This window comes from Papio anubis, chromosome 15 (genome assembly GCF_008728515.1).
Source record: "Papio anubis isolate 15944 chromosome 15, Panubis1.0, whole genome shotgun sequence".
In the NCBI taxonomy this organism is placed as follows: Eukaryota; Metazoa; Chordata; class Mammalia; order Primates; family Cercopithecidae; genus Papio; species Papio anubis.
In genome coordinates, this window is record NC_044990.1 from 63,962 (window position 1) to 207,532 (window position 143,571).

A 143,571-nucleotide genomic window follows, 5' to 3' on the forward strand; every position below is an offset into this window, starting at 1 on the left:
TTCTTTCTTTCTTTTTCTTTCTTTCTTTCTTTCTCTTTCTTTCTTTCTTTCTTCTTTCTTTCCTCTTTCTTCTTTTTCCTTCCTTCCTTCTTTACTTCCTTTTTTCTTTTCTTTTCTTTTTTTGCCAGGGTCTTGCTCTGTCTCCCAGGCTGGTGTGCAGTGGTATGATCTTGGCTCAATGTAACCTCTGCCTCCCCGGCTCAAGCCATCCTCCCACCTGTGCCTCCTGAGTAGCTGGGACTACAGGTGTATGCCACCAGGCCCCTCTAATTTTTCCATATTTTTCATAGAGACAGGGTTTCACTATATTGATCAGGCTGGTCTTGAACTCCTAACCTCAGGTCATCCACCCACCTCAGCGCCCCAAAGTGCTGGGATTATAGCATGAGCCACCACGCCCAGCCTTATAGGCTATTTTTATATATTTTTACTAGACATGTTTATTCAGATCCTCTATCTTCTAGTTGGGTTATTTGTCTTTTTATTGTTGAGTTGTAAGACTTTTTATATATTCTGAGGACTAACCCTTACTAAACATATGATTTGCAAATATTTTCTTCCACTCTGTGCTGTCTTTTTGTTTTCTTGACACTCCTTTGATGTACAAAAGCTTTTAATTTTGAAGTCTAATTTATCTATGTTTTCTTTTGTTGCTTGTGCTTTTACTGTCAAAAAAAGAAAAATCAATTGGTAATAGATGTATGGATTTATTTGCAGACTCTTAATTTCATTCCATTGATTCTATTCTTATGCCAGTACCATGCTATCTTGATTACTGTAGTTTCGTAGCAGAGTTTGAAATTAAGAATTCAACTTTTTTTCTTCAAGACTGTTTTAGCTATTCCGGTCCCTTGCAATTCCATATGAATTTTAGGGCCAGCGTATCCATTTCCATAATTCAAAATTAGAAATTTTGCCGGGCATGGTGGCTCAAGCCTGTAATCCCAGCACTTTGGGAGGCCAGAGACAGGCGGATCACGAGGTCAGGAGATGGTCGAGACCATCACAGCCTAGCTGCAGTCAGAAACCCCTTCTCTACTAAAAATACAAAAAACCCAGCTGGGCAAGGTGGGCGGGAAGCCTGTAGTCCCAGCTACTCAAGAGCTGAGGCAGGAGAATGCGTGAGAACCGGGGAGGCGGAGCTTACTGATGAGCTGAGATCTGGCCACTGCACTCCCAGCCTGAAGCTGACAGGCAGACTCGTCTCAAAAAAAAATTGAAATTTTGATTGGGTTGCATTGAATCTGTAGATCAATTTTGGAATTACTTTCATTATAACAATATTAAGTTATTCAATCCATGAACAAAGATGTATTTCCATTTATTTAGGTCTATATACTTTAATTTCTTTCAAAAACGTTTTGCAGTTTTCAGTGTACAAGTCTTGTGCTTCTTGCTTTAATTTATCCCTAAGTATTTTATTCTTCTTGATGTTATTGTGTGGATTTTTAATTTTATTTTCAGATTTGCTATGGTTTGGATGTGGTTTGTCCCTGCCAAAATTCATGTTGAAATTTGATTCCCTTTGGTGATGTAGCTCAAGCCTAATCCCAGCACTTTGGGAGGCGAGGCAGGCGGATCCGCGAGGTCAGGAGATGAGACCATCCTGGCGAGAACACGGTGAAACCCGTCTCACTAAAAATACAAAAAACTAGCCCGGAGGCGTGGTGGCCGGGCCTGTAGTCCCAGCTACTCGGGGAGGCTGAGGGCAGAAGGGCGGGAACCCGGGAGGCGGGCTGCAGTGGCTGAGATCGGCGCCACTGCACTCCAGCCTGAGCGACCCCAGAGCGAGACTCTGTCTCAAAAAAAAAAGATTTGATTCCCCAATGTGGCAATGATGGTGGGAGGCCTGAGTGGGAAGTGTTTGGGTAATGGGAGTAGATACCTCAGGATAGTCTAAGGCCAGCTTATGGGAGTGAGGGAGTTCTTGCTTTCTCAGGAATGGATTCGTTCTTATGAGATGAGGTTGTTATAAAATGAGGTTTCTTCTCCTGTTTGGTCCCTTTTCCATACAAACCTCCGCCTCCTGGGTTCACATGCATTCTCCTGCCTCAGCCTCCCAGGTAGCTGGGACCACAAGCGCCCGCCACTGCATGCTGGTACTGTATTTTTAGAGACGGGAGTTTCACCGTGTTAGCCAGGATGGTCTCGATCTCCTGACCTTGTGATCTGCCTGCCTGGGCCTCCCAAAGTGCTGAGATTACAGACACAAGCCACCGTCTTTTATTGCCCAAGCCATCTGGTGCCCGAACTCCAAGATCTCTGAAGGATAGCCGATTAAGGAATCTGCTTTTTTAACAGGCTCCTCCGACTATGCCTACAGACAATACTGTTTGAAGATTCCAGCCCCAGTCTGGTACAAAATGAATGGGTTTTCTACCTATATATCCCCTCTCCCAGTCTGGGATTACGTCCGGGTTTTTCACTGGTGTAAGGCACCTTTGCTGTCTCGTTTGTTGGCTCCCTTTGGCGAATCCAGACCTGTGTTCAAGAAGTGATGATGAAGGCTTTCCCTTTACCGTCACAAAAAGCTGTGATTTAGCACAGTGTTATTTATATATTAACCTATCGTATATTTTGTTTGCTGGGAATGGTAAATTTTATTAATTTACCAGTCAATAATTAGACCACTTCTACAAACAAACAAGGCTGTGAGGTCAAGCATAAATCATTGAATTGATTTTTAAATTAATATTCCACTTGTTTATACCTTCTGTCTTATCACTATCAAATACCACAACCTTAAGTGGTAATTTGTCTTCAAACCAAATATCAGTTAACTGTGCAAAGTCACACAAACTGATTTTTTTTTCTTCTTACCAATAGCAGTTTAACAAAAGCAGATTTTTTTGGCTGGGCGCGGTGGCTCAAGCCTGTAATCCCAGCACTTTGGGAGGCGAGGCCAGATTGGATCACGAGGTCAGGATATCGACACCATCCTGGCCAACATGGTGAAATCCGTCTCTACTAAAAATAAAAACTAGCTGGGCGAGGTGAGGTAAGCCTGTAGTCCCAGCCTTCTCGGGAAAACTGAGGCAGGGAGAATAGTGAACCGGGAGGCCCGAGGAGCTTGCAGTGAGCTGAGATCCGGCCACTGCACTCCAGCCTGGGCGTGGAAGCAGACTCACGTCTCAAAAATAAATAAATAAATAAATAAAAGAAAAAATATTTATTTCCGCCTTCCAGATTTTGGAGGTGAAATTATAGCTAGCTCTCTGAGGCTAATTTTTGGGTTGCTATTTTAAAATCATGTTTCCAAGCCCAGGCACCTGTGTTTAAAATACATAAACGGTCCACCAGAGCTGCCCCTAGGTTCCTCGTTTGTGTTTTGTACAGCTAGCCCCATTTGAACTTTAGATTCCAACCGAGGCCCTGGATTTCTTTTTTTTTTTTTTTTTTTTTTTTTTTTTTTTTTTTGAGCCGGAGTCTCGCTCTGTAAGCCAGGCTGGAGTGCCTGCAGTGGCGGGATCTCCAGCTCACTGCAAGCTCCGCCTCCTGGGTTCGCCATTCTCCTGCCTCAGCCTCCCGAGTAGCTGGGACTACGAGCCTGCCACCTGCGCCCGGCTAGTTTTGTATTTTTAGTAGAGACGGAGTTTCACCCGTGTTAGCCAGGATGGTCTCGATCTCCCAGACCTCGTGATCAGCGTCTCGACCCCTCCCAAAGAGATGCTGGGATTACAGGCTTGAGCCACGGCATGCGACCCGAGCCCTGGATTTCTATACGATACCCTCTGAGCACTTAAGCCCTTGCTTTGCCAGTGTATTACATTGAGCTTCTTGTTCTGTTGCTCTATGAAAAGCATCCTGTCATTACCTCTCTCCTGTGGGGGGCTCTCTCCATCAGTCTATTCTGCTCGTTCGCTTCATAGTCCCTTGGCACAAAAGTGCTCAGTAGATGCTATTGGCTGACATCCAGTCCTAGACAATCTTATTAACTGGCACACCTACAGAAACTAAGTATTATATTATTATGGGATCTTGAAGGCATTTTAAAGAACACAGTAACTATATGCCAAAGAGGCTAGGAGAGCTTTCACCCAAATGGCTGTTTTATTACCCCTGCATTGCCCAGATTTATGCTCAGCATTGAGCATGGAGCAATGAATGCAACTTTAAATATGAGATTTGTTTTCAGCTGAGCAGACAAGTGTTTGTTGTTTACACAAATGAAAGCCCGTACGTCAGTGTTTTGTCAGTTGTGCTTTTTTGTAGAACTCGCATGTGATGACTTCATTGCAGATTAACGTCCAGCAATGCCAGGGAATTTTCAGGGCTGAGCCCCTCGAACTGGCATTTGTCCCGGGTCAGCCCATTGGCATTTGTGATCATGCCCATTAGATAGGAGGACTGTTTCCTGAAGTGAAAGAGCAAATTCCTCCAAGCATTCTCCGTGGTGTGAGGAATTGCTTCTCAAGGAAGGAATTGAAATCATTTGACCATTTCTCCTCACCCATAGTCTCAGTTTCCTGACATTCTGAGTTTTGCAGTGACACATTCTTTCGGGTATGTGAACTGACCAAATGGGATGTTGCCTCACAGAGTGTGTTGCAGGGAGCTGCCTGCCTGAACCACTGTCACCTCTAATCTCCAGCCGAGAGAGGCCACTGTGCACACACATACTCACGCGTGTGTAGGTCTCCTTTTGACAAAGGATAGCATGAATTTGATCAATTCAGTTAATTATGTGATGGATGTAAAAACAAACCTCCAAAAAGGGTGAAGTGGTAACATAACACATGGGATACCAGCAAGTTCAAAGTCAACTTCTCGTATTTTCCAGTCTAACCTGAAAATCCTATGTTTCTTCTCTTTGTATGATAGCATTAAAGAAAAACTAGGATTATCCCTTAACCAGAACCCTGAATTTCTGAGATCCTCCATAATACATTGCTCTATTCTCGCCAAACAAAATACTTTCAGGCCCTAGAATGGCTCAGAATTAATTCCACAGTTGGCAGTGGCGACGTTCAAGTTGTGGTGTTCCTTCCTAAGGTTAGGGAAATTCCATTCAAAGTCCCCAAATTCTTTTAGATTTCTGGCATGTACAGCACGCAGAATTTAATGTAGCTAAGCAGTTTTATTTTAAAACTATTCAATATCAACGGGATGTTTGTCACAACTATGCCTTACTTAAGATCATCATAAATGCCTTTTTTTAGATGTTCTGTTCACGATCCTAGGAATTCACAGCTATGGGCTGTAATTGACAGCATATGGTGCCATTACCTTCTGTAGAAAGGCATTTTCCTCCCCAAATTTGATATTAATAATTTGATTCATTAGACTTAAAATTCACAGAAAGGTTACTGACTTTATCTTTCCTTCTAAAATATTCTTCTCACTCTGTTGATACTTGGTAAGCTCCAGCTCTTCCCAATTTTTCTTTGGATAAAAGGTTTATTTATTCAATGAACACCTACCACATGCCAGGGACTTCACATGTATTATCTCTTTTGATCCTCATATCACTAAGAAACAGATATAAATACCTGCTTTACAAATGAAAAAAACACAAGCCTATGACGTTTTAAGAAACTTGGTTAAGATCTCACAACCAGCGAAATATGTTGGCTCCAAAGCCCGAGTCTTTCCCAGATACTCAGCTGCCTCCCAGACCAGAGGCCATATGTTTGCAATACAAGATCAGGAAAGGCTTCCTGAAGGAAGTGGCAGGATTGGGAGGAGTTTTAAGACAAGAGCAATGGGAGCTTTCAGAGCAGTAAGTGGGAAAACGTATTAAGAATCAAAACCATCTAGAAAATAAACAGAAAGAAATAAACAGCATTCCTGGGCAGCTGAAGGAACCACGAGTTCACATCACTTGCATGGTTGGTTCTTTAGAAAGTCATTAATTTCAATTATTCTATCACATTTATTGATCACCTCCTACTTGCCAGGCCCTTTTCTAGGTCCTGGGATGGAACCAAGACTAAAATAATCTCTGCCATAGAGCTGTTGTCAAGTACGAGGTAAGGCCCTGCCTCCCTCCCTCCCCCCCTCCCTCCCTTCCTCCCTCCCTTCCTCCCTTCCTTCCTTCCTTCCTCCCTTCCTCCCTCCCTTCTTCACCTTCACTTATTAATTCACATAGACTCCCTTTTTCAGGAACCGCAGAAGAGCGTCCTGGAGAGAAGGTTCCAGAGAAACCTGACCCCGGTTCCGGCCTAGCGGAGGCTCCCCGGGGTCGTGGAGCTGCGCGTGGGCATCACCGCCCGGCTGTCTGTGTCTCCAGCCTGGGTCCAAGATGTGTGGGCCGGGCTTGCAGGCAGAGGTCCAGGGAGGATGTTGGGAGATGACCATTTTCATCTGAAGGGCTTCGTGGTCTCTGAGGTGCCTTTGCTTTCTCATTTGTCGGCTCCCTTTGATCAAGAGTCCGGTTGGCCCTGGGCCTCCGCCTGATGCTGGGCTCGCGCAGAAAGCGCCAGCTCGCGTATTGGTCCCCACCACTAAACCTATGCAGAAAGCACCGCACCGGAGAGGCTGCCTTCCTCCTCTCCTGCGGCTGCACACAGGCCGGGGTGCAGGAGGGCTGGATCCGGTTTGAGGGAGGAGGCAGAGCTGCGCCTGGGAACCAAAGAAGAGGATGGCAAGAGAAAGTGCCCCAAGGCTGCATCCCGAGGGCATTCAAAAGGGAAGGTGGGGCCAGGTGCCGTGGAGCGCACCTGGGGTCCCAGCACTCTGGAGGCTGAGTTGGGAAGATCACTTGAGGCCAGGACATAGAGGCTGCAGTCAGCCGAGATTGGGCCACTCTACTCCAGCCTAGGCAACAGAGCAAGACCCTGTCGAAAGAGAGAGGGAGGGAAAAGAAAGGAAGGAAAGGAAAAAGTCACAGGGAAAAGATAGCAACCAGCCAGCCAGGCAATGCCTGAGATGACCAGAAGACGTCAAGCTAGGAGAAAGGCCTGGAACAGATCCTCCCTCGGCCTCACAGGAGCCCAGCCTACCCACACCTTGGTTCCAGATTTCCAGCCTCCATGAGTGTGAGAGGAGTGAACTCCTGTTGTTTAGTACCCCGCTGTTGGCAGAGCTTTCCCTAGCTGACTACCAGGGCCTGCCCTGAGAAGCCCTCACCCTCGGTACTCGGCTGCCACGGGACCTCTTGGCTCTTTCCACTTCTGCTGGCCTCTTCCCCACACCTGCTGCTCCCACTCGGTAATCAGAGTGCGTTTTTGTTTGTTTTTTGTTTTTTTTTGTTTTGTTCGCTTTTTTCTTTTTACAGGTTCTGGTTCTGTCGCCCAAGCTGGAGTGCAGTGCTGCAATCTTGGCTCACTGCAGCCTCAACCTCCTAGGCTCAAGCAATCCTCCAGCCTCAGCCTCCCCAGTAGCTGGGACCGGAGGCCCGCATCATCATGCCCGGGTAATTTTTGTATTTTTTGTAGAGATGGGGTCTTTTTATGCTGCCCAGGCTATCCTGGCCTCAAGCGATCTGCCCGCCTTTGCCTCCCAAAGCTCTGAGAGTATGGGTGTGAGCCCCGCCTCAGCGTGCTCTTTATTTTATTTATTATTTATTCATTTATTTTTGAGGAGCTTCGCTCTTGTTGCCCAGGCTGGAGTGCAATGGTGCCATCTCAGCTCACCGCAACCTCTGCCTCCCCGGTTCAAGCGATTCTCCTGCCTCAGCCTCCCGAGTAGCCGGGATTACAGGCATGCGCCACCCTGCCCGGCTAATTCTGTATTTTTAGTAGAGACGGGGTTTCTTCACGTTGGTCAGGCTGGTCTCGAACTCCCGACCTCAGGTGATCCACCCGCCTCGGCCTCCCAAAGCTTTGGGATTAACGGCGTGAGCCACCGCTCCCGGCCACAGCGTGCTCTTTATAACATCAAGTTTCGCCCCCTTAAGGCTTCCAGAGACTTCCATTCTTCCCCTCTCACAGGACCTGGCCTGGCCGCCCCCCAACCCCTGAGCCTCCCCTCTCCCTGCATCCTCGGCCACCACCCCTCCGCCCCTGCACTCCCGGGGCTGTGCGACGACTGCAGCCTCCATGGGCCCTTCCTCCTGAAGACGTAAGTAGTTTCACGATGTAGTGTATAAAGGCGAACATGACCCAGACTGGAGTTTTTATTATTTAGATTCAATGTCATCACATTGACTTATTTTTTTTAATTTTAAAAGAAATGAAAATTAAAACTTTTCCCTGGGCCGCTAAAACACCGCGGGCCCAGCACTGGCCTATGGGGAAGCCGCCTGGGCAGGTCCCCACCCAGGGGCGAGGCGGAGGGGTGAGGCCTGAGGAGGGGTGTGGGGAGCAGGGGCGGGGGGGGGGGGGGGGCCAGGCCAGGGCGTGTGAGAGGGGGGGGGTGGGGAGGGAGAGTGGGCGGAAGGTGGTGGAAGGGTGGGTTCAAATTGATGTGGATCAAATGGGGAATGGAAGGAATGGAATGGACGGGGGGAATGGATGGAATGGATGGATGGAATGGATGGAATGGAATGGAATGGAATGGAATGGAATGATGATTCAACGACGTACGATGATCCAAACTGGATGTCGATGATCTGCAATCCGGATGCCGATGATTCAAAATTGATGATTCAAAATCTCGATGTAATGATGATCCAACTGATGATGACGAAACGATGCACGCATTCAAAATTGATACGATAAAAATCGATGACAACGATGCTCGAAAACTGACGGACGAAAACGATGATAAAATCTTTGATGATGACGCACCCGATGATTCAAAATTGATGTACGGATATTCAAACTGGCGTAATGATGATTCAAAACGGATGGATTCAAAATCCGATGATCCAAAATCCGATGTAACGATGATCTGAACGATGCAATGATGATCCGCAACTGATTTATCCGATGCAACTGATTTTGATGGGCAACCGATGACGATTATACCTGATGATAAAATCGATGAAAGATTACAACGATGCATGATAAAATCTGATGTGGCTGATGATCTGATGATCTGCAACGATGTAATGATGCAAAATCTGATGATGATTCAACGCGATAAATGATGATTCAACTGCAAAATGATGATCGGAATCGATGATTCAAAATCGATAATGATTCAACGATGTTTATTCAAAATCGATGGCTGATGATCAAATCTGGATGATAAAATCTTGATGTACGATGATAAAATCTGATGCATTCAAACGATACGTCCGATGGAATTGAATGATGATTCCAAACGGATGTACGATGATTCCAAACTTATTTTGATCCTGATTTATCCGATGCAACTGATTTAAAAACTGATGACCCGCAAACTGATTTACCATTCTGACGAAAAAACTTATCCAAAACCGATCGATGATGGTAACGATGATGATCCAAACGGATCAAAACGGATGACCCGATAAAAATCGATGACGCACCGATGCATTCAAACGGGATCTGAAAAATCCGGATAACGATGGTTCAAACGCGATGTGATGTAACTGATGCACGATAAAACGATGCAATGATGATTCAAAATTGATGATGTAACGATGGAATCGATACGCGATAACGACATTCAAATTTATTCAACGATAAAAACTGATGATGATTCAACTGATGATGATTCAACTGATAAATGATGATTCAACTGATTTACGATGCGCAAAATCCGATTGATGATTCAACTGACAAATGATGATCTGCAACTGATGATCCGAGGTACCTGACGCACGATTCAGGAAGGATGTGGGTGAGGGAGAGGGGAAGGGGTGAGGGAAGGAGGGGTGAGGGAGCGGGGGCGGAGGGGTGAGGGAGGGGGCGGAGGGTGAGGGGAGCGGGGGGCGGAGGGGTGGTGAGGGAGTGGGGTGGAGGGGTGTGGTGGAAGAGCCCACCAGCTGTGTGGCAGTGGTAGTTTGGAGGAACAAATGGACCAAGTAGGGGATGAAAGCCTTACTTGCCCGGACCAGGGTTTTAGCCAAGTACTTGTGGGGGATGGACGGAGTTGTTCAGTGGACACACAGAAAGGAGCCAGGTTCTGAGCCACAATGGAAAGGACAAAGGAAAGGAAGCCTCATGGGGAATTAGACTGGCGGGACGTCCTACCGCCTGCAGCACATACCGTTTGCATTGTTTTATCACGTCTGTCTTCTCTAAACTTTAAGTTTTGTGACGACAGGGTCGCGTCTGCGTTGCCCACCACTATGGTCTCCATGGCTAGCGCTATGCCTGGAATTCAGAACATACGTATTGATTGAATGAATGAAGAAAGGAAAAAAATACTTGTAATTCCTGAAATTGCACCGGAAGAGATTCAGTCCTTTAAACCTTAAAGGCTTTACGTCTCCTGAAGTTCCCTGAAAAATACAAATACTCAGCGGTTATTAGTTAAGAGAGAAAATGTTGCCCAGGATGCGGTGGGGACGTAGGAGGAAGGAGGGCTCAATCACTGTTTCCTGCGGATACCATGCCGGGCCAGCCCTGTACTGGGGATGCGGTGACATGGCCTTATCTTCCGTGAAATGATGCCAGGACACACAGGGTACCCCCAAGTACCTGCTCTTACTTTTGACTCCTCTTGGGGCCCACAAATAAATAAGGAACTGGGCTTGGGAGACTGTGATCTTACTCTGTTTTTAACTGTACTCAGTTATTAAAAAATTAAACTGGAGAAGGAAATTGAGAAATCTACTGCCAAGAACCATTCTACAGTAGCAGGGTGGGCGCCCAAAACCTACAGGCCTCTAGTCGCAGGAGCCTCAATGTTCTTTGGTTTCTTCCCTGCTGGGAGCTCAGCGCTCTCTGCCAGCCCGTTCTGACTCCCAGCTTCTGCTCCAGCTGCACGTCTTGGCTTAGCCCTGTTTTCCAGCTGCTTCTTCCCTTCCCAGCCAGACTTCTCCTGATTTATCCAGCTAAGTTGTGTTCAACATTTGAATAGTTGCACAGTCGTTAGAGAGATCTTCAACTCATACACATTTTGAAAAATAATTAGTACAAGACTTGTCAGATGGAAGGGCCATCTGCGAGGGTGATGTGGATGCTTACAAGACAGGCTGCGAAAAACATCTATCATGTCTGATCTCTCCTTAGAAAACGAGCCTGTTAGTTTCACTCTGAGTTGTGATTTTTAGTGTAGTTTCAGCTGTTTAAAATGCTTAACAAATATTTTCTTTTTGTCTTGACTCCTTAAATTTATTTTTCTTTTTTTGAGACAGGGTCTCACTCTGTCGCCCAAGTTGAAGCTCACTGCAGCCTTGGCTTTCTGGGCTCAAGCAATCCTCCCACCTCAGCCTCTGCCCTCCCCGCACCCCATCCCCTCCAGTAGCTGGTACTGCAGATGTAGGCCGCCATGCCCAGTTTTGTTTTGGTTTGGTTTTTTTGGTTTTTGGGTTTTTTTAGTAGAAATGGGGTTTCACCATGTTGGCCAGGCTGGTCTTGACTTCCTGCCTCAAGTGATCTGCCCACGTCTGCCTCCCAAAGTGCTGGGATGACAGGCGTGAAACACGCACCCTGCCATTATATTATTTTATTTTATTTTCTGAGATGGGGTCTCACTCTGTTCCCAGACTGGAGTGCAGTGGTGCCATCTTGGCTCACTGCAATCGCCGCCTCTCAGCTTCAAGTGATTCTTGTGCTTCAGCCTCCTGAGTAGCTGGGATTACAGGCACCTGCCACCACAGCTGGCTAATTTTTCTATTTGTATTAGATACACCATGTTGGCCAGGCTGGTCTCGAACTCCTGACCTCAAGTGATCCGCCCACCTCGGCCTTCCAAAGTGCTGGGATTACAGGCATGAGCCGCCATGCCCAGCCACAGGCTTTTTTTTTTTTTTTTTTTTTTTTTTTTTTGAGACAGTCTTGCTCTGTCACCCAGGCTGGAGTGCAATGGCTCCATCTTGGCTCACTGCAACTTCTGCCTCCCAGGTTCAAGCAATTCTCCTGCCTTAGCCTCCCGAGTAGCTGGGATTACAGGTGTGCGCCACCACGCCCAGCTAATTTTTGTATTTTTAGTAGAGATGGAGTTTCACCATGTTGGCCAGGCTGGTCTCGAACTCCTGACCTCAGGTGATCCACCTACCTCGGCCTCCTAAAGTGCTGGGATTACAGGTGTGAGCCACTGTGCCAGGTCAAGCAGACATTCTTATTTATTATTAATTCCCTAAAGTTCTAAGGTCCTCTTCTTTGGAAACACATGAAATATAACTAATTGCCGGGCGCGGTGGCTCAAGCCTGTAATCCCAGCACTTTGGGAGGCTGAGACGGGCGGATCACAAGGTCAGGAGATCGAGACTATCCTGGCTGACACGGTGAAACCCTGTCTCTACTAAAAATACAAAAACTAGCCGGGCGAGGTGGCGGGCGCCTCGTGGTCCCAGCAATTCGAGGCTGAGGCAGGAGAATGGCGCGGAACCCGGAGGCAGAGCTTGCAGTGAGCTGAGATCCGGCCACTGCAATCTCCAGCGCCTGGGCGACAGAGAGCCAGACTCAGTCTCAAAAAAAAAAAAAAAAAAAAAAAAAAAAGAAATATAACTAATTAATTATGCGAAAAGAATAATATTTCTTATTAACAGGAAGTATTCAAATAATTTTGAAGCCACAGACAATCGATAGTAAAGAAATGGCTTCTAATTTCAGAGGTAAAATAATAACTAACTTGTGGGAAAAGAGAAGAGAAAGAGTGTACCAACTACAGTTATTTTGTTTCTGCCGTGTTTATGGAGGCTTCCATTTGTCCACTTTTTTACGTAAAACACAATTTGTTGAGTGGCTTCTATGTACTAAGCAAGGGGTTGGATACTGTGGTAGCTACCATACCTGCCTACATCCTAACCTCTTACCTCAAAGAGCTAAAACTCTAATAGTAGTAGACAGGTCTACAAAGAATCATGACACCAGACCATTTCTCAGGGGGCAGAAGTCCCACAGAGCTCCTGGGAATTCAGGAAAAAGCAAAGGGGGCTGTTCCTAGCTAAGATCAAGGACAACTTCTCAGAGACATGGAGCGAGAAGCAGGCCGTGAAGGATGGTGTAGTTGTTTCATGTCAATGCCATAACAAATACAGTTTTCCTTCCTTATCTGCAGGGGATACATTCATCCCCCTGTGCATACCTGAAACTGCAGAGAGCCCTGAACACTGTATATACTATGTTTTTCCTATACATACATACGTATGATAATTTATAAATTAGGCACAGTAAAAGATTAACAACAATAACTAGCCAGGCATAGTGGCTCACACCTGTAATCCCAGCACTTTGGGAGGCCGAGATGGGCAGATCACTTAAGGTCAGGAATTTGAGACCGGCCTGGCCGACATGGTGAAACCCCATCTCTACAAAAAATACAAAAATTAGCTGAGCATGGTGGCATGCACCTGTAGTCCCAGCTACTCGGGAGGCTGAGGCAGGAGAATCGTTAGAATACAGGAGGTAGAGGCTGCAGTGAGCTGACATCGTGCCACTGGACTCTGGCCTGGGTGACAGAGTGAGACTCCATCTCAGAAAAAAAAAAAAATAAAATAGAACCATTAAACCATTATAACAGTATACTGTAATGAAAGTTACGTGAATTTGGTCTCTCTCTCTCTCTCAAAATGTCTTACTGTATTGTACTCACCTATTTTCTGACCTTGGTTGACAGTAGGTAACTGAACCTGTGAAAAACAAAGCCACAGGTAAGGGGGGACTACTGAATCACAAACTTAGTGGCTTAAAGCAAGATAACTTAATTATCTTATAGTCCTGGAGGTCAGAAGCCCAATGCAGATCTTGTTGAACTAAAACCAAGGAGTTGGAGAGCTACATCCCTTCCCGGAGGGGATGTAGCTCTAGCGAAGGGGCTGTTCCTGCTAGTTGGGCTTTTAGCCTGATTCAGCTCTTTGTGGTTACAGGACTGGGGAGCGTTTCCTGCTGTCTGTCCTCAGCTTCTGGAGGCTGCTGCATCCCTTGGCTTGTGGCTTCCATCTTCAAAACTGGCCGCAGGGTCAAGGCCTTCTTTTGCTGTCGCATGTTTCTGGCCTCCCCTTCTGCCTTCTACTGCATTTAAGGACCCGTTTAACTATGCTGTGCCCCACCTAAATAATCCAGCATAGTCTCTGCAGTTCAAGGTTTGTAACCACAACCGCATCTACTGCTCCCGCTCTGACAAGTCAGGTAACGTAGTCACAGGTTCCAGTCAGTAAGGCATGGACATCTGTGTGGGGGGCTATTATTTTGCCTACTGCAAATGAGAAGGATTTCAACCAAAAGAGGAACTGGGTAGGGGACATCCAGGCCTGGAAAGGCACAAGCAGGGTATGGGGACAGATCCTATGCAGAAAGAGCCATTTCACTGGACCTGGGTTCAAGTGATCCTCCTGCCTCAGCCTCCCAAGTAGCTGGGACTACAGGCATGTGCCACCACGCCGGGATCTCCAAAATAATTTTTACAGCTTACTCCCCAAGTATTAGTTTGACCGTACAGAATCGCAGAGCTGTGCCATCTCATCTGTCTACTTCTTTGTTTACTTCACTTCTCTATTTCTCTAGCATCCTCCCTACTCTCTCAGAAGTCCATTATCTGCATGCCTCAAATACCGGCTTTCTCTGTGACTTTGTTCTGCCCTTTTCTCCTTCCAAGTGTCTTTACCTCAAACATTAGTTCTTCCTCCCACCTCTGTCTTTCTGAAGGCTATTAGCTCTAGGACATTTTTCGAGTTCCAATCTCAAACCCAGGAACTCTTTTTGGCCTGGGGTTACCAACTATCAAATACAATCTGCAGAGACTGCGTCCTGATTTGTGTAGATTTCCCTTTGCTCTCTGAAATTTGGCAGCCTCTTGGTTACTGGCTGGCTTCCACTTCTGCAGGTGAATCACCTTATCATAATCTCATCATGGTTTTCATTATCAAAACCCATTATCAAGCAGGCGAAGATAACTCACTCTGTGATAACTGTATATATCAGCTCTGGTTGATAAAGCAAAATACTGAGGTTTTTTTTTGGCCGGGCACGGTGGCTCAAGCCTGTAATCCCAGCACTTTGGGAGGCCGAGACGGGCAGATCACGAGGTCAGGAGATCGAGACCAGCCTGGCCAACACGGTGAAACCCCGTCTCTACTAAAAATACAAAAAACTAGCCGGGCGAGGTGGCGGGCGCCTGTAGTCCCAGCTATTTGGGAGGCTGAGGCAGGAGAATGGCGTAAACCTGGGAGGCAGAGCTTGTAGTGAGCTGAGATCCGGCCACTGCACTCCAGCCTGGGTGACAGAGCGAGACTCTGTCTCAAAAAAAAAAACTGAGGGTTTTTTTTTTTGTTTTTTTTTTTTTAAGACACGAGTCTCACTCTGTCGCCCAGGCTGGAGTGGAGTGCAGTGGCATGATCTTGGCTCACTGCAACCTCCGCGTCCCAAGTTCAGCAATTCTCCTGCCTCAGCCTCCCAAGTAGCTGGGACTGCAGGTGCATGCCACTACATCCAGCTAATGTTTGTTGTTGTTGTTGTTGTATTTTAGTAGAGACGGGTTTCACCGTGTTGCCCAGGGTGGTTTTGAACTCCTGAGCTCAGGCAATTCGCCCGCCTCGGCCTCCCAAAGTGCTAGGATTATAGGTGTGAGCCACCGCGCCCGGCTGATAAAGCAAAATACTGATCTTAAAAGGAACTGTAAAATAACAACCAAACAACATTTAGTGGTTAATTTTAAATTCAAAGTTTAAAAACAGATCATGAAAATGATTCCTTTACAGTTACACAATTAAATATGTATTGTCAATTTAGATTAGCTCAGCTAACTCTGAAAATACTGATTTTGTTATGGAAATGGATTTTTGTTGAGATGAAAGTTTGGGCCTTACCCTGTTGCTCCTAAAGCAAGTTTTACCAATGTTTACTGCAAACGTTTGATAAAAAATTTAAATGGAAGGTTTTGGAGCATATAGAATTAAAACTTCACCTTTTCAATGGGATGTTTCTTTTAATTATAGACAAAGCAGCGTTCTGCTCATGTCTGCAAATGAAATGGAAGCTGCAGCCAACTCTAAACGTAATGAGAAATAAGTAAATAGTTGGTGTTGCTGTCATAGCTCACTCAGCAGAAAGAGTAAGCTTTCGGGGGATGTGGTAAGAAAAAAAATTGTTTTAGCAATTCTTTTACTAACGTAAGTGTCAACACAAGAATTCTTTAAATGCAGAATGTGATTTGTATCTTCATAGTATATCTTTGAGCTTTTCTGGGAATGAATCTTCTCAAATTATTGAGCAATTCTGACTTACGCAACCACATACTTCATTACTCATCTGAGAAGCAGAGTGGCTATTTGGAGAATGAAGCTACACTTGGAGTCTCCGGAGGTGGCTGGAAAGGGAGGTCTGCGGGGACTGGTCAGGTGGTTGCCCTGGAAAGTTGCTGGAACCCTGGGCCTTCCCTAACTATGCATTAGAGGCTGCTGCTGTATTTTCCTGGAGATTCAGTTTTCCAAAATAGCTAAAAGCAAAGCAATTAGAAATAAATTAAAATCAGAGGAAAATGTACAGTCTCATGATTTTAATACTGGAAAACATGCATAAGAATTGAAATTTAATACTGAAGATTTTCTCCCCTGGTAAACAAATTATTTTCATAACTGTACGAAATGAGAATTTGTAATGGTTACAATGGTTAAGATGGTAAATTTTATATAATGTATATTTTACCACAAATTTTAAAATACAGTTTAAATTAAGAAAGAAAACTAGTGGCAAAACCAATTAAATAAAGGCTTTTTAAAAATACAAGATAGGCCGGGCGCGGTGGCTCACGCCTGTAATCCCAGCACTTTGGGAGGCCGAGGCGGGCGGATCACGAGGTCAGAAGATCGAGACCATTCTGGCTAACACGGTGAAACCCCGTCTCTACTAAAAATGCAAAAAATTAGCCGGGCGAGGCGGCGGCGCCTGTAGTCCCAGCTACTCGGGACGCTGAGGCAGGAGAATGGCGTGAACCCGGGAGGCGGAGCTTGCAGTGAGCCGAGATCGCGCCACTGCACTCCAGCCTGGGGGACTAAGCGAGACTCTGTCTCAAAAAAAAAAAAAAAAAAAATACAAGATAGGCCAGGTGTGGTGTTTAACGCCTGTAATAGCAGTACTTTGGGAAGCCGAGGCAGGCGGATCACTTTGAGCTCAGAAGTTCGAGACCAACCTGGCCAACATGGCATAACCCTGTCTCTACTAAAAATACAAAAATTAGCCGCACGTAATGGCGCGGGCCTGTGGTCCCAGCCACTCTGTAGGCTGAGGCAGGAGAATCACTTGAACCTGGGAGGCAGAGGTTGCAGTGAGCTGAGATTGCACCACTGTACTGCAGCCTGGGTGATAGAGTGAGACTCTGTCTTAAACAAACAATAATAATAATAATAATATTCGCTGGGCGAGGTGGCTCATGCCTGTAATCCTAACACCTTGAGAGGCGGAAATCACCTGAGCCCAGAAGTTCGGGACAAGCCTGGACAACATAGCGAAACACAGTGTCTACAAAAAATACAAAAATTAGCCAGGCCTGGTGGCATGCATCTGTAGTCCCAGCTACTGGGGAGACTGAGGTAGGAGGATCCCTTGAGCCTGGGAGGTTGAGGCTGCAGTGAGCCGTGATCCTGCCACTGCACTCCAGCCTGGGTGACAGACCCAGACCCTGTCTCAAAAAAGCAAAAACAAACAAAACAGTAATACTCCACTTTCCCTAAATCTGACTTCCAATATTATAAACTCTGTGGAAAATGTCTAGGAACTGAGGGAGCAAAAGGTCTTTTGATATTTGAACTAGCTGTCAGAAAGTTCTAGTTCTCTGCATAGAAAAAAAGGTTTTAGGGATAAGAAGTTCTATTAGTTTTACTTTACATATAATTTTAATAAGCTAAGCAACATTTCTTTGCTAATAGCAGATTAAAAGTTGAAAATTAATAAGGTGTGATATACTACTAAAGACTCTTAATAGCAGAGAAAAAAATAGCTGATTACCTAACAGAGACAAAATAACTCTAAAGGAAAAACCAACTAAGGAAAAAGTTTTTCCTTCTACATTCACATTCAACACTCAACACACTCTGGTCACCAAAATGTGTGGGTTTTTCCCTCACACACCAACTGGATGTCCTAGAATAATTCAGTCCAATTCTAACAGTATCTACCCGGAGTTACTGCAGACCTCATACGTTAAGGGCTCAGTCCTAGAAAATTGCCTCCATTTGGGATGTCAATAGTAGGTTGTCACCTATACTGGTGATCAACTGGCTGTAAATCACTTTTCACTACCCCTTCTCAGGTTTTATTAGTTTGCTGGGATGGCTTATAAAACTCATGGAGGCCGGGTGCAGTGGCTCACACCTTTGGGAGGCTGAGGCCAGCAGATCATTTGAGGTCAGGAGTTTGAGACCAGCCTGGCCAACATGGTGAAACCCCGTCTCTACTGAAAAAAATAAAAAACAACAAAAATTGCCCAGGCGTGGTGCTGCACACTTGTAATCCCAGCTACTCAGGAGGCTGAGGCAGGAGAATCACTTGAACCCGGGAGGCAGAGGTTGCAGTGAGCTGAGATCATGCTTATTGCTCTCCAGCCTGGGCGACAGAGCGAGACTCTGTCTCAAAAAAAAATAAAAAAAATAAAAATAATAAAACTCATGGAAAACACCTGCATTTACAGGTTAATAACAGATACTATAAGGATGCAGATGAACAGAAGAGATACATAGGTTGAGGTCTGGAAGAGTCCTGAGTGCTGGACTTTCTGTCCCCATGGAGCTGGAGTCTGCCACCCACCCTTCCAGCATGCAGATATATTCATCAGCCCAGAAGCTCCCAAACACTGCAGTTCAGGAGGCTCCTGAACATTGCAGCTTATGGAGGCCTTATGATATTTTCATGATTGATTATTAACTCAATCGCCAGCCCCTCTCCCCTTCCTAGAGGATGGGAGATGGGGCTGAAAGTTCCAAGAGTCTAATCATGACTTGGTGTTTCTGGCAACCAGTCCCTATCCAGGAGCCACCAACAGTCACCCGATTGGAACAAAGATGCTCCTATCGCCCAGGAAATTCTGAGGGATTCAGGAGCTCTGTGTCAGGAATTGGTGTCAAAGACCAAATATTAGAACAGAAGATTCTCCTAGCGCCCCTACATACAAGAGTATTAAGAGCTCTGTTTCGGGAACTGGAGGCACAAACTGATAGATATACATTTCATAATAACTAACAACAGCAACAACAATTCCTCAAAACACAAAGCCTGGTGCAGTGGCTCATGCCTGTAATCCCGACACTCAAGACCAGCCTGGGCAACATGGCAGAACCCCATCTCTACCAAAAATACAAAAAAATTAGCCTGGTGTGATGGCATACACCTATGTTCTCCCCCACCCAACAAAAACAAAAACAAAAACAAAAACAAAAAACAAACAGACCAAAAAAAAAGAAAAACCTGAAACTGTTATTTGGAATGTATTAAGTGCACTTTTTTTGTTGGTTTTTTTTTTTTTTTTTGAGACAGGGCCTCTGTCACCTAGACTGGAGTGTGGTGGGAGCAATCATGGCTCACTGCAGCCTCAGCCTCCTGAATAGCTGGGACCTCAGGCATGTGTCACTACACCCAGCTAATTTTTTTGGTAATTTTTGTAGAGACAGTGTTTTGCCATGTTGCCCAGGCTGGCCTGGAACTCCTGGGCTCGAGTGATCCTCCCACCTCAGCCTCTCATAGTGCTGGGATTACAGGTGTGCGCCACCACACCTGGCCTTGAATTTTACCATTAAAATGTTCTTTACATATGGTTTTTGGGGGAGAATATCTTCTCTGTTCTTAAGGAATGTATAATTTAGTTAAGGACATAAAGTACTGTATATGGATATGAAACGACTCTAAAACAAATGAAACAAGTCAATGAAGCATACCTTCTTCTCGGTTGTCTGGGTCTTGCATGGTCTGATCCTACTCTATTTTTATGCTACTGCCCATAGAGAACATTCTTCTGTAGTTAGGCAGATTTTATTTTATTTTTCTTGAGATAGAGTCTGGCTCTGTCGCCCAGGCTGCGCAGTGGCGCCATTTCGGCTCACTGCAACCTCCACCTCCTGGGCTCAAGCGATTCTCGTGCCTCAGTCTCCCGAGTAGCTGGGATTACAGGCATGTACCACTATGCCCAGCTAATTTTTGTATTTTTAGTAGAGAAAGGGTTCCGCCATGTTGGCCAGGCTGGTGTAGAACTCCTGGCCTCAAGTGATCCGCCCGCCTCGGCCTCCCAAAGTGCTGGGATTGCAGGTGTGAGCCACTGCACTCCAGCCTGGGCAACCAGCGAAACTCCGTCTCAAAAAACAAAAAAGAACGTCTGATGCACACCCAAATTTAATCTGATTTAATGTAATCAACCTCCCCTCCCCGTGTATATTTTGTTTCTGATAAGTGTTTTCTGGTGTAGGAAATAGTATAGTACTATATATACTAGCAAGTGAGGTCGTGAGTTTTGAACAGCTCCAGTATCCATTTGAGGACTTTGGATCTGGTACAGGGACAGAAGCAGGGATTGTGCAAAGATTCAGAGTGGCTCATGGAGCTGGAAGCCAAATACTCCAATCTGCGCCTTCTGGCTCTCCTAACATATTCTTCTTACCCACCTACATCCTGGCAGTAAGTCACGAGGTCAATATAGTTTTTAAAGTCAACTCAATTTCCTCTTTAATTGACAAACTCTTGTGAAATTTTTAAATTTTTTCTGTGGGCTGTTAATAAAGGTCATTTATCAATGCTATTTTGACTGATCTCCGCAGCCTTCTCCTGGTCCATCCTCCTCCTCCTTTACTCTCTTTCCAGTCTCTCTTAAGGCCTCCAGCTCTTTAGGATCTTCTCAGATCTCTGTTTTCTCTCTTCTTTGGGCTCTGATAATCAAACTGTAATCCCCTTCACCAGCAGAGGAAGTGTCGCAAAAAAAAACCATTGTGCAACAGTTAAGATTTCTTTTTTGCGTTTTCGATAGTTTCTGATTAACTATCTTCTGCTCGATATGTAGGATTCTCGAACAAGTCTGGAATCCTCCCCAGAGACTACCATAACATTTGGCTTTCTGAATTTTCTGGGCTTTAAAATAGTTTCAAAAACTCTATTATCTCAGTTTATTATGCTCTCATAAAACAAACTTATTATTCTTTCTTTAAGACAGTCTACGTATCCCAGGCTGAATTTTGCAGTGTAGCCGGATCTAAGCTGCTGCAGCTCGCCTCCCGGGTCCATATTCCTGCACTCAAACTCCCAGTGGCTGGGACTACAGGCATGCCACTTCCACCTGGATTTTTTTTTGTATTATTTTTTTTAGTAGGCCGGGGTTTCACCGTGTTAGCCAGGATGGTCTCGATCTCCTGACCTCATGATCCACCCGTCTCGGCCTCCCAAAGTGCTGGGATTACAGGCTTGAGCCACCGCGCCCGGCCCCTTTTTTTTGTTTTTAGTAGAGTTGGGAGCTTACTCTGTTGGCCAGGCTGGTCTCCAACTCCTGGTCTCAAGTGATCCACCCATCTCAGCTTCCGGAAGCGCTGGGATTACAGGCAGGAGCCACCATGCCCAGCATGTTGTTTTCCTTGAATACCTCTACCACACTATAAACTCCACCAGGGGATAAATCTTGTGATTTTGCTTACCATGTTATCCCATGTATGAGTTATTTTAGCACATGGCTCATAGCAGGTACCTATGACAAAACAGAAAAAAGCAAAGCAAAACAAAACAGAAACCCAAATGTACAACAACAAAAATGAGAAGGAACGAATGACTCCATGTTAATAAACACAAATCGTTAATCACAACATTCTTCCATGTGAGCGTGTCAGCTTTGCCAACGAAGCCCCTATCTTGGAAACTTACTTGTTTCCAATTTGTCTCTATTCTCATATATATATATATATAAATATACATATAAGATTTAAAATTTTTAATTTTTTTAAAAAAAGGCACAAAGAGCCGGGCGCGGTGGCTCAAGCCTGTAATCCCAGCACTTTGGGAGGCCGAGACGGGCGGATCACCAGGTCAGGAGATCGAGACCATCCTGGCTAACACGGTGAAACCCCGTCTCTACTAAAAAATACAAAAAAAAAACTAGCCGGGCGAGGTGGCGGGCGCCTGTAGTCCCAGCTACTCAGGAGGCTGAGGCAGGAGAATAGCATGAACCCAGGAGGCGGAGCTTGCAGTGAGCTGAGATCCGGCCACTGCACTCCCGCCTGGGTGACAGAGCGAGACTCCGTCCCAAAAAAAAAAAAAAAAAATTTTAAAAAAAGGCACAAAGAATAATATAGCACACATCATTGAACCCAACCACCCAGAACCAACAACTTTTAAGATTTTGACAGCTTTGTTTCCATTTTTTAAATAAAAGAAAGCATTGTAAAGTTGAAGTCTTCATTTCTTTTCTCCGCTCAAGTTCCCTCCTTCCCTCTAATATAAGCAACAGCTGTCATGAATTTGGTGTGTGATATTGCATTCTATGTCTATACTTATATAAAGTATGTGATCATTTTAGGTTCTGTGGGATTTTGATTATTTATAAAGATGGTATCACAATGTATATATAGTTCTGCAACTGGTTTTTTTTCACTCCACACTGCTTTTGAATTCTTTCTACCGTCATTTATCCTTTACAACTACAGAGCTAGTTCATTAAGTTAACTACTGTGTATATTCCATCATTTGGATATCTACCTTTTATTTTCCTACCCCTCGACGGGACATTTGGGGTTTTTCTCAATTTTTTCACTACTGTAAACAATGCTGAAATGATCATTGTAACTGCAACATTTTTATTAGGTATTTTATGCACAAATTTTAAAGTCCATTAAATCTATTTTATAATATTTTTCATTCCACATGTGTTTTTAACATTATGTTTACATCTTTGGAGGCAGAGCAGGGGCAGGATCTTTAAACATACAACAAAAAAAGATTAGCAGCCATGTGACTTGGGGTTGGGGTGGAGGAAGTATAGTCAGCTTAAGAGTGGAAACAAGGCCAAGCATGGTGGTGCGCGCCTGTATTCCCAGCTACCCTAGAGGCTGAGGCAGGAGGATGGCTTGCGCCCAGGAGTTCAAGGCTGATGTGGGCTGCAGTAAGTTATGATTGTGCCACTGCACTCCAGCCTGGGCAACGTCTGTAAGAAAAAAAGGAAAAAATGTAGAAAGAATTACAGCAGAGTAATGCCAGTAAGAATATTACAGAATATTACAAACAGGAGACTTATTTAACCTAGTACTGTAATACAAGATATCTGGATAGCACAAGATATGGGGAAAAAGATACTATCGAAAAATGAAATTGAATTATAAGCTGCACAATGGTTTCTTTTTTTCTTTTTCTTTTTTTTTGCACACTTCTGCTGGCAGGAAGGGATTACAGTTTGATTATCAGAGCCCAAAGAAGAGAGAAAACAGAGATCTGAGAAGATTCCCTGGAAGAGCGGAGGCCTTGAGACTGAAGGAAGGGGAGGAGAGGGATGGACCAGGGACTGAAGGCTGGGTGAGACTGTCCAGAAATGAGTGCACAGATGTGACCTTTGTACTGAACACTTGAGGTAAAATTTAAAAATTTCTGCAGAGTTTTGTCCAATTAAAGGGAAGTTGAGGTTGACTTCACCCAGGTGAAATGTTGAAACTCCCAGCTTCCGTGCAATGCTGCATCCTAACTGTACCAAATCCCAAAATCTCAGACCTGCTGAGCCTGACTCACGATCCTGCTGCTAGTACTATATATTCTACACTCAAAAACTTATCAGAAAACAAAATATACACGAGACTGATAAATAAAATTAGGTGACAGGCTGAGACCTTTGTTTTTATTCTTTAGGCTTTCAGAGTCTGATAGATCTCAGCTCTGCTGCAGCACTCAGCCTCTCACGGGGTTTTGGCGATTCTCCTGCCTCAGTCTCGAAGAGCTGGGATTATGAACGCATAGCCACCGCATACCTGGCTAATTTTTGTGTATTTTAGTAGAGGCGGGGTTTCTCCATGTTGTCCAGCGAGGCTGGTTCCCGAACTCCCGACCTCAGGCCGCCACTAAACCTCTCTCAAGTGCTGGGATTACGAAGTGAGCCACACATCTGGCAGACGTTCTTCTTAATTGTTTGATTCCACTGTCCCAGTAGCCGTCTGTCCTTTCCTGCCCCTATTTTTACTGTCCCGCCCCTAGTTGGTAACTTGGTGGATCCTTCAGACCTGCTTTTTTTTCCCCCCACCAAGACTGGTATGAGATACTTAAGAATAGTGACTTTAACAACAGTTACCAACTTTTAATACAAGTGCAGTCGAGAGGGCAAATACTCAACTTTGGGGGCGGCTAGCAGAGAGTCAAATAGGTCCGAGAGGCCCCGGCGAGCTACCGCAGGCCAGCAGGGAGGCCGCGGGCAGGTGGCGGTCGAGGCCGGAGGCAGGAAGCGCGGCCGGGCGGGGCTGGGCGGAGCGGCCGCGGAGGAGCAGGGGCCGCAGGCGCCCCGCCCGGGCTGGTATGCGGCCGAGAGTGACGCGGGAGGCGGGGTCACGTGACGCCCGTGGAATGCCAACAATGTAGCGAATGTCCCACTTGGGTCTGCGCTTTGGAACCGCGGCGTGAGCGCCCCGGGAAGATGGAGCAGTCGCCGTCCACGCCACCGCCGCCGCCCGGGGCTCCCCCGTCCCTGCGGGGCCAGCAGCAGCTCCAGCCACCAGTGCCCGGTCTCCCGGCGCGCGAGGCCCGGGAGCCGCGGGCCAGGACGCCCCCGAGGGTGTAGACCGCGCCCCTGGAGGTGAGGGGGCTGGGGGCTGGGGTCGGGGCGGCCGCCGGGAGGGTGGCGAGAGTTTCCGCGAGACGGTCGAGCCCTGCGGCTCCGCGCACCCACCACGGGGCCGAGGCTCCGGGAAGGGCGCCCGGCGGGGCGGCCGAGGAAGTTTGTCCGGACGGAGCCCTGCGCCCTGCCCCCACGGTCCGCGCCCGCCCGGAGCCGCCCCCGCCCGGCGGCGCGTCGTCCAGGCCGTGCGGAGCCAGCGGAGCCGGTTCCGGAGGAGCCGGGGAAGTTGGAGGCCGGCGTCGGGCGGGGGCAGCGGGGCTGCGCCGCTTTGTTGTGCGGCGGCGGGGGCGGCCGGGATCACGGCGGGGCAGGGGCGGTGCGGGCCGGGGGCGGTGTCCCAGATCCGAAAGGCCGTAGCGCCGGGCGCGCCTCTGCTTCCGCTGTCCCCGGGGGCTCGGCTTTCCACTAGACGCCGGGCCGGGCGCCTTTGACAGCCTCGGGAACCCCGCGTCCGGGCGCGCAGCGGTCCCACGGAGCCGGGGCCGTCCTCTCGGCCGCGCCATCGTCCCACGGGCCAATCAGTCGTTCGGAGCCCGCCCTGTTCGCCCCCGCCGGCCGCCCCGTCGTCCCGCGAGCCGACAGACCCACGGCCGTGCGGCAGCCGAGGCCGCGCCGCCCCTCAGCCCCCGTGGCTGCGCCGCCGCAGCCCCGGCCACACGTTCCCAACCCCGTTCCCCGCGGCCGCGCCGCCAGCCCGCGGGCCAGTCAGCCCCTCGGAGACCTCCGGACCTTGGGGGCGCCGTTCCTCCCGGCCGCGGGCGGCCAGGCCCTGCTCGGCGTCTCCCGGCCGGCTGCCGCGCCGACTCTGCGAGTTTGCTCACGGTCTTGGCGGGACGCGGCCCGAGCCGCGGGAGCGCTTTCGTGGCCACGCGAGCGGCGGCCGTTGCATAACACGCCATTCCCGTGCCCTAGTTTAGCGACGTGTCGGGGGCTTGGCTTTCTCCTCTGATGCAAGCTCACCTGCGCTTAGCTCGCAGCCGGACTCCGGAGATGGGGATTCTGACATCGTTCACATCTTGCCATCGCTGCCCAACTCCAGAAGTTCTGGGGAGCTTTCCCTCGGGCATGGAGTGCGGCCTGGAGCAAACCCGTTTGTAAAGTCCGAGTTTCCAGTGCCCCCAGGGGTGGGCGCGGGGGGCGAGGCGAGGAATGGACCCTGAAGAAGGTAAAACACACCCGACCGGGGCGCCAAGCAGCCGGTAGCAGGGTCCCCAGTGAGCTCGGCGGCTGGCGGCTCTTCTGAGGCCTTTGGATGAGAAATGCTATTTTGCGAGGATAACTATGAGAGAACTTAACTTTCAGATTTTGTTGACAAAAATTTTGTTGTTGTTGTTTTGAGACAGGATCTCGCTCTGCCTCCCAGGCTGGAGGGCAGTGGCACGATCTCAGCTCACTGCAACCTTCGTCTCCCGGGTTCAAGCGATTCTCCTGCCTCAGCCTCCCAAGTAGCTGGGACTACAGGCGCCCGCCGCCAGCCCAGATAATTTTGTACTTTTAGTAGAGACGTGTTTCGCCGTGTTGGCCAGGCTGGCCCTCGAACTCCTGACCTCAGGTGATCCACCTGCCTCGGTCTCCCAGAGTGTTGGGATTACAGGCGTGAGCCACCCGCGCCCCACCTGACAAGAATTTTGAACAAGAACTTTCACATTTTCACGCTTCTCTAGGATGGATATGAGTGTTTTTTTGTTGTTTGTTTTTGTTTTTGAGACGGATTCTCGCTCTGTCGCCCAGGCTGAAGTGCAGTGGTGCGATCTCAGCTCACTGCAAGCTCCACCTCCCGGGTTCCCGCCATTCTCCTGCCTCAGCCTCCCGAGGAGCTGGGACTACAGGCGCCGCCACCTCGCCCGGCTAGTTTTTTGTATTTTTAGTAGAGTCGGGGTTTCACCGTGTGAGCCAGGATGGTCTCGATCTCCTGACCTCGTGATCCGCCGACCTCTCAAAATGCTGGGATTATAGGCGAGAGCCACCGCGCCCGGCCAAGAGTGTTTTTAATGTAATAGCATTAAAAAAATTATTTCACCTTAACTACTAAGCCATAGAGTATACGTTTGGCCGGTAAATAATTCAGATTAATAGCTGAACAGCTCTTTTCACAAAGTATTCAACAAATATGTACATTTTTAGAGGAAAGTTTGCCCATATTTTAATAACAAACAAATATACTGAAATTTGAATGCGAAATCACAAAATGTGTGTGATCTTACACAACTGTTCTGCTTAAAATTTTAACTTAGAAGATGAGGGGCCTTCCCTTAATCATGGAAAAAGTAACTCATGGCTGATTATTGGGAAATTTGTACTAAATCTTGTATATTTTTGGTAAGCTGCTTTGTATGTTTTAAGTTTTTTTTTTTTCTGAAATAACCGTTGTAATAAGGTAGTAACAGAAAAAAAATTCCAAAATGAGAATGTATAAACTGTTTATGACGTCTATTTAATTAGCAAGATGTGTTATTCAGTGTCTTACAAAATTTTGTCTCATGCAGGTATAGAAGGCACTGAATGTAATAATAATAATAGAATAATGAATATACCGGCATTCCTTTGAAAATAAGTTGGTGAACATTTAATAACTTTCCAAATCTCAGGCAGGCAGTTTAAGGTATCTGAGCAGAGGCTATCCTGTACTTGCAAAATTACCAAGGTGAATTACTAGAATCAATGAATTATAGAACTGGAAGGGATTCTTCTGGCTTCTTCATCAAGTTTGAAATAGTTTAAATACTGTAAATTGGAGCCGTACATGTTCCTTAGCAAATCACAGGGTTGGTGGGAGGCGCTTTCTTTTGGTGGGAGGGGAATGCTTTTACAATAAGATTCCTTGTTATTTTAAATGCTGTGTTGTAAATAGCCAGCCCTGGGCTCCTAAACTCCACCGAGGGGCGGGGTAGGATGGGAGTTGAAGCTGATAAATTGACCATAAACAGAGGAAGGATTTTGGGAAGCTGGGTTTAGGGGAGAGGTGTTCTTTGTATTGGAAAAACCATACCAACACCAGTTTTGAAAAGCTGCTTTTATATTTTTTTAAAATCATGTGAAACTTCTAAACGGTATTTCTTACTGACTTTTTAAAAACGGCGTGAAGAAATACAGAAGATAAATTCAAATGCATTGACTCTGTCTTGACTAAATCTGTTCTAAAAAGTACCGAAATATTCTGATGAACAGAAAGACGGGTAAGGCTTGATTGAAGTGACTGACCTCTAGCTCTAAACATTCTGGGAATCTTCTTTTAAAAAGTCTATTGCTTAGTAATTCCTCTAGAAGGAATTGGCCTTCAAATTACACAAGTCCGGGGCATTGTTCCCATTGTACACTAGTTCACTGCTGCTCTCTGTAATGGGCTTTATTACGTAGAGTGCCCTGTGATGGCCCCAGTGTGAGGGCAGCCCTGCTTGGGCTATTCGTTTCACTGTTAGTCAGCTGTTCGCTCAGTATTTTTAAGGCTGATGTTACGTGGTTATTAGTTATATTTTGAAAGTATGAAGAAAGCAAGGTAATACTGGAAATAAAGACATTGGTTATGATGTTAAAATTAGAATGGAAATTTGGCATTGTTTAATGTTTGCCATTCACCCTGGGAAGACTTTGTTAGTTATCATCTAGACCATGTCAAGTTAATTGTGACAAGTGTTTTAAGTTAATTCACAAATCCTTTTTGTTTGTGTGACAATATGTGACATACATGGGAATTTTTCTGGGAGGAAAATGAAAAAATCCCGTATTTTGTAGCCATGGTTTGTATTTCTTATTAACAGTGATTGTTAGAATCTTGTGGCGTAGTTTAGATCCTAGAGACCCTTGATCAGTTAGGATGGTAAGGATCTTAAGAATGTAAACTGGATTTTGAAAGGAGTGGGCCTCTGGAATAGTGAGCCTGGCTGCCTCTAGGCAGTTATCTTGAGCAGGAATGCTAAGGGCCAACATGGTTCATTACTAGTTAACTCCATTCTTCCTCGGGAGTCTCACTCCTATTTTCTCATTAAATGTACCCGCACGACACCTGCCCCCTCCCCAACATTTTTTGGCTCTTGTGTTCATCTTTCTCTCCCACATTTGAACCTTTTCATGGGAAGTTCCATCCTCCGAGAATAGCTTCACACTTTCTCCATCACATCCTAGCCCTTCAGCCTTTCTGATTTTGGTGAAATATCCCTTTCTCTAAGATACCTTCTCCAAAGAATCTCAACACCTTCCTGAAGAATTGTGCCCCTCCATGGAAGTAGGCAGGGATTCTTTGGGCAGTCACAGTATTTATTACTTAAGTCCATAGCCGTGATTTTCAAATGGGAGGGGTGTCCTAACTCCCTGGCTGGAGCATATCCAAAACTTGGAGGGGGACAGAGGAGGCAAGGCTTTCTTAACGATTGAGAACCCCCGCTGGGCTATGAACTTGAATGTAAGATGGCCCATCCTGTTGGGTCGCTCGCTATTAGGAATGCTGCAAAGAACTAATAATGTATCTGCAACTTGGTCACTCCGTTGAGATATCTTCAGTACAGACTTATACAGCTCAGTTTTTTTATGCCATTTGTATTTGCATAATGAATATCATAAAAATATCATGTACAAAGCTGTCTAATAGAGAATGTGATGGTGTCTTTTTCCCCTAGACTGTAAGCTTATGTAGAAGTGAGACCCTGGCTGGGCATGGTGGCTCATGCCCGTAATTCCAGCACTTTGGGAGGCCGAGCCAGGTGGATCGCTTGAGTCCAGGAATTCTAGATGAGCTTGGGCAACATGGCGAAACCCCATCTCATGGTAAAACTTCCCCTCAGATCTTTTCACTGCACTCCAGCCTGGGCAACCAGAGTAAGACCCTGCCCCCACCGCCCCTCCAAAAAAAAAATAGACCCTATTCTACCTGGGTGAGACCTCATAGTGTCCAGCACAATGCTCAGGGCACATATGGCAATGCCAAACCCTCTGAGGCCTTGTGATGACGCTGCTATTGGAGAGTGGGAATTCTTCTAAAGTGTGTTTTCCTAGATCCCCAAAGGAATGCGATCACTGCCTTCTTCAAAGACCCTCATTATGAGAGGTAGCCTGTGGCTTCCTGGCCTGGACAGTGCTGGAGTGGTACATCCACATAGTGGTTTATGATTCTGACATTTAGCATCTGGCTGGAGGCCTGGCCCGTCTGCCTGATTTAGTTTCAGCTTTGCTAGTTAATTATAGTAGGGATATGATTTAAATAATAGCTGGAATTTTAGGTCCAAGAAATCCTGCTTCAGAAAATGCCAACGTGTGTCATTAGTGCCGGTCCCATGAGGCGTTGGTTTGGTTGGTTCCTTGGTTGGTGCTTGATGTGTGTTTGGCAGCCAGTGTGGGTTTGTGAAGCACTAGGATAAATTAGAATAAAAATTCTTGAACATCTGATAGCGTTTTCCAGGATTGGATTGCGGGTTGGAATTGAGTTTGGAAGGACCAAATTAAAGGCATGCTTAAAATTTTGCTCTCACATTGTTTACACGGGTCACCTATATTAAGCATGGGATTTAGTAGTTGTCTCAGCTTTGGATTTAGAGAATGAGGTGTTTTTGTTTTGTGAGTTGTTACAGTTTTAAAATTCGTGTTTGTGGTTTCTTATTTAAAGTATGTTTAAATCAATTGGTGATGCCAAAGAAATTTCCAAAGTTAGATTTACTTTGCTTGATATCCCCTTTTTTTTTTTTTTTTTTTTTTGAGATGGAGTCTGGCTCTGTTGCCCAGGCTGGAGTGCAGTGGCCGGATCTCAGCTCACTGCAAGCTCCGCCTCCCGGGTTCACGCCATTCTCCTGCCTCAGCCTCCCGAGTAGCTGGGACTACAGGCGCCCGCCACCTCGCCCGGCTAGTTTTTTGTATTTTTTAGTAGAGACGGGGTTTCACCGTGTTAGCCAGGATGGTCTCGATCTCCTGACCTCGTGATCCGCCCGTCTCGGCCTCCCAAAGTGCTGGGATTACAGGCTTGAGCCACCGGATATCCCCATTTTTTAAAGTCCACATCCATGAGGATCATATTTATAAAACTCTTGGTGAAAGAAAAATTTCCCATATGTGAAGTCTCATTAAAATGGTATAGTAGTATGTCAGAGTTGTTCATTTCCAGCTGCAGTCTTGACTGATGAGTATTCTCATGAAAGTTCTTTCAAAAGTTCATAATTTGGTCATGAAATCAACTGTCTTCAAACTAAAGCTTAAAATACACAGTCTCAAGCTGAAAAAAATACTTTCATTCTTTATGAAACTGAAGGAAAGTTTCATCGTTTCTAAAGTACTGAGGCAAGAACACAGTTTATCTGTAGGTACTATTTTGCGTGTTCACTGAAGACAAGGACAGCCCCTGTGGTATTCCTGGACTAGTGCCTCACTGTGGTGGGAGATGGAGAAAAAATCAGAACAGGGTGTGGGGCCCTCCCCCTACCTCCGTACCAAACAAAACCAGGTGGTAGGTTTAGGGATGTCACTGAATAATCCTCTCAACCTTTTTGTATGATTGAAATTTTTCATAAGCAGATGTTGAGGGGGGAATGGAAAAGGAAAGAAAAACCAGGACTCCTGATCTGGCTTCTGTTTAAGGGCACAGCCACTTAGTATTTCTTAGCTCAGGTATAAATAGACATCGACATAGAAGTGTCCAGACTTGACCACCCTGGTTGATTTTATTATTTCAATGTTTGGGGCACCCACAGATGCTTAACACCCCAAGTGTCTCTAGGAGCGCAGCTCTGCTGTGAGTCAGTGTCTGTGTGGTGGAGGGCCAGTGGGGTGGGGAGGTGCAGCTGCCCTGGGGTTCGGACTTCGTGTGGAGACTTTGCCCTGCTATGTTCTACCCAGTCCCTAGGTCCAGTCTTCTCATTGTGTAGCTATGTTTATTTATTTATTTGTTTGTTTGTTTTTGAGATGGAGACCCGCTCTGTTGCCCAGGCTGGAGTGTAGTGGAATGACCTTGGCTCACTGCAACCCCCGCCTCCGCGGTTCGAGCGATTTCCAGCTAAGTTTTGCATTTTTAGTAGAGGGGGATTTTGCCATGTTGGGCAGGCTGGTCTTGAACTCCTGACCTCAAGTGATCTGCCTGTCTCCGGGTCCCAAAGTGCTAGGATTATAGGCGTGAGCCACTATGCCCAGCCATGTAGCTATGTTTAAAAAGGGAGCTGTTGTTCAAACGAGTTTGCTAAACAGGAGTAGTTAGGAGACTTTTTTCCCCATTTTTAAAATTGAGGAAAAATATACATACTATTTATCCTTTTAACCATTCATAAGTATACAGTTCAGTTAAGTAGCATTAAATGCATCATTACTGCAAACATCACCACTGTCTATATATAAGACTTTTTCGGCCGGGCGCGGTGGCTCAAGCCTGTAATCCCAGCACTTTGGGAGGCCGAGACGGGTGGATCACCAGGTCAGGAGTTTGAGACCAGCCTGGCTAACACGGTGAAACCCCGTCTCTACTAAAAAAAAAAATACAAAAAACTAGCCGGGCGAGGTGGCGGGTGCCTGTAGTCCCAGCTACTTGGGAGCCTGAGGCAGGAGAATGGCGTGAACCCGGGAGGCGGAGCTTGCAGTGAGCTGAGATCCGGCCACTGCACTCCAGCCTGGGCGACAGAGCGAGACTCCGTCTCAAAAAAAAAAAAAAAAAAAAAAGACTTTTTCATCATCCCAAACAAAAACTGTACCCCTTAATAAAAATGCCCTGTTCACCTTGCTTCTGGTAATCTCTCTTCTTTCTGTCTCTATGAATTTGCATCCTGGAGGTAACTCACGTAACTGGAATCATACAGTATTTCCTTTTTGTGTTTGGCATATTTCACTTAGCAAAATGTTCTTGAAGTTCATCTTTATTGTTGCATATGACAGGATTTCCTTCCTTTTTATAACTGAATAATATACCATAGTCCTGCGACTTTTGTTCTATGAAGCTCCCTCGGGCACATTTCATTTAGACCTGCATGTTAAACTTCAGAGAAGGCACTGCTGTTGATTGAGGCTTCGTTCTCCTCATCACCTTAGACCTTTGGGGTGACACTGGCAGGCTTTGTCCTCATTGTGGAACTGAGGATGCAGACTCGGTGCTAAGTGACTACCTGTGTCTTTCAGCAGATGTTGCATGGGCCTGTGTGCACATGCCTGGGAGTAGATGGGGGTAAACCTAACAGGATGCTCCTGCCCTCATGGTGCTATCAGTTTCTTCAAGAGGAAGACACCAGCCAGTGATGGTGCTGTGGGAAGGGCTGGGAGTGAACATGTGTGGTCCCTTAGATTGGGGAGGTCAGGAAGGTCCTTCTGCGGGAGGGTCCTAGGCTGAGGTTCTAGGAGTAGGAGTGAGCCAGGCGGGTTGGGTTGGGCTTTGCTTTGCTTTGCTTTTTTTTTTTTTTTGGAGGCAGAGTCTCACTCTGTTGCCAGACTGGAGTGCAGTGGCATGATCTCGGCTCACTGCATTCTCCGCCTCCTGGGTTCAAGCAATTCTCCTGCCTCAGCCTCCTGAGTAGCTGGGACTACAGTCGTGTGCCACCACGCCCAGCTAATTTTTGTATATTTAGTAGAGGTGGGGTTTCACCATGTTGGCCAGGATTGTCTCCATCTGCTGACCTTGTGATCTGCCCGCCTCAGCCTCCCAAAGTGCTGGGATTACAGGCGTGAGCCATCGTGCCTGGCCCAGGGTTAGAGTTTTCTAGCTGAGAGAAAGGTTTTGCAAGGTGGGGAGGACAGGATGCGTTGGTGCGTTTGACATGCACAGGATCACAGAGTCAACCCAGACCTGGCGTTTGAGCTGCGGTCAGCATCTTGAGGCTCAGACGCTACTCAGAACTGAGCAACCTGGCGCCTGGCTGCAGGCACATTTCGGAGAGGAATGACTTAAGCTTTTCTTCTCTGTGCTTTTCTATCTTTACAGTTAAAAGAAAGCTACTTTAACTTTCTTTTTTTTTTTTTAGCCAACACAGACATTATTGAACTGACCTCTATTTACTGCTTCACATTAATTTTCATGTAATTTTATTTTCTTAAGTACAAGCAACTCATTAAATTAAAAAATGTTCAGTTTAACACTGTCTCTATTTTTCCAGTATGTAGACAGACAGACACACACACTCTCTCTCTCAGTCCTTCATTAAGACAATGACTGATAATTTTTGTCTTAAAAGGAAGAGTTATCACCCCCTGATCTACATTCTATGTTCTATATTCTTGCCTTATTTTCCTCTTCCCCTGCTCCTTTAACTTTCTAAGCATCATTCTCAAACACTGATTTAAAGAGGAGTCACTTGGCTGGGCGCGGTAGCCTGCGCCTGTTATCCCAGCACTTTGGGAGGCTGAACCAGGTGGATCACTTGAGATTAGGAGTTCGAGACCAGCCTGGGCAACAGGGTGAAACCTTGTCTCTGCTAAAAATACAAACATTAACCGGGTGTGGCGGTGCACGCCTGTAATCTCAGTTACTCAGATGGCTGAGGCACAAGAATCGCTTGAACCTGGGAGGTGGAGGTTGCAATGAGCTGAGATTGAGCCACTGCACCCCAGTCTAGGCGACAGAGTGAGACTCTCTCAAAAAAATAAATTAAAATATAAAAAGGAGTCACTTGGAGCAAGCATGGAATACCTGTTTCTGTGTTCAGTTTGGTAATTTTTCCGTGCTCTTAGCTCCTGGCCTTATTAAACCTTTTTTGTCTAACTTATAATAAATCCTTAATTAGTAATGGTGATAATTGATCAGCGTGTCATGCATTACAGATTGAGCCTGCTGTCACGCACAGCACACTGTGATCCTCAGGGCAAGCCTGTCAGGTAGACAGTAGCGGGTGTTAGACCCTTGGTACCGTGCTGGAGCTTGAAACTCAGCAAGGTTAAGTGACAGGCTCAGACCACACCATCAGTGCCAGAGCTGGGGAAGGACCTGGGCCTCCCACCTCCAGCCACTTCTTTAACACTGCACACCCAGTCCTTAGTGAGCTTCCCCACCCTGTGCTTTTTAAACAGGGTCTCGCTCTGACTCCCAGGCTGGAGTGCAATAGTGCGACCTTGACTCATTGCAGCCTCTACCTCCTGGGTTTAAGTGATTCTCCCATCTCAACCTCCTGAGGAGCTGGGACCATAGGTGCCTCTACACCTGGCTAATTATTTAATTACTTTTAGAAACGCCATCTCCCTGTGTTGCCCAGGTTGGTCTCCAGTTCCTTGGCTCAAGCAGTCCTCCCGCCTTGGCCTCCCAAAGTGCTAGGATTACATGTGTGAGCCACTGAACCCAGCCTGCCCTGTGCTTTTTCACCTTTGGTCACTGCCCTCCTCCTCCACCACTGATGCTGCTCTCCTGGTGGGCCGCATTGTCCAGACAGGTGAGGTTTCCTGGCTCAGAGAATGGCACCACCACTGGCCCCAGTTTTCAAACCAGAAACTTGGGCTCATCTTTCATATCAGTCCTTTCCATTGAGCATCACTTACTCCTGTGAGTTCTACCTCTTAGTGCTATTGAATGCACCCACTTTTCTTTCTTTCTTTTTTTTTTTTATTTGAGAAGGAGTCTCGCTCTGTCACCCAGGCTGGAGTGCAGTGGCGCAATCTTGGCTCACTGCAAGCTCCGCCTCCCAGGTTCACACTATTCTCCTGCCTCAGCCTCCCAAGTAGCTGGGGCTACAGGCACCCACCACCAAGCCCCGCTAATTTTTTGTATTTTTAGTAGAGACAGGGTTTCACCGTGTTAGCCAGGATGGTCTCGATCTCCTGACCTCGTGATCTGCCCACCTCGGCCTCCCAAAGTGCTGGGATTACAGGCGTGAGCCACCGCACCCGGCCAAATGCACCCACTTTTCTTTGTCCTGTAACTACTCTCTGTTTCAGATCCCCATAATTCTTTGGGCAAACTTCCATTATGACACATGGTATAGCGTATTTATATAATTGATTTTCTCCTGCCTTCTCATCTTGAGCTATGAGCTCCTTAAAGTCAGAGGCGAATCAGTCTTTCTGCATCCTCAGGACCAAGTAACAGGAACACCTTGTGTGGGTGTTCAGGTGGTGCACTGCTCAAGGGCCCTGCATATAAGAGGGCTTGTCTCATGTCACATGTATACGGATTTATATGAGGGCATGTGCAATCTACTTGGAGACTTTTAGCCACTCACAGAAGACCTGGGTGATAGTAGAGACTCACCTCCCTGACACAGCATATGTGTCACACATCTTCTAGAGCGCACACATGATCACCCTTGTACTAAGACTGTTTCTTTCTCTCCTATGCCTCAGGGGTCCTGTTCCCGCCCCCCATTTGACTCAGCCTTTTCCCGCCCCCCTCACGTGGCTGTGGTATCAAGGCGTGTCTATGCGTGGGCCAGGGCCTCTGCCCACCAGGCTCCGGAAAGCTCCCCAGGGAAAATTGTTGGTACTGTACAATAGTAACAAAAAACTTCTTGGGGAAGGGGTGCCTTTTTACAGTCTCTTCAGGGGCTCTGCCAGTCACTCTTCAGCAAGTATTTTTACTGGGAAGTATTTGGCACGGCGGTGGAAGCAAGGCCTTGAGCTGGGCACCCACGCTGCAGCTCCTCACAGCTCTGGGCCTGGAGCCATGGCACCCTGAGTGGCAGCGGCGCCATTTATAATAGCCCAGACCAGGAGCACCCTAAACGTCCATTAGGTAGAATGGATGCATAAGTTATGGTGTATTTGTACAAGGGGATATTACTCAGCAGTGACAACTGACAGGCTTCTGCTATACACCACGTGTATGAATATGTGTTGAACGAAATGTGCTGAACTGCAGAGTAGAGATTGCATAATTCCTTGGGTATACGGTTCAAAAACTGGTCAGACTAATCCTTGGTGTTAGATGTCATGAAGGTGTCTCCCCTCGAGTGTTCCCCTTGGTCTGTGGGGGCCAGGGCTTGTGGGGTTGTGATGATACACTTGATCTGGACGCTGTTTACAAGAGTGTGTTCTCTCGGTGAACATTTGTTAAAAAATATATGTTAAATAAGTGGATTGCCCCTGCCTCCTCCACCCCCAAGAGCCTTACTGTTCCTCCTGGCTTTCAGCGGCTTCCGTTCTATTTATTTGTTTGTTTGTTTCTTTGACAGAGTCTCCCTCTGTCACCCAGACTGGAGTGCAGTGGCGCAATCTCAGCTCACTGCAAACTCCACCTCCTGGGTTGAAGGGATGCTCCTGCCTCAGCCTCCTGAGTAGCTGGACTACAGGGGTGTGCCGCCACACTTGGCTAATTTTTGTATTTTTAGTAGAGACAGGGTTTCACTATGTTGGCCAGGCTGGTCTCAAACTCCTGACCTGAAGTGATCTGCCCACCTCGGCGTCCGAAAGAGCTGGGATTATAGGCGTGAGCCACAGCGCCCGGCCAGCTTCCCTTCTTTAGAGCAGATTTCAGAGAGAGCTTTCCAGCCTCAGAGTCAACCAGGACCTCCTTCAGCCACCCCCAGCTCCCTTCTGTCTGCTCGTGTGATGGGGGAGAGGACATCCCTGCATCCTGGCTTTAACATGGAACTTTCTCATGGTTCTTTTTCTTCAGTCTGGATTGTCTCTTGTGGCTCTTGCCCTTTCATAGCTGAGTGGAAAACAGCTTGCCCCTTCTGTGCCGTGCTAATATCACTGCTGGTAAAAAGAGACATATCACAGATGGTTGCTCCTCTAAGGAATGTGAGTGAGCTGGGAGGGCCTTCAGCCATCCACTCACCTGGTAGCTCCATTTCATGGCTGAGCAGGCAGGCCATTGGCTGGGCAAATGCCCCATACGCCGATGCCAGCATCCCCTCCCCACCACCCCGCATCTGTGCCTTTCATTCCAGACCTGAAACCCCTTCCCCTTGCTCCCCGGGGCTGCTGCTCCTCACCCAGGAAGTGCTGCACTTGTCCGTTCTAGCCCACCTTCCACTCAGGCCGTGTCACTCGTTAGCTGAACCATAGACAGTGGCTGCCCATCCTCTGCACTGAGTCCAGACTCAACATGGCCGCGAATTGAGCCTCTGGGGACTTCTATGGTTTCATCCCACAGGCCCCCCAGTCCTTTGACCTCCTGTATCTCCAGGAAGAGCCTGAACTGCACAGACCTGAACGTGGTAGGTGGAGCCTAAAGGCTTCTTTGCATATGCTGTTCCCTCTAGCTGGATTTCCATTCCTCCTGACACTCAGGTCTAATTATTTCTACCTTAGAGCTCTTTCTTTTTTATTCTCCAGGTATCTCTCTTTTTTTGAAGCTGTTTATTTGCCTGCCTCACCCCAGCATTCACTTGACAGTAAACTTGCTGAAGCCGAGATTTTGTTTTCATTTATCCTATCAGTGCCTGAGATTCAGTAAGTTTTTTTTGTTTTTGTTTATTTATTTATTTTTTTTGAGACGGAGTTTCACTCTTGTTGCCCAGGCTGGAGTGCAATGGTGCGATCTCGGCTCGCTGCAACCCCTGCCTCCCTGGTTCAAGTGATTCTCCTGCTTCAGCCTCCCTGAGTATCTGGAATCATAGGCACCTGCCACCATGCCTGGCTAATTTTTTTATTTTTAGTTAGTAGAGACAGGGTTTCACTATATGTGGGCCAGGCTGGTCTCAAACTCCTGACCTCAGGTGATCCGCCCGCCTTGGCCTCCCCAAGTGGCTGGGGTTACAGGCGTGAGCCACCACGCCCGGCCTTGAGTAGGTATTTAATAAATGTTTGTAGGGTAGATAGAGGGTGGATGGGCTAGATGAGTAGATGGCCGAGTGAATGTTCTGGACGTGAAGAAACTCTCCGCATATTGTCAGGCCCTCTCTTGCATTGATTGTTCTTGTGAAGATAGTATGGCTGTGTTTTCTCTATTTTAGTTTTCAAAGAAAGGGAAGAAAACTAAAGATTGGAAACAAAGTGATTTGTGTGAATTCCTATAGGAATTCCGAGTCACTCCTAGCATCCTGCATTCTGCTTGGCATCACGTTGAGAACCTCTCCGTTTTTGTTGGAATGTGAAGCTATGGTTTTACAAAGTTAGGTATTTCAAAACAGATGCTTAGAACACAAAGTCACTGAAATGAGTGTGGCTGCAATATGCCCCATTTTACACCAATTAAGCAGAGCTCTAGGCTTCTGGTATGTGGCCAGTACAGGCCCCAGGGGATCTGGGCTGTACCTGGATCTAATAGCTCAATATCTGCACAGTCTTAACACAGTCATTTTAGTGACTTTACTATATTATATTGTGTATTAAAATAGAGATTTCATGTTGAAATTTGTTTAGTCTCTCTTTTACCTTCTAAATGGAATCCTCTCACAATTACATTGAGAAAGGGGATAGTTAAAATGCTTACAATCCCCTTCCCATCTAAGCAAGGACTAGTAATTCAAATGTCATCTCTTAGTGTTTGCTATTGCGTATGGTTGTATGATAGATCTATGTAGATAAACTCTTTGAGCTGCACCTGACACGTAGTAAGGGTGGGTGAATGTTAGCTATCCTTTTTTTTTTATCCGCTTGAAAAAGTCTGTGAAGCTGGGTCACGGTTTACAGTTACAAAGTTCCTTACGTAAGCTGAGCATCCAGATCCCTCTGCCCATCCCCGTTTAAAGGGTACTCTTTTTGGATCAGTTGTTCTTCATTTTATTAGAACTCAAAATGATTATCCTTCGAAATCTGCTTATTGAGTTCTGTGGAGTAAGGGGATTGGGTGAGGGAAGGGGCAGTCACTAAGGGCTTTGGCACGGTGTGGGGTGCTGGCTCTGCCTTTCCCACCAGCGGGCACCTTGCCTGAGCGAGGGCAGCTGGTTAGATAAACAGTCGCCACGGGGTGAAGAATAGGGAGGGTGTTGTGTGTCCCAAGTACCGCAGGACCTGGTACCCTTGTCATCTGACCTGGTGCTCACCACTGTCCTAAGCATCTGTCCCTATTACATAGCAGGGAGTGTGGGGCTGAGGGAGGCCAAGGGACTGGTCCAGGGTCACCCAGCCTTGTGACAAGAGACCTGTGCTGGCTGCTGAGGTCAACTCAGATCAACTTGGGCTGGATTTTGCTTTCTGAATCAAAGAACAGCAGAGTAGGCCGTGCACTAGGCCTGGAGTAGGTAGAATTTACTCTTGGAAGGTGCCTTTGTGACATCACATTCCGCATAACAAGGCCATTTCCATGCTGAAGTCGTAGTTCTGGACTCATAACTCTTATCCACATGATCATTGGACGTTCGTGTGGCCATAGTGCACTCTGAGAAGTTTCCTACATGCTGTTACCAGTCCCCTTCCATGTCAGTATCAGTTGCTACAAGAAAGAAATTTTAATTTTACTATTTAGGTCCAAATGCTGGTAAGTGGCCACCTTGTAAAAAATCAAGGAAGTAGTTACCTTCAAAGTCTCATGATGTGTGTGTGAAAACTGCAGTTGAAACCTTTGCAACATAGGACTCTTTTAATGTGACAGACTTTGGGGTGTCTTTTAGGAAATTGGGAGGGTTTTATAAGGAGAAGTTCAGAAAGTTTTCTAAAAAGATATGGAAGGACCACATCTCATGTGAAGGGAGAGGTTAGTAAAGCCATGGGGATGAAGGACAAGGAGTTGATTGGTTATTAGGAACAAGCCAGAAATCCAAGATCCCATGTAGAACATTTAACTCTAAATACTCCTCAAGCTGTGGGTTTCAAAATAAAATTTTATTATAATGAAATGTTTTAAATGAGCTGTCAGTTGTTGATACTACTGTTCTTGCCCTGAGTTGAATATTTATAGCGATTTACTTTGTTGCAGATTACGTATTACAGGAAACATTTTGGGACAGCCCTAGATGTCATGTGCTCTAACCATGGTTGAACAGTATTTTTGTCATTTCTGAGAGGTGATGCGTTCTTTCTTTTCTTTCCAAGTGGTATATTTCCGCGATCACTGTTCGTTTCTGAAAAATAGCATTAACATTGTGTGAAAACGACAAATGAACATTTCTCTCCCATTTATTTTCTTTTTCAGAGAGTGACGATCTTCAAAATGAAGACTTTGGAAAATTTTAGGTTCTCCATAGGAACTACAAAAATTGAAGGAAAGAACATTTTCAAAAGGAAATTATTTTGAAAGTATGTTTACAACAAACTGATACTATTGACAGTTTTTTTTAAAAAAAATAATAAAACACTTTAAGAAGATTGTATTTATGGTAAAAGGAAACTGGACTAACAATGAGGCCAAAGACTTTTCCTGCCACAACTTATTCTGGAAATAGCCGGCAGCGACTGCAGGAGATCCGTGAGGGGTTAAAGCAGCCATCCAAGTCTTCGGCTCAGGGGCTACCTGTGGGCCCAAACAGTGACACTTCCCTGGATGCCAAAGTCCTGGGGAGCAAAGATGCCGCCAGACAGCAGCAGCAGATGAGAGCCACCCCAAAGTTCGGACCTTATCAGAAAGCCTTGAGGGAAATCAGATATTCCTTGTTGCCTTTTGCTAATGAATCAGGCACCTCTGCAGCTGCAGAAGTGAACCGGCAAATGCTGCAGGAACTGGTGAACGCAGGATGCGACCAGGTGGGTACAGGCCTCCACAAGGCCGTGTGCAGAGGCAGCTGTGGGACAGCTGGGGCAGTCAGAATGGTCTGGCAACTACTTGAAGGCTTTGAATTGGTTACTACTTATACAAGTGTTTCTAGGTTAAAAATCCAAGGCCGTTTTAACACATAATTGAACTCACAATGGAAGGTTCTCTACCTTCTCTCTCTGAAAGGGTCTTTTGAGCTGCTTTTCCTTTTCAGGCAAGATCCAGAAGTTGCTGAGGTCTCCTGAAATTGTAACGTGTATTTTTCTGTTCTGTTCTTGTGGAGATGAAAAGGGCTTTCATGCTTAGCCCCCTTTTTTTTGGTGTTTATTCGGGTTATTCTGAGCTGTCGTGGAAAGAGACTGGCTTCCCTTTTCTTGTTTTGGTTTGTGCATTTTTTTTTTCTTCTAGAAATGGGAGGGTTGAGCAACATGCATTGGGTATTCTCTGACTCAGTTTTCTCCTATTTAAAAAAATAGTGTATGTGCTGTCACAGGGGGTGTAAGTATTAACATGTTCAGTAAATGAGAAAAAACTAGAAAGAAAAAGCTTGAGAAATCGTCAGAATTGTGGCAACACAGTCTCACGTTTTAGTTGTTTAGGATTAAAGGATACATTAGTGGAGGTGGCACCAGTTTGTACGTTAATACACAACTTACAGCAATGAGTGTGGTGACTCACACCTGTAATCCCAGCACTTTGGGAGGCCAGACAAGAAGATCACTTGAGGCCAGGAGTTTGAGACCAGCCTGGACAATATAGCGAGACTCCCTGTCTCTACAAAAAATAAAAAGCTGGACGTGGTGGTGTGCACCTGTAGTCCCAACTACTTGGGATGCTGAGGCAGGCGGGATCGCTTGAGCCTAGGAGTTTGAGGCTGCGGTGAGCTGTGATAGCCACTGCACTCCAAGCCTGGTTAACGGAGCGAGACGCTATCTCTATTTAAAACACACACACACACACACCCCCCTACACCTCATAGCCATACATTTATGATCTCTTAGCCGTTCATACGCCTGAATAAAATCCAAGTTCAGGGACAGGACCATATAAAATGGAACTAGTGTCCAACCAGATAAAAATGTAATTAGTGAAATGTAACAGGTAAAAACATAATTGCATTATGAAATGATTCATGAAAGCTAGTGCTTTATTACAATCTGTCATCTTAAAAATTATAGTTGCATGAAGCAGAAATAAGCTAAGTATTTTTGGTGCCTTGGAAAAGTAGTAAGATTTCATGCTCAAAGCATGTTAGGATGGCCCAAGCACTGCTGGTTTCTTAGAAATAACCTGATTACATACTCCTGGCGTTGCAGTCGTAGGAAAAGGCTAACAGTGTTATTTGTTATTTCCAAAACCAATCTCAATCCTCTTGTAGTTTATTACCGTAGACCTTACATTTCTCAGAGGAGATGTTTGTGAAATGAATCCTGCTGTTTTGTAGGGGGCTTCCTCGATACTTTGGGCCATACTGGGATTAACTTGTATATAGTGAGCGTTGTTACGTTGAGCTGCTTTGATAAAGCACAGGGTTGTGAGTAATGTGGTGCAGAGTGTTTCAGCAGTGAAGCTGACAGCAAAGCCACAGCCATTCTCATTGTGAAAGCATGAAGTTAAATATGCTGCCAAGCACCATCCCTTGACGTACAGAACTCAGCAGTTTTGAAAGCAGGAAAGGAGCAGTCCTGGGGAAATCTGGAGTAAGATTGCAGAGAAACTTTCGGGCCAACAGCAGAGCTTAAAATCTCCTGTAAATCACTTGCAGACAAAGGAGGCAAGCGGAGCCCCTGTGTTCTTTGCAGTTGTGTTTCAGCTGTGAGAAAAAGAAACAAGTCAAGCAAATAATCCCAAATGCAGGTGGGATCTTATTAGGTAAAATCCATTAGTGATAATTATAGTGCAAGAAGTAATAAAGCCAGGGCTGTTTGCAATACAGAAACACACAAATACAATAAAAGTAAGGATCATGACACCGATGAAGTTTCCATCAGCATTTAATTTATGTTAATTGCTAGCAGAAAGGCCTCCATTTACCATATTTAATGCCCTTGAAATAATTCAGTCAGTTTGGTGTGTGGTGTTACTTTATAACTTAAAACAGCTGTGCCTCCACCTTTCCCCTCCAACTCCCATTTCTTGGTCTGGATAAAAAATGCATTTGCTTTCAGAAAATTCAGGTTGGAAAGTCATTATGTGAACCCAAATAATAAGAGAGAAAAAGATAACAGTACCTTTGGAGTTGTATGTGTCTGTTTGTTAAAAAGATGATCTGAATTCAGTATAATAGATAGAGTTCTTTTTTTTTAAGATGGTGTCTTGCTCTGTCGCCCAGGCTGGAGTGCAGTGGCGTCATCTTGGCTCACTGCAGCCTCGGCTCCTGGGTTCAAGCAATTCTCCTGCCTCAGCCTCCATGTAGCTGGGTTACAGGCACACGACACCACGCCTGGCTAATTTTTGTATTTTTAGCAGAGATGGGGTTTCATCATGTTGGCTAGGCTGGTCTCAAACTCCTGACCTCAAGTGATCTGCCTGCTTCAGCCTCCCAAGGTGCTGGGATTACAGGCGTGTATCACCATGTCTGGCTGAGAGTTCCTGCTGTTGCAGCTTTTCTCCCTTTCACTCCTACTGTTTTTTGTTTTTGGTTTTGGTTTTGGTTTTTGAGGTGGAGTCTCACTCTGTCACCCAGGCTGGAGTGCAGTGGCACGGTGTGGGCTCACTGCAACTTCTGCCTCCGGGGTTCAAGCGATTATCCTGCCTCAGCCTCCCGAGTAGCTGGGACTACAGGCGCCCGCCACCACGCCCGGCTAATTTTTTGTATTTTTAGTAGAAACGGGGTTTCACCGTGTTAGCCAGGATGATCTCAATCTCCTGACCTCGTGATCTGCCCGCCTTGGCCTCCCAAAGTGCTGGGATTACAGGCATGAGTAACCGCGCACGCCCAGCCACTCCTACTGTTTTGTTTAAGAGGGTTTTGCTCTGTTGCCCAGGTTGGAGTGCAGTGGTGAGATCACTGCTCACTGAAGCCTCGACCTTCTGGGCTCTAGCGATCCTCCTACCTCAGCCTCCCAAGTAGCTGGGACTACAGACGTGCCACCACGTCTGGCCAGTTTTCAAATTTTTTTCTGGAGATGGTATCTCGCTATGTTACCCAGGCTGGTCTGGAACTTCTGGACTCAAGCAATCTGCCTGCCTTAACCTCCCACAGTGCTAGGATTATAAGTTCAAGCCACCACACCCAGCCTTAACTTTTTATTAAAGTAAAATTTACTTTAAAAAAAGTACACAGTTTCTAAGCACACAGCATAGTGAGTTTTCACGTATTAAACCCACCCATGTAACTAGCATGTTTGAGTATATTTTTAATTAAAATACTTTAACATGGAAATTTCTGGAAAAAGTAAAAAACTTTAGGGTATTTTCTGTGTAAGGTTATAACGTGTATGTCAAATGATATGTTTATTAATCTTTGGCACATAAATTACTGAAGACTCAAGAAAATTCCTGTAGAATAAAAACTAGGCCACTAGATTAATATTTCTTATGGGAGGAGCTGCTCTTTAAATATAGATTTAAGGAGTCGGAAAGGTAAGTCTTTTCGTTATGGGTATCATATTTTGAGCGTCGGATAGCTATTGGCATAAGTGACCATTTAAATTTGCATTTAAGTCTGCAAAACATTTCTGTTCCACAGAAGCCTGGGACTTGCTTTCTCTGTCCAGTTGCAGTGGAGCATCTGCATGGTGTGGGTGGGGGGTGTCATCAGCTCGCTGCACTCCCTGCTCTTAATTATGGCACTCAGGATGGTGCCTCTGAGTCCTGTGAGAATGAGGTTCCAATTCAGTAACTCCCAGGGGAGGCCCATGGCCCCTGGACCCCTCAGAATAGCAAAGCACTTTGCCACATGGTGCCCTCTGGGAGGACTTTCTTTGGATGCGAGGACTAGGAAAGGGTTCTGCTTTCCTTGAGAAACTGGCATGTGCTTTTTCTCGTGGCCGGCCTGTGTCCTGCCTGTCCACCCTTCCTCTGATCTGCTGAGGGGTGCCCAGTCTGTGGCTCAGCGTTGATACATTGTCCTGGTCCTGAATATTGTGTCAGCTGTAATTTCCTAATCCTGATTAATCCAGTTCTTTCCCCCACTTTATCATGTTTAAGTGATTTAAAACTTCAATGGAATGAGGGTAGGGAAGAAATGTAAATAAACAAACAAACGGATAAACTGATTATATTAGACCAAATAAGGAAAGGCATAAAGAAGACAGCCAGTGGTGAGGATGTGCACTGAGAGGCAGGCTTCCTGAGAACAGTGGCCACGCCAGCCTCCCAGTGAATCAGGGGCGATCTGCTTAATAAGAAAAGGGATTGGCCGGGCGCGGTGGCTCACGCCTGTAATCCCAGCACTTTGGGAGGCCGAGGCGGGCGGATCACGAGGTCAGGAGATCGAGACCATCCTGGCTAACACGGTGAAACCCCGTCTCTACTAAAAATGCAAAAAATTAGCTGGGCGAGGCGGCGGGCGCCTGTAGTCCCAGCTACTCGGGAGGCTGAGGCAGGAGAATGGCGTGAACCCGGGAGGCGGAGCTTGCAGTGAGCTGAGATCGCGCCACTGCACTCCAGCCTGGGCGACTAAGCGAGACTCTGTCTCAAAAAAATAAATAAATAAATAAATAAATAAATAAATGAATAAATAAGAAAAGGGATTGAATTCTTCACATTCTCAAGCCAAAACGTGCAGAAAAAGCAAGCCTTCTCCACTCACCACACAAGTGCAGACCCAGGCCTTTGCCAACCTAGATAGCACTGCAAAGGGGTGAGACCCTCTGGGGCACGTGGGGTCTCACAGGAATGAGGACTGGTGTTGGCAGAGGCCCTGTGTGTGACACTGTCCTAAGCGTTTGCCATGTGTCATCTCCTCAGAACAGTACAGCAGTGGGAGATGGGTTCTAGTTGGCCCAGTGTTTTAGAAGAAACTGGCTGAGGGCATGAAAATGTGTCAGGCAGGTGACTGAAGCTCTCCCCTGCCTACCGGAGCCCTTCCTGACCTGCGTGCAGGGTCCTTGTCAGATGTACCCTTCACACATCCAGAACGAGCGACAGGTCTGAGGAAGGAGTTCAGTACTCCCGCAGAGTGGCCATTTCGCTCTCCATCTTTGATGTCCAGTGTATGTATTGCTGGCTCATCGCTGGATAGCTGCTGCTGGCTTTTTAAGTTCCGTGGATATTTCAACTTAAAAGGAAGAGGCTGAGGCAAAATTAGTAGAAGTAGAGAGTTTATTTGGGCCAAGCTTGAGGACTGCAACCCTGGAGCATAGATTCAGGTTGCCTTGGACACACACCGTGATGAGCCGCAGTTACAGGTGAATTTTTACTCCAGCCTGGGTGACAGAGTGAGGTCTCATCTCAAAAAACAAACAAATAAATATAAATAAAGGCAAAAAGGGGGCAGGGAGTGGGCTGAAACAAAGTTGTTTGTGAGGAATTCTTATTGGCTTACACAAATAACATTGATTTAGTGATTGGCTATACATCGTCAAGCTGTAGGGTGTGGGTTATAGTGTCCAGTGTGGCATTATTAGGTTAATTTATAGCCACTTGTGGCAACAGCAGGCAGTTTCAAAAAGTGAACACGTGGCCAGGCACGCTGGCTCACGCCTGTAATCCCAGCACTTTGGGAGGCCGAGACGGGCAGATCATGAGGTCAGGAGATCAAGACCATCCTCGCTAACACCATGAAACCCCGTCTCTACTAAAAATACAGAAAAATTAGCCAAAAAAATTGGGCGTGGTGGCAGGTGCCTGTAGTCCCAGCTACTTGGGAGGCTGAGGCAGGAAAATGGTGTGAACCCAGGAGGTGGAGCTTGCAGTGAGCCGAGATCTCGCCACTGCACTCCAGCCTGGGCAACAGAGTGAGACTCCACCCAAAAAAAAAAAAAAGTGAATACATGCCTCAAGGGGGAAGTAGAATGTGATTGTTCTCTCAGTTTAATGTTTCTCTGGGCCCAGTAATTTAAAAGGACTCCAGATTCCTCAGATAAGAATTCTTTTCTCATTTCCATCCTCATAGGGGTTGCTTCTCTTTTCCCTCATGTCTGTGGGGCATGGGGTTTCTCAGGGTCCCTCTCCTCTCCTCTCATTCCCCGGGCATCCATACATGGCTGCCTGCCACGTCCCTGGCAACTGGCCAGCCTGACTCCCGCCTTGGCTCTGCTGCAGCTTCCAGGGCCTCCCAGGCCCTGGTCTTATCCTCCCCACATGCTCCCCTCTGCAGAGGAGCTCTCTGCAGTGTCTCAGCCACACAGCATGGCCTCCGGACAGCTCTTCCCGCCTGCTTGCTTTGGGGCTCTCTGATGCATGATTTTGTTGCCTGGAAGTATCACCACCTATCTGGATTCTAGTATCTGCTGTGATTCCACTCAGATTCCTTTTTACACAGGCTCTTCCACCTGGATACGAGCTATTCCTATTCAAACTTCCATAGCAAAGAAAGACATTTCTTTTTCGTTTTCTTTTTCTTTTTTTTGAGACAACGTCTGTCGCCCAGGCTAGTGCAGTAGCCTGGCTCACTGTAGCCTTGACCTCCTGGGCTCAAGCAATTCTCTGCCTCAACCTCCCAAGTAACTGAGACCACAAGCTAATTTTTCTATTTTTTGTAGAGATGGGGTTTCACCATGTTGCCCAGGGTGGTCTTGAACTCCTAGTCAGAAGTGATACACCCGCCTCAAGCTCCCAAAGTACTGGGATTACAGGCATGGACCACTATGCCCAGCCAGAAATTTCTTTCTTTCTTATTTTTTTTTTTTTTTGAGATGGAGTTTCGTTCTTTTGCCCAGGCTGGAATGCATTGGCGCTATCTCGGCTCACTGCAACCTCTGCCTTCCAGATTCAAGCGATTCTCCTGCCTCAGCCTCCCAAGTAGTTGGGATTACAGGCATGCGGCACCACGCCCAGCTAATTTTGTATTTTTAGTAGAGATGGGGTTTCACTATGTTGGTCAGGCTGGTCTTGAACTCCTGACCTCAGGGGATCCACTCACCTCAGCCTCCTGAAGTGCTGGGATTACAGGTGTGAGCCGCCTCGCCTGGCCTCAGAAATTTATTTCTAACCCCAAGGATGCTCTATGCGTTGGGCATTGTGTTGTCAGATTGTCGTGCCCCAGTCTTCTTTCCCTGTCTGAGGCAGTGTCTCTGGGGGCCTGGATCTTGGAGTTTATCCCCCTGTGCCCACAAGGCCTCCCACACTGCAGGGCGTGTGCTCCTCAGTGCTTGCTGACCAGTGAAGGTTCTGTGTACTAGTCCAGCCAAAACCCTCACCCCAGTTGTCAGACCCTGGAAAAGATGCTAACCAGAAATGCAGATCTCCTCGGGATTTTATTTGACTTAATTCTCACAACAGCATCACCAAGAAAGCTATAGAGAAATGGTTAACACTAATCTCCCAGCCCTTTGTCTTGGTGGCAAGGTCCTGCCACAGGATTGCTTCATTGTAATAAAGATATTTGCTAATGAAAAAGATAAAAGGAATTTAGATAACATGTACATTTCCTCTTTCTCCCTTCCTCTTGAAAGGGAACCACCTTTGGTGTTACTGAACATATTAATAAGAGGAGAAGGAAGAAAGAAACACTTACGTTTAGGAATGTCGGTCATGTAACAGGAAATTGTATTACAATGGCTTTTGGGTGTAGCAGGTCCTTGCCTTTTTCCCTTTTCTTTTTCTTAGTGACTTTCACATTAATTTTGGCTCTTCCATAAGGCACACCACATACCTTTTTAATGTAGGGTTTTAAATTACTTTCACAAAACACAAGCAAAGCATACCCCTCTGTGTCATAATGCCCCCCAACCTTAAGCTCCTAGTTTTTGTTTGTTTTTGTTTTTGTTTTCTTGAGATGGAATCTCGCTCTGTTCTTAGGCTGGAGTGCAGTGGGGCGATCTCAGCTCATTGCAACCTCCGCCTCCTGGGTTCAAGCGATCCGCCGTGCCTCAGTCTCCCGAGGAGCTGGGATTACAGGCTTGAGCCACCGCGCCCGGCCAGCCGGCTATTTTTAGTAGATACGGGGTTTCTCCATGATGGTCAGGCTGGTCTAGAACTCCGACCTCAGGTGATCCGCCCGCCTCGGCATCCCAGTAAGACTGCTGTTAACGTGTTGGTATAAAACTGGACAACTTTTGTCTAATTACAAAAATAGATAAAAAGCTTTGCACAGTGGCAGTGTCACAGTCAATGAGGTTTATCCAAGGTGCAATTATTGCTGATTGGAAACTTTCCAATACCCCACCATGACAACTTGAAATGTAGTCAGCACTGGCAATTTTTGACAATCTCTACAGAGACTGAAAAAACAAAGAGACAGATGTAATAGGTGGGTTGCAGTGACTCACACCCGTAATCTCAACACTCTGGTAGGCTGAGGCAGGAGGATTGCTTGAGCTTGTAAGTTCAAAGCCAGCCTGGGCAACATAGCAAGACCTTATTTTTTTAATTAAAAAAAAAAGATGGAATTATATATTAAACCATATAATGTACCACACACATACATTTTGTGTAACAGAATTGAGGCCTTGTGGCCCATCAGATCACCCCAGTCAGTTCTCCTCCGAAGCACCTCATGCACTGGCCTCTCCTGCCCCCCCGTACAGTCTCCACCTTTGCTCCTGGGATCTTGGTGGCTCCCGGCTGCCCCTCCTGCATCTTTCTCCAACTTTCCCTGCACAGTGCCCTCCTCAGTCTGATTTGTTTTGTTTTGTTTTTTGAGACAGGGTCTTGCTTTGTCGCCCAGGCTGGAGTGCAGTGGCATGATCATGGCTTACTGCAGCCTCGAACTCCTGGGCTCAAGCAATCCACCCAAATAGCCTGGACTACAAACGTGGGCCACCATGGCTGGCCCCCCTCATTCTGAAAAGGGAAGATTCTGTCATTTCCCTTCTGGAAACCTTTTCTCTGGCCTCGGGATGGCGCCCGGGAGCTGGCAGGCAGGGCCCACCTGTAGCCACAGGATCCCACCTCCTGGCAGGCCCACCCTGGCCCTACCCACCCTGGTCCTGACCACCCTGGCCCTGCCTGCCCTGGCCCTGCCCACTCTGCCTGTCTCTCAGGCTGCCCAGTGCTAGCCCCTCTGCGGGACCAGGCCCACTTCTCTCTCAGGGCTCATCTTTGGGTCTGTGATTCAGAAAAGCCTTTTCTGAGCCCCCAGTCAAAATTAGGTCCCTCTGTTCTCTCCCATGACACCATAATTTTCTCCCCCAGTGTTTATCAGAATCTGCTGTTAAGTAGTTGTGTGTCTCCCTGTGTAGATTTTAAGGCCTATGAGACAGTGACTTGGTTCTAGTCGCCACTTTCTGAGACCCAGAACTGTGCAAGCTCCTCAAAACCCCCTGGCAGACAAGCACAGAGACAAGCATTACGTCATAAACATTTTCATTCCATTATATAGTCTTTTTAAATATATATATATTTTTTGAGATGGAGTCTCGCTGTGTTGCCCAGGCTGGAGTGCAGTGGCACGATCTGGCTCACTACAACCTCCCCCTCTTGGGTTCAAGCGATTCTCCCCCATCAGCCTCCTGAGTAGCTGGAATTACAGACACCCGCCATCATGTGTGGCTAATTTTTGTATTTTTGTAGAGATGGGGTTTCACCATATTGGCCAGGCTGGTCTTGAACTCCTGACCTCAGGTGATTCACCTGCCTTGGCCTCCCAAAGTGCTGAGATTACAGGCCTGAGCCAACACACCCGGCCCTGAAATACGATTTTTAACATCTGCATTGTATTCCATTGTTCAGATAGATGTCCCATAATTTATTGTAAAGAGCTGGTCATGAACATTCTTCTACATACATTCTTATGGATATCACTGATTTCCTTAGAATACATTTTAGGAATGGAATTACTAGGGTAAATGTTGAGAGCATTTTTACCGTTCTTATTTGTATTGCCAAGTGGGTTTTTAAAAATCATTCAATTGAATTTATACTTCCAACCTGCCAACAAAGAATATTATCACTACTACTACTAAAAACTAGAAGCAACTGTCAGTTTAATAGTTGGCTTTGGGCCGGGCGCGGTGGCTCAAGCCTGTAATCCCAGCACTTTGGGAGGCCGAGACGGGCGGATCACGAGGTCAGGAGTTCGAGACCATCCTGGCTAACACGGTGAAACCCCGTCTCTACTAAAAAATACAAAAAACTAGCCGGGCGAGGTGGTGGGCGCCTGTAGTCCCAGCTACTCGGGAGGCTGAGGCAGGAGAATGGCGTAAAAACCCGGGAGGCGGAGCTTGCAATGAGCTGAGATCCGGCCACTGCACTCCAGCCTGGGCGACACAGCGAGACTCCGTCTCAAAAAAAAAAAAAAAAAATAGTTGGCTTTGTTTTTGTTTTTGAGACAGAGTTTTGCTCTGTCGGCCAGGCTGGAGTGCAGTGGCACCATCTGGACTCACCGCAACCTCCGTGTCCCGGGTTCAAGCAGTTCTCCTGCTTCAGCCTCCTGAGTAGGTGGGGTTACAGGCACCTGCCACCATGCCGGGCTAATTTTTGTATTTTTAGTAGAGACAGGGTTTCACCATCTTGGCCAGTCTGGTCTTGCACTCTTGACCTCGTGATCCACCTGCCTCAGCCTTCCAAAGTGCTGGGATTACAGGCATGAGCCACCACGCCTGGCTTAATTTTTGTATTTTTAGTAGAGACGGGTTTCATCATGTTGGCCAGGTTGTTATTGAACTCCTGACCTCACAAGATCCACCTGCCTCAGCCTCCCAAAGTGCTGGAATTACAGGCGTGAGCCACCACGCCAGGCCAAAAGCCCGTTTTAACAGGAAAGCGGGTCCAGCCTCAGGCACTTAATAAGAGCCTCCCCACTCACCGCCAAAATGAGAGCTTTCTGGTACTTAAAACTGGAGAACCATTACCACTTTCTATTATCACACACATCCGTTGCTGCAATTAAGAATACAAAGCCCACTTTGGGAGGCTGAGGGGGGTGGATCATCTGAGGTCAGGTGTTCAAGACCACTCTGGCCAATGTGGTGAAACCCGTCTCTATTAAAAATTAGCTAGGTGTGGTGGCACACGCTTGTAGTCCCAGCTACTCAGGAGGCTGAGGCACGAGAATCACTTGAACTCGGGAGGCAGAGGTTGCAGTGAGCCAAGATCGCGCCACTGCACTCCAGCCTGGGCGACAGAGCAAGACTCTGTTCCCCCAAAAAAGGGGGAGGGGGAGCTGCTGAGGAAATACCTTTTCTCTGCTCCCTGAATGACTTACCTCTGTGAGTGGCGCAGGCCCTAGGTGGACTCTAGGAATTACTGGCTACTCATGTGCTGTGGTGTTGGTCCCTGCAGCTCTTTGCCCTCCACTGCCAGCAGCCTTCTCTTCTATCCCCGTGTGCAGTATAGATCTTAGCATTTTTTATGTGGGCTGTAACATGAAAAATATTGGAGATCATAAATATTGTTCACTTAATGCTTGTTGTGTCACACCAAACGATTTACTGCTGAGATTATTTGCTGTCATGTGGTTGTAGAGATCTAGGCGGGAACTTGTGTACAGTCAAGATTGGTGGTTTTTGTTGCCTGGAACCCCAGCTTTGCCTGGCTTGATGGTTGGGGTCCTGGGAGAGTTCTGGGTCTGTGAGTTCTGGGTCTCCAGTCTGCATGCAGTTCTCTGTGGGGGCTCCATTTAAACTGTTTCTGTCATTGCCAAACCATTTGTGGATGTAAATAGAGAAAACCAACAAGGATCTAAATAGGGGAAAAACCAACAAGGAAATTGAATGTTTTATGACATTTAACAATGCTCTCTTTTAGAATTACTTTTAATAGGGTTATGATGAATTTCAAAATTAACAACAACAAAAAAATGCCACATCCATTATCACAGTCACTACCCAGCGTCTCTTTATTTTGGCCTTAAAATTTACTGGCCAGAAATTCATAACTCTTGAATTGAAACTGCATTCATCATGCAATTTTTTATATATTAGGTTTTACTCGTTTTAGATTTCTTTTCTTGCTTATTTTTTTGGTTTTGTTTTAGTTTGTTCTTGTCAATAGAGATGGAGTCTTGCTGTGTTTCTCGGCCTGGTCTGAAACTCCTGGCCTCAAGTGATCCTCCCGCCCTGGCCTACCAAAGTGTTGGGATTACAGGCGTGAGCTCTGTGCTCAGCCCCATCTTAGATATAGTTATTTTGTAGTACTGTATTTAGAAGGGAGATTATTTTCATAGTTAAATTTTTACAATTTGTAATCTTCTGTAATTGACTTATTTGTTAGTGGATGCCTTTTTTCTTCGTAAGAGTTCTTGATGACTTTCCTGTACTGTGGGAAACGGCAGGAAATTCTTCTCCCCTCTGTACCCTCCCCCAGCAACGAGCCTGGCTGTGTAGGCTCCGCAGCGGCCCCAGGTGTCAGAAGCACTAAATCGAGCTGCTGGTAGCCGATCCCACCGCAGAGGCCTAACCCCCAGTGGTAGAATAAGAAGGATGCTGGAGACGAGCGGGCTGTGGTGGCACGGCAGTTCACAGTGTCATCAGGAATAGGCACCTTCTCTCTCTCTCTGCCGCCCTTAGCAAGTGACTGCACCAGGTGGCACCTCTGTGATGGTGTTCCAGGTCTGAACCAGGGAAGGATGCGCTGGCTCTGGCTCTTTGTCAGGGAGCTTCCCCAGCACCTCCCCGGTCAGGACCCAGTTACTTGGTCACGGGGGTTTAAGCAGCTTTGGAAATGTGTACTTCAGCTGGGCATATGGCCACCCCTAATGCAACTGAGCACTGTTAGTAAGGAAGAAAGGGAGGCTGGACCTTGGTTAGAAAGCCATAGTGTAGCCATGTGTCACCTTGGCTGTGTCACCAGGGCATACCATGCACCTTCTGAGCCTCAGGATTCCTCATCCACACACTTGGGATGATAATTGCTCCATATTCTGAGTTGTCCCGCTGACCAGAAAGAATGTAAAGTGACTGGCCCGTGGTTGGTATGCGGAGGTGGCAGTCTGACCACAGTGCCATGTGTCATTAGTGCTCAGAAACTTGTGAGGATGCTGGAGAGCTGGGCTTCCTGGTGCTGTGACGTGCTTTACTGAAATAATAAGATCATTGTCCAACCAGCCTGGGTGCGACGGGTCCCCTGTCCCACAGAAATCACGTGGAGAAGATTTGCTCAAACTTGTGCAATGTGTGTGTCCTTGTGGTTTTGATATATATTTGGGTGGTTATGACATTAGAAGAATTATTAATCATGTCATAGAAATAAAGGTTGTTTTGTACAAAAGTAAATGATTAACAGTGACAAATTTCTCCAGCCAAGAAGTACACATTTAATGTAAACTGGAAGTAACTTCATTTGGCTTATAAAAGCTTTTAGTCAGCAGAGAGCTGTTGTAAAGCTAGTGGCATTTGGCATCTGGGAGGCCCAAGAATGTGGCCAAGTGTAGTGGAACAAATTGTACTCTGTGCCGGCTGTCAACCTTGGAGACGCCTAGAAGAGCCTTCAGTGATTCCGTGTGTGTCTCTGTCACCTTCTTTTTTTTTTTTTTTTTTTTTTTTTGAGACGGAGTCTCGCTCTGTCACCCAGGCTGGAGTGCAGTGGCCGGATCTCAGCTCACTGCAAGCTCCGCCTCCCGGGTTCACGCCATTCTCCTGCCTCAGCCTCCCGAGTAGCTGGGACTACAGGCGCCCACAACCGTGCCCGGCTAATTTTTTGTATTTTTAGTAGAGGCGAGGTTTCACCGTGTTAGCCAGGATGGTCTCGATCTCCTGACCTTGTGATCCGCCCGCCTCGGCCTCCCAAAGTGCTGGGATTACAGGCGTGAGCCACCGCGCCCGGCCGTCTCTGTCACCTTCTGTTTCTTCTCCATGCCACATGGCTTAACTCAGCTCTGCCGCTTTGGTGTTTCCACGGTTTTTCTGGAGTTGGAGGCTGGAAATGTTGTAAGAAGCCCCACCCTGTGGCTGGGTCTTTCTGCACTGAACTCGTCTTATTTGCTTCCAGTCTTTCCATCACGTCTCTACCTCTCTGAGGTCACCGTAGAAAGAGAAATCAAGTCAGCAGGGACTCAGCTGACCCCTCTTTTCAGGATTCCTTGGTAGTTTCCAGATTCTTTCTCTACACCAGGAAGGTATGTTCTCTCTCCCCCCATCCCTTGTTCTCTCCCATCCTCCCCACTTCTCTTTCTCAACCCGGTCTGGGAGTCGTTTCTAACAAGAGGTTCCTAGCTTACATTGTCTCTGGCGGTAGGCTCCACTTCCAGTCTTTCTGTTAATGAGTCCTTTCTTCAGTGGCCTATTTTTTTTTTTTCTCATGTCTTTGCTGCTAACACCCTGCTCTGCTATACCTGGATTCTCCCTGACCCAGTAATTCCCCCGGTGAACTTTTCCTGAATGGCAAGTCCCTTGGTAACCACTGTCCTCACCGTCCTCTTCCAGTCTGATCTCCACTTATTTCTTGTACCGGCCCAGCCTCCCTGTTCTCATTGGGTCGGCCCTCTGCACCTCCCCTGCCACCAGGCTGTGAGATTATCTCCCACACTGGATTCGCTCATGCTGTCGCCCCCCGGAGTGCACTCCCCAGCCAGCCGTGGTCCACCCTTCGAGTCCCACTTCCATGACCCATCCTGTGGCCTTGTTCAGCCGTTCATCCGAGTGCCTGCTAAGTTCTTTTCTGAATTCCCATTTGTGTCAGTATCGTCCAGGGAACTGTGGTAGGTCTCTCAGCATCTTAGGGATTATTTAGGGGTGTCCAGTCTTTTCCCTGGGCCACAATGGAAGAAGAATTTTCATGGACCACACATAAAATACACTAATACTAACGATAGCTGATGAGCTTAAAAAAAAAAAAAAAGGCCGGGCATGGTGGCTCACACCTGTAATCCCAACACTTGGGGAGGCTGAGGCAGGCAATTACTTGAGGCCAGGAGTTCCAGACCAGCCTGGCCAACGTGGCTAAACCCCACCTCTACTAAAAATACAAAAATTCGTCAGGCGTGGTGGCGGGCGCTGTAATCCCAGCTACTCAGGAGGCTGAGGCAGGAGAATTGCTTGAACCTGGGATGCGGAGGTTGCAATGAGCCGAGATCATGCCATTGCACTCCAGTCTGGGAGACAGAGCAAGACTCTGTCTCAAAAAAATAAATAAAAAATGATAAGCCGTAAGAACAGAGCAGAGATCAGTTTGTGTGTGAATCTAGTCAAACTGCAGCACATAGCTCTCACCTGTAAAACAGAGTACCTAACCCATTAGAATGCAATGTTGCTGCAACGTATTATCAGCAGTGTTGTTTTTAGCCATCATTACTGCACATGGAGAGAACAGGGAAAGTGAGACCTTAGGAACTAAGGCAGTCAGTAGCACCGGGAGGAACCAGATGCTGGCTTTAGCAGACAGCAAATTTAAACAGCTATCATGAAATGGTTAAAATGACAAATTTTGTTAGTTTTTGAAACAATTTTTTTTAAAAAGCTTTTAAAAATATGTTCAGAGAATAAAAGGGAAATGTATCAGAATTAAGAGAAAATACAGGGTTAGTGAATGCACAGACAGAAAATCTTTTATTAGTCAGGGTCTTGCGCTGTCACCCAGACCACAGTGCAGCGGGTGCCATAACAGCTCACTGCAGCCTTCCTGGGCTCAGGCAACCCTCCCTCTCAGCTTCCGAAGCAGCCGTGACTACAGGCACACTCTGCCATACTCAGCTCACTGTTTAACTTTCTTGTAGAGATAGAGTCTCACTGTTTTGCCCAGGCTGGTCTCAAACTCCTAGGCTCAAGTGATCCCCTGCTCCCCCACACCCCCCCGGTTCCCAAAGTGCTGGAATTACAGGCATGAGCCACCACACCCAGCCCCAGACAGGAAATCTTTACAGAGAAATGGAAACTGCAAAAATGGAAACTCTAAGCTGAAAAGTAAAATAAGTGAAAAAAATTTTATTGGCTACATGGTATCAACATAACAGTAGGTATGGCAATAGAAAGAACCAGTAAACTGAAATATAAATTAGTAGAAATTACCCAATCCAAAAATCATAGAAAAAAATTGAACAGAAGTGAACAGAAATCTCAGTGACTTGTGGGATAATATGAGATTGTCCAGTATATGTGAAATTGGAATCCAAGAAGACGAATAGAAAGGAAATACTTAAACATTTGACACAGTAATAGTTAAAAGCTTCCCAGATGTGGTGAAAAGCATTCATGTGCAGATCTAAGAAGCTTAATAAACCAAGAGCAGGATGAACACAGAGGAAACAACTCCTAGGCCTATCATATTTAAGCTAATGAAAGCCAAAGATAAAGACAAAATCTTGAAAGCACCCAGAGAAAAATGATGTTACATACAGAAAAATGATAAGATTAAAAGCTGACTTCTCATCAGACAGTATAAAAGCTGAATATATTGAAATGACACATTCAAAGTGCTGAAGACAAAAGTACACCAAGTATTTTATATCTAGCAAAACTGTCCTTCAGAAATGAAAGTGTTGTAAAGACATTTCCAGGGGAACAAAAATCTGAGAAAATTTGTTACCAGGGGACCTGTATTAAAAGAAATACTAAAGGGGTAGGGGTATGGGGGGGGAAATGCTAAAGGATATACAGGAAGCAGTGAAGAGCACTAAAAATAGTAGATATCTATAAGTATAAAATACTAATTTATTTTTCATTTTCTTTCTTGTAATCTCTTTAAAAGACACATCAGTATTTAAAGTAAAAACACTTTATTGATAGGTTTATCATACCTATAGATCTAATATACAACACTATGAGTTGGGAGAGTTAAGTGGAAATATATTATTGCCGAGTTCCTTTTCTAGTGTAACTCAAAATTAACATTTAAGTAGATCGTTGATATAGTTTGGATATTTGTCCCCACCCAAATTTCATGTTGAAATGTAATCCCCAGTGTTGGAGATAGGCGTGGTGGGACTAGATCATGGGAGTGGATTTCTTTCTTTCTTTCTTTCTTTTTTTTGGAAGCAGAGTCTAGCTCTTTCGTCCAGGCTGGAGTGCTGTGGCTCGATCTCAGCTCAGTCCAACCTCCCCGTCCCAGGTTCAAGCGATTCTCCTGCTTCAGCCTCTTGAGTAGCTGGGATTACAGGTGTGTGCCACCATGCCTTGCTAAGTTTTGTATTTTTAGTAGAGACAGGGTTTCACCATGTTGGCCAGACTGGTCTCGAACCCCTGACCTCAGGTGATCTGCCTGCCTCGACCTCCCAAAGTGCTGGGATTACAGGCGTGAACCACCATGCCCAGCCATGGGGATAGATTTCTTATGAGTAGTTTAGCACCACCCTGTTGCTGCTGTCCTCAAGATAGTGAATTCTCATGAGGTCTGGTTGTTTAAAAGTGTGTGGCACCTCCCCCTGCCCTCTTGCTCCTGCTTAATCATGTGATGTGTCTGCTCCTACTTTGCCTCCATGAGTAAAAGCTCCCTGAGGCCTTCCCAGAACCCCAGCAAATGCTGGTACCATGCTTGTACAGCCTGCCGAACCATGAACCAGTTAAACCTCTTTTCTGTATAAATTACCCAGCCTCGGGTATTTCTTTATAGCAATGCAAGAATGGCCTAATAACAATTGTAGTAAGTTAAAAGGGTTTATTACCACACCTGTAATGTCAGTATTTGGAAGGCTGAAGTGGGCAGATCACTTGAGCTCAGGAGTCTGAGACCAGCCTGGGCAACATGGTGAAACCCCATCTCTACAAAAAATGCAAAAAAAAATAGCCAGGCATGGTGGTGCACATCTGTAGTCCCAGCTACTTGGGAAGCTGAAGTGGGAGGATGGCTTGAGCCTGGGAGGTGGAGGTTGCGGTGAGCCATGATGGTGCCAATACACTCCAGCCTGGGCCATAGAGCCAGATCCTGTCTCAAAAAAAATTATATTACCATCTTTAGAGCAACCACTAAAATATAATTCAAAGAGACAGAGCTAGAGAGCCAATAGAGGAGTTAAAATGGAATACTAAAATAATAATAATAATAATAATATGAGACAAATAGGAATAGCAGGCCTAAATAATAACATTCACTGCAAAGGGATTCAGCACCTTAATCAAAAGGCAAAGAATATGGGAGTGAATAAAAAGCTAAGTGCAAGTATATGCTGTCCACATGAGACATATTCTAAATACGAGGACACAAATAGACTGAAAGCAAAAAGCTGGAAAACAATATGCCATGCAGTGGCAATATTAATATCAGACAGTACCCTTCAAGATGAGGAATATGGTTGGTCCATATCTGTGAGTTTTGCATCTGCAGATTCAACCAATTGCAGATAGAAAACTTAAAAAAAAAACACACAAAATACCCCACCACCAACAAAACAGTACAACAATTAAAGAAAAAAAATTAAAAACAGTATAGTGTAACTATTTACATAGTATTTACATTGTATTCAGTATTATAACTAATCCAGACATGATTGAAAATATATGGGAGGATATATGTAGGTTATATGCAGATACTACTTTATTTTATATGAGACTTGATAATTCTGGGATTTTGGTATTTGTTGGGGGGGGGATCCGGAGACCAATTCCTTATAGATGCTTAGGAACAACTGTATTACTCAAGGCAAAGAGGGACACTTCATAAATAGAAGGGTCAGTAGATCCGGAAAATGTAGTAGTGAGTATGCCTAAAAGCAAAGCTTCAAACTATATGAAGCAAAGTATATGCAGCAAGAGCTAAAGGAGATATGGGTAGATACACAGTCATACTTGGCAATTTTAATACCCCCTCAATGGTTGATAGAAAAGTAGACAAAAATATCGGTAAGGATATAGGAGACTTGAACAACATTATGAGCCACTTTATTTAATTGGCATCCATAAAAGGCCACACTCAATATGTGAAGAATACAGTCTGTCCCTCCCTCCCTTGTTCCCTCCCTCCCTCCCTCCCTTCCTTCCTTCCTCTTCCCTCCCCTTCTCCATCACTCTCTCTTTTATTTTGGATTAAGGGGTACACATGCAGGTTCATTAATACAGGAAAACACCTGTTTTGGGGGTTTGGTGTACAGACCATTTCATCACCCATAGTACTCCATAGTTACTTTTTCTGATCTTTGCACTCCTCCCACCCCACATTATTTTCAAATGCACATAGCATGTTCAGAGAGATAGACTGTAAGATATAGAACAAGTGGGCCAGGCACAGTGGCTCACGCTTGTAATCCCAGCACTTTGGGAGGCCAAGACGGGTGGATCACCTGAGGTCGGGAGTTTGAGACCAGCCTGACCAACACGGGAAAACCCGGTCTCTAGTAAAAATACAAAAATTGGCCGGGCATGGTGGCTCACGCCTGTAATCCCAGCACTTTGGGAGGCCGAGGTGGGTGGATCACGAGGTCAGGAGATCGAGACCATCCTGGCTAACACGGTGAAACCCGTCTCTACTAAACATATAAAAAATTAGCTGGGCGTGGTGATGGCGCCTGTGGTCCCAGCTACTCGGGAGGCTGAGGCAGGAGAATGGCGTGAACCCGGGAGGCAGAGCTTGCAGTGAGCCGAGATCGCGCCACTGCACTCCAGCCTGGGCGACAGAGCAAGACTCCGTCTCAAAAAAGACATAGAACAAGTTTCAATAGATTTTCAAAGATTGAAATCTTGCAGAATATGTTCTTTGTCCACAAAGAAATCATAAAAAATAATTTTGTTTATTTTTAGACTGGATCTTGCTCTGTCACCCAGGCTGGAGTGCAGTGGTGCAAACACGGCTCACTGCAGCCTTGACCTCCTGGGCTCAAGCGATTCTCCCACCTCAGCACCACAAGTAGCTGGGACTATAGGTATGCACCACCATGTGTGGCTAATTTTTTTTTATTTTAGCAGAGAAGAGGTCTTGCGGTGTTGCCCAGGCAGGTCTCTCAAACTCCTTAGCTCGAGCAATCCTCCCACCTTGGCTTTGCAGAGTGCTGGGATTACAGGTGTGAGCCACCACACCCAGCCAGAGAAAGAATTTTCAAAAGCCCTAAATATTTGGGTATTAACTCACTTCCAAGTAACTCATGAATCAAAGAAGGAATCACAAAAGAAATTATAAAATATTTTGATTTGAATAATTAAAATATAATACATTAAGATTTCTGGGATTTGGGTAAATTGGTGGGCACTTTAAAGTGATTTGGCTAAAGAAAAGAAATAATAAAGAGAACAAACAGTAGAGAAAGTCGATTAGGTTCTTTGAAAAGATCAATAAGATTAATAAACTTCTAGCTAAACTTGTGAAAGGGAGAGAAAGGAAAGAAGGAAGAAAAAAACCCAAACCCACAGTGGAAACAAATAACTAATTTCAGGAGTGAATGGAGGGACACCACTATGAATTCTAGAGACATTTAAAATAATATAAGGGAGGATACAAACAACAATTTGTTGGCCCATGCATTTGACTACTTTGAAATAGACAAATTTCTTGAAAAACGAATATTACTAAAACTGACACCAGAAGAAATAGAAAAGTCTGAATAGCCCAGTATCTACTACAGATACGAAATTCATGTGAAATTCATAATCAAAATCCTCCTACAAAGAAAACAATAGGCTCAGATGGTTTCATTGGTGAATTGTATCAAACAGTTAAGGAAGAAGTAATAATAATCCTAGCCAAACTCTATGAGACTGGTATTACTCTGAAATTGACTTGCCAAAGCCACCATAAAAAAAACCTACAGACTAATATTCCAATATCTTTTTTTTTTTTTTTTTTTGAGACGGAGTCTCGCTCTGTTGCCCAGGCTGGAGTGTACAGTGGCGCGATCTTGGCTCACTGCAAGCTCTGCTTCCTGGGTTCACGCCATTCTCCTGCCTCAGCCTGCTGAGTAGCTGGGACTACAGGTGTGCCCCACCACACCCAGCTAATTTCTGTATTTTTAGTAGCGATGGGGTTTCACCGTATTGGCCAGGCTGGTCTCGAACTCCTGACCTTGTGATATGCCTGCGTTGGCCTCCCAAAGTGCTGGGATTACAGACGTGAGCTACCACACCTGGCATTCCAATATCTTTTATAAATGCAATATAAATCCAAACATTCTTATCAAAATATTAGTAAATGGCATTTGGTAAGAAGATGATACATCAGGATCAACTGGAATATATCCCAGATATACAAGGTTAATTTACCATTAGAAAATCAATGTAATTCATCATATCACAAAATAAAGAATAAAAACCATTTCATCATCTCAATAGATACAGTAAGCATTTCAGAAAAATCCACCACCCATTTGTACCAAAAACTATCACCAAACTAGGAATAAAAGGCAACTTCCTCAACTTGCTGCGGGGCATCTGTGTAAAATCCACAGGTAACATCAACATGTAATGGTGGAAAACCAAATAACTTGCCTCTGAGATTAGTAATGAAGTGTGATGTCCTCTTTCATCTTCCGTTGGAGGTCCTAGCTGGTGCAGTAAGGAAAGGAAAAAGAAACAAAAGTACACAGATTGGAAAAGAAGAAAAACAATTTGCATTTGACATGATCCTTTTTATAGAAAACCTTAAGGAATCTATTTTAAAAAGTTACCAGAACTAATAATTTCCTCTAATAATTTAGCATGGTCACAGGATACAAGGTCAGTATGCAAAAATCAGTAGCTTTTTTTTTTGTGAACTAGCAGTGAACACTTGAAAGTTGAAATTTGGCGTGGCGCGGTGGCTCACGCCTGTAATCCCAGTACTTTGGGAGGCCAAGGTAGGTGGATCACAAGGTCAAGAGATCGAGACCATCCTGGCCAACATGGTGAAATCCTGTCTCTACTAAAATACAAAAGTTAGCCAGGCGTGGTGGTGCATGCCTGTAGTCCCAGCTACTCGGGAAGTTGAGGCAGGAGAATCATTTGAACCTGGGGGGTGGGGGTTGCAGTGAGCCAAGATCGTGCACTCCACTGGCGACAGAACGAGACTCCAGAAAGTTGAAATTTAAGATGCAGTTTCATTTACAGTAGTATTTAGAAATACAAAACACTTAGGGATAAATTTAACAAAATATGTGCAAGATCTGTACACTTAAAACTGCAAAGCATTGCTGATCAAATTAAATATCAAAATAAATGGAGAGAGCATGTTCACAGATCAGAAGACTCAATACTGTTAAGACGGCAGTTCTCACAGTTATCTGTGGATCCAGCAGAATCCAAATAAAATCTCAGCAGGTTTATTTTTTTAAAAAATTGAAATTGACAAGCTGGTTCTAAATTCATACGGCACTGCAAAGTACCTAGAATAGCAAAAGCAATGTTTAAAAACAGAACACAGGTGGAGTCCTTAAACTACCTACTTTCAAAACCGCTAGTCCTGACTTTGGACTAGACTATTGTGGGTAGTCTCTAAAGCTAAGCAAGACAGTGTGGCTTTGGCATAAGACTAGAAAGACAGGTAAGCAGAACAGAGTACAAAAATAGACCCACACTGATATGGGACTTACTACAATTGATTTTCAACACGAGTACCATGAAAATTCAATGAGGAAAATGGCATAGGTTGAGTTTTTTTGTTTGTTTCTTTCAGCAAATGGTGCTAAGACAACTGGATAGCCTGATGAGTCAAAATTAATGTTTACTCTGACCTCATACCATTCACAAAAATTAAGTCAAAATAGATTGTAGAACTAACTATAGAACTTACAGCTAAAAACTTTGGGGAAAAAAGCATAGGATAAAATCTTGCAACCTTGAAAAAGGCAAAGATCTCTTAGATCCACCACAAAATTCATGGGACATAAAAGGAAACCTGGTAGACTGGATGTTTACAAAATGAAAAATCTTTGCTCTTCAGAGGACATTAAAACAACAAAATTCAGTCCACAGAATGAGAAAAAGTATTACTGATACATATATCTGACAAGGGACTCACATTTGGAATATATAAAGAACTACAATAATAAAAAGGCAAACTTTTAAAAATGGGCATAAGATTTGAGTAGACACTTCACAAAAAAAATATGCAGGAATGTCAAATAAGCACATGAAAAGATACACAGCATCATTCATCATCAGAGAAATGCAAATGAAAACCACAATGAGATATTATATACTCATTAGAAAGGCTAAAGTATGAAGGTCTGATAATAATTGGTGAGAATGTGCAGCAATTGGAATTTTCTTAAAATTCACATAGAAATGTAAAGCAGTTTATTTACTGATGTTTTTTAAATTAAAAATTGAAAGGAGGTTTTGCTATGTTGCCTAGGCTGGTCTCCATCTCCTGGGCTCAAACAGTCCTCTTGCCTCTGTCTTTCAAATTGCTGGGATTATAGGCATGAGCTGTGGTGCCAGGCCAAAACAATTTAAGTCAAACATACCTACCATATGTCTCAGTCATTCCTCTCCTATGTATCTACGTAAGAGCAATGAAAACATGTCTATAAAAAGACTTGTACATACATATTTATAGTAGTTTTATTTGTAATAGCAAAAAACTAAACAAGCCCAGTGTCTATCAATAGTTGGATGGATGAATTTTGGCACATCCCTGCAATAGAATACTACCAATCAAAACAAAGAAACTCAAGGGGCCACTTATACAACAGCATCAGTGGGCTTCAGAATCATGCCGCATGACAGATGCTGAACACAAAAAGCGCATACTGCACAGTTTTATTTATTTAGTAGTTTAGAGAATGGTAACTCATTTATAGTGACAAAAAGTGGGTAATTAGTTACTTAGGGTGGGGTGGAGGGAGGGAGTACAAAAAGGGGCACCAAAAAAATTTGGGGATTGATGGAAATATTCTGTATCTTCGTTGTGATGGTGATTTTTTTTTTTTTTTTTTTTTTTTTTGAGACGGAGTCTCGCTCTGTGGCCCAGGCTGGAGTGCAGTGGCCGGATCTCAGCTCACTGCAAGCTCTGCCTCCTGGGTTTATGCCATTCTCCTGCCTCAGCCTCCAGAGTAGCTGGGGCTACAGGCACCTGCCACCTCGCTCAGCTAGTTTTTTGTATTTTTTAGTAGAGACGGGGTTTCACCGTGTTAGCCAGCATGGTCTCGATCTCCTGACCTCGTGATCCGCCCGCCTCGGCCTCCCAAAGTGCTGGGATTACAGGCTTGAGCCACCGCGCCCGGCCTGTGATGGTGATTTTACTGGTGTCTACATCTTTCATACTTGAACGGTCCAGTTACAGTGGATGCGAATAATTTGTTTCCTTCTCTTCTTTCTTATGCCTAGAGGAGGGTGGGGCTTCTGATGGGTATTCCAGGGATTACTGTTGATTTCATGGGCAGCCCTGTTTATGGCCAGTGCTTTCAGAGGTGGCCTAAGGATGGTCAGGCTAGGTCTTGGGTGGAGAGGCTCTTCCAAAACATCAGGCAAAATCAGGCTGTACTTTAAACAAACCTTATAGCAGGGGTCCCTAATCTAGGCCTAGTCAGAAAGTCACAGTTGGTGAAAAAATCAACCGAGACCTACAGGGCCGCATGGCCATCAGTAGCATCTCCACAGCTCTACTTTTGTGTAGCCTGGAACACTAAGGGGTCACAGCAATAATTTCACTTCCTCCTCTGTGTTGAGGACGGGAGACCACACCACGTGTGAACCAGCTGACCAGCATAAATTTAGTATGTCCAGATAATGTTGTGAGCAGTGTCAGTCGAGATCTGAACCTGTCTGGGTCAATGAGTGCAGACCTAATGACAATCAGACAGAATTTCATGGCATACTACCTCACGTGTCATGAATAGGGATAAAACCGAAGTGATCCATCCTACATGACACCAAAAGGTAGAGTTATTGAACAAGCTGGTACTGTTCCTTTTAAGAAACCCTCCACAGGTCTTCCTGAAAATGATCCCATGTCCGACCCCTCAGATGCCAACCAGAAACTCTTCCTCACTCATGACGATAATTTTTTTTTTTTTTTTTTTTTTGGAGGTAGAGTTTCACTCTTGTTGCCCGGGCTGGAGTGCAGTGGCGCGATCTCAGTTCATTGCAACCTCCGCCTCCCGGATTCAAGAGATTCTCCTGCCTCAGCCTCCCGAGTAGCTGGGATTACAGTTGCTCGCCACCACACCCAGCTAATTTTTGTATTTTTTTTTTTTTTTTTTTTAGTAGAGACAGGGTTTTGACATGTTGGCCAAGCTGATCTTGAGCTCCTGACCTCAGGTGATCCACCCACCTTGGCCTCCCAAAGTGCTAGGATTACAGGTGTGAGCCACCGCACCTGGCCCCATGACCATAAATTATACCTCATTAAAGGGTCTTACAGACTTCATGGGAGTAGCAAGTAGTACATCAGCCATAAAGGAATACTGATTATAATTGATAGCAACCTGTTACATATATAAAAATCCATGAATCAAAAAACAAAACCAGGCAAAAAGTTACGGCGGAAGCCTGGTCTGCAGGGCTGTACATATATGTGGATGTCTCTGGGCCTGGCTGAGCCTGTGGGGACGGCCGCAGTATAGGACACACACCCAGTTTGGAAGACATAGTGCCAAAAAGAGAATAAAATGTCAGTGTTTCTAACATCGCTCACTTATTGAAATGTTAATATTTGGATGTATCGGGTTGAAATACACATCTTTTAACATCAGTACTCTTTTTTTTTTTTTTTTTTTTTAAATGTGGGTATAAGACAATGGAAAATTCCACATGTGGCTCGAGTTGTATTTCTATGGGACGGCTCGGTGCTGGTCAGTGGTGACCGTCAAGGTGAGATGTCATCAGTGAGGCCCCTATGCAGGAAGAGCCCCCACAGGGCCGTCCTCGATGTTCAGATATGCCCTGGCCAGAACCTCCACTGAACCCCACTGAAAGTTCAGCCGACCTAAAAAGGGTTAACTTTTATATTATTTATTATCATTTATTATTATTATCATTCAGAGTCTCACTCTGTCACCCAGGCTGGGGTACAGTGGCGTGATCTTGGCTCACTGCAACCTCCGCCTCCCGGGTTCAAAGGATTCTCCTGCCTCAGCCTCCTCAGTGGTTGGGATTACAGCACGCGCTACCACGCCTGGCTAATTTTTTTTTTTTTGGTAGAGATGAGTTTCACCACATTGGCCAGGCTGGTATTGAACTCCTGACCTCAAGTGATCCCTCCGCCTCAGACTCCCAAACTGTTTGGATTACAAGTGTGAGCCACTATGCCCGGCCCATTCCTGTTATTTTTCTAGCTGATTTTTTTTTTTTTTTTTTTTTTTTTTGCACAGCAAGACACTTTAAGCTTTCTGGGGAAAGTCTGTAAACATCCCTTCCTGAGGATGCCTGCTTGTTTTCCAAAGGCCCCTGAGTTTTTTTTTTTTTTTTTTCCTTGAGATGGAGTTTTGCTCTTGTTGCCCAGGCTGGAGTACAGTGGTGCGATCTCGGCCCCCTGCAACCTCCACCTCCCAGGTTCAAGCGATTCTTCTGCCTCAGCCTCCTGAGTAGCTGGGATTATAGGCATGCGCCACCACGCCTGGTTAATTTTGTATTTTTAGTAGAGACGGGGTTTCTCCAGGTTGGTCAGGCTGGTCTTGAACTCCCAACCTCAAGTGATCCACCTAGCTCGGCCTGCCAAAGTGCTGGGATTACAGGTGTGAGCCACTGTGCCCAGCCGAGCTTATTTTTTCTTTTTTTTTTTTTTAAGCCAATCATAGAAAACGTGTCATTCAGTGGACCTCCTCCCATCCTTTTCAAATCCTAAGACCTTGCTGTGTTGTTGACCCTCAATCTCAGACGCTGTCCAGGCTCTCGGGCAGTGTGGAGAGTCCTGGCGCCACCTCGAGAACACAGGCCAAGGACGGGAAGTGCTGGGGTCTGTGTACTTGCAGTTGGGTTCTGTTCTACCCACACAGTGTCTTATAAGTTTTTAAAAAATGTGTTTCCAACTTTTAAGAACCAAGAGCTTTCACACTGAAAATTGGGCCTGGTGAGGGGGCGAGCGCCTGTGGTCCCAGTGCATCGGGAGTCTGAGGCAGGAGGATGGGACATAGTGAGACCCTATCTCTAAAAAGAAAAAAAAAAAAGGAATTAAGGAAATTGGGTTTTTAGCATTCCTGGAAAGGTAGAATGAGCTGAGCTGCCTCTCCTGTGTGGGAGCTGGTCCCACTCCCCGGCCTGCGGAGCCCCTGGTGCAGCGCTGTGTAGATGCAAGGAGTGATCTGTGGAAAGGAGTCCCCGGGTTGAGGGACACTGTCCCCCTGGGGCTCTGCGGATGATGCAGTGCGATTGCCGGGCTGGACCAGGGGGCGAAGGCACCTTCCCCCGCACCCCCTCTCCTGGCTAATCAGAGAAAAGCAAAATGCCGTTGCCCAGGCGTCCAGCCGGAGAGTGAAGAGGGGAATCTTCATTGCTTATTTGTATATGATAAAGATTATAGATGTGTTCCAGGAAACATGATTACTTCCTTTAAAGCAGGACAACCCCCCACAAAAGCATCTGCAAAATCCCTTCATGAACATGAGGATCTTTTATTCTCTCTCAGGGTGGATAGCTCTGTTTATACCCACTCCGGTATTATGAAAACACATAAATCCCCACTCTCATATCTAAATTGGCCTTGTGTGTGTTTGCTTCATAGCCCTCATCTCTGTCCCTCTTCAGTATTCCGTTTCCGTGGCTCAGGCAGTAAACGCGGGATTCCTAAAAGCACCCTGACAGTAAACAAAAAGCTTTCCTCTGACTTTGGTACAGTTCATTTGATCTTTCAAACATTTTGAATGAGGGACAAGATGTGTTTTGTGTGGTTAGAACAAGGGCCAGTGGGTACAAGGTCCACCTAGACCAATCTTTGCAGGATACAGGAAGAACCTTCTAACCGTGCAGCCAAAAATGAGATGTCAGGGATTTTAGGCTTTTGGGGCTAGTGGGGGTTGTGTTTGAGTAATTTGAGACTATCTAGGTAGATGCATGGCCTTGAGCAATGGTTCTCAATCCTGACTCAGTACACACACTTAGGCATATACAATATTCACACACATGCACACTCACACACACATATGCACATACAAATACATGCATGCACACATATACGTACATCCACACACATAGGCACACATGCATGCACATATTCACGCACTTACATAGTTGCACACGTGTATACATGTATGCATACATAGGCACACATACACATCTGTTAGAAGTTCTGATTCAGTTGGTCCAGGGTGGATTCTGGGTATTTTTCAAAGCTCCTCCACAAGTTTGAGAACCCGGGAAAATAGTCTTCTCTCCTGTTTCATCTTTCTGTGTCACCCAGGGCCCACTATACTTTCAGTTCAGTCACAAAAAGATCAGCTCCTCTAAGGAGGAAAGTGTGGAAACAGTCCAAGTAAAGATTTTTGTTTTTTCTCTGTCAGAACAGTTTGTAGAGCCGACAAGTCTGAGGAGCTTTCATCCTGTGCTGCTTGGTGACAGAACTGGCCCCTGTGGCACTGTGAAAGGTGCCCTGGGGCTCTGTGAGGTTTACCGTGCGTAACTGCAGCGTGGACCCAGGAGCAGCACTGTCCACAACAGACTGGGCCAAGGGCAGGCGCTTAGCCTCGCTGTTCTCCGCAGATTCACTTCATTATCTTTAAGCCACACATCAGTGGTTGGGAAGGTGTCCTCAGTTCTTCAGAAACTAAGCTGCTGACCACGGGCAGCTTTGATCGATGGCTGACAAGAAACCCGAACGTCGTAACAATGTGGAATTTAAACACACTGGGGTAAGAACTTGGCAAAGGGTTTTGTTTTCTCTGGAAACTTAAATGTGCATATCAGAAATGCCTTTTACAAAGCTGGTTTTTTTTTTTTTGTTTTGTTTTTTGAGATGGAGTCTTACTCTGCTGCCCAGGCTGGAGTGCAGTGGCGCGCAGTCCCAGTTCATTGCAACCTCTGCTTCCCGGGTTCAGGCAACTCTCCTGCCTGAGCCTCCTGAACAATTGGGATTACAGGCACGCACCACCACACCCGGCTAATTTTTCTGTTTTTAGTAGAGACGGGGTTTCACCGTGTTAGCCAGGCTGGTCTTGAACTCCTGACCTCAAGTGATCCACGTGCATCAGCTTCCTAAAGTGCTAGAATTACAGGTGTGAGCCACTGCATCTGACCAAGAAAGCTTTTAATTATGGAAAATATTCAACGTATTCACAAGTAAACAATGAAATAATGAACTCCTAGATATTCACTGACCAGCTTTGACAGTGACCCAGACGCGGCCTGTCTTGTTTCATCTTCACCGCTCCCACCTCTCTTCCTCTCAGACTCTTAAAATAAATTCCAGACAGCATGGCAGGAGATGCCTTTTAATTTTTGAAGAATCAAGGATACCTTCCCAACCACGGATGTGTGGCTTAAAGATAATCAAGTGAATTTGGAGAGAAGAGAAGGCTAAGAGCGTGTCCTTGGTCCAGTCTGGCCTGGCTGCACTGCATTGTGCCGTGGCAGGTGTGCTCATCTGTGCCACGTGACAGCAGGGATGGCAGTGCCTTTGGGAGAGGCCAGCTTGCGTGACAGGGTTGCCTGTTCCAGGTAGGGTAGATGGCAGCTCATGTCCCCACAGCCTTCCTAGTGGAAAAAAAGCCATTTTTGACCTTTTAGCCCCTGGACAGACAGCGTCCCTACCTGGAGAGAGGCAGACCTGGCCTGGCTGTTTTGATGGATGGCAGGAATTCTGACTACATGCAGGCAGTCTGAAGTCTTGCGTTTTAAGCAGGACAACATTTGTGGCCATCTAGCTGTACTTGAGAGGAATTAATGTGATTTTTTTCCCCCTTAACATTCCTTAATAAGTAGAAGTAAGGTCTCGTAAAGTAAAAATGCTATTTTGGTTACAAAGGTTTACTTCCTGGCATGACTTCCCTTGGGTACTTCCTGGGTCAATTGCCCTGGGCCTACAGGCAGTGCAGTGAGGCTTTGGCTTTCTTTCTGGTTGTATTAGGTTGGTGCAAAAGCAACTGAGGTTTTTGTCATTACTTTTAATGGGAAATAATAGAATAGTAATAGAATTGTTCAAGCTCTGAAAGGGGGCGTGTACTTTCAGATCTTCACCTGGCTGATGTAGTGGAGAGCTAGACTTGCTCACGTCGGAAGCTCCTTGCTTTAATGAAGAATCTTGCCAGGCTTCCCTGTGTCGCAGTGGGAATTGATGTTGTGTTTTCAGGTATATTTTATGTGGACCGACTGACTTCAGGAGCTGTCTAGAAAGGAAAGGATGTACATCCACTCTCCCTCCAACCACTTTCGTAAAGCAGGGAGCCATTTGCATGAAACTCTGTGTTCCCTGTTCTCTAGAAAAGTATGCCAATGAGAAGACAAATGACTTTAGGGCCTTTTTTTTTTGTTTTTTTTTTAATATGGAGTCTCGCTCCTGCCACGCAGGTTGGAGTGCAGTGGCACGATCTCAGCTCACTGCAACCTCCACCTCCTGGGTTCAAGCGATTCTCCTTCCTCAGCCTCCGTAGTAGCTGGAATTACAGGCGTGCGCCACCACCCCCGGCTAATTTTTGTATTTTTAGTAGAGATGGGGTTTTGCCACGTTGGCCAGGCTGGTCTCAAACTCCTGACCTCAGGTGATCCACCCACTTTGGCCTCCCAAAATGCTAGAATTACAGCCGTGAGCCACCACGCTCAGCCGCCTTTTTTTTTTTTTTGAGAAATTTAATAACAAACCCAGCTGGGCATGGTGGCTCACACCTATAATCCCAGCATTTTGGGAGGCTGAGGCAGGCAGATCACCTGAGGTCAAGAGTTCGAGACTAGCCTGGCCAACATGGTGAAACCCTGTCTCTACTAAAAATACAAAAATACTAAAAAAAAAAATTAGCTGGGCGTGGTGGCACGCACCTGTAGTTCCAGCTACTTGGGAGGCTGAAGCAGGAGAATCGCTTGAACCTGGGAGGCAGAGGTTGCAGTGAGCTGAGATTATACCGCTGTACTCCAGCCTGGGCTACAAGAGTGAAACTCCGTCTCTAATAATAATAATAATAATAATAATAATAAATCCAAGTGAGAAAACAAAGTGATTTAATATGTACAATTCATTTTTTAAAACTTTTCAGCCATACGTTGTGACTATAATAGCTAACATTTACTGGGTGCCTACCAGGTAACAAGCACTGTCTTAAGTGCTTAAAATGTACTAAAAATTAGGTACACAGGAGGAAATGGAGACACAGAGTAATTAGGGAACTCCCTTAGACCACATAGGAGACGGCAGCCGGTCCAGGATTCAAACTTAGGATGTCTGGTGCCCACGCACAGAGCTGCTGGGCGACTTACAGGACAGGGCGTAAGACGGTGGCTGCAGAAGACTAGAAAGGAAAATTCGTCATAAAGAGGGACTTGGGTCCAGACGCAGTGGCTCACACCTGTAATCCCAGCACTTGGGGAGGCCAAGGCAGGCGGATTATTTGAGGTCAGGAGTTCAAGACCAGCCTGGCCAACATGGTGAAACCCTTTCTCTACTAAACATACAAAAATTAGCTGGGCATGGTGCTGCACACCTGTAATCCCAGCTACTCAGGAGACTGAGGCAGGAGAATCACTTGAACCTGGGAGGCGGAGGCTGCAGTGAGCCATGATTGAGCCACTGCACTCCAGCCAGGGCGACAAAGCAAGACAACGTGTCAAAAAAAAAAAAAAAAAAAAAAGACGGACTCTGAGAAAAGAAGGCTCTGAGAGTCCTGGTGTGAAACAGCATGTCACTCTCAGGCACCTGGGTGAAGGACCTCAGGGAAGTGACCAGTCTTCCTGGCCCTGCTGCGCAAGCAGGGTGTGGTCTGCCAGTGTGGTCCTGCTTGTCCTTTCATCAAAGGCCAGGTGGCCCCAGCTGGAGCCAGCCTTTCCCTTTCTGAACTCTAGCTGCCTCATGCAGTACTTTTCATCTGCCCCAGGGCAGCGTGTTGTTTTTCCATGTCAACGCCTTGTCTCCTCATCTTGCCAGATGGACAGTAGCACGCCCCTCAGTGTTGCCACATACCTCGCCCAGCATCCACATGTCACAAATGTCCTGTGTAGGGTAGTGTGGTCTGTTCCAAGTCTGAAGGAAACTTGCCTTCACTTATTTTCATAGAGTATTTTTTAAATAAGTGTTTACTTTCTAAGTGAATTCTATTTTATACCTGCCTGAAGGAGTGCCTTAGGTTTTAGAGACCTTGAACTGTCACTTTACAAATATTCTACCTAAAAGTCTCAGATCAAAACTAGCCATTGATCCTATGTGTTACTGAAGTTGAGTGACATTGATTCAGAAGAATGAAACTAAATTGGCCTAACATTTCCTACTTCCACATGATAGCTTTAAATTTAGAGGATATAAAGAAAACCATGGCACCTAATTGAAGGGATAGTCTCACATGATTAGTATGAAGAAATGAATCAGGCTGGGCCTGCTGGCTCATGCCTGTAATCCCAGCACGTTGGGAGGCCAAGGCAGGCAGATCACCTGAGGTCAGGAGTTCAAGACCAGTCTGGCCACCATGATGAAACCCCGTCTCTACTAAAAATATAAAAATTAGCCGGGTGTGGTGGTGGGCGCCTGTAAATCCAGGTACTTGGGAGGCTGAAGCAGGAGAATCGCTGGGAGACCGAGGTTGCAGTGAGCCGAGATAGTGCTACTAACTCCAGCCTAGGCGACAGAGTGAGACTCCATTGAAGGAAGGGAGAGGGAAGAGAGGAAAGGGAGAGGGAATGAATGAGGGAATGAGTCATCTTTTGAAGGGAAGGTGCTGGTTGCTGACAACACCCAAGCATTTTTTAGTGAAGCGGTTTTCCGACTACAGAGTGAGATCCTTGAGTAGATCAAATAATCAGTTTTGTGGGTTGCACGTAACAATGTAAAGAATCATCTGGGCGTGGTGGCTCATGCCTGTAATCCCTGTACCTTGAGAGGCTGAGGCTGGTGGATCGCTTGAGGCCAGGAGTTTGAGACCAGCCTGGGTAACATATCTAGACCCCATTTCTACGAAAATTAAAAACAAAAAGAAGAAAAAGGATTGCATTGCCTCTATGTAAGGGAAGAGTTTTTATGAAATTGAGAGTCATAGTAGAAAAGAAAAAAAACTACCAAACATCCATAAAACACAGCTCTAGATAGAATACTAACTTTTTCTGCACAGTTGGGTGATAATGGCCATCCTCCGTTTTATTTCACTGTGCTGGCTGCCATTCAAGTGCCAGGCGCTTTGTTCATGGCTGGTCACCTCCAGTAACCACCGTGGGATGCTTCCCAGTCCTTAGAAATCTGGGAAAGAAGCACTAATGAAGATGAATTTGTTTCCGATTCTGCCATATTTTCCTCTGCGGGAGTTGTTGTGAATTTTTTTTCTCATAAGTGATTGATGCTGTAATCCCTCTTATGTCTGAGAACAGATACATGGCCATGGATCGGGCAAGTTGCTTTTCCTTATCTTTAGGGAACTGAACTGAACAATGGGAACAAGGTAGGCAGTTAAGGACTCTGCCCATGATAAAGAATCGGGTGTTCTGTGGAGTTTTATAAGTGAGAGGTTTTCAGATGAATTTCACAGTTGGAAATTAACAAATCAGTCACCTGCCCCTGGTTTGGAGAAACACTTGGTTTTTGCTCTGGGTTGCCTGAGAGGCTGCTCTTGGCATCTCGGTATTTGCGGCCGAGTGGTGCTGTTTCCTGGGGATTGGCTAGGCTGAAGTGTAAGAAATTTCATATCAAATCTCTTAGAGAGCTTTCTGGCCATTTTTAAAGGGATGAACTGGTTGAGCACAGTGGCTCGTACCTGTAATCCCAGCACTTTGGGAGGCCGAGGTGGTCGGATCACTTGAGGTGAGGAGTTTGAGACCAGCTTGGCTAACATGGTGAAACCCTGTCTCTACTAAAAATACAAAAATTAGGCATGGTGGTATGTGCCTATAAGCCCAGTTACTCGGGAGCCTGAGGCAGGATAATTGCTTGAACCCAGGAGGCTGAGGCTGCAGTGAGCCGAGATTGCGCCACTGTACTGAGCCTGGGTGGCAGAGCAAGAGTCCATCTCAAAAATAAAAATAAGGCCGGGCGCGGTGGCTCAAGCCTGTAATCCCAGCACTTTGGGAGGCCGAGACGGGCGGATCACGAGGTCAGGAGATCGAGACCATCCTGGCTAACACAGTGAAACCCCGTCTCTACTAAAAATACAAAAAATTAGCCGGGCGTAGTGGCGGCGCCTGTAGTCCCAGCTACTCGGGAGGCTGAGGCAGGAGAATGGCGTAAACCCGGGAGGCGGAGCTTGCAGTGAGCCGAGATCGCGCCACTGCACTCCAGCCTGGGGGCGACAGAGCGAGACTCCGCCTCAAAAATAAATAAATAAATAAATAAATAAAAATAAAAATAAAAATAGGCCGGGTATGCTGTCTCACACCTGTAATCCCAGCACTTTGGGAGGCCAAGGTGGTCGAATCACCTCAAGTCAGGAGTTCAAGACCAGCCTGGCCAACATGGTAAAACCCCGTCTCTACAAAAATATAAAAATTAGCTGGGCATGATGGCGAGTGCCTGTAATCCCAGTTACTCGGGAGACTGAGGCGAGAGAATTGCTTGAACCCAGAAGGCAGAGGTTGCAGTGAGCTGAGATCACACCACTGCACTCCAGCCTGGGCGACAGAGCGAGGGTCCGCCTCAAAAAAATAAAAATAGGCCAAGCGTGGTGGCTCACGCCAGGCAAATCACCTGAGGTCAGGAGTTCAAGACCAGCCGACCAACATGGTGAAACCCCGTGTCTACAAAAATATAAAAGTTAGCCAGGCATGATGCTGGGTGCCTGTAATCCCAGCTACTCGGGAGGCTGAGATGAGAGAATCGCTTGAACCCGGGAGGTGGAGGTTGCAGTTATCCAAGGTCACGCCATTGCATTCCAGCCTGGGCAACAGAGTGAGACTCCGTCTCAAAAATAAATAAAATAAATAAATAAGGGATGAATAGATATAAAGAGGTAAATGGAGGTTTTTGCAAACTGCTGGTTGTAAAAAATCAAATTAATTTTTGACAATTCCCCAAATCCCATTTAAAACAACTACCTAGGAAACTTTTAAAAGTTGGACATTAGTGAAACCAAATTATATTGCTTATCTTCTTATGACAAGTTTATAAGTAGGTTTTCCTTGGGTTTTGTGGTGAATCCGTGTGTGTAGTATGGATAATTATACTGTTAGCTGCTCTTAACTATGTATTGGACATGTCTTTGAATACACTGCAGAAACTGTGCCACAAGGGCGTACGATGTCCCCACCAGGGTCCTGGTCCTTCCTGTGTCTGCAGTGCGGGCCTTCTCCCAGGGCGGGATCCTGACATTCACGACTAAACAGCCCAAATCCCACTCACACCAGAGGCTGATGGCAGAACCCTTCAGAACAAAAGATTCGATGATGGAAGAAGAGTAAGAAAATGTGTATCTAACCATTCATGACAAAGTACAGGATAGCTCATTTCAATAGGAGTCTAAATATTACTGGACCAAGAGAGTTATACAGTTTCCCTGGAACACTGTACATGTGACACTGAAGAGGAATTCTGAACCAGTGTTAGTCATTGCCTCAGCCCACATGTGAGTGCCAGCAGTGCCAGGCCCTGTGTTGGAGCCCAGGGATACGGCGGTGAGTGCACTAGGCCTGGCCTGCCCTCCCGGAGTTCACAGTTGAGGCTCATCAACCTGCCAGCAAACATGCTGTCAGTACCTCCTTTCAAAACTAACTTGTCATAAAACAAGATCTTCAAATAGTTTAAATCATCGCAGCTGGAAAAAGAATGTTGCATGGTATTTGTGAATTTTGAGAAAGGAGTTTCCATTTGGTTGAATCTGTAAACTTAAACCACTCAACAAACATTCTTTTTTAAAAAGGTATCATATTTCTTCTTTCCTTGACCCTGTGATGTTTATTTTTGTTGCTCACATTGGACGTTAAGGCTGATGGCAGCAGTGCTGGCTGCGTAAACAGACTTTTCCACTTCAGTGAAATCAGCAGAGCTCGTTTCAGTTGCCACATGGATGATCAGCGTCGTTCCTTCTCACGTCCTCCTAGCATCCATCCTCAGCATTGCCATAAAACCTTCCTGGTGCATAGTTTTCTAAAAAGAGTATTACCTAGCATATGCATTTCACTCAGAAATACTTCCTTTGTGGCAGTTCCTTAGCCAAGGCTGTGCTTTATTCATACTTCAGGATCGGCTAAGCCAAACCCCGGTGGCAGTGAGGAGTGGGTCCTTTGGTTTGTTGACCCTGATTGTCAGGGCTGTCTTTGGCTCATGTGTCTCTGTATTGAGATGTGGCTTAGCCTGAGAGAGTGGCCGGCTGCATTGCTAATTTTCCTCCCTGGTTTGCTGTCATCTGTGGGAGAACAAGAAGGAAAGGCCTTGGGTTTGGGAGAACCCCGTCTTCCATCTGGAGTGACCTAGGAGTGACCTGCACACCTTTCCCCCTGCCCCGACTCATATTACCCTGTTCTTGTTCTTTTTAAAAATATTTTTATCTGTTTTTCCTGCATTCTTTGGCATTTTAATCTTCCTCCCTCCTTTTCTCCCTCCTTTCCTTTCCTCCTTCCTTCCTTCCCTTTCTTTCTTTCTCTTTCTTCTTCTTTTGTGTCAGAGTTGGGGGTCTTGCTCTGTTGTCCAGGCTGGAGTGCAGTGGTGCAGTCATAGCTCACTGCAGCCTCAACCTCCTGGGCTCAAGCGATCCTCCCATCTTAGCCTCTTGAGTAGCTGGGACCACAGGCATGTGTGGTCACACCTGGCTAATTCCTTTTCAAGTTGTTTTGTAGAGACGGGGTCTTGCTGTGTTGCCCAGGATGGCCTCAGACTCCAGGCGTCAAGAGATCCTCCTGCCTCAGGCTCCTTAAGTGCTGGGATTGCAGGCTCAAGCCACTGCACCCGGCCCTTATTTTATTTTTAAATGATCTGTACAAATGTAATGGGAGGACAAGAGAAAGGACATTTCAGAGAGTAAATAAAGAGAACGTTCCAACATAAACGGGAAAGGGATGCAGATAACATGGAACTCTGTCAAGCCCTTTAAACAAAGGCCAGGACTGTCTACCTTGCTGGGTGCAGCCTTCCAAGTGACCCTACCATTGCCTTTCCTGGCCATTTGGATCTTGTCTGCAGAAAACTGGACTTTTCCCACAGACTTTGGAATCAGCACACACTCATTTTTACTTTCATAAGGTATGATCATTAGTATCCCTCCTGCACAGTAGTCCAAGAAATGAGATTCTTATTAGGCATCCAGCCAGGATAAGTACTGAGCCAGGACAGCTGTCAGGTCCGACTGGGCAGAACATGCAAGGCTGTAACTCTGGTGAGCAGCTGTTGGGAACCCGGGAGGCAGCCTGCTTCACGGTCCCCGCGGCGGATGGGCGAGTGCACGAGAACTTTCCTATGGGAACACACCCGGCACCAGGGTGGCGTGCCCGCCAGCACGGGGTGTTCGTCTGCTGTGTCAGCGCTGCATCCCAGTGCCGGGAACAGAGCCTTACACGGCTTGGTGTTCCTCAGCCCCAGCTCTGAGTGACGGAAATATTACAGCAGAGACCATGAAGTTTACTGAGTTGGGAAAGGTCTCGATACCTTAACTAGTTGCTTTGCAATAGAAACAAGTACTTCGAGCATTTTCTCTTCCCACCTCCTTACCTCTCCTCTTCCATCCATGTTATCTTTGTAACTTTGGGTAAAAAGCTAATCTATTTCAGTCTCAGTTTGTTCATCTTTGAAATGTGGTTAGAAACCCTTATTTCCTAGGAGGTGGTGGGGCCGTGATTCACCAAGTCACGCACAGCTCCTCGCACAGCTCCTGCCCTGTGCTGGCACTGTTCATTCCATCTTCCGCTCATTCTGCTCGTTCCCTCAAAAAATCTACAAAGAGCTTATACTATACTTGTTTACCATCCAACACAGCCATGAATAGCATTTTCTAGGAGAAAAGAATCGTAAGATAGGAACACTACTAGGTAGAAAATTTGACTAGAACAGGTCCCAGTTGAATGAAGCACCTGGTAGATACAGTCAGGTGTGCTGCATAACGATGTTTCAGGCAACCACGGGCCACGTGTATGTGATGGTCCCATGAGATTGTGATGGAGCTGGAAAATTCCTGTTAACTAATGACTTTGTAGCTGTAACATCATAGCCCAACTCATACATGCACGTGTGGTTTATGTTGGTGTAAACAAACCTACAGCCCTGGGTGCTGCCAGCCTTATAGAGTGTCCAGTAATGTCCTAGGCGTTGGCATTCCCTCACCACTCACTCACTCACTCACCCACTCACTCACTCACTCACTCACCCACCACAACCTCCAGTCCCTACAGGCTCCATTCATGTTAAGTGTCCTATATAAACATGCATTTTTTAAATCTTTTATATGATATTTTTACATTATCTTTTCTATGTTTAGAGATGTTTAGATACACAAACACTATTCTGTTGCAGTTGCCTACAGTATTCACTACAGTCTCAGGCTGTGCAACAGGTGTTTGAATGATGTGGCTTCATTTAAGATCATTTTGTTATAGCGTTGATGAGAAAAAAAAATGGTTCCTGGCCAGGGCCACTGTGTGGAGTTTGCACATTCTCCCTCTGTGTGGTAAAATTGGTTTTCTTAGACATCACTTAGCTTAAAGGTGCAGGTTTCCAAGAACATAATGACGATGTTAAGTGAGGACTGTACAGGGTTTGTAGCCAGGAACAATAGGTATACCATCTAGCCTAGGTGTGTAGTAGACTGTAGCATCTAGGTTTGTGTGAGTACACTCTATGGTGTTCACACAACAACGAATTCACCTAATGATGAACTTCTCAAAACATATCCCCATATTTAAGGAACGCATGACTGTATTAATACATTCCATCAGTTTTGAAACTCTGTTAAGTCTACAACAGCCAGCTGGTGTTTTGCCCCTATATTTTCCAGAGTCAGGAAAGAAGCAGAATAGATTTTTTTAATTCCTAGGCCAAGGCAAAGTCTCCACCAGTAAGTAGCACGTGATGAGAACACTGTTCAGTCATCCGTCACAGGGTGTCACTCAGCCATGCAAAATGACCATTTTCTCAGAGAGTGTTGCTGGCCCTGAGGAGCTGTAAAGTGTATTTTCTGCTTTTTAGTTTACTGGCTCTGCCACTTGTGGGTACAGCGACCAGTTTAAAGACAAGAGTTTCCTACCATGAGAAATATACCTCTAGGTCATTTGTAGCAAAGTATCAGAGTCCAGATTTCACGGAGGTCTAAGGCATGTGGATTGGGTGGAGGGGATCTATGGATCCCAACTTTCATCCAGAAGTTGATACATACTCACTGTCTTTAGAAGCTAGTTTCAGTTTTTGATTCAAGACAAGTGAGGAAAAGCAGGTATTTCAAAATAGCAGCCAAGAAAGAGATGGGAGGAGGTAGGAAGGGCCATGGTCCTGATATAAGGTGATTTGATGGTTAATTGGCATGCATTTCTGCAAAAATCATCATGCCACCATCACTATGAGGAAGCTGCCATTACCATGTTGATACATGTGTGAACAAAAGTTTTCTGGAAAGGAATTTAAAAAGACTTTACTCCAGTGAGCAGTTTGCAAACCAGGGAGCTGCAGCCTTCAATGTAAACTGAAGGTACATGCCAGAGAATCTAAGGAGTGTTTGTGTTTTATAAAGTTTCTGTCCGTGTTCTCACTCAGGTCCACTTATGCAAATGAAGGAGTCAAACTTGCTTAGTTCTGATTGGTTGTTTGCTGAGCTCTGATTGGTCACACCGTATTGATTGGTTCAGGCAGGGTAAACAGGAAGAGGCAGCTGTGAAAGTCCCAAAGTTAAGCAGAGGTGTGGGCTTTCCAGGAATTCAAAGTACCTGTGTGACTGCTAGTCAGCAAATGGCCACTTGGTTCTAATTTGAACTAAGGCCCAGTTAGCTGCTCAGGATTAACCTTGAGGGATTGGCTCTTCCAGAGTTCACAGTGTCTCTGACAGTGCTTTTTTTAATGCTGTAATTTTATGAAAACACAGTCATGTCATATGCACTGTTTGATTTTTTGTTTGTTCCGGCTTTGTTTGGAAAACTTCCTTCAATGTTCAGCACTCTTGGCTGTTCATGTTTGGAAGTGATGTACTAAAAGCTGATTGGAAGGACTGTCGGGTGGGACCTGTAGAGTGGGGGCTTTGCTGTAGGGTGACCAGGTGGAGGGCCGGAGGCTTCACTGAGCACCCACCAGTGTCTGGGTCTGGAGGCTTGTCCCTGGGGCCCTTCGGTTTTACCAGAGGAGATCTTCAGATCTGCAGGGTATGTGGGAGGTTGGCACGGGAGGAGGGTTGAAGCCAGTGTGGTTGATTTAGTACTTCCTTGCTCACTTAACCCTCTGTGTTATTCCTTTGTGAGGTTTTGTTTTTTTGATGGAGTCTCACTCCATGGCTTACGCTGGAGTGCAGCGGTACGATCTTGGCTCACTGCGACCTCCGCCTCCCAGATGCAACTGATTCTTGTGCCTCAGCCTCCTGAGTGGCTGGGATTACAGGCACACACCACCACGCTCGGCTCATTTTTGTATTTTCAATAGAGACAGGGTTTCACCATGTTGGCCAGGCTGGTCTTGAACACCTGACCTTAGGCGATCTGTCCGCCTCGCCCTCCCAAAGTGCAGGGATTATAGGCATGAGCCACCACGCCCGGCCCTTTTGTGTTATTTCTGAGCTGTCTGCCCTCACTGTGTCATAGTCTGATTTGGTGTTGGGGTGGGGGCCTGGAGACACCTGAGGACCCAGGTGATCTCATATAGACCTCCAGGGAGGCCTCTTTTTCCACCCATACCTCATCCTCACTGCCCTGTGGGCTCACAGCATGCATTTGGTGTATTGTTGTCTGTTATGTGGAGGTAGCAGCTGTTCCTCTATCCGGTTTCTGTATTTTAAGAGGTATTGAATTTTCTTCTTACACTGTGATTGTTACGTAACAGCTATGATGAAAAAATAAAAATAATAAGAGTGATTTGGTGTGGCTGATGCACCACATAGACCTGGAAATCCCACATACATGTGTTTGTTACCTACATTTTTGTTGTTGTGTTTTTACTTAACAGTCTGTTAATTGTTTTAGCTTACCCTTAGGATAAGTATAAATTCCCAGACATGACTCGCTGGGCCCCAAGAGTAGGAATCGTTTGGGACCAACGGTCCAGCAGCAAATTGGAGTCAATTTGCAGGAACGGTTTCTGCAAAGCTTCTGAGAGGAGAGGAGAGGAGCAGGTGTCCGGGAGAGATGGCTGTTCAGCTCTTTGCAAAGTGCTCCAAGTCAGACGGGCAGCATGCTTGCTCCTGCCTTCCAAGAGCTGACCACGTGGTGGGGGAGCAAAGGCAGGAAAGAGCTGTGCCTTTGCACGTTTGCTTCTTCATTCATTCGTTCATTTGTTCGTTCGTTCATTCATCACTCACCACACGAGACTGAGCAGTTCCTGTTTGCCAGACACAGTGACTATGCACTCAGTTTCTGGCCCAAATCGCTGGCAGGACAAGGGGGCAAGACTGTGAAGAAAGAGCCTGGGCAGTGGGACGAGCAACCTGGGCCTTTGTTGTACTGTTAAAACTCTATACAACGTGATTTGGCAACGTGCTTTTTTCACTCATTATGGGTTTTGCGATTTCCTGGTGATGGACATTTAGATAGTTTCCAGTTTTCCACTACAGACATAAGTACAATGAGTATTCTTCTTTATGTCTCCTTTTGCATAGTTGGGGAACTTACCTAGGGGGTGGAAGTGGAATCTTGGTTGTAGGATTTCAGCATCTTTAACTTTACTAGATATGGTCAAAATATTCTCCTGTGTGATTGTACCAATTTACACACTTTTCCTCAGTTTTATCAAAATGCAGTGTCTCTCTAACTTTGCCAATACTTGCTGTTGTCAGACATTTAAAGTATTTGTCAATCTAATGGGTGTGAAATGCTCCCTTATTTTTTTCAGTGAAGTTCTATGATTGCTGGTGACATTGGACTTCTTGTGACTATTTAAGTTTTGAATTCAGACTTTACCACTGCCTTTATGAACTTGGGGAATGATTACGTCTCTGAGCCCCAGTCTTCTGGTGTGGTGAAACATAAATACCTACATCGAGTTATTGTGAGAAGGAAGGACCACACGCATGGCTCCTGGCTGTTAGTGTCTCAGTCTGAAGTCATTCTACCAACACCACCCAGCGGGCTGCCCTCCCCACTGAGGAGACCCCCCCGCCCCACCCAAGGCTGTAGTCTGGAGCAGCAGGAGCCAAAGAGGTCCAGTGAGAGCAGGGGGCACCTCTTGAGAACCCCAGCAGGAGTCCTGGGAGAGCCGCCCAGCCCTGGATGCAGCGCCCGCCCGAGGATCTGTCCCACGGTAGCTGGCGATGCAGCAGCAAGTACCACTGTGCCTCTGCGGCATCCTGCTGGCCTGTCAGCTCCTCGCCCACCTCTCCCCTTGTACCCGGCTCCCCATGGTGGAGCCAGAGTGGGCCTCTTAAAACAGAAGTCAGGGCACGGTGGCTCGCGCCTGTAATCCCAATACTTTGGGAGGCTGAGACTGGTGGATCACTTGAGGTTAGGAGTTTGAGACCAGCCTGGCCAACATGGCAAACCCTGTCTCTACTAAAAGTACAAAAATTAGTTGGGTGTGATGACGCGCATCTGTAATTCCAGCTACTCAGGAGGCTAAGGCAGGAGAATCGCTTGAACCGGGGAGGTGGAGGCTGCAGTGAGCCAAGATTGAGCCACTGCACTCCATCCTGGGGCCACAGAGCAAGACTCCATCTCAAAATGTGTGTATCTATATCCCCTACGACTAACTACTCCTTCCCTTATCTTTGGCTCTGATTGGAAGAAACCTGATTATTGGCTCAGCCTCCTTATATCTCAGTGCCTGGAAAACAGGCTGTGGTCTGAAGACACAATTTTTGGCTTTTAGGAAAAAAAAGCCTGCTGGCTTATAATCAGTTTGGAGGATGCATGTCCTGACATTCCACTGTCAGAAACATAGACTAAAAGAAGAAATTCTAACTGGTGGGGTAACAGCCAAGTTTTAAACAAAACGGTTGGATTTTAAAGCATTGTTGGAAGATGGAAACTTGTTACAGAGATTCTGAGCCTTTGGAAATATAACTTAAAAATTAAACCCATAATATGTATCTATTTCAAATTTACACTGTAGCTTTTTCAGAAAAATACATAAAAACTGCATAGCCAGGAAATTTCACTTTTTGCTACCATACTTCATAACTAAAATATTTGTATACTTTACCAAATTACCTTGTCAGTGACTCTTTGAGGGCACTTTGTGAAAGTAGCAGATTACTGTCTTCTTTCCTGGGTGAACCTGTAATTTGCCAGATCTTCCAACCTACTTGACAGCATTTTAAAAATAACCACAGGGAAGCAAGCTCTGTTCAGTCTGCATCCGAATGCCCCCTTCCCTGGGCACTCACGGGCTGCCTGTCCCCAGCAGAGCGAGCTGTGGGAGGCACGGACAGCCCCAGAGCCCCCAAACATGCACAGCCACTCTCAAAAAGTCCCAAAACATGCACAGCTGCTCTCCTGAAGTCCCACAGTCGGAGACAGCTGTGTGCAGTGAGGCAGGCCTATGTGCCATTGTTGAGTAAGTGGATCTTTTTGATGGAGACAATGGCAGAATTTTCCAGGCAGCCTTTGTCTGGAAGTGAAGAGCAGTGTCTTCACACATATTCAGCCTACTTAATTTCAGGAGCCAGGAGTGGCTTGGAGCCCAAACAGAAAAAGTCTGCTTTTCCAGAGTCACATTTAAGCTGTTCATGCTTCAGCTCTGATGATTCTGACTTATTTTTTGGCTAACTTTTAACGCTCAATTATGGTCCAAGTTAGTCCTTTATAAACTCAGTCTCATAGCATGTAACTTAGGTGGCACAACAGGTCTCTGTAGGGCTAAGCTGGCTGTTGACTCGCTTTTTTCAGGGATGTACACGGTGGGCGCTGGAGACCAGGGCCGGAGGGTGGCCACCTGTGAGAGCTGCCTGTGTGTCTTGGGCCTGGTCGTCTTCTCTGCTCACTAATGACAGCTTTTCCAGCCTCTCGCAGGCTCTGGGCCACCACCTTGCTTGCTGTGATTTTTTTTTTTCCTCCCTCCTCACACATTATAAGCTGAGGCAGAAACTGAATCCTTTCCTTTTTCCTTTTTTTTTTGAAATGCAGTTTCGCTCTTGTTGCCCAGGCTGGAGTGCACTGGCATGATCTTGGCTCACCACAACCTCTGCCTCCCGGGTTCAAGCAATTCTCCTACCTCAGCCTCCCAAGTAGCTGGGATTATAGACATGCGCCAGCACGCCTGGCTAATTTTGTATTTTTAGTAGAGACGGGGTTTCTCCATGTTGGTCAGGCTGGTCTCGAACTCCTGGCCTCAGGTGATCTACCTGCCTTGGCCTCCCAAAGTACTGGGATTACAGGCATGAGCCACCGCGCCTGGCCTCCTTTTTATTTTATTTTTTTTTAAATAGAGTAGGGGTCTCATTCTGGGGCTGAAGTGCAGTGGCACATAGTTCACTGCAGCCTCCAACTCCTGGCCTCACGTGATCCTCCTGCCTTGGCCTCCCAAAGCACTGGGATTACAGGTTTTCCTTTCCTTTATGAAGACCTTTTTCCTCCTAAGGTAGTGTTCCCAGCAAGAGTGTGAATGAAAACCCCAACTCATTCCTTTCTTAATTCTGCTGCTAGAGCTCCAGCAGACAGGGCTTTGTCTTACCCATATCTTACCACTCTTCCTGTCAGAAAAAACACTGGAAGTTCACAATGAAGCTTGCAGATGAACTTGGCAAGGCCTTTTATGACCCTGGACCTGAACCTACCTTGGAAGGCAGAGAAAGCCCCACTTCTTCCGGGGTCAGTGTAGCCCTGGCCAGCATGAGCCCTGCCCAGGAGGAGTGCCAGAGGCCGGCTCTGGGTCCCAGCATCCCTCTGGCTTACACTACACCCTGTCAAGGTCAGGTGATCTTCTTTCTCCAGTTTCTCTATGCGCAGTCTTCTCTGTTCACCAGGCAGTTTGTTGAGCCTCCTTTTGAGTCCTACGCCAGCGCCAGCCCTGCCCTCCATCTGACCACCTTCAGCTCATTCTTCTAAAGTGGGCGTCTCTCTGACTTAGTGTTGGGCTGCCTTTTGTGTTGGGAAAACATGGGCCTCTACCCAGTCATGACGCCAAGCCCTCTTGACTGATGGTTCCCAGAATTTTCCTAGAATTGCATCTTCTGTGGGACCACCGTGGTCCTTCCCGTGGAGTATCCCATTCCTGTGCTCTGTGCTAAGGCTTCCTGGCTATGCTGCTTTCCCCAAGCGTTTAGAATGCTGGGGCTGGTCTCTGTCCCTTGGAGTCGTGCTCATGGCCTGGCGCACGACGACTCCCCCCGTGGATTTTACGTAATTACTTATTTTCCTGGTGACTTGTACAAACCAAATTTTAGTGTACCAGTTGTCCTTAAAAACAGCAATGTCCTTGTTGGTATAGGTTTTGGAAGGAGACAGAAAATCTTTCCTCGTGAAGCTCTTGTGCAATCTCATATTGGGCTTGGCTCACAGACCCCTTGGATTTGGGATACTGTTGAATAGCCCCATGGTGCTGTTAGAGCAGAGCCCTTCCTGCTGAAGCAGACGTGTGCCTGCCAGGTTGGAGGTAGGGGGCCGGGAAGCCCACTGCAGTGCTGGTTTCCTACGCCCAGAACAGCATGCTGTGTGCACATGCAAGTTCATGCCGACACACACGTGTGGTCAGTGCCCAGCAATGCTGTACCAAACACTAGCACTGAACAGGATGTATACTGTTAAAGTTTGATTCTCCCTTCCATTACAGAAGCTTTTTTTTTTTTTTTAAATTTGAGACAGTGTTTCACTCTTGTTGCCCAGGCTAGCGTGCAATGGCGCGATCTCAGCTCACTGCAGCCTCCGCCTCTCGGGTTCAAGTGATTCTCCTGCCTCAGCTTCCCAAGTAGCTGGGATTACAGGCATGCACCACCATGCCTGGCTAATTTTGCATTTTTATTAGTGACGGGGTTTCACCATGTTGGTCAGTCTGGTCTCAAACTCCTGACCTCAGGTGATTCACCTGCCTCAGCCTCCCAAAGTGCTGGGTTGGTGAGGTGTGAGCCACCACGCCCGGCCACCATTACAGAAGCATTTTAAAGTGCTTTTGAATGTTATATTCTTTTGTATGTTATATTCATTTTAAAGTGTCTTTGTGTGCTACTTTTTTAAGTTGGAGTATGTTTTTCTCACAGGGAGATTTGACCTAGTAATAATAGCCATAGCTAAGAGTTTAGCACCCTTTAAGAACAAAAGCATTTAAACATTAAACATTAATAAAAGTAATTTTGTAGTCAAATATTAACCCAAACAATTATTTACTTTAGAGCCTTAAAAGATATAAAGTTATTTAAAAAGACATTTCTGGCCAGGTGTAGTGGCTCATGCCTGTAATCCCAGCATTTTGGGAGGCTGAGATGGACAGATCGTTTGAGCCCAGGAGTTCGAGATCAGCTTGGGCAACATGGTGAAACCCTGTCTCTACCAAAAAGACAAAAATTAGGCCAGGTACAGTGGCTTACGCATGTAATCCCAGACTTTGGGAGGCCGAGGTGGCTGGATCCCTTGAAATCAGGAGATCAAGACCAGCCTGGCCAACATGGTGAAACCCCATCTCTACTAAAAATACAAAAATTAGCCAGGCGTGGTGGCGGGCGCCTGTAGTCCCAGCTACTTGAGAGGCTGAGGCGGGAGGACTGCTTGAGCCCAGGAGGTGGAAGTTGCATTGAGCCAAGATCGTGCCACTGCACTCCAGCCTGGGCAACAGAGCAAGACTCTGTCTTTCAAAAAGAAGAAAAAAATAAAAAAAAAGAAAGACAGACAAAAATTAGTTGTATGTGGTGGTGTACCTGTAGTCCCAGCTACTCAGGAGGCTGAGGTAGGATGATCGCTTGGACCTAGGAGGCAGGGTTTGCAGTGACCAGAGATTGGGCCACTGCACTCCAGCCCGAACTCTGAGTGACAGAGCAAGACCCCTCTCAAAAATAGTGATAATAAAATTTTTAAAATGTATTTATTTAGGTTCTCAAAATTCACTATCACACCAGCAATCAATAATGGAACAATCTCATTTTTTGAAGAAATATTATTTCTAAGCATTTTGTTAAATCTTTGTTAATAATTATCTTACCTATTTGAAAATTTAACTTTTCAGAAAACTTTATGATCTTACAGCAATTGAGTTTATTTGGACAAAAGCTGAGAGGACCAAACCATTCAGAATTTAAGATAAAATAGGCTGGTTGCAGTGGCTCATGCCTATAATCCCAACACTTTGGGAGGCCGAGGTGGGGAAGTTTGCTTGAGGCCAGGAGTTTGAGACCAGCCTGGGCAATATAGTGGGACCCTGTCTCTAAAAATGAAAAAGAAATTAAAGAATAAAGTTAGCCAGGTGTGATTGCCTGCACCTGTAATCCTAGCTAATTGGGAGGCTAAGGCAGGAAGTTTGAGCCCAGGAGTTAGAGGCTGGAGTGAGCTTTGACTGGCAGAGCAAGACCCTGTCTCTAAAAAATATATTATAAATTAAAAAAAAAATAGCCAGGCACCATGGCTCACACCTTTAATCCCTGCAGTTTGGGAGGCTGAGACAGGCAGACGGCTTGAGCTCAGGAGTTCCAGACCATCCTGGGCAACATGGCGAAACCCCATCTCTACTTAAAAATACAGAAAATTAGCTGGGTGTGGTGGTGCGCACCTGTAGTCCCAGCTACTCTGGAGGCTGAAGTGGGAGAATCACCTGAGCCTGCGAAGTCAAGGCTGCAGTGAGTCGTGTTTCACACCACTGTACTCCGGCTTGTGCAACAACAGTGAGACCCTCTCTCAAAAAAAAAAAAAAATTAATTAATGTTTTAGAAGATGGGCATTTGTCCAGATTATACATAGCAGAGAGCAAAATAGAGCCAGTTATCAATTATCTCCTGTTGTGTAACCGACCATCCCAGAATTTTTAGTGTCTTAAAAATAATGACTTTTTACATTTGTTATTATTTTATTAATTACTATTTTTTGAGACAGAGTCTCACTCTGCCACCCAGGCTGGAGTGCAGTGGCGCGATCTCAGCTCACTGCAACCTCCGTCTGCCAGGTTCAAGCAATTCTTCTGCCTTAGCCTCCTGAGTAACTGGGACTACAGGTGTGCGCCAGCAAAATAATGGCTTATTATTTCTTATGGCTCTGTGAGTTGGCTGTGCTCAGCTGGGCAGTTCTTCTGCTCCATGTGGCATCTGCCGGGGTTCCATGTAGCTCATTGCACTGGGAACTTAGCTGGGGCTGAATACCCAAGAGGGCTTCACTCATGGGTTGGAACTGCAACACAGTTAACTGGATCTGTCTCCAGCCACGGTGGGATCTGAGGAGTGAAAATGGAAGCAGCCAGGTTTCTTAAGGGTAAGGCTCAGAACTTGCACAGCAGCACTTCTGCTTCATTCCATTGATAGAGCAAATCACAGGCCAGCCAATATTCAAGGTGAGGGGAAGTAGATTCCGCTTCGTACTGGGAGCTGCAGCCTGTACATACAGGGATGGGAGAAATTATTAGTGCCTATTTTTTGGTAGCACTGTTACACATGAATAGAAATATAGGATCCAGGACCCCTGAAACCATGCCTTGTGTGTGCGTGTGTGTGTGTGTGTAAACTAATAGAGAATTTTTGGTTAGGTTTCTGTGGAATGTGCTCACCTCTGTTCACCTATCTCAACTGTGACAAAAATTAAGTCTTGTGTTAGCAAACATCCCTCAAAATCCTGGAATTTTACAGATAAACTTGTATATTCATAGCTTGCCATTTTATTGGACACAACTGATCTGGAGAATTTTTGTGATCTGTCCACAATTATGTAGCTAGATAGTATAGGCAGTTTTGTTATAATGGAATCTGATATATGTGTAAGCATCTTATTGTCATGCTCTCTTTAACAAAAAGAAATTATTGTTCTTTCGTCGTAAAATTAAGTCATACTTCAATTTTTCATGTTCTAATCAAACTCTTGTTCATAGGCATAACTGATTTGTGTACATAGTTACTAAGAGACATAACATTTTATACAGTCAACATTTTTTCATGTTGTTTACACTATTGAAAGTTGCCTATTTTGTTTTTGCCTATTTTTGCTACATACTCAGTATCTAGAACAGTGGTAGATTTGTTAGAGTTTTACTTATAGGAAGTATTATTTCTGGCTGTGGTAAGTATATTCTGAGGACTATATTAGTTATAATTATTGTTTAGTGGTGGCCACATGGCCTCTAACTCCCATCCCACACTTTACTATTTCAGGGGCTGATATATTATAGCTAAATCTGACAGACATGATTATGGAAATCATTTTTTAAAAACTGAATTATTTTAGCCTGAGGATAAATTTCAAGAAGTAAAATTGTTAAATCAGGATACAAAAAATTTAATAACTTTTGATAATAAGTATTCACCCCTGAATATTTTTGGTTTATACATGACCAAGAATAGTTTTGCCAGCCCATTTATCTTTATTATTACTTTATTATTTTTGAGACAGAGTCTTGCTCTGTCACCTAGGCTGGAGTACAGTGGCACAATCTCGGCTCAATTGCAACCTCCGCCTCCCAGGTTCAAGTGATTCTCCTGCCTCAGCCTCCCGAGTAGCTGGGACTACAGGCGCATGCTACCACTCCCAGCTAATTTTTTGTATTTTTAGTAGAGATGGGGTTTCACCGTGTTAGCCAGGATGATCTCTATCTCGTAACCTTGTGATCTGCCTGTCTCGGCCTCCCAAAGTGTTGGGATTACAGGCATGAGCCACCACACCCAGCCTATCTTTATCATTATTGACCTTATTTTGGTGCTAACAATAGTTATAAAATGCTCTTTATCAGTGTTTCTTTTTTTGTTTTGTTTTGTTTTTGATGGAGACTTGCTCTGTTGCCCACACTGTAGTGCAGTGGCATGATCTTGACTTACTGCAACCTCTGCCTCCCAGGATCAAGTCATTTTCCTGCCCCAGCCTCCCTAGTAGCTGGAACTATATAGGTGTGTGCCGCCACGCCTGGCTAATTTTTTTTTTTTTTTTTTTTGTATTTTTAGTAGAGATGAGGTTTCGCCACATTGTCCAGGCTGGTCTCGTGATCATTGGCAAGGCCAAGGATTTTTCATGTTCATTTTATTTTAGGACAAATTTAAGGCCAGGCGCCCTGGCTCATGTCTGTAATCCTAGCATTTTAGGAGGCTGAGGTGGGAGGATGGCTTGTCCTCCAGAGTTTGAGACCAGCCTGGTTACAGTGAGAGCCCATCTCTACAAAAAAAATTTTTTTTTAAATTAGCCGAGCGTACTGGCTCCTGACTACAGGGGGCTGAGATGGGAGGATGCTTAAGCCCGGCAGTGCCAGGCTGCAATGAGCGCTGATCGAGCCTCTGTACTTCAGCCTGGGTGACAGAGCAAAAGTCAAAAAAAAAAAAAAAGGTGCTGGCTTGCACAGCACAGATAGGAAAATCGGAACGATACAGAGATTATTATGGCCCTTAAAAATACACAAAACAGGCCGGGCGCGGTGGCTCAAGCCTGTAATCCCAGCACTATGGGAGGCCGAGACGGGCGGATCACGAGGTCAGGAGATCGAGACCATCCTGGCTAACCCGGTGAAACCCCGTCTCTACTAAAAATACAAAAAATTACCCGGGCGAGGTGGCGGCGCCTGTGGTCCCAGCTACTCGGAGGCTGAGGCAGGAGAATGGCGGGAACCCGGGGGGCGGAGCTTGCAGTGAGCTGAGATCGCGCCACTCACTCCAGCCTGGGCCGCAGAGCGAGACTCCGTCTCAGAAAAAACAAAAACAAAAAACCACACAAAACAAAAACAAAACATGCCAAACTTCTGCATTCCTTTCAAAAAGACATATGTTTATACCTGTATGTGCCCAGCAGCTGTCCCCCGGGCGCGTGTCTGGTGTACCAAGGTTCGGGGGCTGCGGCGCCGCCACTGCGGGGGCCGGAGCCTGCGCTGCATCCCTGCACGGTGGCGGCTCGTTTTCCTCAAGCGCACAGACGTTTAAACTCCAAAGGCCGCTGCTTCCATTTGTCCCGCACCTGTTTTCCAGTCACAGTCGGCTCGCACACGGCACGTACTGCGCCGGTCCAAGGTCGCCCGGGCCCCTGACTCGCGTGGACGAGGTCGTGGACAATGTCGCGGAGCCCCTGCTCCACGTGCGCAAGGCCGCCAGGGCCCCTGCCCCGCGTGCACAGTGTCGCTGTGGTCCTCGCCCCGCGTGGACAAGGTCATGGGCCTCTACCCGACCAGCCCAGGGCTGTCGACCCCGCCCCGCCTCGCCCGCGTGGACAAGGTCGTGGGGCCGGGAGCACCGGAGCACCGGAGCACTGCGCTCGCGGGAGGGGCTCGCAGTGGGGCCGGTAGAGGAGCCCTGGGCCCGGAGGGGCCTCATTCTTCCAGGCGCCTGTCCGTGGGGGTGGAGTTGGAACACCCTTTGGAAATTCCAGCCTCTCGGCTCCTATGTTCTCGTCAAAAAATCTAGGCCTTTGGGTCAGAGATTCTTCTGAAGACCAGCCCGCTGGCAATCCTCCAAGGAAGCACAGGATCCCGCCAGAGACGGCGCAGTCTCCTCTGCCAGCCAACTGGCCCCTCCTCCTCTTCTCCCCTCAGTCCTCGTGTTTTCTTACTTAATTAGTTAATTAATTTATTTATTTTTGAGACGCTCTCTTGCTCTGTCTCCCAGGCTGGAGTGCAGTGGCATGAGCTCAGCTCACCGCAACCTCCACCTCCCAGGTTCTAGTGATTCCTGCCTCAGCCTCCCATGTAGCTGGAGCTACAGGCACCCACCACCATGCCCAGCTAATTTTCTTACTTTTTACAAAGATGAGGGTCTTGCCCAGGCTGGTCTTCAATTCCTGGCCTCAAGCGATCCTGCCTCGGCCTCCCGAAGCGCTGGGATTGCAGGCGTCAGCTACGACCGAAGTGGAAGTTACCTGAGGAAGCCTGAGAGACAGGCAGACACAGAGGCCCACGCAGACACCATAGGGCCAGAGCGCTTGTTTCTACTTTTTCAGCCAAACCTCATAGTTGGAATGTTAAAACTTTAGGATATGGTTTTGCTAAGGCCTGAAAAATGCTTCCTTACCAGGAAGGGCTGAGTGGGGGAGGATCTCCATAGGAAATTCCTTCCCTCATAATAATTGTCACTGTATTTAAATTACTTGCATTCACATGGCAATGCACGTGAAATACTTCTGTTGCTTAGACATTGTGAGCCCAGCTCCTGCCTTGCTAAGAGCTGAGTGGTAGATTGAAGGAACGTCTTCCAGTTCCCACCCGTCCTCATAAGCCCTGTGCCTGCTAGAGGGGGACCAAGCCCGGAGAGCAGAGGGTGTGTCAGGAGCCCATGCTGGGCTGCCTGGCAGCTGGTCAGCAGCTGGAGAGCTGGGTGAGGGCAGCTTCCCTGAGGGACAGCAGAGAAGACCATTAAATGGTGATGTACCTGCAACAGAGGCCTGGATCATCCCATGGGGAGCGTTGGAGCTGGGGTGTGGTCCTTGCAATTGAGAGGACCAGCCTCAAGATACTGGCAGGGCCTGAGGTGTCCCACACCTCAACCACCTCGCCATTTTGTTAAAGTGCCTCTTTTGCAGTCCTTTCTATATCAGATAGCATATGGGCAAATCTCACATTTTCCAGGCTTCATAGTGGTTAGGTCCAGTGTTAAGTGAACACCAATTTGTTGACAAAATATAAGAGGAGAAATCTCTTGGGAAAGATACCTAAGGTATAGATGTTCAAAACTGCTTTATTCACATGTAATCCACACACCCAAAGTGGAGTTTTACAAGAGCTGTCAGTAGCAGCAGTGAAACCTCAGTTTGTCTTGCCCTTCTCAGTCCCTCCCCAGTCTCTTTGTTTTAGCCATGAGGCAGAAAACCTCTGGAGGAGCCCGGCTTTAATGGAGTGGGAAGAATTCCTTCTGTCTCGTCCAGGGCCACCACCCCAAGCTGAGAATAGCCCACTGCAGTGCATGTCACTGCTTTCCAGAAGCGGTGAGGCTGCCAGGCCCCTCGGAGCGCCCTTTATGCCATAGTATTTAGCCCTACTAGCTTCTGTTCTACAGCAAGTCTGACAAAATAATTTTTCATTGAATATTTAGGAATCTGCAAGAATAGCCCACAGGGTAGCAGATAAAGGCTCCAGGTAAGAGCCCGTCAGACTCTTATTTTGTAACCATTGTGGCTCCCCAGACTGTGAGGCATAAAGTTGATGCCATGTTAGGTTTTGCTGAATTTGATATGGAGTGTGAATAATAGCAGTTCTGCCTTCAAAGTATCCAGAATCTTCTATCAGCCCAGGCGCAGTGGCTCATACCTATAATCTCAGCACCTTGGGAAGCTGAGGCAGGCGGATCACCTGAGGTCAGGAGTTCGAGACCAGCCTGGCCAACATGGCGAAACTCCATCTCTACTAAAAATATAAAAATTAGCCAGGTATGGTGGTGCATGCATGTAATCCCAGGGAAGCTGAGGCAGGAGAACTGCTTGAACCTGGGAGATGAAATTTCAGTGAGCCAATATTTCATCAGTGAGCCACTGCACTCCAGCCTGGGGGACAGAATGAGACTCTGTCTCAAAAAAAAAAAAGGAAGAAGGAAAGAAAAAAGAATCTTCTACCACTCTAATGTAAGTAGAAAAAAAAAATGCTTCTGGACTGGATGTGAGATGTGAATGAAATCTCAAAGTCAAGGTGCTTCCAAGGTTGGGAGCCCTGAGAGGACAGGTGAGTTAGAGGCAGGAGATTGGGTTTTGCCCATGTTGAGTCATCTTACTCTTGCAGCCGGTGGCATGGAGTGGTCACTGATGAAGCAAGTGTTGAACACCGCAGGTATCTTGTGCCAAATCTGGTGCTCATATGATGGCTTCAACTCCAGCATTGATATCTGTCTAGAAGAGAAGGCTTAATTTATGGGCGTGGTAACCAAGTTCAAAGGATTAGCATCCTTTTCCTGTGAGATATTAAGCAATCCTAAATTAAGCTTTCTTGAGTGTTTTAGGAGAAAAATTTAATGTGTGTAGGATTTTCTTGTTGCACGTGGCTAGGTGACACAAAGTCATCAAAGTCTTGTTAGCCTACCACATTACTCTGTAAATAATTAGTAAGTGCATGACACACACATTCAAAGAGCATTAAGATTTTGTGAACTTCTGGCCGGGCGTGGTGGCTCAAGCCTGTAATCCCAGCACTTTGGGAGGCCGAGACTGGTGGATCACAGGGTCAGGAGATCGAGACCATCCTGGCTAACACGGTGAAACCCCGTCTCTACTAAAAAATACAAAAAACTAGCCGGGCGATGTGGCGGGCGCCTGTAATCCCAGCTACTCGGAGGCTGAGGCAGGAGAATGGTGTAAACCCGGGAGGCGGAACTTGCAGTGAGCTGAGATCTGGCCACTGCACTCCAGCCTGGGTGACAGAGCGAGACTCCGTCTCAAAAAAAAAAAAAAAAAAAAAAAGATTTTGTGAACTTCTGAAGAATGGCACGTGTGCAAACTAGATAATGGAGTAAAACTTGGAAGTTGCTGCTGTTGTTAATGTTGATTTGAAATTCCCTTTAGTCTGTGCTTGGTGCATCTCTGCTGTGTACCTTATCTCCATCTTCCACACACCAGGGCAACCTGCCCAGTGGAACAGGCAGTATCTTCTCACTCCCTGCTTGTAGCTCTTTCTTCCTTTCATCTATCCTATGTCACAGTCTAATTCAGTCACTCATTCATTGAACAAATATCTGCTGCTCTCTTTCTACGTGCTAGACACTGGAGCACATACCTGAACTGTCCTCGCCTTCAGTTGGCTTGCAGCTTCACTCTTGCTTTGGGGTAGGGCTGCTCAGCCTTTCCACATGTTGGCATGCATAGACGTGGATAATGTTTACACAGCAGCCTGAGGTAAGACGTGGATAATGTTTACACGGCAGCCTGAGGTAAGCTGGAAGAGATTGGAGGTGTCTATTGAGGCTTGGTGAAAAGAACTCATTACATTTCTTTCTATAATTATTGTAAGAAGAATACATAGTAACTAACATTAGAGCCATTAAATATCAAACATGCATAAAATCTACAATTGCAGTTTTTATGTTTTCTCCCAGAAACACATAAGATACCTTTGTGAACTGTAGCAGCTAACCTTTAAATGATGCTGATGCCAAAACATGACATCTCCTTTCATCCCTAGAGCAACCTGTTAGCCTTATTTCCCAGATGAGGAAAAGGGCACTCAAAGTAGGGAAATGATTTGCTGAAGGTTACACAGCTGCTAAGCAGCAGAGGGGAGGGTGAACCCAGGGGTGTGGGTATAGCCACCTACGATGCTAGATAAGGACCCTTAAATGATGATTTTTGTACATTCTTCTTTTTAAAAATATTCTTTTTTTTTTTTTCTTTTTTGAGACACATTCTTACTTTGTTGCCCAGCCTGCCCTACTTCCTGGGCTCAAACAATCCTCCTGCCTCAATCTCTTGAGTAGCTGGGATTACAGGCATGCGCCACCAACACCCAGCTATTTTTTTTTTAAGGGGATCTCACTGTGTTGCCCTGTCTGGCCTCAAACTCCTGGGCTCAAGCAGTCTTCCCGCCTCAGTCTCCCAAAGTGCTAGGATTATAGGCATGAGCCACCACATCCAGCTTGGTCTCCATATATTCTTAAGAAAGGAAGGTGAGTGGCCAAGCTCCTCGGCCGGGCTTCAGCTGCGTCTCTCTGACGCGCTTCTCCCACGTCCTGGCTCCGACCTCTTGCCATTCCCCAGGCTGTGCACTTGCCTTCACTCTGTGACTCTGCATGTACTTTCTGCCTAGAGGTCATGTATTTCTGATGGATTCGGAAGTGGATTCCCATTTCCTTCAATGTTTAAAACATAGCTGTGTGTATATGTACAGTAGCATCTTCCGAGAGTTAATGTGTAGATAGGAACTACTTACTCGCTAAAGAAGGGTTGGTGGGCAGATAACAAGGGCGAGCCTCGACTGACGTGGGGTATTTATTTATAAACAAGCTGCTCAGAAGTGCGGTTCACTTTTAGGACTTGAAACTCCCGTTGAACACGAGTCTTCACTTGCGGTCTCCTTGCCGATTTTTCTGAGTTCCTAGATTTGATGCACAGTAGACACACACGTCTTGAGTAGTGGGTGCTCCATAAACAGGGAGAGAGCTTGACCTAGTCTGTCCTGGAGCTGCCCTTCCTTGGCAGTCGGCAGGTACTGGGTTAATGAGCACAGGCTGGTGATTCACCCCGCAGGAGACAGAGCGTTGGTCACGTTTCAGACGAAGCAATTGAACGGTTAGTGCTGATGGAAAGGCTTGCGGTTAGAGTCGGCCCCAATTGGCACATTTTTTTTTAATGGGCGCCGAAAGCTCCAGGGTGATCCCACAAAGATGTGGTCTTATATCGTGTCTTCCTCCAAGCTGTTGAGTCTTTACAGACGTGATCTCATCGCATAGCACAGCTGTGAAATAGGCGGCGGGAGTCTTATCTCCCTTCCCAGGTGAGGCCAGGAAGTGCTTCCCTTCTGACCACTGCTGCCTTCTCTCTGCGGCTCTGCCAGGTTGTAAACACTTGCCCTTTCTGGGAGTCCAGGCACCGCTTTCACAGACAGGTCTGTTCTTATTCCCATGTTCCAATCTGTCACTTCACGTCCCTCAACTGCAGCGTGGCCTGCCCATGTGGCGGCACCTCCCCAGGCCTTCCACGTCGTGCTCCTCTGCAGCCCTGTCCCTGTCCCTGCCATCTTGCCATCCCACGCCTGCATCACTAAGAACCCAGGCAGTTTACAGCCCGTGTTTTCTGTCCTGCCAATCTGCTGGCGTATGGCCAGGACTGGAAAGCTTGATTCCGTATTAGACCATCATATATGGATAATAAGTGCTGAATTTGTTCTAGGCACTGTATTAAGTGGGCAGATGCAGCCATGAGTAACATGGTTTCAGGCCCTGCCAGGTTCTTCTTGTCCTAAGGGAACCACAGACACACAGCTGACTGTGATTCAGGTCATGGGCACCACAATGCCCTGTCCAGAGGTGGGGGACACTCAGTGCTGCGTCTCTCTCTGCAGAGCGGCTCTGTGACCACGGCCAGGCTTCCTGCTGCAGAGCAGCCCTGCACAGCCTCCCCCACTGTCCTGGGGTCTCTCTGCATCTCCACCCCTTTCTTTTTTTTGTAGATGGAGTCACACTCTGTCGCCAGGCTGGAGTGCAGTGGTGTGATCTCAGCTCACTGCAACCTCCACCTCCCAGGTTTCAAGCGATTCTCCTGCCTCAGCCTCCTGAGTAGCTGGAACTACAGGCGCAAACCATCACACCCAGCTAATTTTTGTATTTTTAGTAGGGATGGAATTTCACCATGTTGGCCAGGATGGTCTCCATCTCTTGACCTCCTGATCCACCCGCCTTGGCCTCCCAAAGTGCTGGAATTACAGGTGTGAGCCACCACACCCAGCCATCTCCACCCCTTTCTTCTCTGCTGTCTGGGTAACTATGGACTCCTTTCCGGAGCTCCCGGTTCTGCATTTTCAGTTTCCTCCTGCCTGGCTGCCCTCCTCGTCGACCTTCAAAGGGCTCAGCCCTCCCTTCTCCTGCCAAAGCCCTTTTTGTGGCCTTTGCCTGTTTCACCCTTGTCCCAGAGCCAGTCTCAATGGTGTTCTTTTCTCTCTGCTTACCCTCCCTGTTTGCCTACAGCTCTGCGGAGCTGTCCTTGAAGGTGAAGGGGGCGCTGTCATCAGAGCCTCACTGCCCTGCCCCACTGGGCTGCATCTCTTCTGCACCCTCCTGCCTATTCTGTCTCCCCCAACCTGAGTGCCTCCAGCTCTGCACCCACAGCCGCCCCCAGCCTGACCTGCTGATGCCACATGTCCCAGTTTGAAAGCTTCCTCGACTGCCTGCAGACAGGAGCAAAACCCTGAGAGCCTGGCCCCTATCTGTGGGTCCATCCCCCCATCTCCACCTACCCTTGCGTGCTGCTGCCATGGGCCCATCTTTCCCCAGGCTTCTGCTCTGGCTGTCCCATCTGCCAGGAATGCCTTTTCTCTCCCAGGGCTCTCCACCTGCCCAAAGTCTGGAACAGCTAGCCATGCCACCACCTCATCTTTCGAGTGGAAGGAGGCTTTCTCCTCTGGCCCTCTCCCATTTTACCTGCCCTCTCCTGTGGTGGCCACCAGTCTCTGTGTTCTTCCCACAAGCAGTTTGAGGGACTTGTCCTGGGTCAGTGTGTCTGTCTTGTCTTCTACAAGTCATATCTCTGAGGGCCAGTCCTCTGCTGCTCTAGCCACCACGGGGCATTGTAAACAGTAGGCATGTAATATATGACTCCTGCGCAGCTGCACCCTCTCCCTGGGGACAGGTTTCCTAGTCCCAGAGTTAGCCTGGAGATGAGCCGAGGTTAAAGCCAGGTTCCCTGACTCCCACAGTTCTTCCCCTTAAACGTTTCTAGTTTTAGGTTCATCCTGACCTCACCAGTCCAACCACAAAAGTTTTCTGAGGAGAAGCAGAATTTAAGTCTCTTTCAGGCCCATCAAAATTCCCATGTCCTTGACGTAAAGCTAAGTAGTCCATGGTGTGGCTTGTGCTAGGCTTTTGTCATCAGGCACCTGCAGGGCACACAGCCACCCACACTCATTCTGAGGGTTTCCTGCAGCGCGTTGCAGGTTCTCAGCAGCTACAGAGGCAAAGTGTCCCAGCACAGTGGGGACGGGAGTCCCTGGGGGCTTTGTTTTAGGATGACGTGCACTTACCTCTCCCTTACTTCCCTCCCAGGAGATGGCTGGCCGAGCTCTCAAGCAGACGGGCAGCAGGAGCATCGAGGCTGCCCTGGAGTACATCAGCAAGATGGGCTACCTGGACCCGAGGAATGAGCAGATCGTGCGGGTCATTAAGCAGACCTCCCCAGGTGAGCCCAGGCCCGCAGCGTGGTGGACAAAGATGGTTTGTGGCTTAAGGACACAAAACCATGTGCAGAGGGGTCCAGCCTGGCCTGGCCAGAGCCAGTCTCCTGTCACATTGCCTCGTTCAGGAAACGGGCAAGCTGAGCCTGCCCTGGCCTGAGCCTGCCCTGGTGGGAGCAGCCCCAAGTAGTAAACCATGGGACGTGCCTGGCGCTTGCCCCGTCCAGCCTTGTCTGAGATTACCTTGGTACTTCCTACCTAGGGAAAGGTGTGTGCTTGTTTTATGAAAGATCAAAAAAGTCAGCAAAGTGGGCGTAAAAATAGTCTTTTCACTTTCTCTTGGGCCTGTGGAGGGATCTTTGACAAGGATGGCTTCTTTCCTCAATTCTAAAACACAGCTTTCTCACACTGTAGCCTCCGAGAGTGGCTGCTCAATGGCAGGCAGTGTGGGCAGAGCGCTGGGCCCCCCTCAGCATCCCCTGTGAAGGCCTGAGGCACCGCACCAAACCCCTGCTTTTTACTGGCTATGGGGGAGTGTTAATTTCCCAAGACGGAGCACATGGGCCCCATGATGGTACCTGAGGCCCCTGGGGTGTGATAAAGGATTCATGGCCAGGCGCAGTGGCTCAAGCCTGTAATCCCAACACTGTCTGGTCTGGTTTTGTTTTTTGTTTTGTTTTGTTTTGTGTAATCCCAACTCTTTGAGAGGCTGAGGCCAGAGGCAGGAGGCAGGAGTTGGAGACCAGCCTGGGCAACAGAGGGAGACCTCGTTTCTATTTAAAAAAAAAAAAAAATTAAAAAAAAAAAAATCATAGTAATTATCAAGAGTTTTCCCTATTTTGTAGAAGACCTTGGATAAAACCTACTTCATGTCGTGGGTGAGAAAATCTCACCTTTGTAACTTGTATCTCCCTTGTTAAGAGGACACACATTTTTATCTTCTTCTTAAGAGAAGGGACTTCCTCAAATAGTCCCCAGCTGGCCTTCCATGTTAGGGTTCTTTCAGTTTTGAGGTCTTAGAGCACAGCTCAAAGGGAGGCCAGGCCCATGTTCCATGCTGATTTCCCTCTGCACTTGCCTTTGGTGGGTCTGTTCATTGACACCTTCTGAGCCCAGGGAAGGTGAAGCCTTGGTTTGCCTGTGACTGTTGCTCAGTGCCAGGCTGTCAGGGCCTTCACTGCCACGTATCAGGGGTGGTCTTCCTGTGGGCAAGGCACACCCTTCGGCACCCTCTGCTAAGTCGAGCCAAGTGGAGCAGTTGGTCTAAAGAAATGAAAGGAGCCTTTGTCCTTCCTTCTGTGTCTCTTTCAGATGAGTGTTCAAAATGGAGGTCAGGATTAAGGTAGCAGCAGATGAAATCAGTCTGGATATTTGTAGAGGAGTTTTGTGTGGTTTTTGTTGTGCATATGTTGCTTTGTTTTGATACAGACCAAAAAAACTAGAAAATCTTTTAATTTGGAAAAGAGGTGAAAGAAAGTGGAGCAGCTGCTGCACAGTGGAAACAGGTCCGCCCTTTCTGTGAGGGAGCCGCGCCTGGGGAACCGTGCGGGGTAAACCCAGCTTCCCACAATTTGGCATGATAGGGTTTTGAAAACAAAGCTGGCTATGCAGATGGCTCCCTAGCCTGACAGGAGAGTGACCCCAGTGCTGTCCCCAGGGGGCAAGGATGCACCTCAGCATGCGGACGCGGTCTTCTCTTCTGCCCTTGGCCTTCCCATGTGCCCTTTGGCCTCCAGCTTGTCTCCACTCTCTTAACACATTAAGGCGACTGGTCCTGCTGGCAGGGCAGAGGGGAGTCCGCTGACCCTGTGCTGGGCAGAATGCAGCACCTCAGGGCCCAGGGTTCAAGACCCTCAGCCCCGAGGGCAGCGCTCGAGTGGGGACCAGCCTGGAAGTGCCGGAACCCACTGATCACACCCACTCTGATGCTGTCTTCCTGTGTTTTCCACGGCAGGAAAGGGGCTCATGCCAGCCCCTGTGACGCGGAGGCCCAGCTTCGAAGGAACCAGCGATTCGTTCGCGTCCTACCACCAGCTGAGCGGTGCCCCCTACGAGGGCCCGAGCTTCGGCGCCGACGGCCCCGCTGCGCTGGAGGAAGTGCCGCGGCCGTACGTGGACTACCTCTTCCCCGGAGTCGGCCCCCACGGGCCCGGCCACCAGCACCAACACCAGCACCCACCCAAGGGCTACGGCGCCGGCGTGGAGGCAGCAGGGGCACACTTCCCGCTGCAGGGCACGCACTACGGCCGGCCGCACCTGCTGGTGCACGGGGAGCCCCTGGGCTACGGGGTGCAGCGCAGCCCCTCCTTCCAGGGCAAGACGCCGCCGGAGACCGGGGGCTACGCCAGCCTGCCCACCAAGGGCCAGGGGGGCCCACCAGGCGCCGGCCTCGCTTTCCCGCCCCCCACCGCCGGGCTCTACGTGCCGCACCCACACCACAAGCAGGCCGGCCCCACGGCCCACCAGCTGCATGTGCTGGGCTCCCGCAGCCAGGTGTTCGCCGGCGACAGCCCCCCGCAGAGCCTGCTCACTCCCTCTCGGAACAGCCTCAACGTGGACCTGTATGACCTGGGCAGCACCTCCGTCCAGCAGTGGCCGGCTGCCACCCTGGCCCGCCGGGACTCCCTGCAGAAGCCGGGCCTGGAGGCGCCGCCGCGCGCGCACGTGGCCTTCCGGCCTGACTGCCCGGTGCCCAGCAGGACCAACTCCTTCAACAGCCACCAGCCGCGGCCGGGCGCACCCGGCAAGGCCGAGCCCTCCCTGCCCGCCCCCAACACCGTGACGGCTGTCACGGCCGCGCACATCCTGCACCCGGTGAAGAGCGTGCGAGTGCTGAGGCCAGAGCCGCAGACGGCTGTGGGGCCCTCGCACCCCGCCTGGGTGCCCGCGCCTGCCCCGGCCCCCGCCCCGGCCACGGAGGGCCTGGACGCCAAGGAGGAGCACGCCCTGGCACTGGGCGGCGCAGGCGCCTACCCGCTGGACGTGGAGTACGGAGGCCCGGACCGGAGGTGCCCGCCTCCGCCCTACCCGAAGCACCTGCTGCTGCGCAGCAAGTCCGAGCAGTACGACCTGGACAGCCTGTGCGCGGGCGTGGAGCAGAGCCTCCGTGCGGGCCCCAGCGAGCCCGAGGGCGGTGAGAAGAGCCGCAAAAGCGCCAAGGGGGACAAAGGCGGGAAGGATAAAAAGCAGATCCAGACTTCTCCCGTCCCCGTCCGCAAAAACAGCAGAGACGAGGAGAAGAGAGAGTCACGCATCAAGAGCTACTCGCCATACGCCTTTAAGTTCTTCATGGAGCAGCACGTGGAGAACGTCATCAAAACCTACCAGCAGAAGGTTAACCGGAGGCTGCAGCTGGAGCAAGAAATGGCCAAAGTAATTTCCCACTTCGTTTTTCCTGTTTGTTCCCGGCTCTTCCCTCTACTGGTAATAGGAAGCGCGCACGATCCCTTTTCTGTTTCGGCCGCACACCCCTTGTCATCAACACGGCTAACGGGCGGCAGTCTGGTTCTGGGGCCAACAACTTGGAGAAGTTGCAAATGGTGTGACCTCCCTTTCTCCTTTCCCCTTGACTCTTCTGAAGAATCAGAGGTAGCTGTGCATAATGTAGCCAGCGTAATGTAGGTAATCTACAATTTACATTGTAGGTAAATTAGCAAATGAGTTTTAGGGTATGTACTCACTTAACAAAATTCATCACGGATTAATAATAGAACATTTTGAATGAGTAGAAACAAAGTAAGGTTTTGTAAATTGATATTGTGGGATTTTGGAAGAAAAATATAGTAGTGATTCCATTTATTCTTTTAAGTGTTTAGTAACTAATGATTTAAGTATACCTTAGTTGACACTAAAGTGCTGAAGAAGGTAATTATTGGTGAAATTATTTAAATTAAAATGTAACAGATTTAAATCACACAAAGCCAGTAGTTCCAAAGCGTAGAAACCAGATTTGTGTTCTTTCCAGTGTCCCATATTCATTGACTTTTTAAATATTTACCTTTCATTTATATGTGCTTATTTATTTATTTTTGTTTATTTTTGAGACTGAGCCTTGCTCTGTCGCCCAGGCTGGAGTGCAGTGGCGCAATCTTGGCTCACTGCAACCTCCTCCTCCTGGGTTCAAGCGATTCTCCTGCCTCAGCCTCCCAAGTAGTTGGGATTGCAGGTGCCCACCACCACATCCAGCTATTTTTTTGTGTTTTTAGTAGAGATGGGGTTTCACCATGTTGGTTAGGCTGGTCTCAAACTCTTGACCTCAGGTGATCTGCCCACCTCAGCCTCCCAAAGTGCTGGGATTACAGGCGTGAGCCACCACACCCAGCCGTTCATTTTTTATTTATACATAGTATTTGTGTATTTGTGGGGTACATGTGATATTTTGTTACATGCATAGGATATGTAATGATCAAGTCAAGGTATGCCTGGTGTACTTATCATTTCTGTGTTGGAAACATTTCAAGTCCTGTCTTCTAGCTATTTTGAAATACAGAATACATTTTTACTAACTGTAGTCACCCTAGAGTTTGTTCCTTCTGTCCAGCTGTATGTTTCCATCAATTAACCTCTCATCTCCCCTCAACACACACACACCCTTTCCCACCTCTGCTAACTATCATTCTACTCTCTGCCTCTATGAGATTAATTCTTTTAGCTCCCACATATCAGTAACAACGTGTGTACTGAACTTTCTGTTCCTGGTTTATTTCACTTAACATGATGACCTCCAGTTCCATTCATGTTGCTCCAAATGACAGGATTTCATTCTTTTTTTATGGCTGAATAGTATCCCATGGTGTACACAGACCACATTTTCTTTATCCATTCATCAGTTGATGGACACTTAAGTTGATTCCATATTTTTGCTATTGTGCAGAGTGCTGCAGTAAACATGGGGTGCAGGTATCCCTTTGATATACTGATTTCCTTTACTTTAGATAAATACCCAATAGTGGAATTGGTACATTGTATGGTAGTTCTATTTTTAGTTTCTTTTTTTTTCTTTTTGTTAATAGTTGTTCTAACTGGGAAGAGATTATATTTCATTGTGGTTTTGATTTGCATTTCCCTGATGGTTAATGGAGAACCCTTCCATGCACCTCTTAGCCATTTGTGTGTCTTCCTTTAACAAGTGTCTATTCAGGTCATTAGCTCACTTTTTTTTTTTTTTTTTTAATTAGTTTATTTATTTATTTTTTTTGAGACAGAGTTTCACTTTTGTTGCCCAGGCTGGAGTGCAATGGCGCGATCTCGTCTCACCACAACCTCTGCCTCCCAGGTTCCAGTGATTCTCCTGCCTCAGCCTCCCAAGCAGCTGGGATTACTAGCATGAGCCACCATGTCCAGCTAATTTTGTATTCTTAGTGGAGACAGGGTTTCACCATGTAGGTCAGGCTGGTCTCAAACTCCCGACCTCAGATGATCCACCCGCCTTGGCCTCCCAAAGTGCTGGGATTACAGGCGTGAGCCACATCGCCCGACCTTTTTATTTATTTACTTAGACGGAGTCTCGCTCTATCACCCAGGCTGGAGTGCAGTGATGAAATCTCGGCTCACTGCAACCTCTGCCTTCTGGGTTCAAGCTGTTCTCCTGCCTCAGCCTCCTGAGAGCTGGGACTACAGGGGTGCGACCCCATGCTCAGCTAATTTTTGTATGTTCAGTAGAAACGGGGTTTCACCGTGTTTGTCAGGCTGGTTTCAAACTCCTGACCTCAAGTAATCCGCCCGCCTCAGCCTCCCAAAGTGCTGGGATTACAAGCATGAGCCACCGCGCCCGGCCTTTTGACTCACTTTTTAATAGGATTATTTGATTTTTTTTTTTTTTTTTTTTGCTGTTGAGTTGTTTGAGTTCCTTGTATATTCTGAATAATAGTCTTTTGTCAGATGAATAGTTTGTGAATATTTTCTCCTGTTCAACACAGGTATCCTCTTTACTCTGTTGTTTCCTTTGCTATGCAGAAGCTTTTTAGCTTAATATAGTCCCATTTGTCTATTTTGAGGTTTTTTGCCTGTGCTTTTGAGATTTTATCCATAAAAATCTTTGCTCAAACCAGTGTCCTGGCGTATATTTTCATAGCCTCTGGTCTTGTTTCTAGGTCTTCAATCTGTTTTAAGTTGACTTTCCTATATGGTGAGAGATTGGGGTCTAGTTTCATTTTTCTGCATATGGATGTCTAGTTTTCCCAGCATGTCTTTTCTTCCGTGTACATTCTTGGCACCTTTGTCAAAACTCAGGTGGCTGTAAATACATGGACTTACTTCTGGGTTCTCTATTCTGTTCCGTTGGTCTATGTGTCTGTTTGTATACCAGTACCATGCAGTTTCAGTTACTCTAGGCTTGTAATATATTTTGAAGTCGGGTAACAACTTTGTTCTTTTTGCCCAGGATCGTTTTGACTATTTGGTCTCCCTATGAATTTTAGTGTTGTTTTTTTATTAATGTGAAAAATGTCATTGGTATTTTGATAGGGATTGCATTTAATTGGTAGATTGCTTTGGGTAGTATAGTCATTTTAACAATATTAAATCTTTCTGTCGGTGAACATGGGATCTTTTTTCATTTGTCTGTGTCCTCAGTTTCTTTCATCAGGGTTTCATAGTTTTCTTTGTAGAGCTCTTTCACTTTTGGTTAAATTTGCTTCTAGATTTTTTTTATAGCTGTTGTAAATGGTATTCATTACTGGTGTACAGAAATCCAGATATCCACGTGCAGAAGAATGAAACTAGACCCTGTCTCTCACCATATACAAGTCTGTCTAATGTGTGCTACTGATTTTTGTATGCTGATCATTGACTTTTCTTCCTGCTTTTCCATTTTCCCTAAGTTGCTGAAAGATTAGATGGCTCTTGGAGTTCTAGGACTGCTATGGTCCCCTTTCCCACAGATTTTTGTTAATAGAAGTTTCACTTAGTTTTTAGAGCAAAAGTCTCCTAGAGAAAGAACTCTCTTTTTTGTCTTAACTTTTTTTTTTTTTTTTTTTTTAAAGACAGAGTCTCGCTCTGTCGCCCAGGCTGGAGTGCAGTGGCCCGATCTCAGCTCACTGCAAGCTCCGCCTCCCGGGTTTACGCCATTCTCCTGCCTCAGCCTCCCGAGTAGCTGGGACTACAGGCGCCCGCCACCTCACCCGGCTAGCTTTTTGTATTTTTTAGTAGGGATGGGGTTTCACCGTGTTAGCCAAGGTGATCTCGATCTCCTGACCTCGTGATCCGCCCGTCTCGGCCTCCCAAAGTGCTGGGATTACAGACTTGAGCCACCACACCTGGCCTGTCTTAATTTTTCATTCCAAATTCATGTCTATATATGGATATAAAAAAACAAAACTGGCCGGGCACGGTGGCTCACACTTGTAATCCCCGCACTGTGGGAGGCCGAGGTGGACAGATCACCTGAGGTCAGGAGTTCAAGACCAGCCTGGCCAGCATGATGAAACCCTGTCTCTACTAAAAATACAAAAATTAGCCAGGCGTGATGGTGGGCGCGTGTAGTCCCAGCTACTCAGGAGGTGGAGGCTGCAGTGAGCTGAGATTGTGCCACTGCACTCCAGCCTAGGTGACAGAGCAAGACTCTGTCTCAAAAACAAAACAAAACCAATTGTCACCTTGCTTTGTAGTATATGAGACCCGTTCTTCTCTGTTCTCCTTTCTGTAAAATGAGTTAGGTTCCAGGGCATCCCCATCCCAGTCATATGTTATCATGGGACTTCTCTAATGTGATTCTTCCTCCTTCCTTTCCTTCTGCACAGGCTGGACTCTGTGAAGCTGAGCAGGAACAGATGCGGAAGATCCTCTACCAGAAAGAGTCTAATTACAACAGGCTTAAGAGGGCCAAGATGGACAAGTCTATGTTTGTCAAAATCAAAACCCTGGGGATCGGTGCCTTTGGAGAAGTGTGCCTTGCTTGTAAGGTGGACACTCATGCCTTGTACGCCATGAAGACCCTAAGGAAAAAGGATGTCCTGAACCGGAATCAGGTGGCCCACGTCAAGGCCGAGAGGGACATCCTGGCCGAGGCAGACAATGAGTGGGTGGTCAAACTCTACTACTCCTTCCAAGACAAAGACAGCCTGTACTTTGTGATGGACTACATCCCTGGTGGGGACATGATGAGCCTGCTGATTCGGATGGAGGTCTTCCCTGAGCACCTGGCCCGGTTCTACATCGCAGAGCTGACTTTGGCCATTGAGAGCGTCCACAAGATGGGCTTCATCCACCGAGACATCAAGCCTGATAACATTTTGATAGATCTGGATGGTCACATTAAACTCACAGATTTCGGCCTCTGCACTGGGTTCAGGTGGACTCACAATTCCAAATATTACCAGAAAGGTATTGTCTTGAGTGTGCCGCATGCATTTTCTCTGTGTAGACGTCACTCACCCTGTGGCAAGCAGCTCAATATCCCATCCTAGTGGCTCCTAATCATTTCGAAATTATCCGTCACTCCATTCTTTTATAAATCGGTGTGACAGCTTTCCCTTCCAAAAGGACTAGAATGATATATGAATTTTTTTTTTTTAAGTTAGTGGATTTCAGGTTTACTTTTTTTTTTTTTTTTTGAGATAGAGTTCTGCTCTTGTTGCCCAGGCTGGAGCGCAATGGCATGATCTCGGCTCACCACAACCTCTACCCACCGGGTTCAAGTGGTTCTCCTGTCTCCAGCCTCCTGAGTAGCTGGGATTACAGTCACGCACTGTAATACAAAACCACCTCTGGATAATTTTGTATTTTCAGTAGAGACGGGGTTTCTCCATTTTTGTCAGGCTGGTCTCAAACTCCCAACCTCAGGTGATCCACCTGCCTCAGCCTCCCAAAGTGCTGGGATTACAGGTGCAGTGAGCCACCGCACCTGGTCTACTATATTTTTAAGACAATAGGCTACAAGCTGTCCCCGCCGTTCTTCCAGCCTCTCCTGCCTGCAGTGCCTTCCTGCCAGCTCAGCGCAGTGCGTGGTTTCCCATGATTCCTCACCGTCGTTTCCACCTTGGTGCTAGCGCCAACCTCACCACACGTGTCTCCGAACTAGGGACAGCAGGCTGCCTGTATGGAGCAGCTCAGCGGGGGTTCTCTATCCTGACATGGCAGGAGCTGATTGGAATGACTTTGCTGTTTTAAGCTGTGGATCCGTTGAGTTGTTGAAGAGTGAAAATTCACTTTGTGTTTTGTTCTCTTCTTTCACCACCCCCGATTCCTGGGTGAAGGGAGCCATGTCAGGCAGGACAGCATGGAGCCCAGCGACCTCTGGGACGACGTGTCTAACTGTCGGTGTGGGGACAGGCTGAAGACCCTGGAGCAGAGGGCGCGGAAGCAGCACCAGAGGTGCCTGGCACATTCACTGGTGGGGACTCCAAACTACATCGCGCCCGAGGTTCTCCTTCGCAAAGGTACGTGCGCCACAGCCAGCTGCCCCATGGGAGGTCTCCGTCTCTTCAGACCTGTGAGCTGAGTCTCCTTGGCTCTAGCTTTCCAAGGACCTGATGCTTCCAGTCATATTTTTGTCCTCATGGAAGCCTGAAAACTACTTATTTCCGCAACATAACAGGCCTCCCTTCTGCCTTGGAAATGCTCTTGCTTCAGGGGGTTGGAAGACATGCACCATTAGACAGTGTCTGCTGGCCCTCAGTCTCTACCTAGACCTGAGGGAATGACTCCAGGCCTCATTTTCACAGTCAAATGATGGAAACCACTCTGAGGGCCACGGGACCTCTGCTCAGTCTGCCCAGACCACACATTTCCGGGCTCTAGCTTTCACTTCTGTCCCAGGCTCCTGGCTGAGTTGTGCTGTGTGCAGCTGGTGCTTATGTGACAGCATTGGAAGGTCCTTTCTCTCTCATTCTCCCTGCTAGACCATAGCAAAAGTGGCAGGTGCCAGTTGTGTCAAATGACCAGTGCTCATAAAATTTGCCTCCTGGGTGGATGCTCCATTCTGTCAGATACAACATCTGGCTCAGTAGACGAGGATTCCTTCAGTGATCCTGCATGGTCCACAGTGACGGTGGGTGTTCGTCTGATTCTGTGTCGTTAATCCAGAGACAGGCAGCCCCTGCCGCCACATGTTGTTTAAAGTCTTTGGAGCCAGCCAGACCCAGTTCAAGTCTGGGTTTTCTTTGCTAGCTGTGGTAATCCAGCGCAAGTTACTTAACTGCTCGGACCACAGACATAGCAATAACGACCTTGAGAGGTTGTGAATAACCTTGGTGCCCAGTGAAGGTCTGCTTCCCTCTGCCGCGTGCAGTATTCCCAAGGAACCATTGCTTGGGGTTTTTCTGCAGCGTCTGGTGCCAAACTTGGGCAGGAAGAGGTGGGACAAGGAGATAACAGAGGGGCCTGAGGGGGCTACCCTGGCATATGCAGCTGCAGGCACCCCCGGGCTGACCTCTTAACATCCCAGTTTATACTTAGCAAGGATTAGGTGACATCAAGACGAGCCTGGCTTGATGGGCCATGAGGCCCTGAAGGAAAAGTGGGAGAAAATGAAAGGTAAAGGAGCCCAGCCTACAGCCTCCCAGAGGCCAGCCCTGACCCAGCACAGGGAGCCCGTGAGGAAGGCCCAGCTCCGTGGGGGCCTCACACAAGGAGCGTTCGGCTTACCGTGAATGTCTGGTGGGTTTTGCCCATGACCTCCTCATCTCCATAGGCTTCGGCTTCATCCAAAACTGATGTAGAAGCCTCCCAGCAAGCTGCCCGGACCCTCCCCTGACTGTTCACGGGTTATAGTACTTTATGGTTTTCAGTTTCCGTTATTTTAATTGGTGCCTCTGTCTGTGATCTTTAAGAACATAAAATTCTGGCTAGTAACTAGTTGCTAACACTAAAAATAATCTTTTTAAATTAAAAAGTATTTTCTTATTACAATGATTAAAATTACGAAAACCTAAGCGGCCATGGCTGCCACCCCCACCCATTAGCATCCAGGTAGTTACAAAGGTCCATCTGCTGAAACTCACCTCGGAGGAGAATTCCTGCCTGCGTAGGGACTGAGTGAACTTTGTCTTGCAGGGTACACTCAGCTCTGTGACTGGTGGAGTGTTGGAGTGATTCTCTTCGAGATGCTGGTGGGACAGCCGCCCTTTTTGGCACCAACTCCCACAGAAACCCAGCTGAAGGTAATGTGAGAGGAACCACGCGTCTGCTTGCTGCAGACATCTGATTTTCTCATGTACCCGTGAACCTTTGGTCAGCATTCGCCCTCTTATTCTGAGTAGGGTAGGAATGGCAGTTGTATATGATGGGATTTTTAAAAGTAATCTCATTACTTTTTAAATTATTATCTATTTTTAAATTTTCTATTTTGTTAAGCAAAGCCGTGGAATTGGGCCCATTTTAGTATCTGAAATTCTGTTAAACCCTTGGCCATCTGCCACCTTATATTTCCAGGCAAGAACAGTGAGGGTCAGCAAAGGTGTGCTGCAGGCCCACCGTCTCCCTGCCCCACGCCTGCCCTGCAGAGAACACACGGAACTCCAGGAACTATGGTTGACCCCTCAGCAGTGGAGGGTTGGGGTGCCAGCCCCCTGCACAGTCAAAAATCAGCATAGAACTTTCGACTCCCCAAAAACTTTACTAATAGTTTGTTGACTGGAAGCCTTACCAGTAACATAGAGTCAATGAACACACATTTTGTATGTTATATGTATTAGATCCTGTATTCTTACAATACAGCAAGCTAGAGAAAAGAAAATGCTGGCCGGGCACAGTGGCTCATGCCTATAATCCCACCACTTTGGAAGACCAAGGTGGGCAGATTACCTGAGGTCAGGAGTTCAAGACCAGCCTGGGCAACATGGCAAAACCGACCTCTACTAAAAATAAAAAAAATTAGTCCAGCATGGTGGTGTGCACCTGTCATCCCAGCTACTCCGGAGGCTGAGGCAGGAGAATCGCTTGAACCTGGGAGGCGGAGGTTGCAGTGAGCCGAGATCACACCACTGTAGTCCAACCTGGGTGACAGAGTGAGACTCTTTCTAAAGGAAAAAAATCGTAAAGAAGAGAAAATAGGTTTACTATTTTAATAATTGAAAGTGGATCATCATAAAGGTCTCCATCTTTGTCATCTTCATGTGGAATGGGCTGAGGAAGGGGAGGCATTGGCCTTGCTGTCTCAGGGGTGGCAGAGGTGGAAGAAAATGCTAGTGTGAGTGACCCTCAAACTGTTGTTCAAGGGTCAACTGTACATCTAAAGAAATCCGTTTCTTTTTTTGGATATGATATCATTGTTTGCAAACTGTCAGCTGTGTGGTCAGGCTAGTTGTGCATATTCCTAATATTCAACGTAGATAAATCTGTCATTCACTTGATACTAAATTATTAGTGTTAAAATGACAGCCATTTGCTTTCTGAATTGAGTTACTAAGGATTGAACTGAGAATTAGAATTGAGAATCTGCAGTCTTCAGTGGATATACCAACTGACACACAGTCCTAGGAGTTTTCACATGTCCTAGTGGCCATGATCACCAAGGAGCCTAAATTAATAACCTTAATTAGAAAAACCATCTAGTAAGGCCGGGCACAGTGGCTCACGCCTGTAATCCCAGCACTTTGGGAGGCAGAGGCAGGCAGATCATGAGGTCAGGAGATCGAGACCATCCTGGCCAACATAGTGAAACCCCGTCTCTACTGAAAATACAAAAAATTAGCCTGGCATGGTGGCGGGCACCTGTAATCCCAGCTACTTGGGAGGCTGAGGCAGGAGAATCACTTGAACCCTGGGGGCAGAGGTTGCAGTGAGCCAAGATCACGCCACTGCACTCCAACCCGGGCGACAGAGCGAGACTCTGTCTCAAAAAATAAGAAAAGAAAAGTAGAAAAACCCTAAGGTAAGGCCTAGTTTCACCCTAGGAACAGTAAAATTGGAATCTGTCATTATCCGCGCCCTGACTGAATTGCTGAGCTACTCACTAAATTGTCCACATGATAATTCAGATTTTTTTATTCTGGTAAAATATACATAACATAAAATTTACCATTTTAATTATTTTTTAGTGTATAATTCAGTGACATTAATTACCTTCACAATATTGTGCAACCATCACCACCCTCTATTTTCAGATGTTTTAATCATCCAAAAACCCATTAAACAGAAACTCCCCACTCTCCCTTCCAGCGCCTGCTCGCCTGTCTTCTGCTTCTCTGTGAGTCTGGCTATGCTCAGGACTGACTGACTTATTTTTTTTTTTGAAACAGAGTTTTGCTCTGTGTCCCAGGCTGCAGTGCAGTGGCACGATCTGGGCTCATTGCAACGTCTGCCTTCCGGGTTCTCACGCCTCAGCCTCCCAAGCAGCTGGGATTACAGGTGCCTGCCACAACACCAGCTAAGTTTTGTATTTTTGGTAGAGATGGGTTTCATCATGTTGGTCAGGCTGGTTTCAAACTCCTGACCTCAAGTTATCCACCCACCTCAGCCTCCCAAAGTGTTGGGATTATAGGTGCGAGCCACGTGCCTGGCCTCGGGACTTCTTGCAAGTGGAATCATGCAGTATTTGTCTTTTTGTGTCTAGTTTATTTCACTTAGTGTAATGTCCTCAGGGTTCATCCATGTTGCAGCTTCCTTTTTAAGGTGGAATAATATTCCACTGTATGAGTCCCTGCTTCCGGTTCTTTTGGATATAAACCAGAAAGTGGGATTGCTGGATTATATGGTCATTCCGTGTTTAACTTTTTGAGGAACTCCCAAACTGTTTGCCATAGTGGCTGCACCATTTTACATTCCCACCAGCAGTGGCTGAGTGTTCCAGTTTCCCTACATCCTCAGTAAGTATTTTCCTGTTTTTGTTTTTTTTAAGTAGTAGCCACTCTAGGGGATGTAAGGTGGTATCTCATTGTGGTTTTGAGTTGGATCTCCCTAGTGATTAATTATGTTGAATTCATTTTCATGTCCTTATTGGTCATTTGTATATCTTTGGAAATATCTCTTCAAGTCCATTACTCTTTATAAATCAAGTTATTTGGTTCTGTTATTGTTGGTGAGTTGTAGGAGTTCTGTATATTCTCTGGATACTAACCCCTTTTCAAATATGTGCTTTGAAATCTGTTCTCCCATTTTGTTGCCTTTTCACTATCAGTAATGTCCTTTGATGCACAAAAGTTTTAAATTTTTATGAAGTCCAATTTATTTTTTCTTTTATTCCCTGTGCTTTTGGTGGCATGTCTAAGAAATCACTGCCAAACTCAACATCACGAAGATTTCATGCTATGTTTTCTTCTAGGAGCTCTACAGTTTTAGCCCTATGAAAACACTACTTAGGTTCAAACCAAGCCTCCCACCCATACACCCACTAACTTCCATGCCTTATCCACTGTCCCGTCACCCCAGCTGGTAGCCAGTCATGCTGGCCTTGTTTCCTCCTGACGCTAAGTGTAAACAATAAAGAAGTGCCCTAGGTTTCGTCTTCACAGTAGACACATCTCTACAACAGGCGCATTTACTGAACGTCCAGATGGCTGGTCTGTGCAGTGGAGCACGTAAGGTCACATGGGGTCAGCCAGCTTTATTCTTCTCTATGAGGTTTCTTTTTCCTTTTTTTTTTTTTTTTTCCCTGAGATGGAGTCTTGCTCTGTCACCCAGGCTGGAGTGCCATGGCATGATCTCGGCTCACTGCAAGCTCCGCCTCCCGGGTTCCTGCCATTCTCCTGCCTCAGCCTCACGAGTAGCTGGGACTACAGGCGCCGCCACCACGCCCGGCTAGTTTTTTTGTATTTTTAGTAGAGATGGGGTTTCACCATGTTAGCCAGGATGGTCTCGATCTCCTGACCTTGTGATCTGCCCGTCTCGGCCTCCCAAAGTGCTGGGATTACAGGTGTGAGCCACTGCGCCCGGCCCTTTTTGTTTTTCAAAACCCTAGTTGGCTGTTTTTTGACCACAGTAAGTATTTGAATGAGTGCCATGATGGTTTGACAGAAATCCATTGCCATAGCTAAAGAAATAACTTTAGCTGATCACCTGAGGTCAGGAGTTCGAGACCAGCCTGGCCAACATGGTGAAACCCTGTCTCTACTAAAAATACAAAAGTCAGCCGGGCGTGGTGATGGGCTCCTGTAATCCCAGCTACTCGGGAGGCTGAGGCAGGAGAATCGCTTGAACCCAGGAGGCGGAGGTTGTGGTGAGCCAAGAGCGCACCACTGCACTCCAGCCTGGGTGACAGAGCGAGACGCCATCTCAAAAATAAATAAATAAATAAATAAATAAAATAACTCATAGACCATCATTCTCTTCATTTTTATGGAAAGCACAACATTCTTTGGCTAAACAGTATTTCTGATAGAAGAAAATCAGTATCTTTTTGTCTGCATTTGACTGGTCATTCTGGCCTCAGGCTGTGAGCCATCGACTGAAATGACACTGACTTTTTATGGCTGCTGAGATCAACAACTGCTGCTTCTGTGTCTATTCTAACTCCTCTCCTGTTGTGAAATTACACTTATTTGAAAGTCATGTCATCACATGCTGTCCCAGAACTGCCCAAGATGTGAGGAGAACCTAACACGTTGGTTCTGTTGTTCCTCAGGTGATAAACTGGGAGAACACGCTCCACATTCCAGCCCAGGTGAAGCTGAGCCCTGAGTCCAGGGACCTCATCACGAAGCTGTGCTGCTCTGCAGACCACCGCCTGGGGCGGAATGGGGCCGACGACCTGAAGGCCCACCCCTTCTTCAGCGCTATTGACTTCTCCAGTGACATCCGGAAGCAGCCGGCCCCCTACGTTCCCACCATCAGCCACCCCATGGACACCTCGAATTTCGACCCCGTCGATGAAGAAAGCCCTTGGAACGATGCCAGCGAAGGTAGCGCCAAGGCCTGGGACACGCTCACCTCCCCCAGTAACAAGCACCCTGAGCACGCATTTTACGAATTCACCTTCCGGCGGTTCTTTGATGACAATGGCTACCCCTTTCGATGCCCAAAGCCTTCAGGAGCAGAAGCTTCACAGTCTGAGAACTCAGATTTAGAAACCTCTGATCTGGTGGATCAGACCGAAGGCTGCCAGCCTGTGTACGTGTAGATGGGGGCCAGGCACCCCCACCACTCGCTGCCTCCCAGGTCAGGGTCCCGGAGCCGGTGCCCTAACAGGCCAAGAGGGAAGCCGAGGGCTGTTTTGTTTTAAATTAGTCCGTCGATTACTTCACTTGAAATTCTGGTCTTCACCAAGAAAACCCAAACAACAAGACGCTTTTGAAAACAGGACTCAGCATTGCTTTCAATAGGCTTTTCAGGACCTTCACTGCATTAAAACAATATTTTTGAAAATTTAGTACAGTTTAGAAAGAGCACTTATTTTGTTTATATCCATTTTTTCTTACTAAATTATAGGGATTAACTTTGACAAATCATGCTGCTGTTATTTTCTACATTTGTATTTTATCCATAGCACTTATTCACATTTAGGAAAAGACATAAAAACTGAAGAACATTTGATAAGAAATCTCTGTGCAATGATGTAAAAAAAAAAAAAAAAAAAAGGTAACACTGCTCAGTGCCACGGAGACCATTTTACCCACACAGTGGCTTTTGTTTTTTATTTTTTCCCACATTTCAACATTGTGATATAATGTTAAAAGCTGCTTTTTTTTGGCTTTTTGCATATTCTAGTATAATAGGAAGTGTGAGCAAGGTGACGTGGCTGTGATTTCCGACGTCTGGTGTGCGGAGAGTACTGCATGAGCAGAGTTTGTCGATTATAAAATTACCGTATCTTGCCATTCACAGCAGGTCCTGTGAATACGTTTTTACCGAGTGTCTTTAAATGAGGTGTTCTAGACAGTGTGCTGATAACGTATTGTGCGGGTGACCTCTTCGCTATGATTGTATCTCTTAGTGTTTTGTTAAAGAAATGCAGATGTGTAACTGAGAAGTGACGTGTGTGTGTGTGTCTTGGGTGTGATTGGATTCTTTTGTGGGGTGGGAACCTGAAACATTGTCACATACTGAACTTATATACATCAAAAGGGATTAATACAGCTATGCCAAAAAATTTTTAATTAATCATGGACACACGTCCATTTCTCTCGTCCATATGCTCTTTCATTCTTGGTAGAGCTGGTATGTGGAATGCCATACCTCTGACCCTACTGCTTACCTTTTTACTGACAGACTGCCCACACTGAAAGCTTCAGTGAACATTCTTACTCCTGTTTTCTTCTGTTACCATCAGGAAACTGAGCGATCTAAGGGTTCTCTCACTGTTTTTGTTTGTTTGTTTGTTTTAGTGTGCTTTGAAGTGTCAAATCTTAACTTGGTTTAAACAATACATATTTCTATCCTTTGTAAAAAGGCAAAGATTCTTCAAAATGACATTGGAATAAAAAAATAAGCCATACATATTTTCTTAGAAGTATAGATGTATGTGTGTGTGTACACACACACACACACACACAAACACAATATTCCTTATTTCAAATTAGTATGATTCCTATTTAAAGTGATTTATATTTGAGTAAAAGGTTCGATTCTTTTTTGCTTTTTAAAAAATCTGATGCTTCATAATTTTCATTATATTATTCCACATATTTTTCCTTGAAGTTCTTAGCATAATGTATCCATTACTTAGTATCTATCTAGGCAACAACACTTAGAAGTGTATCAGTGTCTAAACTAAAAAAACAAAGATTCCTGTGTACTGGTTTACATTTGCGTGAGTGGCATACCCTGAAGTCTGCTGTGCCTGTCGTCGTGACTGTCAGTATTCTCGCTATTTTATAGTCGTGCCATGCTGTTACTCACAGCACTCTGACATACTTTCATGTGGTAGGTTCTTTCTCAGGAACTCAGTTTAACTATTATTTATTGATATATCATTGCCTTTGAAAAGCTTCTACTGGCACAATTTATTATTAAAATTTTGAATCCAGATCCCGTAGTTGGTGTCGTGTCTTACTGGAGTTTGTAAGTCCTTGCCTCTCTCAGCATGTTCTAACTCCCGCACGTTTCCCCTGTGACACACATGAGCCAGGGTTGCACAGCACAGACAGGGCTGTTTCAGGAATGGCTGGGGGTGTGGAAAAGCAGGCTTTCCAGGTAGACACACAGAGTCCAAATCAGGCTGTGGTTCTGTGACCAACTTAGGTAAAAAGGGAACAAAATATGCCTCATTAGGATTATTGAGTGGCTTAAGTGGGATATCAAATAAATATGGTGAGTGATCAAATAAATCATGAATTAGAGCTAATTCCCCAGCATAATATGTTAAACTGAGGGGACAGTTATAGCTCCTGACCTTTCATTTTAAATGGTTGATGAGGCCGGGTGCGGTGGCTCATGCCTCTAATCCCAGCACTTTGGGAAGCCGAGACTAGCAGATCACCTGAGGTCAGGAGTTCAGGACCAACCTGGCCAACATGGTGAAACCCTGTCTCTACTAAATAACTAAATATACAAAAATTAGCTGGGTGGGGTGGTGGGTACCTGTAATCCCAGCTACTTGGGAGGCCAAGGCAGGGAGAATTGCTTGAACTTGGGAGGCAGAGGTTGCAGTGAGCTGAGATTGTACCACTGCACTCCAGCCTGGGTGACAGAGCAAAACTCTGTCTTAAAAAATTAGACTGGGTGCAGTGGCTCATGCCTGTAATCTCAGCACTTTCAGAGGCCAAGGCGGGTGGATCATCTGAGGTCAGGAGTTCAAGACCAGCCTGACCAACATGGTGAAACTGTCTCTGCTAAAAACACAAAAAAATTAGCTGGTCGTGGGTGGTGTACGCCTGTAATCCCAGCTACTTGGGAGGCTGAGACAGGAGAATCACTTGAACCCAGGAGGCGGAGGTTACAGTGAGCTGAGATCGTGCCGCTGCACTCCAGCCTGTGCAAAAGGAGACAAACTGTCTCAAAGAAGATAGGTAGATGATAAAGAGTGATGATATTAAGAAATCTGGAAAATAAAAGAGTTTGTATACTTTAAATAGGTACAGTTACATGGTTTAGAAATCAAAACATACTGGCCAGGCACGGTGGCTCACACCTGTAATCCCAGCACTTTGGGAGGCCAAGGTGGGTAGATCACCTGAAGTCAGGAGTTCAAGATCAGCCTGGCCAGCATGATGAAACCTCATGTCTACTAAAAATACAAAAATTAGCTGGGCATGGTGGTGTGCACCTGTAATCCCAGCTACTCAGGAGGCTGAGGCAGGAGAATCACTTGAACCTGGGAGGCAGAGGTTGCAGTGAGCTGAGATTGCACCACTGCACTCCAGCCCGGGCAACAGCAAGACTCTGTCTCAAAAAAAAAAAAACATATAAAAGTGACATACAAAAAAACTCTCCTTCATTTCCAATCATTCAATTCACCTCCCCACAGACAACAAATGATATTATTAATAATTTACTGAGCATTCTTAGAGGACTGAAAGTTTATGTGTACACAGTACAAGAAAAATGTATGTATACTTTTTGCCTCTTACAGAAATGAGAGAATATTAGGCATATTTTTCTGCATTTGCTTTCTTCACTTGGCAGTATGTCTTGGCACTCTATATAGCAGCACATAAAGAAATTTATTTTTTTATTCTTACTGCATAGTATTCCATTGTGAGGGTATTATAATCCAACCGGTCCCATATGGATAGACGTATAGTTGTTTCTGACCTTTTCCGATTATAAACGATGTTAGAATAAATAACCTCATAACCATCATTTGTGTATGTGAAAGTAATTATGTGGACAGATTCCTAGAGGTGCAACTCTCGGGTGAAAAGTAAGGTGTATTTGCAAGGTTTGTTGCCACATTGCCCTGTGCAGATGTGAGCAGTTTCTCCCCGGCTCCCTCCTGCACACTTTGCTGAATGTGCCAAGAAGGCAAGGCCTGACTGCTCTTTATCTGAGCCATTTCTCAGGATTGGATTTGTAGGGAGCAACTTTAAGGGGTAAGATGATGTCTCTCTCCAAGACAAAGAGCAAGTTTGCTTGCTGCTTGATATAAAAAAGACAGATTCCCCAAGCTTGGTATACCTCAGCAGAACCATCTGGGTCTTCCCCCTTGCCCCAGTGGGACTTGGGAACAAGGGGAAACTGATGCAAACATGCGTTATGATGCTTGCTGTGCTATGAAAAATAAAGTCCTTTGTCTCTGATCCAGGAATCTTTGTCTTAGTCCAGCATCCATTAAAGCAGGGGTCCCCAGCGCCCGGGCTGCTGACTGGTACCAGTCCATGGCCTGTTAGGAACGGGTCTGCACAGCAAGAGGAGAGTGGTGGGCGAGTGAGCATTACTGCCTGAGTTCCACCTCCTGCCAGATCAGCAGTGGCATTAGGTTGTCATAGAAGCTGAACCCTACTGTGAACTGCACATATGAGGGATCAGGTTGTGCACTCATGAGAGTCTGACACATGATCTGAAGTGGAAGAGTTTCATCCTGAAACCATCTCTCCCCCGTCCATGGGAAAACTGTCTTCCACGAAACTGGTCCCTGGTGCCAAAAAGGCTGGGGACCACTCCACTAAAGAACAGGCTAATTTATTGCCTTGTAAAAGTAGGGAAGGGCCGGGCGCGGTGGCTCAAGCCTGTAATCCCAGCTCTTTGGGAGGCCGAGACGGGCGGATCACGAGGTCGGGAGATCGAGACCATCCTGGTTAACACGGTGAAACCCCGTCTCTACTAAAAAATACAAAAAACTAGCCGGGCGAAGTGGCGGCGCCTGTAGTCCCAGCTACTCGGGAGGCTGAGGCAGGAGAATGCGGTGAACCCGAGAGGAGGAGCTTGCAGTGAGCTGAGATCCGGCCACTGCCCTCCAACCTGGGTGACAGAGGCAAGACTCGATCTCAAAAAAAAAAAAAAAAAAAAAAAAAAAAAAAAGAAGTAGGGAGGCCACAGCTCATGCCTCTAATCGCAGCACTTTGGGAGGCTGACGCAGGCAGATCGCCTGAACCCAGGTGTTCAAGACCAGCCTGGCCAATATGGTGAAACCCCATCTCTATTAAAATACAAAAATTAGCTGGGCATGGTGGCTCATGCCTGTAATCCCAGCTCCTCGAGAGGCTGAGGCAGGAGAAATGCTTGAACCTGGGAGGCAGAGGGTGCAGTGAGCCGAGATTGTGCCATTGCACTCCAACCTGGGCTACAGAGCGAGACTCTGTCTCGGGAAAAAAAAAAAGCATAATCAAAAAGATCTTTGATATTAAGTCAATATTTGTAAGCAGTACTATGCTAGGTTTTTGTGGTTTTGTTTTTTGGTTTTTTGATTTCTTGGGTTTTATTGGGACAGGTTCTTGTTCTGTCGCCCAGGCTGCAGTGCAGTAGCATGAACATGGCTCACTGCAGCCTTGACCTCCTGGACTCAAGTGATCCTCCCACCTCAGCCTCTCAAGTAGCTGGGTAGCTGGGACACAGGTGCACACCACCATGCCTGGCTAATTTTTTTATTTTTTATTTTTTGTAGAGACAGGGTCTCCCTATGTGGCCCAGGCTGGTCTTGAACTCCTGGGCTCAAGTGATCCTTATGCTGGTATTATTAATCCCATTACATCTTTTTCCATCAGTAAAAAAGCTTTTCCTTTACAAGAGCATTTTCCATTTCCAACAGAAGCCTACATTGAGTGGACAAAATGAGCTTATTCACCTTAGAAAAGAAAAATCTTATTGGACACTGGGATGAAATGCATACGGGTTATTGTGAGTTTTTTCCTAAGTTCACATCAGATGAGTAATGTGCCAATGTAACAGTTTGAGGGAGACACATCCCACCTGAGTGTGAAAACCCAATCATCATGCTTAAAAAGTACAAAGTGATTGGAGGCTGTTGTTACAGAGTGAAAACCACTCAAATGTCAGTGTTGTTCTTTTCAGTTCACATCAGACACTTAAAATTTTTTTGTTTTGACTATCAAACGTTTCAGAAAACTCAAGAGAAGGAAAGTCTGTCATATTTACTGATATTTTTGCTTACCATGTTCTTTCTTTTCTTCCTGATATGCTAAGGCTTTTTCTTTTTGTCTTTTTCTTTCTTTTTAGAGACCCTCCTTTAGCCGTTCTTTTAGGGGAGGTCTATTGGTGATGTTCCCTTAGGTTTCCTTCACCTGAAAATGTCTTCATGTCCCCTCCCTTCCTGAAAGGTATTTCCACTGGCTACAGGATTCTAGGTTGATAGTTTTCTTTCAGCACTTGAAAAATGCTGTGCTGCTTCCTCCTGCTCTCCGTGGTTTCTCAAGCGAATCTGTAGCCATTCTAATGATTTTCCCCTGTGGATAGATACGGTGTCTTCTCTGGCTGCTTTCAAGCTTTTCTCTTTGCTTACTTTTCAGAAGTTTAATTAGGAGATTCTTGGCTTAGATTTATTTGCTTTTTACTGTTTTGGGTTCACTCAGCTTCTTGAATCTGTAGGTTTATTTTTATGGCCAAATTTGGAATCTGGGGAGTTTTCAGGCATTATTTCATCCAGAACTTTTTCATTCACACCTTTCCTTTCAAACTCTACTTCCACAACTCTACTGATACAAATACTAGATCTTTTGTTATAATTCTTAAGGCTCGGCTTCCCACCTCCACATCCCCCTCCATTTTTCTCAGTTGTTTACATTGGATAATTTCTATTGTTCTAGCTTCCAGTTCACTAATTCGTTCCTCGGACCCTTTTATTCTGCTCTTGAACCCATTCACTGAGCTTTTTCATTTCAGTTTTTTAGTTTTTGTTTTGTTTTGTTTCTTGTTTATATTTTTTGAGATGGAGTTTCGTTCTTGGTGCCCAGGCTGCAATTCAGTGGCGCGATCTCAGCTCACCGCAACCTCCACCTCCCGGGTTCAAGCAATTCTCCCGTCTCAGCCTCCCGAGTAGCTGGGACTACAGGCACATGCCACCACACTGGCTAATTTCTTTATTTTTAGTAGAGTTGGGCTTTCATCACATTCGTCAGGCTGATCTCGAACTCCTGACCTCAGGTGATCCGCCCACCTCAGTCTCCCAAAGTTCTGGAATTACAGGCATGAGCCACCATGCCCGGCCATCTTTTAGTTCTAAAGTTTCCATTTTTGAAGCCAAGTGTGGTGGCTCATGCCGGTAATCCCGGTACTTTGGGAGGCTGTGGCGGGCAGATTACTTGAGGTCAAGAATTCAAGACCAGCCTGGCCAACATGATGAAACCCCATCTCTACTAAAAATACAAAACAGCCAGGTGTGGTGGTGCGCACCTGTAATCCCAGTTACCTGGGAGGCTGAGGCACGAGAATTGCTTGACCCAGGAGGCAGAGGTTGCAGTGAGCCAAGATGGCACCACGGCAGTCCAGCCTAGGCGACAGAGTAAGACTCTCCAAAAAAAAAAAAAAAAAAAGCCAGAATACAAGAGTCGGGGTAGGTGGGAGGAAAAGCAGTTTTAACTGGAGAGCCGGCAAACAAAGAAGATGGCAATAGCATTCTAAAGTACCGGCTTACATTTTAAAATTTACCACTGGGTTTTCAAAGGGAAACTTGGTATGGGAAACGTGGGAATGGTTCAGGGTGCAGGGTCCTGTGTGTCTTGTTCTGGTGGCTGTCTTGGGTAATCACCTGTCCAAAGGTCTGATTGGCGTTATCTTGACTTCAGCCTGGTGGTGGTGGACTAATTGTCATGACTCCCCCTAACTGGGAGGATTCTGCAGTGGGGGCTTCATGCCTGGTTTGTTTGAGATTAGCCTCTGGGGCTTCTTAAGCAAGAATGTAATTAGATAAGCATGCACTGCCAGAGGGGAGTGTAGAGAGGGAAGGAATGAAGTGGTGAGAGGGGAAGGAAGGAAGACAAAGAAAGTGAGTGATTAACATACATTTTTTAAACTGAGGTACTCGGTTACAGAGGGATTGCTTGAGCCCAGGAGTTCAAGGCTGCAATGAGCTGTGATTGCAACACTGTACTCCAGACGGGGCAACAGAGTGAGACCCTTTCTCAAAAAAAAAAAAAAAAAAAAGTAAAGTAAAATTTCCATTTCTTCCTCCTTCTAATTTCTGTTTCTTTGCTGATGCTTTTTATCTTCTGTTTCCGGAGTGTTTGTAATTGCTTATCAAAGCCTTTCTGTTATGGCTGATTCTAGATTTTAGATAATTCTAACATCTCTGTCATCTCAGTGTTGGCTTCTACTGGGTATTTTTTTTTTTTAACTTAGTTTTGAGATCTTCCTAGTTCTTGGTGTGATGAATGATCCTTTGTCTGGAGCTGCACGCCCCGGCCATAGCAAATAATAATTAATGATTAAACGCCCGAGCTCTATTCCTTTCCACCTTCTACCTCCTCCCTAGATTTGTTGTTTCTCTTTTGTATCAATACCTCATAAAAGATGGCGCTCTTCCTGTTTTTTCTTCACCTGTTTTTCCCCCGCGCGGCGAAAATTGTTACTTTGTAGCGCAGGCACCATCCTGCGCCCGGGAAAATTACCAACTGACAGCGCAGGTGCAACATGACCTTCGACCAGAGAAACCAATACCTACTTGGTCACGCCCTCCGCGATGAGATCATCTCCGCCTCTGGCCCAACCCCTTCCCCTCCAAGTATATATAAGGCACTGCATTACCGCCATTAAACGAGACTTGATCAGAGCACTGTCTTGTCTCCATTTCTCGTGTCTCTTGTCCCCCAAATTCCCACTCCCTCCTCCAGGGCCTGCTTTGACGATCCCGCGGGCCGGGATAATCCTTGATGGAAACCTGGATATTTTTGATCTTTTGTTGTAGCTGACTTTTGTTGACATGGCTTTGGCAGGGAAGGTGGACATGCTGCCTCAGTATTCCCTAGGAAGGTAAAGTCCCCACTCAGCCTCTTTGGACGTTCAGGGCCAGGGGAGGCCGCTTGTTCCTGCTAAGCCAGGGTGGGAGTGCCTGCTTTCCGTGCTGTGTTCACCCCACGGGGTGGCCTCCTTGCCACTGGGCAATGGTCAGTGAAGTCCTGACTCTGCCAGGCCTCCTCTGCTGCTGCCCTACCCGGGAGTGGGAGGGGCATCTCATAACTGCCCGGTAGACTAGAAGTCCAGGCTCCCCACGGGGCAGGAAAGGTATCACCAGCCAACGGGGAGGAAAATCCCAGCTCCCTACCGGGAGTTCTCTGACATCACTTAGGCAGGAACATCGGGGTGCTTTATTGCAGCCTTACAAGGATGGAATCCTAGGCTCCTCACTCAGTCATTGCTGGCACAGGTTGGGTGGAGCCACAGTTTTCTCTGTGGTGATTGCCTGGAGTACAGTAGTAATTGTCCAAGAGCTGCCTGGCTAATCTACGTTTTTCCTCATCCTTTGGCTAGAGAAAGCAGTCTTTCATGGGGACTCTTTTTTTTTTGTCTGCTTGTTGCTATCTCTGATTTTCCAGTTTCTCTATTCCAAGTCTGGGATACTGAGGCAAAAAGAAATTACACGGTGGAGAGTGTTCTAGAGGGAAAACTCTCTACCGTGTAATTCCTTAGCTACTGAGGTTCCTAAACGGTCTGCCTTCTCTCCACCTTTCAGTGAGACCTTCGTTTTATGTGTAATATCCAGGAGTTCTACGTGTAATATCCAGGAGTTTTAGGTGTGATATCCAGGAGTTTTAGGTGTGATATCCAGGAGTTTCATGTGTGATATCCAGGAGTTCTACGTGTAATATCCAGGAGTTTTAGGTGTGATATCCAGGAGTTTTATGTGTAATATCCAGGAGTTTTAGTTACTTAGCAGGAGAAATAAGGAGCAGTACACGCACTCTATCTTCCTAGAAGTGGAAGTGGGTTTCAATTTCAATTTCAATGGCAACTATTAAAAGTTAAAATTCAAAATTCAGGCCAGGCATGGTGGCTCACGTCTGTAATTCCAGCACTTTGGGAGGCCAAGGTGGGTGGACCTTTTGTAGTCAGGAGTTTAAGACCAGCCTGGTCAACATGGTGAAGCCCCGTCTCTACTAAAAATACAAAAATTAGCCAGGCGTGGTGGCACATGCCTGTGATCCCAGCTACTCAGGAGGCTGAGGTAGGAGAATCACTTGAACCCGGGAGGCAGAGGTTGCAGTGAGCCAAGATCGCACTCCAGCCTGGGCGACAGAGCCAGACTCCGTCTCAAAATAAACAAACAAATAAAGGCCAGGCATGGTGGCTTACACCTGTAATCCCAGCACTTTGGGAGGCCGAGGCAGGTGGATCACGAGGTCAGGAGTTAGAGACCTCCCTGGCCAATATGGTAAAACCCTGTCTCTACTAAAAAGTACAAAAATTAGCCAGGTGTGATGGCACTCCAGTCTGTAGTCCCAGCTACTCGGGAGGCTGAGGCAGGAGCATCGCTGGAACGCGGGAGGCAAAGGTTGCAGTGAGCCGAGATCACGCCACGGCACTCCAGCCTGGATGACAGAGTGAGACTCCGTCTCAAAAATATTAATTACTTAATTGAATTAAAAATTCAGTTCTTCAGTCACACCTGCCACATTTTACGTGCTCAGTAGCTACATGTGGTAATGGCTACAGGCACAGGCATGGGAGGGTGGTAGTCAAGTTTGGCATGAACCTTTGCACTGACAAGCATCTTGCTGAATTCTGGGACTCATGCAAGTAGTCTTCATCTCTCCCTTATGTGTCATGTGATGCTTGGGCAATGGAGAGAACACGGTATTCCTTAGGGATCGGAGTCGGCAATACCTAAGGTGTGTCCAGCACTGCCCATGGCTCAGCCGCCTCACTGCTGTAGTCCTTCCCTGCCTCACTGTTCTGACCATATGGTACCTACTGGAACCACCTGCTCTGACCATATGGTACCTACTGGAACCACCTGTTCTGACCATATGGTCATATTGTGGTCATTCTCTTACATTCTCTGCCCCAAGTTCTATTTCCCTATGTAGTTCTATCACAATTTTTAGTTAAGTCAATTGTCAATGTAATTATTATTGACTGCTAAAGTAGTCTTTGAGCCAAATCATAGATTGTGATTATAGTTTCTTGTTTCTTATTTGTACAAAATTTGTTTCCTCTTGGACTTTTTACCTTATTTCTTTTATCTTTTATTTATTTATTTATTTATTTATTGAGACAGTATGTCTTGCTCTGTTGCCCAGGCTGGAGTGCAATGGCATGATCTCAGCTCACCACGACCTCCGCTTCCCAGGTTCAAGGGATCCTCCTGCCTCAGCCTCCCAAGTAGCTGGGATTACAGGCACCCACCACCACACCTGGCTAATTTTTTTGTATTTTTAGTAGAGACAGGGTTTCTCCATGTTCGTCAGGATGGTCTCGAACTCCTGACCTCAGATAATCCACCTGCCTCAGCCTCCCAAAGTGCTGGGATCACAGGTGTGAGCCACTGCACACGGCTTACCTTATTTCTTTCATTTGCTTTGATTTCTTTGAAACTACAGGGTTTTTTTCCTTTCTATTTTCTACAGTGGATCTGTCAAACAGCAGGCAGTTTTCCAGGAGCGCAAATGCTGTCCGCCTTCTCCTGCAGTCTGGACTGGCAGCTCTCCAAACCTGACAGACAGCTATCACCTTGGGAGTTCTCTTTGTCACTTTTCTGTATTGGAGTGCATTTTTGTCAAATGCTGTATCTTCCTTTTTCATGATTTACTCTTGGAAACATTTTGAATTCTTGCTTGTATGAAAATGTTCCTCTTCTACTTGATTGAAAATATGAGAGGGCATAAAGTTCTAGGATAAAAACTAGCCGTGCATTTTGAAGTCATCAGTGCTTTACTTACCTGCTTCCAGTGTTCCTGTGTGAGTCTAATGCTGTCGTGACTCTCAAGCCTGTCTGAGCGATCCCCCCGCTCTTTTTTTCTAGAAGCAGTTAGGATCATTTCTGTGTACCCAGTATTGTACATTTCACGATGATGTTCCTTGATGTAGATTGTTTTCATTTATCGTACTCATCACTCTCAAAGCTTCCAACCTAGAGACTTGTGGCCATCGGTTCTGGGACGTGTTATTCCATTACTTCTTTAACCATTTCCCCACGCTGTTCTCCAGTCCCTATAGGTTGGATATTGATCTCCTCAATGGACCCGTTGGTATTGTTGATATCCTATCATCCATGTCTCTTTTCATTCAACTTTTTGGAAAGTTTCATTGACTTTTTCACTCAGGTTTTATATTAAACTTTTAGGTGCAGGCATTATCTTTTTAGTTCCCAAGAGCTCGTTCTTGGTCTCTAATCAGTCTGTTCTTCTTTTATGTCTTCGATATTTGTCTTTATTTCTCTGAAGTTATTCTTTCAAGAGTTTTTTTTTTTTTTTTTCCTTCTACTTCCTAAGTTGTACTTCCTCTGGATTGCTTTTTGTTATCTTTGTTTTTTCTGCTTGTTTCAGACTTTCTCTTTCATGTTGCAGGCTTTCCTTAGGTGACTCTGACCATGTTTATTTACTTATATTATTATTTTTTTTTAGATGGAGTCTCACTCTGTTGCCCAGGCTGGAGTGCAGTGGCACAGTCTCGGCTCATTGCAACCTCTGCCTCCCGGGTTCAAGAGATTCTCCTGCCTCAGCCTCCAAGTCGTTGGGATTATAGGCGCCTGCCATCATGCCTGGCTAATTTTTTTTTTTTTTCTGAGACGGAGTTTTGCTCTGTCACCCAGGCTGGAGTGCAGTGGCGTGATCTCAGCTCACTGCAAACTCCACTTCCCAGGTTCATGCCATTCTCCTGCCTCAGCCTCCTGAGTGGCTGGGACTATAGGCACCCGCCACCACACCTGGCTAATTTTTTGTATTTTTAGTAGAGACGGGGTTTCACTGTGTTAGAGAGGATGGTCTCGATCTCCTGACCTCCTGATCCACCCACCTTGGCCTCCCAAAGTGCTGGGATTACAGGCGTGAGCCACCGCGCCTGGCCTTTTTTTTTGAGACAGAGTTTCACTCTTGTTGCCCAGACTGGAGTGCAGTGGCTTGATCTCGGCTCACTGCAACCTCCATCCCCCCGGGTTCAAGTGATTCTCCTGCCTCAGCATCCTGAATAGCTGGGACTACAGGCACCCGCCACCACGCCCAGCTAATTTTTTGTATTTTTAGTAGAGATGGGGTTTCACCATGTTGGCCTGGCTGGTCTCAAACTCCTGACCTCAAGTGATCTGCCCGCCTTGGCCTCCCAAAGTGCTGGGATTACAGGCGTGAGCCACCTTGCCCAACCATAATTTTTTTTTTTTTAATGTTGAAAAGATATATATATATATTTAGAATTAGGCAGCTGGACTCAATTTAGATGATCACAATTTTGTTGGCAACATCCAAAGCGTCGTAATCAGGAGCCAGTCGAACATATGCCTTTTTGTCTCCATCAGGCCGAATCAGGATGTTGACTGTGGCCACATCCACGTCCCAGAGCTTCTTCACAGCCTGTTTGATCTGGTGCTTGTTGGCTTTAACATCGACAGTGAACACAAGCATGTTGTTTTCTTCTATCTTCTTCATGGCCGACTCAGTGGTCAGCGGAAACTTGATGATAGCGTAGTGGTCAAGCTTGTTTCTCCTGGGGGTGCTCTTCCGAGGATATTTGGGCTGCCTCCGGAGTCGCAGTGTCTTGGGCCACCTCAAGGTGAGTGACATGCGGATCTTCTTTTTTGTGTGTTGCTGTGGACACCTTTCAACATTGCCTCTTTGGCCTTTAAAGCCTTCGCTTTGACTTCGGCTTTAGGAGGGGCAGGAGCTTCCTTCCTCGCTTTCGGCGCCATCTTGTGACAAGGGTCCCCGACCATAATTTTTGTATTTTTAGTAGAGATGGGGTTTCACCATGTTGGCCTGGCTGGTCTCAAACTCCTGACCTCAAGTGATTCGCCCGCCTTGGCCTTCCAGAGTGCTGGGATTACAGGCGTGAGCCACCGCTCCCGGCCATCACACTTGTTCTTATCTGTCTTTTTTATTATAGCCATCCTAGTGGTTGTGAGGTGATGTTTCATTGTGGTTTCGATTTGCATTTCCCTAAAGACTAACGATGTTGAGCCTGTTTTCATGTGCTTATTGGCCATTTTTATGTCTTCTAAAAAAAACGTCTCTTCAAATACTTTGCCCATTTAAAAAATTGGATTATTTGTTTTTTGCTATTGAGTTGTAAAAGTTTTTGTATATTTTCTGGATATAAATGCCTTATCAGAAATACAGTTTGCAAATATTGTCTACCATTCTTGGGGTATATTATGTTCTCGCTTTTTTTTTTTTTTTTTTTTTTTTTTTGAGACAGAGTCTCACTCTTTCACCCAGGCTGGAGCGCAGTGGCATGATCTGGGCTTACTGCAACCTCCAGCCTCCTGGGTTCAATAATCAGAATGGCTTTATATTTAACTCAACTCTAGACACTACAGAACAATAAAACAAGTCCTTCAAAATGTGTAAAGTTAATTGTTTTTGACTCAAAATTCTATATCCAGACAAGTTATTAATTAAGTATGAAGGTAAAATAAAGACATTTTCAGACATTCCGAAATTCAAAACATTTTCAGGAAGCTATTGGAAGATGTGCTCCACCAAACTAAGAGATTAAACCACGATGGAGGCTTTTGCAGATGCCAACACCACCCAGAGCCCCCTGTCAGCAGTCACGGTCAACCCCACTCTGTGTGTGTGTGTGTGTGTTTTTAAGACAGGGTCTCACTATGTTGCCCAGGCTGGTCTTGAACTCCTAGGCTCAAGTGATCCTCACACCTTGGCCTCCCAAAATACCGGGATTAGAGGTGTGAGAAAGTGCACCTGGCCAACCCCACTATGTTCCCAGGCATTGCTGTCAAGCCCTTGGGCCTCATTTCCTCCGAGCTGTTTGCAGACAAAGCTCCAAAGACAGCAGTTCCAATGATATAAGCAGAAAACTTTCGTGCTCTGAGCACCCAAGAGAAAGGATTTGGCTGTAAGATCTGCTTTCACAGAATTATTCCAGGTTTGTGTGCTAGGAGTTATGATTTCACACACCATCATGACACTGGTGACAAGTCCATGTACGGGGATAATGCTTTTTTTTTTTTTTTTTTTTGAGACAGAATCTCACTCTGTCTCCCTGGCTGGGGTGCAGTGGCACGATCTCAGCTCACTGCAACCTCCACCTCCCGGATCACCTGAGGCAGGCGGATCATCTGAGGTGGGGAGTTCGAGACCAGCCTGACCAATGTGGAGAAACCCAGTCTCTACTAAAAATACAAAATTAGCCAGGTGTGGTGGTGCATGCCTGTAATCCCAGCTACTCGCGAGGCTGAGGCAGAATTGCTTGAACCTGGCAGGTGGAGGTTGCAGTGAGCTGAGATCACGCCATTGCACTCCAGCCTGAGCAACAAGAGTAAAACTCCTTCTCAAAAAAAGAAAAACAAAAAAGAAATAAAAGCTAAATAACAATCAGCAAACAAACCGAGCTGGAGGAAGACATGAGGTCCAAGAAATGGTATCCAAGAGAAGAGGAAAGCATCCCAGGGGTGCTGTGGGGGCGATCCAGAATGACAGCTGTGCACCTCTGGGAGACAGCGAGCCATTCGCATAGGGTGTGATGAAGGCTATAGGAGAGAATGCTTCACCAAATGCTTTTGATTTCACCAAAATTATGACAGCACTGTATTAGGAAGATGGAAGGATGGGAACAGCAAGCACGAGTACCGGGGACAGAGGGTTTAAAAGTTAAAGTTGGCCAGCTAGGTGGTTCATACCTGTAATCCCAACACTTTGGGAGACTGAAGCGGGAGGATGATTTGAGCCCAGGAATTCAAGACCAGCCTAGGCAACATAGTGAGACCCTGTCTCTACAAAAAAATAAATAAATAAATAAATGGGTGTGGTGGCATGATGTGCCTGTGGTTTCAGCTATTAGGGAGGCTAAGGTGGGAGGATTGCTTGAACTGGGGAGGTCAAGGCTGCAGTGAGCCGTGATCACATAACTGCACTCCAGCCTAGGTGACGGTGATTCCCTGTCTCAAAAAAAAGACAAAAAAAAAAGTTAAATTCTTTCCTTGTATAGTGGGAGACACTGTAATGAGATCACGCCTAAGATGAAACATTCAACATGTCGCATTACCAGCATGCAAGTTGAATACAACTTCTTCGTTAGATGCATGTTTTGAGACTATTTTATCCAGTTTGCTTAATGATATATTTTAAAGAGCAGAAGACTTTGATTTTGATGAAGCTCAATTTATTATTTTTCTCTTTTTTTATCTTTTATTTATTTTTTGAGACGGAGTCTTGCTCTGTCGCCAGGCTGGAGTGCAATGGTGCGATCTTGGCTCACCGCAACGTCTGCCCCGCCGGGTTCAAGTGATTCCCCTGCCTCAACCTCATGAGTAGCTGGGACTATAAGCGTGCGCCACCAAACCCGGCTAATTTTTTGTATTTTAGTAGAGACGGGGTTTCACCATGTTGGCCAGGATGCTCTGGATCTCCTGACCACGTGATCCGCTCGCCTTTGCCTCCCAAAGTGATGGGATTACAGGCGTGAGCCACTGCGCCTGGCCCATTTTTCTCTTTTATAGTGAATGCTTTTGTGTTCTTGTTAAGAAATCTTTTCCTACCCTAAGATGATGAAGAAATTCTCTTGTGTTTTCTTCTAGAAGATTTTTGGCTTTTGCTTTTATATTAGATCTCAGATTGATGTCTAACTAGTGTTTGTGTTTTGTGATCTTTGTTAACTGAAGTGTCTTACTTCTCATCAACTCCCCAGTGCTGAGTGCATGGCAGGCACCCATAGTTTCTGTTGAATTCAGGGTTCCTCTCCACGCTCTTCGAGCCAGGCCTGTATGTTCGAGATGTTTGTTTTCTCCTCACCTTTCCCATCACACAGTGCCCAATGCTATGTTATACATAATAATAATCCTCAGTAAACAGGTGTCCAAAGATGGCCAGGTGTGGTGGATCATGCCTGTAATCCCAGCACTTTGGGAGGCAAAGGCAGGTGGATCACTTGAGGTCAGGAGTTCAAGACCAGCCTGACCAACATGGCAAAACCCCATTTCTACTAAAAAAAACCAAAACGAAACAAAAATTAGCCAGGCATGGTGGCGGCTGCCTGTAATCCCAGCTGCTTGGGAGGCTGAGGCAGGAGAATTGCTTGAACCCGGGAGGCGGAGCTTTCAGTGAGCTGAGATTGCACCACTGCACTCCAGCCTGGGTGACAGAGCAAGGTCTCCATCTCAAAACAAAAACAAAAACAAAACACACACACATACCACCAAAAAAACAGAGAGGCTGAGAGCAAATGCCACGACTGCGTTTCCGGACCCGGAGGCAGGTTCCTGCAGATGAAGAGGAGGGCCTCGCCCTGAACTGGCCGCACGCGCTGGGAGCCGTGGGACGCGGGCCAAGGTCAGCCTTCTGGTCCTGTGTTCCTGGGATCTCGCATGTTGCCCAGAGAAGCTCATTGCTGGTGTTTGCTTAGCAGGCTCTGAATTTTAAAGGCAGTTTAGCCTGTAGGCTGAGGCCATTTATTTTCTCCCTGGGAACCCTTTGATCTTAAATCTTATCTCGTAGTAGCATGGAGTGTCTTTTCAAAATAAACACCACCTTGCTTTGGGAAGGACACACAAAGTCAATAATTAGTTGGACACAAACATGTTTTGTCTTCAATCTGCCCGAATACCAGGTAAAAAATCAACTACCGTCATGTGATGCAGCCACCAGCTTCCCACTGAGTTTAAAAAAAAAAAAATACCCTTTGGCTCCGGTCACAGCTCAGCAAGGACAGGAACTGGAGGGACACCCAGGTGGAGCCAGGGGGCAGACACAAGCTCCGCCACATCCCTGGTGTCCTTGGGACACTGGGAACTGGGGACTCAGGCAGGCTTGCAAACCACTACGTGTCCTTGTTTGGTGCCTCTTATTTTCACCTCCTTCAAGAAGGCACAACAGGAGAAACCCAGGAAGGAGCACTGGGGTCTCCACGGCGCGGGGGTGCTGGGCCGGCGGGCACTTGCTCCTGGGCCTACAGCTGCCTCCTCCTCCGCAGGCCCAGCTGTGTCCCTTCTCGGGACTGTTGCCCTGAGTTGAACTCCTTTGCATTCCTTCAGGAAACAGTCTCAACTGGGGCAAATCAGTCCCGATAGACGCCTTCCACGGGGTTCCAGTGCCTCAGAAGTCAGGGCGCAACTCCTTGGGCCCGCGTTGGTGCCCCGCGATCCCGCTCCAAGTGCCTCACCTCGGTGGCATCTGAAGCTCAAATTCCCAGTCTGTCTGAAGCTGTGTGACCTTGGGTGTTTTTCTTAACCGGAGGCTCGGTGTTCCTGATGTAAAATGAAGACAACGGGCAAGGCTCGGTGGCTGGCACCTGTAATCTCAGTGCTTTGGGAGGCCGAGACAGGACGATTTTTGCCATAGCCCAGGGGTTCAAGACCAGCCTGGGCGAGACCCCCCTCCCCGGACCCCCTCCCCACCTCATAACTGTCTATACTAAAAATTACACAATTAGCTGGGCTGGTGACACACACCTGTGGTCCCAGCTACTAGGGGGCTGAAGCAGGAGGATTGCTTGAACTCAGGATTTCAAGGCTGCAGTGAGCTATGATCGTGCCACTTCACTCTCGCTGGGTGACAGAGCAAGACCCTGTCTCAGAGAGAGAGAGAAAGAGACAGAGAGAGAGAGAAGATAACAGAAGCATTGTGAGAATTAAATGAACAATATAGGCCAAGTGCTTGAGACATCTTAGAGGCCCCACCACAGGGAGTCGGCTTCCCTCCCTTCCATCCCCTGCCCTCTCCCACACACCTGTGCTGTAGCCTACCAAAATAATTCAGCAATCCTTCAGACTCCCATTTCTCTGCATACGTTTTGCATACGTTTCCTTTACCTCAAATACTGTTCCCTCCACCTTTTCAGCTTGAAAACGCCTGCATGCACTTAGACATGCAGCTCAAGGGCTGTCTTGGAGATGAAGCCTCCTCATCCATCCATCCCTCAGAAGTCCCCCTCCTGCGTGCCCAGTGGCAGCACCTGCAAAGCACTAGTACAGCACTAATCACCTTGCCTTGAAATTGTGGACAAGCCAGTGGCTCCTCCTACACTGCCAGCTCTTTGGGGGCAAACATGCAGTTCTGTTTATGTATGTCCAGGATCTAGTACAGTGTGGCAGTGGTAGGCACTTGAGAAATGTTATCTGAATAAATGAATGAAAATTAATCATTGTTAATTGCTCCTCCACCCTAGAGTCAGAGAGGAGGTCCCAGCCCTTATTAAATATAGTGTTGGCTGAGTGCGATGGTCACTCCTGTAATCCCAGCACTTTGGGAGGCCAAGGTGGGTGGATCACGAGGTCAGAAGTTCGAGACCAGCCTGGCCAACATGATGAAACCTCGTCTCTACTAAAAATACAAAAATTAGCCAGGCATGGTGGTGCTTGCCTGTAATCCCAGCTACTCAGGAGGCTGAGGCAGAGAATCACTTGAACCCAGGAGACGGAGAATGCAGTGAGCCAAGATCATGCCACTGCACTCCAACCCGGGCGACAGAGCAAGACCTTATCTCGAATATATATATATGTGTGTGTGTGTGCGTGTGTGTGTATATATATATAATCTTAATCTCTTTGCACTTCAGTTTTGTTATCTTTAAAATGGGGATGGTACTAGTATCTATTTCAGAGGTTTTATTGGTGAGGGCTAACTAACATACTACAGGTCATGTACTCAGCCAAGGGTCTGGCTCACTGTATCCTTTTAAAGTGTTAGTGATGACCGGACATGGTGGCTCACACCTGTAATTCCAGCACTATAGGAGGCTGAGGCGGGTGGATCACGAGGTCAGGAGTTCAAGACCAGCCTGACCAACATGGTGAAACCCTGTCTTTACTAAAAATACAAAAAAATTAGCCAGGCTTGGTGGCAGGCACCTGTAATCCCAGCTACTTGAGAGGCTGAGGCAAGGAGAATCGCTTGAACCTGGGAGGCAGAGGTTGCAGTGGGCTGAGATTGCGCCCCTGCACTCCAGCCCAGGTGACAGTGTGAGACTCTGTCTCAAAAAAAAATTTTTTTTAAATGTTTGAAAAAGCGTTAGTGATTTTTATCACCAAATCATTTTACCATGGGTAAGTCACATAACTGGTCCCACCTCAGTGTGCTCATCTGTAAAAGGACAGAGTAGGACCAAACTACTGTGACTCTAAGGCTATTCTAGCTCTCAAGGTTTTTTGTCATAGGATTCCATGATACTCTTGAATACACATTTGCATGCCCATGTTTATAGCAGCACTATTCATAACAGCCAAGAAGTGAAAACAACCCAAATTTCCATTGACAGACGAGTGGACAAACAAAATGTGGTATATACATGCAATGGAATACTTAAAAAAAGACATCCTGTCTCATGCTACACATAGATGAAACTGAAGGACATTATGCTAAGTGAAACAAACCACTCACAAAAACACAAATAGTACATGATTCCACTTATATGAGGTCCTTAAGTTAGTCAAAATCAAAAAGACAAAATGTAGAGACAGAAAGCAGACAGTCTTCATTCAAAGCAAACAAACCAATAAGACTGCTTACCAGGGGCTGGGGAGAGGGTGGGGAAGAGGAGTTGTTTAAGGGGTTCAGCTTCAGTTTTGCAAGATGAAAAAGTTCTGGAGATTAGTTGCACAACAATGTAAATATACCTAACCCTACTGAACTGTGCACTTAAAAATGGTTAAGATGGGCTGGGCGCAGTGGCTCACGCCTGTAATCCCAGCACTTTGGGAGGCCAAGGCGGGTGGATCACGAGGTCAGGAGATTGAGACCATCCTGGCTAACACGGTGAAACCACATATCTACTAAAAATATAAAAAATTGGCTGGGTATAGTGGCGGGAGCCTGTAGTCCCTGCTACTCTGGAGGCTAAGGCTGGAGAATGGCGTGAACCCGGGAGACAGAGGTTGCAGTGAGCGGAGATCCCGCCACTGCACTGCAGCCTGGACGACAGAGCAAGACTGCATCTCAAAACAAAACAAAACAAAACAAACAAAAAGGTTAAGATGGTAAATTTTATGGGTTTTTTTACCACAATAAAAAAGATTCTGTCCGGGCGCGGTGGCTCACGCCTGTAATCCCAGCACTTTGGGAGACTGAGGCAGGTGGATCACAAGGTCAGGAGTTCGAAACCAGCCTGACCAACATGGTGAAACTCCATCTCTACTAAAAATACAAACAACAACAACAAAAATAGCCAGGTGTGGTGGCGCACACCTGTAATCCCAGCTACTTGGGAGGCTGAGGCAGGAGAATCGCTTGAACTCGGGAGGTGGAGGTTGCAGTGAGCCGAGATCGAGTCACTGCACTCCAGCCTGGGCGACAGAGTGACTCCGTCTCAAAAAAAAAAAAAAAAAAAAAAAATCCCACTACAGGCTACAACGTGGATGAACCTCCAGGCCGTGATGCTGAGTGAAATAAGCCAGTCACAAAAGTACCAACACTGTGTGATTCCACTCAATGCCGCAGGTAGAGCAGGCGAATTCACAGACGCAGAAGCGGAAGTGTGGTCGGGCCCGCGGGGTGGGAACCGGGCGTTAGCGTCGAACACGTGGCAGTGGCAGCGCAGGCAGACGGAGAGTTCTAGAGGTGGGCGGTGGCGATGGCCACACAGCGATGTGAATGCTTTCAATGTCACTGAACTGTGCACTTAACAATGGGTGAGATGGTATTTTACGTTATGTCCTTTTCACCACAATCTGAAATAAAACAAAGAGCTCCCCAGGGGCCCCGGCTGTGCGGCCACAGCGCCCGCTCCCGGGCCGGGCCGCTGTTACCAGGAGCCTTCGGTGCGGCGGGCTCGGTGCCCGGAGCCCCGGCAGGTGTCGCCCTTTCTGTGGACCGCCAACCATTCCTGAATCCCTGTGGCTCCAGGGCTCCATTTCCATTCCTTCCATTTCCTGGCAGATCTTCCCTCCCCCCCTCCCCCTCCCCCCTCCCTCCATCCCCTCCCCCCTCCCCCCCTCCCCCTCCACTCCCCCCCTCCTCCCCTCCCTCCCTCCCTCCCTCCTCCCCTCCTTTAGGTCTTTGGGAGTTTTTCCAGGTCCTCCCTGTCTCTCCACCGCTTCTCCTTCCCCCGGGAATTCCTCTCCAGCCACTAGCACGTGCTGAGCCCGCATCCTCCAGGCTGGTTCTCATGGTGGGTGCCTGGGTGAAGAAAGTATTTCCCCTTTCTCAACAGAAGTAGTACAAAAGATGTCAAATCCAGGATGTTGTGGTTCAAATTTCAAATCTGCCACTTAGTTCTATATTCGGCAAAATCCTATTATTATCTGTGTTTATTTTACGAGGTTTTGAGGATCCTGTTAAAGGGCTCGGCATTCTCAGTTCAGTTCTGCAAATGTTTAATGAACACCTAATATAGGACTGGCACTATCCAAGCAGAGATGTCTTCTCTCCCTTCCTCTGCTCCTTCATTAAATATATTTTGTATACCTGCTGTGTGCCAGACACTGTACTGTGTACTGGGGATACCCGCCAAGAAGGCGGACGTGCTTCCTTCTGCCCGGGACTCACAGCAGAGGAAAGCATTTAGAAAACTGTAGTTCAATAGTCTCAAACGTATGATGGAGAAGTGGAGGAAGCTGCTGCTGGAGCACCCAGGAGAGGACGCGATCCAGACTGGGAAGGTCATGGAAGGCAGCCCAGCGGAAGTGATGCCTATCTGAGACCTACTATCAGGCAGGAGAGGCCAGAGAAGGGGCACACATGGTGTGGGGTATGTCGCCATATGGCTGGAGCTTCATAGTGCCTGAAGGAGATTTGAGGCTGGAGACACAGGCAGGGCCCAGGTAGCCAAGGGCCCTGTAAGTCTTATTAAAGAAACTGGGCAAGATTAACCAAAGTTGGTATCTGTTGCTTGCAACTAAAGAACTCAACCAGACTGAAACCGGAAACCCATAACGCAAACGCGCTTCGAGCCCATAACCCGACGGAACGGTTTCGCCAGCATCCCAGCCTCCGCAAGTGACCCATCGCAAATAAAACAGAAGCAACTTACAGTGTCACAGTGAATATGTGCTAGAGTGAAGACACCCACACCTCCTGTCTCTCAGGGTGGCGGGCGCATTCTCACCACCTCTTTGTTTATCCCACGTGGTTTCTAGTATAATTCCTCGCTTTGAGAGGGAATCATTTTAGTAGAGATAATGATACCCAATTTAAGCATGTCAGTTAAAAACAGTAAGAGAAGGAAAAAGTTACATTAGCTGGTAAGAGAGTGAAGGTGCCAAATAGTACTTCTTCCAGTATTCAGACCAACTCCTTTAGGTTTTAACAACCTCCTCTGTTAAATATACTTTTTTTTTTTTTTTTTTTTTTTGAGATCGGAGTCTCAGCTGTGTCACCCAGGCTGGAGGCAGTGGCGCTGACCTCGCTCACACTGCAAGCTCCGGCCCCAGGTTCACGCATTTTCCTGCTCCTCAGCCTCCGAGTAGTTGACTACATGCCTGCCACCACGCCTCTCGGGTTGCTTCTTGTATTTTTAGTAGAGACGGGGTTTCACCATGTTAGCCAGGATGGTCTCGATCTCCTGACCTCGTGATCCACCCGCCTCGGCCTCCCAAAGTGCTGGGATTACAGGCTTGAGCCACCGCGCCCGGCTTTTTTTTTTTTTTTGAGATGGAGTCTCGCTCTTTTGCCCAGGCTGGAGTGCAGTGGAGCAATCTCGACTCACTGTAACTTCAGCCTCCCGAGCATCTGGGATTACAGGTTCCTGCCACCATGCCCGGCTAATTTTTGTATTTTTAGTAAAGACGGGATTTCACCATCTTGGCCGTGCTGGTCTCGAACTCCTGACCTTGTGATCCACCTGCCTCGGCCTCCCAAAGTGCTGGGATTACAGGCAAGAGCCACCGCGCCGGGCCAGTTCTATTCTTTCTTAACTTCCCTTTTCCTCGAAATAATCCTCCCCTTACCCAACTGACAACTGACTTTTCTCTCTTTTTTTTATTTTTTTATTTTTTAAGATGGAGACTTGTTCTGTCGCCCAGGCTGGAGTACAGTGGCATGATCTCGGCTCACTGCAACCTCTGCCTTCGGGGTTCAAGCAACTCTCCTGCCTCAGCCTCCCAAGTAGCTGGGATTACAGGTGCCCACCATTATGCCCGGCTAATTTTTGTATTTTTGGTAGAGATGGAGTTTTGCACATTGGCCAGGCTGGTCTCGAACTCCTGACCTCAGGTAATCCACCTGCGTTGGCCTCCCACAACTGTCTCTTTTCTTATGTTGAACAAAATAAAGTTTCCCTGAGTTCCCTGAGCGGCTAGGGCTCCATCAAGGAATGAAGTGATCCTTCTAGAAAAGGCTGGGGGTGGGAGCCACCTGGTGGCCAAAGCTGTGCAGACCACAGCTGTGTAATGAGGCAAGTTGGTTTAAAAAAGGAACAGGCTACGGAGCTGAAGTATTTGTCAAAGTAATAAAAACGTTTAAATGAGTCATTTGGTTTATAGCAACTCCTAGGAAACGCTTTTCCAAACAATTTAGTCTGTTGAGCGCATACAGTACTGGTTTCTGCTAGAGTATTGTTCGTATAATTGAGAAACTTGCAACTTAGACTTGAGCAGTAGTTCTCCAAGTGTGGTCTTGTGGACTTCAGGGGCACCACGAAGTCTCCCTTTTCAATCGTATAATGGGGGATGCTGGACTTTCTCCATCTACTTCAAACAAAACATCGTAACAGGTCAAATGTGGAAGCAGAAATAAAAGTTCCATCATCTGCGACCGGATGCGATGGCTCACGCCTGTAATCTCAGCACTTTGGGAGGCTGAGGTGGGCGGATCACTGGAGGTCAGTAGTTCAAGAGCAGCCTGACCAACATGGTGAAACTCTGTCTCTATGAAAAATGCAAAAAATTAGCTGAGCGTGGTGGCGCCCGCCTATAAATCCCAGCTACTCGGAAGGCTGAGGCATGAGAATCGCATGAACCCGGGAAGCAGAGGTCGCACCACTGCACTCCAGCCTGGGCGACAGAGCAAGACAATGTCTAAAAAAAAAAAAAGAAAAAAAAAAAAGAATTCCAGTATCTGCTATTAAACCAGATATTCAAGAGATTTGCAAAATGTAAACCAATGCCACAGATGCCACTAACTTTTATTTTGGGAAATATAGTTATTTTGCACAAAACACATTCTTTGTGTTAACATGTAATCGGTTTATAATGGCCATTTTTCCATGTATAAATATTCTTTAATTTTCTCCGTTTTAATTTTTAATATGATGAATACTGATAGATAGATATAGATATATAGATATACCTCCTTTCTGTCCCTTTCATTTCACACACATGAATTTGTCTGAAGTTCTCAACAATTTTTAAGAGTGTACAGGGATCCTAAGCTCAAAAAGTTCTAGAACCACCGGACTAGAGCAGTGTGTCAGCCAGACATTCAAAATGGTACAGAATTTGACATTCCCCTGGAGGGGCTGCTGTGCGGTGACTTGGATCGGGGGCACTTGCAGATGTGTTTCCATCAACTTCTGTATTGAAGGCCCAGTTATCTCTACTTACCTCTTAAGTACCACTCCAAATCTTTGGACACCCTTGGACGCTTGCTCCACCCTGCTGCCACTGCAGAGGCCAGCTGTCTGTGGACCTTGCCAGCTCCATGTGGCATTCCAAACGGCACCCACCTCACAGGACCCCTGACCCTTACACTTGAGAAACCCAAAGTAAGTCAGAGAAAAGTAAGTGCAGGGAAATTGAAGCCTGTGGGGCGAATCTTCCACCCATGAGCTTAGGAGCAAACAGATACGTTTTTTTCCTCTCCTGCCTGACACAGTGTGCTGAGATCCAGGCCCCTCCAGAAACAGTCCCAGAAGCCCAAACAATCAGTTGCTCTAGATACCCAGTGGTGACCAGCTCCTCAGCCCAAAACTCTGGAACTCTGTAAGTTAAGGCTATGCATAGTTTACCATTTCACCGTATTCTCAACATCTACGAACTATAAACAGCCTTCGAAGAATAGTAGTAGCATTTTCATAACACTTATTTTGTGCCTAATCGGGCTCTATGTCATAAGAATTAAAGTAGTAGCTTCTAAAATCTCAGTCTCCTGAAAATGAAGCTTTAGAATTGTTTCCTAAAATAATATTATTTTCTCTTACCTATTACCATTATTAAAAATATTAATACTCGGCCAGGCGTGATGGCTCACACCTGTAATCCCAGCACTTTGGGAGGCCGAGGCCGGTGGATCCTGAGGTCAGGAGTTCAAGACCGGCCTGGCAAGATGGTGAAGCCCTATCTCTACTAAAAATACAAAAAATTAGCTGGGCGTGGTGGCGGGCGCCTGTAATCCCAGCTACTCAGGAGGCTGAGACAGAGAACTGCTTGAACCTGGGAGGTGGAGCTTGCAGTGAGCCAAGATTGCGCCACTGCATTCCAGCCTGGGCAACAGAGCCAGATTCTGTCTCAGAAAAAAAAAAAAAAAAAAAAAGTAATACTCTGATTCTGGAAAGGTTACACTGAAATAGACACTCTCATGTTGCTGATAAAAATGGTTATAACTTTTCTGGAACACAATTTTTTGTTTGTTTTTTTGTTTGGTTTTGTTTTTTGAGATGGAGTCTCCCTCTGTTGCCTAGGCTAGAGTGCAGTGGTGAGAGCTCTGCTTACTGCAACCTCTGCCTCCCAGGTTCAAGTGATTCTCCTGCCTCAGCCTCCTGAGTAGCTGGGATTACAGGCGTGCGCCACCATGCCCAGCTAATTTTTTGTGTTTTTAGTAGAGACAGGGTTTCACCATGTTGACCAGGATGGTTTCGATCTCTTGACCTCATGATCCGCCCACCTCAGCCTCCGAAAGTGTTGGGATTATAGGCGTGAGCCACCGCACCCTGCCTTTTCTTCCTAATTTTAAACATCTTCTATATATTTCCAAATTTTCTACAGTGAAAGTGTGATATTTTACGTCATGATTATAAGAAGGCAAAAAGGGTGAGGCTGTAGGATTTCGAAGGTCACTTGCAGCTCTAAAATTCCTTAACTTATCAGTAGGGTTTGTTTGTTTTTTTGACTTTCCACTGATAGTAACAGAAGAGCATATTACACGTTTCCTAATAGCAATGTTATGGCATGTCATTGCCTGAGATTCCTAAATATTGTGCAAGATTTCAACATTATCTGTAGAACTTAAGTGCTAGACTGTGATCTTTTATGAAGTTTTTGAGTGTTGCCACCAGACTGAATGTTAAGATGAAAATGCCGGGAGAGGATAATAGTCTTACTTGTAAATGTGCATTTCTACATTTAGAGTAGTATAACACATTAGTTAGTGCTTCATCATTCAAGACACATTTAAATTTTACTACATTATAATAACATTCTTAAGAATTTCCTTAAGACAAGGAGATAAGCTTAGTTATTGCAAAGCAAGAATCTGCTCAAACATAAACAAACAGGTATAAACAAGTGCATTTGAGTGTGTGGCCACATGCCTGTCACTCCCAAATTCTTGTCCTTTGTTCCCAGCTGGGGAGAAGGTAAACAGAAATGGGGAATGGGGAGTCTCAGCTCCTGGCCTCCAGCCTGCTCAAGCAAAGGGGTAGGAGATCATCCCCCAGCTTGCCAGGGATCTTTTGGGGATTTACCTGGCCCTGGGTCACATGCACTAGTTGGCCTGCGATAGATCTCAGTCTCCCAGCCAGTCGGTGGCAGATCAGGCACTCCTGTCTTTGAGTCACTGTGGAAGGAACTAGCCTGGGCAGCTCTTCACAGGGGCTCTTGCTCACATCAAAGCTGGACAGTCAGCCCCTGGTGAGCTTCAGATTCAAAGACCCCCTCTGTCCCCCATCCTTGACTGTTGCACCTCACAGTGGTGTCACTCTTTCTTCTTAATCAAGGATGCGGGGTCCCT

General features: G+C 46.5%; 1 protein-coding gene, 1 non-coding gene and 2 pseudogenes across 5 annotated transcripts; 2 read left to right on the forward strand and 2 right to left on the reverse strand.

The window, feature by feature from the left end:
- The first annotated feature begins 24,370 nt into the window (after nucleotides 1-24,370).
- Nucleotides 24,371-117,787, forward strand: LATS2 (large tumor suppressor kinase 2). 4 transcript variants are annotated; one of them, XM_017951107.3, is made up of 8 exons: nucleotides 24,371-24,645; nucleotides 40,583-41,130; nucleotides 99,819-99,951; nucleotides 101,901-103,318; nucleotides 107,686-108,268; nucleotides 109,141-109,323; nucleotides 110,939-111,045; nucleotides 115,446-117,787. In XM_017951107.3, the coding sequence occupies exons 2-8, from the start codon at nucleotides 40,789-40,791 to the stop codon at nucleotides 115,938-115,940; spliced, it is 3,261 nt and encodes a 1,086-aa protein (XP_017806596.2). In that variant the 5' UTR covers nucleotides 24,371-24,645; nucleotides 40,583-40,788; the 3' UTR covers nucleotides 115,941-117,787. The 4 variants fall into 4 exon arrangements, with proteins under 4 accessions (XP_017806596.2, XP_009189833.2, XP_003913688.2 ...); XM_009191569.4 differs by lacking the exon at nucleotides 24,371-24,645 and adding an exon at nucleotides 38,260-39,928; XM_003913639.4 differs by lacking the exon at nucleotides 24,371-24,645 and adding an exon at nucleotides 40,425-40,454.
- LOC116270643 lies at nucleotides 49,332-49,470 on the forward strand. Its single transcript, XR_004178791.1, has one exon. It is a non-coding gene; the product is annotated as a U4 spliceosomal RNA (small nuclear RNA).
- Nucleotides 117,788-121,555: 3,768 nt separating the features above from the next.
- Nucleotides 121,556-121,652, reverse strand: LOC116270630 (annotated as a pseudogene).
- A 7,316-nt stretch (nucleotides 121,653-128,968) lies between these two features.
- Nucleotides 128,969-129,597, reverse strand: LOC100999659 (annotated as a pseudogene).
- Between the last annotated feature and the right edge of the window lie 13,974 nt (nucleotides 129,598-143,571).

Coding starts and splice junctions, on each gene's coding strand:
- LATS2 (XM_017951107.3), top strand. CDS start 40,789: ATGAGGCCAAAGACTTTTCCTGCCACAACTTATTCTGGAAATAGCCGG. Junction 41,131..99,818: donor TGAACGCAGGATGCGACCAG/GTGGGTACAGGC, acceptor CTTCCCTCCCAG/GAGATGGCTGGCCGAGCTCT. Junction 108,269..109,140: donor TTCCAAATATTACCAGAAAG/GTATTGTCTTGA, acceptor TCCTGGGTGAAG/GGAGCCATGTCAGGCAGGAC.